General features: G+C 43.3%; 1 protein-coding gene across 3 annotated transcripts; it reads left to right on the plus strand.

Annotated features, from left to right (window-relative positions):
• Positions 1 to 19692: 19692 nt before the first annotated feature.
• On the plus strand, positions 19693 to 79758 carry MARCO (macrophage receptor with collagenous structure). 3 transcript variants are annotated; one of them, XM_033231736.1, is made up of 17 exons: positions 19693 to 19924; positions 52535 to 52636; positions 53474 to 53698; positions 54850 to 54885; positions 59300 to 59407; positions 59488 to 59532; positions 62442 to 62486; positions 62791 to 62898; positions 66727 to 66825; positions 66942 to 66977; positions 67470 to 67568; positions 67662 to 67724; positions 75690 to 75734; positions 76861 to 76959; positions 77516 to 77560; positions 78227 to 78403; positions 79487 to 79758. In XM_033231736.1, the coding sequence occupies exons 1-17, from the start codon at positions 19828 to 19830 to the stop codon at positions 79618 to 79620; spliced, it is 1563 nt and encodes a 520-aa protein (XP_033087627.1). In that variant the 5' UTR covers positions 19693 to 19827; the 3' UTR covers positions 79621 to 79758. The 3 variants fall into 3 exon arrangements, with proteins under 3 accessions (XP_033087627.1, XP_033087628.1, XP_033087629.1); XM_033231737.1 differs by having other exon boundaries at positions 75690 to 75728; positions 76855 to 76959; XM_033231738.1 differs by lacking the exons at positions 66727 to 66825; positions 66942 to 66977; positions 67470 to 67568 and having other exon boundaries at positions 67707 to 67724.
• Positions 79759 to 144179: the final 64421 nt, after the last annotated feature.

A 144179-nucleotide genomic window follows, 5' to 3' on the forward strand; every position in this document is an offset into this window, starting at 1 on the left:
GGCTGGGTCATATGGTACATCTAGTTCTAGATCCTTGAGGAATCGCCATACTGTTTTCCATAATGGTTGAACTAGTTTACAATCCCACCAACAGTGTAAAAGTGTTCCTATTTCTCCACATCCTCTCCAACATCTATTGTTTCCTGACTTCTTAATGATTGCCATTCTAACTGGTGTGAGATGGTATCTCATTGTGGTTTTGATTTGCATTTCTCTGATGGCGAGTGATGACGAGCATTTTTTCATGTGTCTGTTGGCTGTATGGATGTCTTCTTTTGAGAAATGTCTGTTCATATCCTTTCCCCACTTTTTGATGGGGTTGTTTGTTTTTTTCTTGTATATTTGTTTGAGTTCTTTGTAGATTCTGGATATTAGCCCTTTGTCAGATGAGTAGGTTGCAAAAATTTTCTCCCATTCTGTAGGTTGCCTGTTCACTCTGATGGTAGTTTCTTTTGCTGTGCAAAAGCTCTTTAGTTTAATGAGATCCCATTTGTCAATTTTGGCTTTTGCTGCCGTTGCTTTTGGTGTTTTAGACATGAAGTCCTTGCCCATGCCTATGTCCTGAATGGTACTACCTAGATTTTCTTCTAGGGTTTTTATGGTATTAGGGCTTAGCCAATTTTCCCAGCACCATTTATTAAATAGGGAATCCTTTCCCCATTTCTTGTTTTTGTCAGGTTTGTCAAAGATCAGATGGCTGTGGATGTGTGGTATTATTTCTGAGGACTCTGTTCTGTTCCACTGGTCTATTTCTCTGTTGTGGTACCAGTACCATGCTGTTTTGGTTACTGTAGCCTTGTAGTATAGTTTGAAGTCAGGTAGCGTGACGCCTCCAGCTTTGTCCTTTTGACCTAGGATTGTCTTGGCAATGCGGGCTCTTTTTTGGTTCCATATGAAATTTAAAGCAGTTTTTTCCAATTCTGTGAAGAAACTCATTGGTAGCTTGATGGGGATGGCACTGAATCTATAAATCACCTTGGGCAGTATGGCCATTTTCACGATATTGATTCTTCCTATCCATGAGCATGGTATGTTCTTCCATTTGTTTGTGTCCTCTTTGATTTCACTGAGCAGTGGTTTGTAGTTCTCCTTGAAGAGGTCCTTTACATCCCTTGTAAGTTGGATTCCTAGGTATTTTATTCTCTTTGAAGCAATTGTGAATGGAAGTTCATTCCTGATTTGGCTCTCTGCTTGTCTGTTACTGATGTATAAGAATGCTTGGGATTTTTGCACATTAATTTTATATCCTGAGACTTTGCTGAAGTTGCTTATCAGCTTAAGGAGATTTTGGGCTGAGACGATGGGGTTTTCTAAATATACAATCATGTCATCTGCAAACAGGGACAATTTGACTTCTTCTTTTCCTAACTGGATACCCTTTATTTCTTTCTCTTGCCTGATTGCCCTAGCCAGAACTTCCAACACTATGTTGAATAGGAGTGGTGAGAGAGGGCATCCCTGTCTTGTGCCAGTTTTCAAAGGGAATTTTTCCAGTTTTTGCCCATTCAGTATGATATTAGTTGTGGGTTTGTCGTAAATAGCTCTTATTATTTTGAGGTACGTTCCATCAATACCGAATTTATTGAGCGTTTTTAGCATAAAGGGCTGTTGAATTTTGTCAAAAGCCTTTTCTGCATCTATTGAGATAATCATGTGGTTCTTGTCTTTGGTTCTGTTTATATGCTGGATTACGTTTATTGATTTGCGAATGTTGAACCAGCCTTGCATCCCAGGGATGAAGCCCACTTGATCATGGTGGATAAGCTTTTTGATGTGCTGCTGAATCCGGTTTGCCAGTATTTTATTGAGAATTTTTGCATCGATGTTCATCAGGGATATTGGTCTAAAATTCTCTTTTTTGTTGTGTCTCTGCCAGGCTTTGGTATCAGGATGATTTTGGCCTCATAAAATGAGTTAGGGAGGATTCCCTCTTTTTCTATTGATTGGAATAGTTTCAGAAGGAATGGTACCAGCTCCTCCTTGTACCTCTGGTAGAATTCAGCTGTGAATCCATCTGGTCCTGGACTTTTTTTGGTTGGTAGGCTATTATTGTTGCCTCAATTTCAGAGCCTGTTATTGGTCTATTCAGGGATTCAACTTCTTCCTGGTTCAGTCTTGGGAGAGTGTAAGTGTCCAGGAAATTATCCATTTCTTCTAGATTTTCTAGTCGATTTGCGTAGAGGCATTTATAGTATTCTCTGATGGTTGTTTGTATTTCTGTGGGGTCGGTGGTGATATCCCCTTTATCATTTTTTATTGCGTCTATTTGATTCCTCTCTCTTTTCTTCTTTATTAGTCTTGCTAGCGGTCTGTCAATTTTGTTGATCTTTTCAAAAAACCAACTCCTGGATTCATTGATTTTTTGGAGGGTTTTTTGTGACTCTATCTCCTTCAGTTCTGCTCTGATCTTAGTTATTTCTTGCCTTCTGCTAGCTTTTGAATGTGTTTGCTCTTGCCTCTCTAGTTCTTTTAATTGTGATGTTAAAGTGTCAATTTTCGATCTTTCCTGCTTTCTCTTGTGGGCATTTAGTGCTATAAATTTCCCTCTACACACTGCTTTAAATGTGTCCCAGAGATTCTGGTATGTTGTATCTTTGTTCTCATTGGTTTCAAAGAACATCTTTATTTCTGCTTTCATTTCGTTATGTACCCAGTAGTCATTCAGGAGCAGGTTATTCAGTTTCCATGTAGTTGAGCGGTTTTGATTGAGTTTCCTAGTCCTGAGTTCTAGTTTGATTGCACTGTGGTCTGAGAGACAGTTTGTTATAATTTCTGTTCTTGTACATTTGCTGAGGAGTGCTTTACTTCCAATTATGTGGTCAATTTTGGAATAAGTGCGATGTGGTGCTGAGAAGAATGTATATTCTGTTGATTTGGGGTGGAGAGTTCTATAGATGTCTATTAGGTCCGCTTGGTGCAGAGATGAGTTCAATTCCTGGATATCCTTGTTAACTTTCTGTCTCGTTGATCTGTCTAATGTTGACAGTGGAGTGTTGAAATCTCCCATTATTATTGTATGGGAGTCTAAGTCTCTTTGTAGGTCTCTAAGGACTTGCTTTATGAATCTGGGTGCTCCTGTATTGGGTGCATATATATTTAGGAGAGTTAGCTCTTCCTGTTGAATTGATCCCTTTACCATTATGTAATGGCCTTCTTTGTCTCTTTTGATCTTTGATGGTTTAAAGTCTGTTTTATCAGAGACTAGGATTGCAACCCCTGCTTTTTTTTGTTCTCCATTTGCTTGGTAGATCTTCCTCCATCCCTTTATTTTGAGCCTATGTATGTCTCTGCATGTGAGATGGGTCTCCTGAATACAGCAGACTGATGGGTCTTGACTCCTTATCCAGTTTGCCAGTCTGTGTCTTTTCATTGGAGCATTTAGTCCATTTACATTTAAGGTTAATATTGTTATGTGTGAACTTGATCCTGTCATTATGATATTAACTGGTTATTTTGCTCATTAGTTAATGCAGTTTCTTCCTAGCCTCGATGGTCTTTACATTTTGGCATGTTTTTGCAATGGCTGGTACCGGTTGTTCCTTTCCATGTTTAGGGCTTCCTTCAGGGTCTCTTGTAAGGCAGGCCTGGTGGTGACAAAATCTCTAAGCATTTGCTTATCTGTAAAGGATTTTATTTCTCCTTCACTGATGAAACTTAGTTTGGCTGGATATGAAATTCTGGGTTGAAAATTCTTTTCTTTAAGAACGTTGAATATTGGCCCCCACTCTCTTCTGGCTTGTAGAGTTTCTGCCGAGAGATCTGCTGTTAGTCTGATGGGCTTCCCTTTGTGGGTAACCCAACCTTTCTCTCTGGCTGCCCTTAAGATTTTTTCCTTCATTTCAACTTTGGTGAATCAGCAGCAGAGGTTGCCAAAGATAGAATATTGCTGAGCAGCGAGTGTACCTGTCTGATTCTTCCTTTGGAAGTTTCCTCTCACCCTGTGAGGTGTGGGGTGTCAGACTGCCCCTAGTGGGGGATGTCTCCCAGCTAGGCTACTCAGGGGTCAGGGACCCACCTGAGCAGGCAGTCTGTCCGTTCTCGGATCTCAACCTCTGCGTTGGGAGATCCACGGCTCTCCCCAAAGCTGTCAGACAGAGTCGTTCACCTCTGCACCGCCCCCGCTGCTTTCCCTATTGGACCTCAGCTGTGGGCTGTCCCCAGAGGTGGAGTCTACAGAGACAGGCAGGTTTCCTTGAGCTGCTGTGAGCTCCCCAGTTCGAGCTTCCCAGTGGCTTTGTTTACCTACTTAAGCCTCAGCAATGGCGGGCGCCCCTCCCCCAGCTCGCTGCTGCCTTGCGTATAGATCGCCGCAGACGGCTGTGTTAGCAGTGAGGGAGGCTCCGTGGGCGTGGGACCCTCCCGGCCAGGTGTGGGATATATTCTCCTGGTGTGCCTGTTTCCTTAAAGCGCAGTATTGGGGTGGGAGTTACGCGATTTTCCAGGTGTTATGTGTCTCAGTTCCCCTGGCTAGGAAAACGGATTTCCTTCCCCCTTGCGCTTCCAGGTGAGGTGATGCCTCGCCCTGCTTCAGCTCACGCTGGTCAGGCTGCAGCAGCTGACCAGCACCGATTGTCCGGCACTCCCTAGAGAGATGACCCCAGTACCTCAGTTGAAAATGCAGAAATCACCGGTCTTCTGTGTTACTCGCGCTGGGAGTTGGAGACTGGAGCTGTTCCTATTCGGCCATCTTGCTCCGCCCCCCCCATTCGGCCATCTTGCTCCGCCCCCCCTTTCTTTTTTTTTTAATTTTTTTTTATTATTATACTTTAAGTTCTAGGGTACATATGCATAACGTGCAGGTTTGTTACATATGTATACTTGTGCCATATTGGTGTGCTGCACCCATCAACTCGTCAGCACCCATCAATTCATCATTTATATCAGGTATAACTCCCAATGCAATCCCTCTTCCTTCCCCCCTCCCCATGATAGGCCCCGGTGTGTGATGTTCCCCTTCCCGAGTCCAAGTGATCTCATTGTTCAGCTCCCACCTATGAGTGAGAACATGCGGTGTTTGGTTTTCTATTCTTGTGATAGTTTGCTAAGAATGATGGTTTCCAGCTGCATCCATGTCCCTACAAAGGACGCAAACTCATCCTTTTTGATGGCTGCATAGTATTCCATGGTGTATATGTGCCACATTTTCTTAATCCAGTCTGTCACAGATGGACATTTGGGTTGATTCCAAGTCTTTGCTATTGTGAATAGTGCCGCAATAAACATACGTGTGCATGTGTCTTTGTAGTAGAGTAATTTATAATCCTTTGGGTATATACCCAGTAGTGGGATGGCTGGGTCATATGGTACATCTAGTTCTAGATCCTTGAGGAATCGCCATACTGTTTTCCATAATGGTTGAACTAGTTTACAGTCCCACCAACAGTGTAAAAGTGTTCCTGTTTCTCCACATCCTCTCCAACACCTGTTGTTTCCTGACTTTTTAATGATTGCCATTGTAACTGGTGTGAGATGGTGGTTTTGATTTGCATTTCTCTGATGGCGAGTGATGATGAGCATATTTTCATGTGTCTGTTGGCTGTATGAATGTCTTCTTTTGAGAAATGTCCGTTCATATCCTTTGCTCACTTTTTGATGGGGTTGTTTTTTTCTTGTATATTTGTTTGAGTTCTTCGTAGATTCTGGATATTAGCCCTTTGTCAGATGAGTAGATTGCAAAAATGTTCTCCCATTCTGTAGGTTGCCTGTTCACTCTGATGGTAGTTTCTTTTGCTGTGCAGAAGCTCTTTAGTTTAATTAGATCCCATTTGTCAATTTTGGCTTTTGCTGCCGTTGCTTTTGGTGTTTTAGACATGAAGTCCTTGCCCATGCCTATGTCCTGAATGGTTCTACCTAGGTTTTCTTCTAGGGTTTTTATGGTATTAGGTCTAACATTTAAGTCTCTAATCCATCTTGAATTAATCTTTGTATAAGGAGTAAGGAAAGGATCCAGTTTCAGCTTTCTACTTATGGCTAGCCAATTTTCCCAGCACCATTTATTAAATAGGGAATCCTTTCCCCATTTCTTGTTTCTCTCAGGTTTGTCAAAGATCAGATGGCTGTAGATGTGTGGTATTATTTCTGAGGACTCTGTTCTGTTCCATTGGTCTATATCTCTGTTTTGGTACCAGTACCATGCTGGTTTGGTTACTGTAGCCTTGTAGTATAGTTTGAAGTCAGGTAGCATGATGCCTCCAGCTTTGTTCTTATGACTTAGGATTGTCTTGGCAATGCGGACTCTTTTTTGGTTCCATATGAACTTTAAAGCAGTTTTTTCCAATTCTGTGAAGAAACTCATTGGTAGCTTGATGGGGATGGCATTGAATCTATAAATAACCTTGGGCAGTATGGTCATTTTCACGATCTTCAGTCTTCCTATCCATGAGCATGGTATGTTCTTCCATTTGTTTGTGTCCTCTTTGATTTCACTGAGCAGTGGTTTGTAGTTCTCCTTGAAGAGGTCCTTTACATCCCTTGTAAGTTGGATTCCTAGGTATTTTATTCTCTTTGAAGCAATTGTGAATGGAAGTTCATTCATGATTTGGCTCTCTGTTTGTCTGATACTGGTGTATAAGAATGCTTGTGATTTGTGCACATTAATTTTGTATCCTGAGACTTTGCTGAAGTTGCTTATCAGCTTAAGGAGATTTTGGGCTGAGTCAATGGGGTTTTCTAAATATACAATCATGTCATCTGCAAACAGGGACAATTGACTTCTTCTTTTCCTAACTGGATACCCTTGATTTCTTTCTCTTGCCTGATTGCCCTAGCCAGAACTTCCAACACTATGTTGAATATGAGTGGTGAGAGAGGGCATCCCTGTCTTGTGCCAGTTTTCAAAGGGAATTTTTCCAGTTTTTGCCCATTCAGTATGATATTAGTTGTGGGTTTGTCATAAATAGCTCTTATTATTTTGAGGTACGTTCCATCAATACCGAATTTATTGAGCGTTTTTAGCATGAAGGGCTGTTGAATTTTGTCAAAAGCCTTTTCTGCATCTATTGAGATAATCATGTGGTTCTTGTCTTTGGTTCTGTTTATATGCTGGATTATATTTATTGATTTGTGAATGTTGAACCAGCCTTGCATCCCAGGGATGAAGCCCACTTGATCATGGTGGATAAGCTTTTTGATGTGCTGCTGAATCCGGTTTGCCAGTATTTTATTGAGAATTTTTGCATCGATGTTCATCAGGGATATTGGTCTAAATTCTCTTTTTTTGTTGTGTCTCTGCCAGGCTTTGGTATCAGGATGATGTTGGCCTCATAAAATGAGTTAGGGAGGATTCCCTCTTTTTCTATTGATTGGAATAGTTTCAGAAGGAATGGTACCTTGTACCTCTGGTAGAATTCAGCTGTGAATCCATCTGGTCCTGGACTTTTTTTGGTTGGTAGGCTATTAATTATTGCCTCAATTTCAGAGCCTGCTATTGGTCTATTCAGGGATTCAACTTCTTCCTGGTTTAGTCTTGGAAGAGTGTAAGTGTCCAGGAAATTATCCATTTCTTCTAGATTTTCTAGTTGATTTGCATAGAGGTGTTTATAGTCTTCTCTGATGGTAGTTTGTATTTCTGTGGGGTCGGTGGTGATATCCCCTTTATCATTTTTTATTGTGTCTATTTGATTCCTCTCTCTTTTCTTCTTTATTAGTCTTGCTAGCGGTCTGTCAATTTTGTCGATCTTTTCAAAAAACCAACTCCTGGATTCATTGATTTTTTTGGAGGTTTTTTTGTGTCTCTATCTCCTTCAGTTCTGCTCTGATCTTAGTTATTTCTTGCCTTCTGCTAGCTTTTGAATGTGTTGCTCTTGCCTCTCTAGTTCTTTTAATTGTGATGTTAGAGTGTCAATTTTAGATCTTTCCTGCTTTCTCTTGTGGACATTTAGTGCTATAAATTTCCCTCTACACACTGCTTTAAATGTGTCCCAGAGATTCTGGTATGTTGTATCTTTGTTCTCATTGGTTTCAAAGAACATCTTTATTTCTGCCTTCATTTCGTTATGTACCTGTAGTCATTCAGGAGTAGGTTGTTCAGTTTCCATGTAGTTGAGCGGTTTTGATTGAGTTTCTTAGTCCTGAGTTCTAGTTTGATTGCACTGTGGTCTGAGAGACAGTTTGTTATAATTCTGTTCTTTGACATTTGCTGAGGAGTGCTTTACTTCCAATTATGTGGTCAATTTTGGAATAAGTGCGATGTGGTGCTGAGAAGAATGTATATTCTGTTGATTTGGGGTGGAGAGTTCTATAGATGTCTATTAGGTCCGCTTGGTGCAGAGATGAGTTCAATTCCTGGATATCCTGTTAACTTTCTGTCTCGTTGATCTGTCTAATGTTGACAGTGGAGTGTTGAAGTCTCCCATTATTATTGTATGGGAGTCTAAGTCTCTTTGTAAGTCTCTAAGGACTTGCTTTATGAATCTGGGTGCTCCTGTATTGGGTGCATATATATTTAGGAGAGTTAGCTTCCTGTTGAATTGATCCCTTTACCATTATGTAATGGCCTTCTTTGTCTCTTTTGATCTTTGATGGCTTAAAGTCTGTTTTATCAGAGACTAGGATTGCAACCCCGCTTTTTTTTGTTCTCCATTTGCTTGGTAGATCTTCCTCCATCCCTTTATTTTGAGCCTATGTATGTCTCTGCATGTGACATTGGTCTCCTGAATACAGCAGACTGATGGGTCTTGACTCTTTATCCAGTTTGCCAGTCTGTGTCTTTTAATTGGACCATTTAGTCCATTAACATTTAAGGTTAATATTGTTATGTGTGAACTTGATCCTGCCATTATGATATTAACTGGTTATTTTGCTCGCTAGTTGATGCAGTTTCTTCCTAGCCTAGATGGTCTTTACATTTTGGCATGTTTTTGCAATGGCTGGTACCGGTGTTCCTTTCCATGTTTAGGGCTTCCTTCAGGGTCTCTTGTAAGGCAGGCCTGGTGGTGACAAAATCTCTAAGCATTTGCTTATCTGTAAAGGATTTTATTTCTCCTTCACTGATGAAACTTAGTTTGGCTGGATATGAAATTCTGGGTTTACAATTCTTTTCTTTAAGAACGTTGAATATTGGCCCCACTGTCTTCTGGCTTGTAGAGTTTCTCCCGAGAGATCTGCTGTTAGTCTGATGGGCTTCCCTTTGTGGGTAACCTGACCTTTCTCTCTGGCTGCCCTTAAGATTCTTTCCTTCATTTCAACTTTGGTGAATCTGGCAATTATGTGTCTTGGAGTTGCTCTTCTCAAGGAGTATCTTTGTGGCGTTCTCTGTATTTCTGAATTTGAATGTTGGCCTGCCCTACTAGGTTGGGGAAGTTCTCCTGGATGATATCCTGAAGAGTGTTTTCCAACTTGGTTCCATTTTCCCCCTCACTTTCAGGCACCCCAATCAGACGTAGATTTGGTCTTTTTACATAATCCCTACTTCTTGCAGGCTTTGTTCATTTCTTTTTCTTCTTTTTTCTTTTGGTTTCTCTTCTCGCTTCATGTCATTCATTTGATCCTCAATCGCTGATACTCTTTCTTCCAGTTGATCAAGTCGGTTACTGAAGCTTGTGCATTTGTCATGTATTTCTCGTGTCATGGTTTTCATCTCTGTCATTTTGTTTACGACCTTCTCTGCATTAATTAGTCTAGCTGTCAATTTTTCCACTCTTTTTTCAAGATTTTTAGTTTCTTTGTGCTGGGTACGTAATTCCTCCCTTAGCTCTGAGAAGTTTGATGGACTGAAGCCTTCTTCTCTCATCTCGTCAAAGTCATTCTCTGACCAGCTTTGATCCGTTGCTGGCGATGGGCTGCGCTCCTTTGCAGGGGGAGATGCGCTCTTATTTTTTGAATTTCCAGCTTTTCTGCCCTGCTTTTTCCCCATCTTTGTGGTTTTATCTGCCTCTGGTCTTTGATGATGGTGACGTACTGATGGGGTTTTGGTATCAGTGTCCTTTCTGTTTGATAGTTTTCCTTCTAACAGTCAGGACCCTCAGCTGTAGATCTATTGGAGATTGCTTGAGGTCCACTCCAGACCCTGTTTGCCTGGGTATCAGCAGCAGAGGTTCCAGAAGATAGAATATTGCTGAACAGCGAGTGTACCTGTCTGATTCTTATTTTGGAAGCTTCCTCTCAGGGATGTACTCCACCCTGTGAGGTGTGGGGTGTCAGACTGCCCCTAGTGGGGGATGTCTCCCAGTTAGGCTACTCAGGGGTCAGGGACCCACTTGAGCAGGCAGTCTGTCCCTTCTCAGATCTCAACCTCCATGTTGGGAGATCCACTGCTCTCTTCAAAGCTGTCAGACAGAGTCGTTTGCGTCTGCAGAGGTTCCTGCTGCTTTTGTTGTTGTTGTTGTTAACTGTGCCCTGTCCCCAGAGGTGGAGTCTACAGAGACAGGCACGTTTCCTTGAGCTGCTGTGAGTTCCACCCAGTTCGAGCTTCCCAGTGGCTTTGTTTACCTACTTAAGCCTCAGCAATGGCTGGCGCCCCACCCCCAGGCTCGCTGCTGCCTTGCGGTTAGATCGCAGACTGCTGTGTTAGCAATGAGGGAGGCTCCGTGGGCGTGGGACCCTCCCGGCCAGGTGTGGGATATATTCTCCTGGTGTGCCCCTTTGCTTAAAGCACAGTATTGGGGTGGGAGTCACCCGATTTTCCAGGTGTTGTGTGTCTCAGTTCCTCTGGCTAGGAAAAGGGATTCCCTTCCCCCTTGTGCTTCCCAGGTGAGGTGATGCCTCACCCTGCTTCAGCTCTCGCTGGTCGGGCTGCAGCAGCTGACCAGCACCGATTGTCCGGCACTCCCTAGTAAGGTGACCCCAGTACCTCTGTTGAAAATGCAGAAATCACCAGTCTTCTGTGTCGCTCACGCTGGGAGTTGGAGACTGGAGCTGTTCCTATTCAGCCATCTTGCTCCGCCCCCAGAGTTTTTCAAGAGACGGGTCATACTTTCTATGTCTTGTGATTTTGCTGTTGTTGAGAGATGGACATTTGAATCTTATAACATGGTAACTCTGGAAACTGGGTTCTCTCCCTTCCTCAAAATTTGTGTTGTTTTTGTTTTTGCATTTTGGTGGGATGTTTCTGTCTTGAGAATCAACTTAAAATAAAATCTTAAGGTCTTTTAGGTTTTTTCTGAGCCTACCTCTTTCCCTGGGAATGCACAATGGCTTTATAAATTTTTTCACATGCATGTTGTTGGTGTCCAAAACAACAGGTACTGCTCTTTTAATTCTCCTGGAATCTGTTCAGTTTTTGGTGTCCAAAACAATAGGCACTGCTTTTTTAAGTCTCCTGAAAGCTGTTCAGTTGATGGAGTTTAAAACAATGGCAAACAGCCTCCATGCCTGCCCCATCAGTGGTCAGAAACAACAATCCATAGTCAGAACACAGAACCCTAATATTTGGAGGACAAGGTCCTTACTGCACACTCTAGCTCCAATGAGCCATACAAGAAACATTGGTTGCTGCCAGCTGGGGATTTGAGATGGGTAGTTGTCACTGTGCTGATGGCTGAAATAAATAAAAAATAGCTAAAATTTTCCAGCCAAACTGTTTACTGGAAGAGATAAACATTAAAATAAACTCCAGAGTTCCAAAATAGTCACTTCAGGCTGTTTCTAACAGTATAGTTGTTGTCTAGGTGGAGAGACAGATTCTGGCTGCTTCTTACTCCACATTTTCCCTTCCATCACTCCTGCCATGTATTAAAAGGACCACTCTGGCTGCTATGTTGGATATGGACTATTTAATAGCAAGGACCAAAGTATGCATACCAATTACAAAGTTATTGAAGTAATACAGGTGAGAGATCATGGTTACTTGTACCAGAGTTGTATCAGGAAGTTGGTGAGAAAATTCAAATTGTGAATATATTTGGAAGGTAAAGCCCATGGATTTCCTAACACATTGAATGTTGGGAGAAAGGCAGAGTGAGAGAGATAAAGGAGATCAAAGTTGACATCAAAGTTTCTGACTAAAACAACTGGAGGGATGAAATTCCCATTAAGATGGATGAAAAATCAGGAGTTTTGTTTTGGCATATAGTTTGAAATGCCTATGCAACATATATGTAGAAATTGAAATCTGAAGTTCAAGAGAGAAGTTTGATCAAGAAGTAGAAATTTGAAAATCATGGAATTTAAAACCATGAGACTAGGACACATCACCATGAAAGTATGTAAGAATGGAAAAGATGACAAAGGCTAAAACCCTGGGGCACTGCAACATTAAGAGGTGAGGAAAAGAGAAGGGATGAGCAGAGTGAACCAAGAGTGACCAGTAAGATAGGAAGACTATCAAGAAACTGTTATGTCCTTTTTTTTTTTTTTTTTTTTGAGATGGAGTTTTGCTCTTGTTGCCCTGGCTGCAGGGCAATGGCGTGATCTTGGCTCACTGCAACCTCTGCCTCTGGGGGTCAAGCGAGTCTCCTGACTCAGCCTCCTGAGTAGCTGGGATTACAGGCATGCACCACCACACCCAGCTAATTTTGTATTTTTAGTAGAGACAGGGTTTCTCCATGTTGGTCAGGCTGGTCTCGAACTCCTAACCTCAGGTGATCTGCCCGCCTTGGCCTCCCAAAGTGCTGGCATTACAGGCCTGAGACACCAGGCCCAGCCAAGAAACTGTTAGGTCTTAAAGAAAAATGTAGAGATTATTTCATGGAGGAGAGAGTGAGCAACCCTAAGAAATGCTTCTGACAAATAAAATGAAAACTTGAATTTGACCATAGGATGTCACCATGCAGAGTTCACTGGTGATATTAACATGAGTGGTTTGGTTGAGTGATGGAAATGAAAACTCCACTGGAGTTGATCTAAAAGAGCATGGGAGGAGAGAAATTGAAGACAGTGGGTATAGACAATTCTTTTGAGAAAATTTACTTGAATAGAGAGCAAGAAATTAGGTAGTAAGTTGTAGGACAGCGTGTCAAGAGTAGGTGTTTTAGAATATGAGAAATGGTATGTATGTTCAGCAGCTGGAAATAACTTCAGTAGAGACTGTGGAATCAATGTTGAGAGGAGATTGAAGGAAGAATTGCTACTGAGAAAATGACCATGAGTAGGTGAGAGGGGATGGAATTAGTGCACAGGTTGAAGTACTGCCTCTTGATAGGAACTTAAAAAGTTCATCTGCATCAAAGAGAGGCAGGCAGAAGCCTTAGCAGAGATACTGGTGATGGTGAACGTGCTTTCTGGTTGTTTGGATTTCCTCAGTGAAAGTAAGGTAAGAGTGAAGACAAGATTAAAGAGAAGACAGGTATGAAAGATTTATTTGGGAGAGTGAGTTGAATAAAGACTATTGTACTATTCCCAGACAGGATTAAGGTTTATTTGCAGTTTACGTCACAAAATTAAAGTAAGATCATCAACACGGCCACATCTTTCTTTCCAGTTACATTCAGCTGCACTGAGAGTTGGATCCAACCAGGGTTGTGGGTTTTGTCAAGTGAGGACAATGAAGCAAAAAAGGGATAAAGGAGTTAAGGATGTGTGCAAGGGGGTGAGTAACCATAAATTTAAGCTGATTACATAGGGAAGAGAGGACATAAAGTAGATGATGGGCAGTGGCAGAGTAGCAGAATAATAGATAAGAGGTCCTAGAGTCAAAAGATTGTTGGAGTTAGTGCTAAAGAAATGAGCTGGAAAGATAGGAGGCATGGCCAGAAAGAGGAATAAATGAACAATTAGGAAGGAGTTACAGTCACTAAAAATGACAAGATAGGGCACAACCCCAAGAGTACATGACTAAGGGAGGGTGAATAGCAGCTCTTTGGAAAGGGTAAGGTTCTGTTTTCTTTCTCTACTAGCACAGAGCTTGGAACGTAGTAGGCACTCATTATAAATCTGTTGAATGAATGAATGAGGAATAACTACCACCTCCCCAGCAGCTCTAATTGAATTCCTGACTTCTCTATTCCATCCATATGCTCTCAATCCAGGATTGGTCAGGCAAAATGGTTTCAGGTCAATGCAAATTAGCACAGGTGACCCTTGGTAGAACTGTGAAACCTGTAAAGTTTTTATTAGTGGCTCTTGCTCTTCTTTCCATGCATTTATAGCACTCTCTTATGCAGAGCTTCTAGGGCCTGGGTGCTTCCACTCTCTCTTGTGCTCCCATCTCCTTCAATCCTCCAAACCTGCTCTGAAAAAGAATAATATTGCCCATTTACACTTCAGTGTATGTCTCTGTTTCCTCTCCTAGAGGGGATGTATGTTTACATCTCATTTCTAATTGAGGGAACATAAGGTTTGGTCCCCTGTGAAAACATTGCAGGTGTCAGGAAGGCAGGGCATGATGTCTGGGATCAGGAGTACTGGTGTTCCTGAAATCAGACCAGGAAGGCTGCAGATTTCCCAGCCTCTGCCCTTTATGGTCCCTGAATTGGGAGTGCTGAGTCAGTGGAAGAGTCTCATAAGAGACCAGTTTGCGTCTCTTTTCTTTCCTATGTTCTCACAGCGGAGTTTGCAGTCCGAATTCTGCAATCCCAGTGTTCCTGGAACCAAGCCGGGTCTGGCTGCATTTTCTCAAGGCCCAATAATGAGAAGCAGACAGACTAGGAAAGAAGGGAATTTATTGCTGTAGCCGGATACAGGGAGAAGGCCGGAGATAATTCCACCAGACCAACCCAAAGTAGTGCCATTTTCTTAGTGCTTATATAGGTTGGGGTTATGTACCTACATGCAGTATAGCATTCACTTAAGTCTATTGATAACTAATTTTATTTCAGCTAGAAGGTCAGAGGCAAAAAATACTTGCTAAGTCCAATGAAAAGGTCCCTAGTGCTTTCAAGGCCTGTATACTATGGTACCCGACTGATTATTTCTGTGTTATCTCCTTTACCGCTTGGTCCAGAGAGCTGCCTTAGGCTCTCCAATGAATCTGTTCAAACAGCTGCCTCGGTTACCTTGAGTCGTCTCAAATTTCATCCACCTGAGACGGGTGCTGGCACTAGGAATATAAGACTGTCTCTATTATTTTGGCTTGCTTTAGGTTAGGAAGAAGCCCATGCAATGCTCCTACTGACCATGTTTCATTTCTAGCTTTGATATCCGGGCACTGATTTCCCTAGGTTTAACTATTTGCTCAATGTTAAGGCAGCTCTGTGGAAATTTGTCTGTGTAACTGGGGTGCTGTGCAGGCCTGTCTGTGTGACTGTCATGCCTGCCTGTCTGTGTGATTGTCAGGGAGAACTGACCTGCCACACCAGCGAGTGTAAGGATCCTCGTCAGGCAAGAGAGGGTGTGGGTGGCCAGTCCACACCTGTCAGTGGGAGGCTGGCACTGTCACTCTCTCATTCCAATGACTCTCAAAAGACAAACCTCTGTGAGTTGGGCCAAGGTCCAACAACAATGATTCTTTTTTATCCTTTAACTTCTGTTTTAATTAACTTTATTGAAGCATGATTTACATACCGTAAAATGCACACACTTCAAGTGTAAAGTTTAGTGACTTTTGTAACTAACACCCCAAACAAGATACAGAACACTTTCCTCTCCCTAGAAGTTTCCTTTGTGTTCCACTGTGGTAGAGTCCCCCTTACTCCCACCCCAGGACCCAGTGGTTCCATTTGCTGACACTTTGAATGAGTTTTGCTTGTTCTGGAAGCCTGTATAAATGGGATCATACGGTATGTCCTGTTTGAAGTCTAGCTTCTTTTGCTCAGCATAATGGGTTCTGAGACTCATTCATGTGGCGTATTTCATTTTACTGCAGACTAGTATTCCACTGCATAGCTAGGACACAATTCATTTGCCTGTTGATGGTCGTTTGTGTTGTTGATTTTCTCTAATTTTTAAATGATTAACACTTCTTGAGCTTCATTAAGTACCAGGAGCTTAGATAAGCCTGGGCACTCACAACTGGCAGGAAAAATGCAGTCAATAGATAGAACTTTTTTAAATGTTTCTCTCTTATACATTCCCTTCAGTCCAGGCTCTCCATCCCTTCTGCTGGTGGACATAGGCAGATGACTGAGCAGATGCGTGGAAGGGACTCCAGAGCGGTCCCCAAGGCTTGGTTCGCCTGTCTGCTGTGGATTGGTTGGTTGGTTTTGGACACATGGGTTTGTGCCAGTAATTTTTATATCATGTGTTAACTTGGGCCCCAGTTTTAAGCTGGAATTGGGTTGCTCAAGGATTCTTCTTGATGATCGGCCAGGCAGCTCACTCACTGAGCTAATTTGGAACCCACTAGCTGATAGGAAATCAGGCTCCACGGAGACCATCAAGAGTAGCCACACTTGCCTGGGACTGCAGCCCCACCACTCCTGTGTGATTAAGCATTGGGAGCCACTTGACTATCACTTCAGAGAATATCAGAACTTGATGTAACTACACTGGGCATTGAGCCCTCTCCAAATGCACATTTAAATACTCCAGTCCAATTATATGCATGCCGCTAGACAAATAAAGCTAGGCCCTGCATTTATTGGACAACTTGGTCTCCAAATGCCACTTCACCTGGGAAGAAACAGCTGGATCTGTGTTCGTGGAGATAAAAGTGTCTGAGTAAAACTTCAGAAGAGACTGTACCATATTTCCTAAATTGTGTGTTTTGTATTTGTAGAAGATTTAAAGGATCTGTAAGGGATTCATTGACAATGTAGTTTTTTTTTTTTTTTTTTTTTTTTTTTGAGGCGGAGTCTCGCTCTGTCGCCCGGACTGGAGTGCAGTGGCCAGATCTCAGCTCACTGTACGCTCCGCCTCCCGGGTTTACGCCATTCTCCTGCCTCAGCCTCCCGAGTAGCTGGGACTACAGGCGCCCGCCACCTCGCCCGGCTAGTTTTTGTATTTTTAGTAGAGACGGGGTTTCACCGTGTTAGCCAGGATGGTCTTGATCTCCTGACCTCGTGATCCGCCCATCTCGGCCTCCCAAAGTGCTGGGATTACAGGCTTGAGCCACCGCGCCCGGCCGACAATGTAGTTTTGTATGACATGCTCTCTTGATATAAAATGCTATTCTATATATAGCCCTTTTGTATACAAATGTACTTACTCATTTATTATTTTATTTGATCCATACATCCACTCTGTGGGCAAACAGGGCAACTCTGGTATCCCATTTTGTAATGGGGATGCTGAAGCACAGAGCTAACGAGAGAGCCGGGACTAGGTAAGCAAATGAGGAGAGTCGTTGCAAGTGCAAAATGGGATTCTGTCTTTCTTTAAGATGTTGCTATTTTGTTCATCACAGAATTTTTGCATTAACTTTGATTTTTTAAATATATTGCACTAAAATATTATTTATATTGATTATTGAATCTTTTGCACTCAAGGGTAGTGAATTACTTGCTTCGTCCTAATCCCTGAGTCTCAGACCCTGCAAGGTGAATGGATTAGCTTGAATCATATAAAGTATCCATTTATTACATATGAAAAACAGATGATAGCAGTCATTTCATATCATTCAACCTAATGGATCCTCCTAGGATGGAGTCAGGAGGCCACACTGCACGTGAGTGCCTCAATTATACTGCTCAATGGTCCTAAGCCTGGTGCACATTAGAGCTCCTTCTGAAATTTTTATTAAAACCAGAGTCTCAGGCTTGCGATGGGAAACTGGCATGTGTGTTATCAAAAAGTTCCTCTACTGCAAACCTCTGTATTGGAACCTCTGGATTAAACCAGAATGAAATCTGTCTATAGTCTGATGCAGAGAGTCTGGATTCAAATTCTGGTGTAGCTCTTTATAACCACACAATTTGAGGCAAGTTGCAAGTTATGAGTGTTGAGCAATGTACATAAACAGTGTCTGGCATAACAGTAAATCCTGGATAAGAATTAATGCTTGTACAAGCCATTACTTTGTGTAGAAGTTCAGAGAAGTAAGTCAATGAAAGTCACACAGCAAGTCAATGAAAGAGTTGAGTTTGGGACCCAAGTCTCTCTGGCCCCATAGCCAGAGGTGAAGTGACTACACTTGACATCCACTAAGTGCTTCCTCTAAGAACAGAGATCCTCAATAATTAGCCCATGACATTTTCTAATAAGTCCCCTCCCCACACCCATGAGAATCAAAGCTGAGCTGACTAGGCAGAGGCAGAGGCAGAGCAGGGAGCTCTGCCAGGCTAAGTGAGCAGGTTCCTTTGCCTGGGGGATTGCCCTCCAATGAGCAAAACCCCTGTTATCTGGTCCTATCTACCCCTCAGACTCTGGCTGGAGCCATCACTTCCTCATTTCCAACTCTCCTCTTTAAATTTTTCTGTCCTGGCTTCTGCTGCTTGTCCTCTGGCGGAACCAGTGACTTCCTGAATGTTGAAATTGTGGGCACCACGGGTGGCCTCTGCTTTTCAGGGCATTGCTAGGAACTCACTTTCCTGAGTTTCATCCCTTTTCACTTTCTGACATACCACAGGCCAAAGAAAGTGACTTAGCCTGGCTCAGCTTCCCCTCCTGCCACCCGTCTTCCTCACCTCTTACATTTCAAATAGGCCAAAAGTCTATGGCTCCCCTATTCCGGGCCGTCGCACCTCTGAGAGGCTGTGCCTTCCCTCCTTCCTCCCTGGGGGGCCTTTTCCTCATCTTGATCTGGATCAGTCCCCCATTATCCCTTTAAGCCCAGCTCTGGTATCTCTTGATTCAGATGATAAAGCTTTCTGTCATATTTCTGCCCTGTCTCCCCTGCCTCCAAGCACTTCTGTCTTCTCAGGAACATCAACCTTTGCCGCACTTCACAGCAGCTTTCTGGAATCTGGTTGTAGCCGCATCCATCTTGCATGCTAGACTGTGAATATCTTTAATGAATAAAAGGCCATTTCTTCATCTCCTTGGCACCCAGCAGGCTCGCAATGTCTCCAGTGATAATAATAACAACATGACCATAGTGTTTATTACCTAATACTTCCATCCTAGCCACCTTACATGATTTAAGGCTCACAAAATTCGTATCTTCCTTACTTTCACAAACAGAATAGTGAAATGCTCAAAGCTCAAGTGACTTGCCCACTGCCAGACAGCTCCTATGTGGAAGATGTGGAATTTGAAGCCAGGCATTCTAGCTCATAGTGTCTGTGTCTTAACCGCCATGCTATACAGCATCCCTGGTAGAGATGCCTGCCAGGAGGGAGAGAGGGAAGAGGTTACTTTCCTTAAGGAGTCCAGATCTCACTGGGGCCTGGACAAGGACACCTGTAACACATGTACACATGTGCACACATGTGTACACACACACACAGAGAACACGGGAAAACTACAAGAAGAAATACTAAGTGCTAAAATATGTGGTTCACAGCAGTGCTTCTCAAACGGTAATGTGTATATAAATCACCTGGGGATCTAGTTAAACTGTAGATTTGGATTTGATCTGATGGGGTGGGACCAGAGACTCATTGTTAGAACAAGCAAATTTGCATTTCTAACAAGTTCTCAGGTGATCCTGATACCGCTGGTCCGTAGACCACATTTTGAGCAGCAAGGATGAACTCTAAAGGTTGAAGCAGGTCAGAGAAGGGAGATTTCACTGTGGGCTGGAAAGGTCCTGGGACAGTGAGCTGAGTCTGGGCCCACGGCAGGGCTTGGTTGGCTCTCTCTGGGGCCATCCAGCTTCTGGGTCTCAGGGACCTGGGAGCGAGGGGGTGATTTCAGAGGCCCGTAACTTGTGCCCCAAAGCCTCCTCCATCCCCCTTAACAAGCAGCAGCACTGTGTAGGAGATTCACATGTGAATAGCCCGTGTTTGAGAAATGTCCAATCCTGATCATGTCAGGAAACATTCTGCAAATTCCGAAATCAGAGCCAAAGGGAAGTGCTGCGAGGTTTACAATCAGCTGTAGTGGTTCTATGGGAAGGATCTTTCTCCGAGTGGTTCCTCTTGAGGGGAGCATTTCTGCTGGCTCCAGGACTTTGGCCATCTATAAAGCTTGGCAATGAGAAATAAGAAAATTCTCAAGGAGGACGAGCTCTCGAGTGAGACCCAACAAGCAGTTTTTCATCAAATTGCAATGGAGCCTTTCGAAATCAGTGGTAAAGTACTATTCCTCAATAATGGAATTGATCAGAAATGTAGTCTTTCTGCTAGCGAGATACGAAAATAGACAAGTCAATAGAAAGTCTGGGTTTGGCCTGTTGCTGCATTTTGCACTTAACCATCACTAATATGTGTCTGGAGTGCTTCAATTTGGAATTTCTGGAATGCTAATAATAGATGCTGTATCTTTAGCATATAATCAGGTTTTTCTTAGCTTCACTATTGTTTTAATCATATTTAAATATTTTCCCTTGAAAAAATGCCAATGTTTATTAAATGTCTCCTTTTTTTATGAGTGTCTTATTCTGACACACAGGTTGGATGATACAATGAAAACGCAAAACAGGGCCACTGAAAGGGGACCACAAAACTGAAGTCAAGCATAACAGTTTTCAAAACACAGCTTCTTTAAAATTGTTTAAGGGGATTTCTGTTATAACTGATATGCTGGTCAGGAAACATTCTGAATTTCATGTTGACTGAAATATGTTCATAGTTTCATAATTAGTTTGTCTTAGGTTAAACTCAGGTCTGTAATAGTCAGTCAACTCTGTCGTGTTTATTTTCTCACTCAGTGTTCAACAGGTGATGCATTTTTAAAATCTAGAATTTGTAGCATTCGAAGTCATGAGTGGGCTTGCATTCCATACATGATCTCTGATTTCCTAGTTCTAGAACATTCTCTTGGGATCATCTTCCAAGTTGATCAATCATTTCCACTCCCAGGCTTTGCTGGAAGATGTCTATGCAGGAAAATTGGTGGCTCTGTCTCCTGGCCAAAGTATCCTTCTCATCCCACACCTGTCTGTCCAGGTTCCTGCCTGGAATTTTTATGGGTACAAATATGAAGCGTCTGGGGCTCTGCCTCTAGGAATTTACAGTGTAATAACAGAGAAAGGCATGAGTGCTAATGACTATAATAATCATTGGCTATTTAGAACTTCTCAGAATGTAACATTCTGGATATGTAGAATGTATCATGACTGTTGAAGAGACTGAAGATGTTCAAGCATACTCAGCACCTATTTCCAGCAAGGCACTGCACTCAGTGCCAAGGAAACAGGCTTGAATAAACATAGCCTCTGGCAGGAGGGGACAGGGGACAGGGTGAGCTGCCCATGAACTGACAATTTCCATGTTGTGACTGAGACTTCCACAGGACATGATGGATGGATCTAACCGAGTGTAGGGCCCTGGAGGGCAGAGCTGACACCTCTTCCAAAGTTTAAAGGATAAAGGGGATCCGTTAGAGAAAGAAATGAGTGCCTGGGGCAGGGGTGGGCGCCACATGTTTGTATTGTATTCACAAGAAATATTTGGAGAAATATAAATAATTCCATACTGTTTGGCCATAATTGGGAGGGAAAGACCAGTGGGGACTGAGGCTGGAACCAAAAACATTGACTTCATCTTGAAGTCAGTGGGGAAGCGGGAAGGGGGCGATGTGGGACTGAAAGACACTAATGTGTATGTGAGGTTGCTCTTTGTCCTACATGGGAATGGCTGGAGAGAAGCTGAGGACAGAGAGGAACTTGGCAGCAAGAGGTGATGAGGGGCAGTGGATGGAAGGCAGGAAAAGAGAGGAATGCTCTGGAGAAACCCTGGAAATCAGATCAATTGGACTACAATGGCAGGACAGGGCTGGGGAGGAAGACACAAGAGCTAAAGGTAAACCCCAGATTTCTGACCCCGGTTGTGTGTGTCACCAACTAAAAATGTAACCAAACCAGCACAGGAGGATTCCTTGAGCCCAGAAATTTCAGACCAGCCTGGGCAACATAGCAAGACCCTATCTCCACCAATAAAGAAATAAATAATTTAAAAGTGTCTTACCAAAACACCAAAACTACTCTAATTTGGATGAAACATTTTCTTAAATGCATTCACAACATCCTGCCTCCTAATACAAAGATTGTGGAACATATGACACTTCCTAGAAGAGTGCCATTATGCAGGTAATCACTGTGAGGCTCTGTAACACAGTGACCCCTCAGGGCCGGCTCTAGGCACCTTATTTATTTTTTGTTTGCTGAAGATTTATTTATTTAGGCCATATATAGTTTTATTTTCTTTTGAAAATACACTGTCTTCAACTTCCCTCATTTGGTTCATGAAAAACAGCACTGAAAAACATTTCTAATGTCATTTTCCCCATTTATTTTTCTCTATTGTTTGTATTGAAATATAAAATGCTGCTTTTCCCTGATGACAAAGTATTAAACCAGTTTATTATTATTATCCAAGGATACCGGACTAGGAAAGTTTTAACCACATGCTGAAGAAAATTTTAGAAGTGAGTTTGGGAAACTTTTGGAATATAACTTTCATTTTTTCTAAAATTAATCTAAAAACATGATGATGAGTATAAATTTCACAGTATACCCTCTAGAAGCACAGTGCACCTTGCCTCCCTCTTTCCTGACATCACCTCCAGCCTCCCTCATTAGAACAAGCCTCCTTCATTCTGCACTAGAATTAAGGTGCTCTTTCTTTTCTTTCTTTTTTATTCTAGCTTTTTAGAATTGTGATTAACAATACAAACTGCATATATTTATGATGTACACATGATGATTTGATATGTGTATCCACTGACAAATGACCACCACAAAGACTGCTTTAGTTTCCTGAAGGGACTTGACATAGGGTGGGCTTCTGTGGCCCTCAGGGTCCCACACAATCCCAGGTCACTCCTCAGAGCCATAGAAACTGCTCTTTTGCCCCATCATCCACCTCAACAACGGAACATTTGGGCTTGAATGAGAGGATTTACCTGTTGACAATATCTTTCTGGGATGTGTCTCTTTCTACCTTTTTGAAAATTAGCAACCTGTGTCTCACTTTAGGCTTCCTGTCACACTTCTGGTACATCTGGTTTCTCAAGGAAGACTACTGTTACCACACCAACAAGCACTTGTTAGGCTGTGCAATGTGATCTGTTGAGACCTCTTTTTTTTTTTTTTTTTTTCTTTTTGAGATGGAGTCTCCTCTGTCACCCAGGCTGGAGTGCAGTGGAGCAATCTTGGCACACTGCAACCTCCATCTCCCGGGTTCAAGTGATTATCATGCCTCAATCTCCCTAGTAGCTGGGATTACAGGTGCCGGCCACCATGCCCGGCTACCTTTTATATTTTTAGTAGAGATGGGGTTTCACCATGTTGGCCAAGCTGGTGTCCAACTCCTGACCTCAAGAGATCTGCCCCCCTTGGCCTCCCAAAGTGCTGGAATTACAGGCATGAGCCACACAGCTGGCCCTGTCGGGACCTCTTCCCCCAACTTCTCAACTACTTCAGGCTTCCCACCAACTTCAGTCTGAAGAACATTCTTCCTGAGAGAGAAGATTGAAACAAAATACAAGAAGAAAAGTTAAGGTTTTTATTGTTGTTTTAATTAACACTAACCATTGTCTCTCAGTAGTGAGCCTAACCATCCTTTCTTCCCACCCTTAAGATACTCTAGAGCGACCTTTAACAAACCCAAACCCTCAAGTCCATTCAGGCTTAGTCTTGCTGACACGACTGCTATTATTTCAGGTCCTTGTTCTGACTTTGCTGTTTATCATACCAATATTTCTCAACATCATTTAAAATCTGGCTTTAATGTAGAGTTCTGTCTTCACTTTTTATTGTGAAATACTTATAGATTCAGGGAAAGTTGCAAAAAAAATGTACAGAGAAGAAGCTTTTCTGACTCTTGACTCATTCTCCCCAGTGGTAACATCTTACATTGCATTAATACAAAATTACAACCAGGAAATTGATATTGGTGCAATCCATAGAGCTTATTCATTAATTTTACATGAACTCATCCATGGGTATGTATATAGTTCTACCAATTCTATGCTAAATAACCCCACATACCCCTCACTCCCCCACCAGCAATCATCAACCCCTGGCAACCACTAATCAGCTTCTCATCTCTATAATTTTGCCATTTTGGGAATGTTACATAAAGAAGTTACACAGTATGTGACTTCTTTAAGATTGATTTTTTTTTCATATAGTGAAACCCATCCAAGTTGTATCCATCCGTAGTTGGCTCTTCTTATTGAGCAGCATTCCTTGATAAGAATGTATCAGAGATTGTTTAACATTCACCCACTGAAGGACATTCGGGTTGTTTTCAGTTTGGGGGCTATTACAAATAAAGTTGCCATGACCATTTCTGTAAATGCCTTTGTGTGACTTTAAGTTCTCATTTCTCCAAGGTAAATGTTCAAAAGTGTAATTGCAGGATTATAAGTGTATGTTCGGTTTTATAAGAAGCAGTCAATATATTTTCCAAGGTGACTATACCATTTTACATTCCAGCAGCAATGTACAACTGATCCTGTTTTCTGCAACCTTGCCAACCTTTGACATTATCACTATTTTAAAATGTAACCATTCTCATAGGTGTATAGTGATATTTCATTGTAGACCTAATTTACATTTTCCTAATGGCTATGGAATGTTGATTATCTTCTCATGTGCTTAATTACCATGTGTATAACCTCTTCAGTGAAATGTCTCTTTGTGTCTTTTGCCCATGTTTTAATTGGATCTTTTATTTTTTACTGTTTGGTTTTAAGAGTTATTTGTATATTCTGTATAGAAGTCCTTTGCTAGATATGCGGTTTGCAAATATTTTCTCCCAGTCTGTAACTTGGATTGCTATGTTCATATCAGCATCTTTCACAGAGCAAAGTTTTTAATTTTGATAAAGTCTAACCTAACAATTTTTCCATCTATATGTTGTGCTTTCAGTGTCAAGTCTAAGAGCTCTTTAGCCCTTGTTGCTGAAGATTTTCTTCTCTATCTTATCCTAAATTTTTTTTTAGTTTTATGTTTTACAGTTAAGTTCATGCTCTATTTTATTTTTATTTTTATATGTTAGAGACAGGGTCTCACTATGTTGCCCAGGTTGGAGTGTGCAGTGGCTATTCACAGGTGTGATCATAGTGCATTGCAGCCTCAAACTCATGAGCTCATGTGATCTTCCCACTTCAGCCTCCCAAGTAGCTGGGACTACAGGCTCACACTACCATGGCCAGATCATGCTCATGATCCATTTTGAATTGATTTTTGTATAACGTATAAGGTTTAGGCCAAGGTTTTCATTTGTTTCATTTTGTTGACCATGGATATATCATCATTCCGTGCACCATTTATTGAAAGGCTATCCTTTCCCTGTTGAATTGCTTTTACACCTTTGTCAAAAACAACTTGGGTAAGTTTGTGTGCATCTCATTCTGCATTCTTTATTCTGTTCCAGTGGTCTATGTGACTGTCCCTCTGCCAATACCACAGTGCCTTGATTACTATAGTTATATTGTAAGCCTTAATATCAGGTAGGTAGAGTTATTCCTCAAATTTTAGTCTTCTTTTCAAAACTGCTTTAGCTATTCTAGGGTTTTTGCCTTTCCATATAAATTTAAGTGTCAGCTTGTCTACGGTTACAAAAAGATCTTGCTGAAATTTTGATAGGCATTGTGTTACATCTATAGACAAATGTAGAGAAAACTGATATCTTTATTATATGCAGACTTCCAATTCATGTACATCTCTCCATTTACTTAGGTCTTTGGTTCTTTTAATTAAATTTTTAAAAATTTCAGCATACAGATCCTGTACATGTTTTGTTAGATTTATATCTAAATATTTCATTTCTTAGAAATACCAAAGTTGTTGGAAATAGATAATTGGTGCCATGAAGAAAAATCAGCACAGAGACAAAAGATCTCTCAGCAAGGCCATCTTTACTTTCTACAGAAAGGGTGCACAATCACAGATGAAACAATGGCGGGAGCACACCTGAACAAAAGAAAAGCAGACATATTTATCCCTTATACATTTGGGTCATCCTTACGGCTGTGTCCTGCATCTATTGGCTGGAGCAGGACCTCACAATCTTAAACTGATACCCGATTTGCTAATAGCCTAAAACTTTCCTAAATAGATAAGTACAGGGAAGAACAAAGAAGTTGGTTACAAAAGGTTTAAGGAAGCAATAACATTTCCAAATAAGGAAGGGGCATAGGCTGTGAGCTGGAACATTCCTGTGAGCATGTTCAACAGTTACATAGGATAGGGCTTCACAAAGAGTTATTAGCACAAAGCAAGGAGGCTTGAAGAAAGTTAGTCCTCAAAAGAAACCATCATTTCCAACACTCACAATTTATTCTTCAACAAGAAGGAAAACTTTGAAGAGGAAATTTTTACTTTCTATAATCCCTCCTCTTTTACTTTTTCATTTTCCTCTTCAAACTTGCTTAACATGTCTTGGCTTACTTGTTTTGATTAACTCCTGGATATATGGTACAACATAATACCTAAGAAGAAAGAGTATACTTATTATAGTTGTTAAAGAAGTAAGAATTGAAGCTACTTTGTTGTTGTTTTCCTTTTCTGGTCAACAAAATACCAGAGTAAAAGGGATAGGCAATAGAACTAGAGCATAAGTGTTGCTCCAATTATTTGGCAGAGTGTCGAGTAATGGTCCTCCACAATCCCACCATGCATCTGCTCAGGGCGGATGTATGAATAAGGGCAGACTGATGGGTCAGCTCTTGGAAGTGCCTGACTTCACTGCACCCTATTATGTCTCCAAGGAACACCAGATTTTCCCCCTTGTCATTGGAGATATGAGGTAAAATTGGTTTTGGAAGTTGGAGGCTGGATGACCCTCAAGGGCTGACTGCCAGGGTGTTGAACTTCAGGAAATAGCAGAAAAAGAGCTTGGCACAATTCTTTATTCCAGGAGGTGGAATCTTGAAAAACAGCTACCATGCACTCCATGTCCGCTTGATTTGAAGGCCATACTAGTGGAAAAACAGCAACGTGGGCCTCTGGCCTACCATGCACACAAGCGTAACAGTCACTTTTGTTTAAAGTCCGAACAGAATATTTAATCTATTTCAACCAGGCATTTACATCTTTATACCCTGTTTCAATGGCTATGGTTTGCCGTAGGTCTCCTATTTGTACTACTGAGAACTTGCTTTTGTCATTTGGCATGAGGCGAGTCATAGTTTGATTTTGTAGGTTTGGGAAAGGGGCAGCTGTAGGAGGTGCCTACAGGATCCTTTCCAGTGACCTCTGTTCCTAACCACAGAAGCGCCCTACAGTGGGGTTAGAGTTGCTGGTGGTAGGAATAGTAATGGATATAAGCACTGGGTAAGGAAAGGAAAAGATAGATAGACTAAGCTTTCCTTAGCTTTAATTTGGTAGGGCTTGATCCAGGAACAATGGCCTATGATTCTGAGGATAACGGCGCTTGCTTGACTCAGGTGTGATGTGTCCATCCCTTTCTGCTATATGAACAGCAGTCTCGGTGGTTAGCAGCACAAGGTACGGTCCTTCCCACGCTGGCCTGAGTTTCCCTTCTTTCCATCCTTTGAGGAGAATGTGATCCCCAGGCTGGTGCTGGTGTACTGGAAACTCCAAGGGTGGCACCTGTGCTAAAAGACCTTTTGTTTTAAGGGAAGAGAAGGTGGAGGATAAACCAAGTATATAATTTCTAAGAAATTGATCTTTTGTTTAAAATGTGGGGACATCAACAGTGGACTTTATAGTCCTTGGTGCCTTCTTGCTGAGAAATTGTCTTTGGCATGTATTTTTATTAGTTTTTAGACCAAAGAAAGCCCAACACCATTTTATATTAGACAATACTTCCTGTATGATTTTATACCATATAAGCTAAATTTTACCTTTATATTAGTGTGTTATTAATGTTAAACTTAATTTTAATAAAACTTTGTAGACATATTTATCTAATTTTAATGTCTGACCATAAGGTAAGATTTTTATAGACTGTTTTTAACCTTTTATAATTTTTTGTTAAAGAGCAGGTTAGTGCTTTAAGGAAAACCTGTTGTGTTTTTATTTTAATGTCCAGTTCACAGAAAAACTGGATGACACCCCTTTAACTTTAGCCAATATGTTCACACACAGAATTTCCTTTACAAGTAACGTTTCAAAACTTGCTTGAACCTTCAAAACAAAATTTTTTTACCCTTTTAATGTAGGTGAAAATTCACATTCTTATGCCTCTTTATAATCCTTTTACCAAAAGTATGTTTTGCTTTCCTCACACACCTTGCATGTAAACTGTTTCTTCAATAGTTTCACATTCAGAAGGCCTAATTACTTTTAAATTATACAACATTCTTGCATAAATTCCCTTTTACAACTTTTTTTTTCGCGACTTTCACAGACAATTCTTCAATACACCTCAACTTTCTGAGTTGTTGCAAACATCCCTTTCTTTAAACAACCAGTTAATTTATTTTAGGACAAGAATTTACCATATAACATTCCTTTTTACATAAATTCTCCCCCCCCCCCTTTTTTTTTCCTCAAAGGTGATAACCATTCTTTTCCAAAGTGAAATTACTTCATGTCTGTGGACTAGACTGTTTAAGACCACAAGATTAGAAGTTAGGATAATACGCGTTACACTGTTAACATTTAGCAAACTTTACTTTTGTTGAAAACCTTGTAGGTTTTGGGTTTCAATTATCCTTTGCTATTAATAAAACCTAATTTAATCCAAATTTAACTGAGAATTGGTATAGATGACTCCTTCCTGAATCTGTAAGTATTTTAAGGCTTGGCTGAGTGCAAACAGCTCGCATTTTTGAGCAGACCAATTATTAAGCAATTTTCCTAACTCTGCTTCTACAAGAGTTTCCTTATCACTTACTGAATACCCATTGTGTCTTTTTCCCTAAGTCACCTGGGAGGAACCATCTATCTTCCTGTCACCCAGGAGGAACCATCAGTCATCCTGTCCTGAAGGGAGTTCCTCCTAGTTCTGGTGGCACCTTTGCTTGGTAATTAAGATTTAGATCCCCTGTTAGGAAACCTACTGGGTCAAGGGAATTTTCAGTGGCTAATGTCAAATCATTTTTTTCTAACAGAATAGCCTCATACCCTAAGGTTCTTGAGTCAGTCAGCTACCTTTTAGCTTTTGGGGTTTTTGTTTGTTTGTTTGTTTGTTTGTTTGTTTTGACCTAGGATAGTTCTGACCTGATGACGTGTGCTCACAATGTTAAGTTTCCTCTGAAAGTTATTTTTCTACTTTGTTCTGGTAACAAAGCAGTTGCTGCTGCAGATTGAATGCATTTGGGCCATCTGCGGGTTGCTGGGTTAAGGATTTTTGATTAGAAAAGCTACGGGTTATCAGTGGCCTCAGTGCTTTCGGGCTATGCCTTTGTTCCCACTGACGACAAGGTGATATTGGAGTGTTATAGGGTCATGGAGAAGACCTTCAATTATTAATTATAGGTTTTAAACTTACCCTGGCTTTTAAATGAATAGGGTATACTATTTTCTCTTTACTGCTTCTATCTCTCTCTTTCTCTCTCTCTCTTTGACTCTCTCTCTTCCTCTCTTTTACTCCCTCTTTATCTCTGTCGCTTTCTCTCTTTCTCTCTCTCTCTCTCTGATTCTCTGTCTTTCTCTTTCTCTCTCTCTCTTTGACTCCCTCTTTGTATCTCTGTCTCTCTCTCTTTCTCTCCCTTACTTCCTCTCCCAGTTTCTCTTTCCTCTCTGCTGGTCTTTCCCTGCCTCTGCCAGCCGCTTATGCTGCTGTTCTCCCTTCTCCTTCCCCTTCCCCTGGGAAGCAACCAGCAGGAGTGGAGCTTAGCCTCTTTCTTACCCCTGAGAAGAAGGGAAAGGGGAGTTCTGAATATTTTTCTTACTACCAGAGGTTTGTTTGAGGTTCAACCACCTGAAATTTGAGGAAGGCAGGCTCAACCCCTCAAACCAGGGGATGTCTTGCCTTGCCTGCCCTGGGAAGTTGACCTGGTTTCTCCCTTTCCCCCTCTGAAGGTCCCTTGCACACTTCCCACTTGTGTTGTCCTCTCTGGCCACTCCCCCAAGGGAGAATTAGGCCCCTCTTAGTGTTGGCATGCCTGTATAAATCCCATGGCAGGATCCGCCCTAAGCCATATGAGGTAGCTAGGGAACCGCAGAGAGGACCCACTCACTCCGTCCAGCAGTAGGACTTGTCACCATCCACACAAACAACACTGCAAGCAGAGTTGTCTGTGATCATTCACGCACATCCACGTTTAGCCCTCCAGAATTTCATCACCAAGGAAGTACTTTACCAGCTCCTGTAGATTTCCTTCCTTGGTCTGTGCACAAAGTCGTTGCCGCAGTATGTGAGGATCCTTTAAGCTAGGTTGCTGGCCAGTTTCTTTCTGCATTGCTGAGAGCTCGGGTTATTCCTCGCACCAGGTGGGTCTTGGTCCCTTACACCTGAGGCCACAGCAAGAGGTGATGTGGTGCCTCCTCATGAAAGAGGACTAGAGACGCCCCTGGAGGATTGCCACAAAAATTGTTAGAAATATCAAAATTGTTAGAAATAGATAATTGGTGCCACAAAGGAAAGTCAGCACAGAGACAAAAGATCTCTCAGCAAGGCCATCTTTACTTTCTGCAGAAAGGGTGCTCAGTTGCAGATGGAACAATGGCGGGAGCACACTTGAACAAAGGAAAAGCAAACATATTTATCCCTTACGCATTTGGGTCGTCCTTACTGTGTGTCCTGCATCCATTGGCTGGAGCAGGACCTCACAATCTTAAACTGATAGCCGATTTGCTAATAGCCTAAAACTTTCCTAAATAGGTAAGTACAGGGAAGAACAAAGAAGTTGGTTACAAAAGGTTTAAGGAAGCAATAACATTTCCAAATAAGGAAGAGGCATAGGCTGTGAGCTGGAACATTCCTGTGAGCACATTTAACAGTTACATAGGATAGGGCTTCACAAAAAGTTATTAAACACAAAGCAAGGAGGCTTGAAGAAAGTTAGTCCTCAAAAGAAACCATCATTTCCAACACTCACAATTTATTCTTCAACAAGAAGGAAAACTTTGAAGAGGAAACTTTTTACTTTCTCCATTTGATGTGATTGTCAATTCTATTATGCTTTTAATTTGGTTTCCATTTATTGTTAGTATATAGAAATGTGGTTGATTTTTATGTGTTGATCTTGTGTCTTCCAACTTTGTGAATTTATTTATTCATTCTAAAAGTTTTCTGGAGGCGGGGGGGATCATGGTGGAGGAGAGGTGAGACTAGATTTCTGCTCCAGACAGAGCAGCATGCAGAGGCTTGCTTTGTGAACTTTAGCTCCATATCAACTGCAAGAACAAATCAGCAATCCTGAGAGGATCCACAGACACTCTGAAGGAAGTGGCCTGCTCCTGAAGGACCCAGTAGACACTCCAAATACTGTGAGTGCCCCAGCCATGTAAGTGGGAAAGGGAGACCCTCGTCTCCTGAACACACATCCCCACTGGAGAAGCTGAAGATCTGTTTGCCGGAGAACTTTCCAAATGTACCTGGAGCTGATCAAGTTAAAGAGCTGAGCCAAGTGAAATATAGGGGTGGGGGAAGCAGCAGAAAGGCCCTGGGAGCTTGCTGGGTCCCCAAACAGCCCATGACTGGCTGGCACCACAGGGATCCATTAAGAAGGTGGCCAGAGGAGCAGGGGATAAAACTCCGCAGGGAGAAGGGATTCTCTAGCTGAACTTGGGTGTAACAATTTGAACAGGGTGAGAAGCCTCCTGACCAGAACTCGGCGGAGGGCACAAATCCAGCTTGCAGACTTCACAGGCAGGGGAAGAATTATAGTCCTTTTCTTTGGCAGCTGGGAGGCGGACAAAGCTTCAGGCAAGTTTTCAAGGCTGTCTCACCCTCTCCCTGGAAACACACTTGGGGCTGTTGCTGGGGGCACCGTGGGAGTGAGACTGGCCCTTTGGTTTGTGTGGGAGCAGGGTGAGGCCTGTAACTGCCAGCTTTCCCCCACTTCCCTGACAACCTGCATGACTCAGCAGAGGCAGCCATAATCCTTCTAGGTACACAACTCCAGTGACCTGGGAATCTCACCCTCATACCCTAGAGCAGCTGCAGCAAGACCTGCCGAAGGAGACTCTGAGATCATACACACCTAGCCCCACCCCTGGACCTGATGATCTTTCCCTACCTGCCCTGGAAGCAGAAAACAAAGGACATGTGATACTCGGAGTTCTAGGGCTGCACCCACCGCCAGTCCCCCTCTACACTACTACAGCTGATGCTTTCTGGAAATTGCCACCTCCTGGCAGGAGGCCAACCAGCACAAAAATAGAGTATTAAACCACCAAAGCTAAGGACCTTCACAGAGTCCACTGCACCCTCTGCCGCCTCCACTGGAACAGGTGCTAGTATCCACAGCTAAGAGACCCTTAGGCAGTTCACATCAGAGGACTTTGTGCAGACAACCCCCAGTACCAGTCCGGAGTTGGGTAGGGTCACTGGGTGACTAGACCCAGAAGAGAGACAAAAATCACTGCAGTTTGACTCACAGGAAGCCACATCCACAGGAAAATGGGGAGAGTTCTACATCAAGGGAACACCCTGTGGAACAAAAAAATCTGAACAGCAATCTTCAGACCTAGGCTTCCCTCTGACAGAACCTACCCAAATGAGAAGGAACCAGAAAACCAACCTTGGTAATATGACAAAACAAGGCTCATCCAGACCCCTCAACCCACTGCCAAAAAAAAAAGCACACTAGTTCACCAGCAATGGATCCAAGCCAAGAAGAAATCCCTGATTTACCTGAAAAAAAATTCTGGAGGTTAGTTATTAAGCTAATCAGGGAGGGACCAGAGAAAGATGAAGCCCAATGCAAGGAAATCCAAAAAATTCTATGAAAAGCGAAGGGAGAAATATTCAAGAAAATAGATAGCTTAAAGAAAAAAAAACAGTTAAAAATTCAGGAAACTTTGGACACACTTTTAGAAATGTGAAATGCTCTGGAAAGTCTCAGCAATAGAATTGAACAAGTAGAAGAAAGAAATTCAGAGTTCAAAGACAAGGTCTTTGAATTAACCCAATCCAACAAAGACAAAGAAAAAAGAATAAGAAAATATGAACAAAGCCTCCAAGAAGTCCGAGATTATGGTAAACAACCAAACCTAAGAATAATTGATGTTCCTGAGGAAAAAGACAATTCTAAAAGCTTGGAAAACATACTTGGGGGAGTAATCAAGGAACACTTCCCTGGCCTTGCTAGAGACTTAAACATGGAAATACAAGAAGCACAAAGAACACCTGGGAAATTCATTGCAAAAAGATCTTCCTCTAGACACATTGTCATCAGGTTATCTAAAGTTAAGATGAAGGAAAGAGTCTTAAGAGCTGTGAGACAGAAGCACCAGTTAACCTATAAAGGAAAACCTATCAGATTAACAGCAGATTTCTCAGCAGAAACCCTACAGGCTAGAAAGGATTGGGGCCCTATCTTTTGCCTTCTCAAACAAAACAATTATCAGCCAAGAATTTTGTATCCAGCAAAACTAAGCATCCTGTATGAAGGAGAGACACAGTCGTTTTCAGGCAAGCAAATGCCGAGACAGTTCGCCATTGCCAAGCCACCACTACAAGAACTGCTAAAAGGAGCCTTAAATCTTGAAACAAATCCCAGAAACACATCAAAACAGAACTTCTTTAAAGCATGAATCACACAGGACCTATAATACAAAAATATAAGTTAAAAAGCAAAAACAAAAAACAAAACAAAGCACAGGCAACAAAGAGCATGATGAATGCAAGGGTACCTCACATTTCAATACTAACATTAAATATAAATGGCCTAAATGCTCCACTTAAAAGATACAGAACTGCAGAATGGGTAGGAACTCACCAATCAACTATCTGCTGCCTTCAGAAGACTCACCTAACACATAAGGACTCACATAAACTTAAAATAGAGGGGTGTAAAAAGGCATTTCATGCAAATGGGCACCAAAAGTGAGCAGGGATAGTTATTCTTATATTAGACAAAACAATCTTTAAAGCAACAGAGATTAAAAGAGACAAAAATGGGACATATATAATGGTAAAAATCCTTGTCCAACAGGAAGATATCACAATCCCAAACATTTATGCACCTAACACTGGAGCTCCCAAATTTATAAAACAATTACTAATAGATCTAAGAAATGAGATAGACAGCAACACAATAATAATTACTGAGGTACTTCAATACTCCACTGGCAGCACAAGAGAAGTCATCAAGACAGAAAGTCAACAAAGAAACGATGGATTTGAACTATACCTTGGAACAAATGGCCTTAGCAGATATATACAGAACATTTCATCCAACAACCAAAGAATACACATTCTATTCAACAGTGCATGGAACTTTCTCCAAGACAGACCATATGATAGGCCATAAAATGAGCCTCAATAAATTTAAGAAAATTGAAATTATATCAAGCATTCTCTCAGACTACAGTGTAATAAAACTGGAAATCAACTCCAAAAGGAACCCTCAAAACCGTGCAAATACATGGAAATTAAATAACCTGCTGCTGAATGAGGATTGAGTCAAAAATGAAATCAAGATGGAAATTAAAAAATTCTTTGAACTGAATGACAATAATGACACAACCTATCAAAACCTCTGGGATACAGCTAAGGTGTTGCTAAGAGGAAAGTTCATACTCCTAAACACTTACATCAAAAAGTCTGAAAGAGCACAGCCAATCTAAGGTCACACCTCAAGGAACTAAAGAAACAAGAACAAACTAAATGCAAACCCAGCAGAAGAAAGGAAATAACCAAGATCAGAGCAGAACTAAATAAAACTGAAACAAAAAATACAAAAGATAAATGAAACAAAAATCTGTTTCTTTAAAAAGATAGACAAAATTGATAGACCATTAACAAGATAAACCAAGAAAAGAAGAGAGAAAAACCAAATAATCTCACTAAGAAACAAAACAGGATATATTACAACTAACACCACTGAAATACAAAAGATCGTTCAAGGCTACTATGAACACCTTTACTCACATAAACTAGAAAACCTAGAAGAGATGGATAAATTCCTGGAAAAATGCAACCTTCCTACCTTAAAATTACCCCACCTCCCCAAGAAAAACAACAACAACAACAACAAAATGAACAAACAAACAAACAAAAAAAAAACAGTCCAGGACCAGACCGATTCACAGCAGAATTCTACCAGACATTAAGAGAAGAATTGGTACCAATCCCATCTGACACTATTCCACAAGATAGAGAAAGAAGGAACCCTCCCTAATTCATTCTATGAAGCCTTCATTACCCTAATACCAAAACCAGGAAAAGACACAGCCAAAAAAGAAAACTACAGATCAATATCCTTGGTGAACATAGATGTTAAAATCCTTAACAAAATACTAGTTATGGTGGATATCAAAAAGATAATCCACCATGGATCAAGTGGGTTTCATACCAGGGATGCAGGGATGGTTTAACATTCCCGGGTCAATAAATGTGATACACAACATAAACAGAATTAAAAACAAAATCACATGATCATTTCAATAGATGCAGAAAAAGCATTCAGCAAAATCCAGCATCCCCTTATAATTAAAACCCTCAGTAAAATCAGCATACAAGGGACATACCTTAATGTAATAAAGGCCATCTATGACAAAAACACAGACAACATAATACTGAATGGGAAAAAATTGAAAGCATTCCCTCTGAGAATGGGAACAAGACAAGGATGCTCACTCTCACCACTCCCCTTCAACATAGTACTGGAAGTCCTAGCCAGAGCAGACAACAGAAAAAAGATAAAGGGCATCCAAATCGGTAAAGAGGAAATCAAACTGTCCCTTTTTGCTGATGATGTGACTGTTTACCTTGAAAACCCTAAGGGCTCCTCCAGAAAGCTCCTAGAACTGATAAAAGAATTCAGCAAAGTTTCTGGTTACAAGATTGATGTACACAAATCAAAAGCTCTTCCTTACACCAACAGTGACCAATCAGAGAATCAAATCAAGAACTCAATCACATTTGCAATAGCTGCAAAAAAAAAAAAGACAATACTTAGGAATGTACCTAACAAAGGAGTCAAAAGAACTCTTCAAGGAAAATTATAAAGCACTGCTGAAAGAAATCATAGATGCCTCAAACAAATGGAAACACATCCTATTCTCATGGATGGGTAGAAACAATATTGTGAAAATAACCATACTGCCAAAAGCAATTTACAAATTCAATGCAATCCCCATCAAAATACCACCATCATTCTTCACAGAGTTAGAAAAAACAATTCTAAAATTCATATGGAACCAAAAAAGAGCATGCATAGCCAAAATAAGACTAAGCAAAAAGAACAAATCTGGAGGCATCACACTATCTAATTTCAAACTATACTATAAGGCCATAGTCACCAAAACAGCGTGGTACTGATATAAAAAATAGGCACATAGACCAATGGAACAGAAATAAACCCAAATACTTAAAGGAAACAAAAATATAAAGTGGGGAAAGGATACCTTTTTCAACAAATGGTGCTGGGATAATTGGCTAGCCACATGTAGGAGAATGAAACTTGATCCTCATCTCTCACCTTATGCAAAAATCAACTCATGATGGATTAAAGACTTAAACCAAAGACCTGAAACTGTAAACATTATAGAAGACAACATTGGGAAAACCCTTCTAGACAGTGGCTTAAGCAAAGATTTCATGACCAAGAACCCAAAAGTAAATGCAATAAAAACAAAGATAAATAGCTGGAACCTAATTAAACTAAAGGGCTTTTGCACGGCAAAAGGAACAGTCATCAGAGTAAACAGACAACCCACAGAGTGGAAGCAAATCTTCACAATCTATACATCTGACAAAGAACTAATGTCCAGAATCTACAACAAACTCAAACAAATCAGTAAGAAAAAAAAATCCATCAAAAAGTGGACTAAGGAAGTGAAAAAACAATTCTCAAAAGAAGTTGTAAAATGGCCAAGTGACATACGAAAAAATGCTCAATATCACTAATGATCAGGGAAATGAAAACCAAAACCGCAGTGTGATACTACCTTACTCCTGCAAGAATGGCCGTAATCAACAAATAAAAAAACCGTAGATGTTGGCATGGATGTGGTGATCAGGGAACACTTCTACACTGCTAATAGGAATGTAAACTAGGACAGCTGCTCTGGAAAACAGTGCGGAGATTCCTTACAGAAGTAAAAGTAGAAATACCATTCGATCCAGCAATCCTACTACTGGGTCTCTACCCAGAGGAAAAGAAGTCACTATTTGAAAACGATACTTGCACTTGCATGTTTATAGCAGCACAATTCACAATTGCAAAATCATGGAACCCCAACAAGTGGATAAAGAAACTGTGGTGTATGTATGGTGGAATACTACTCAACCATAAAAAGGAATGAATTAGCAGCATTTTCAGTGACCTGGATGAGATTAGAGACTATTATTCTAAGTGAAGTAACTCAGGAATGGAAAACCAAACATCATATGTTATCACTGATATGAGGGAGCTAAGCCATGAAGGCATAAGAATGATACAATGGACTTTGGAGACTTGGAGGGAAGAGTGGGAAGGGGGTGAAGGAAAAAAGACTACAAACACGGTGCAAGGTATACTGCGTGGGTGATGGGTGCACCACAATCTCACAAATCACCACTAAAGAACTTCCTCACATAACCAAATACCACCTATACCCCAATAACTTACAGAAAAATAAAATAAAATAATAATAAATAAAAATAAAAATTTTTTGTAGATTTTGTGGAGTTGTCTATGTAGATAGTCATGTACTCTACAAATAAGAACATTTTAATTTCTTTCTTTCCAATCTGTAGGCCTTTTGTTTCTTTTTCTTGCCTTATTTATTGCACTGGCTAGAACTTTCCAGTACTATGTTGACTAATAAGGCAAGAACAGATATCCTTGCCTTGTTTCAAATCTTAAGGGAAAAGTGCCCTCTCTTTCACCATTAAGTATGATGTTAGCTTTAGATATTCTGTAGACGCAATTTTTTAAGTTGAGGAAGTTCTCCTCTATTTCTAGTTTGCTGAGAATTTTTATTGTGAGTTTATTATTTGTTACGAGTCAAATTTATGAATTACAATGATGGTAGTTTTATTATGAATTGGATTTTGGCAAGTGCTTTTTCCGCATCAATTTTATGATTTTTCTTCTTTAGCTTGCTGATCTGGTGATTATATTGATTAATTTTAAAATATTGAACCATCCTTGCATATCTGGAATAAATCCCACTTTATTGTGGTGTATAATTTTTAAAATATATTGCTTGATATTATTTACTAATTTTTTATGAAAGTTTTTTAAAAACTTTTGTTTCTATTTTAAGTTCCAGGTTACATGTGCAGAATGTGCAGGTTTGTTACATAGGTAAACATATGCCATGGTGGTTTGCTGCACCCATCAACCCATCACCTAGGTATTAAGCTCAGAAAGCATGAGCTATTTTTCCTAATGCTCTCCCCATACCCCCATTCCCTGACTGGCCCCAGTGTGTGTTGTTCCCCTCCTTGTGTCCATGTGTTCTCATTGTTCAGCTTCCACTTGTAAGTGAGAACATGCAGTGTTTGGTTTTCTGTTCCTGCGTTAGTTTTCTGAGGATAACAGCTTCCAGCTCCATCCATGTCCCTGCAAAGGACATGATCTCATTCCTTTTAATGGCTGTATAGTATTCCATGGAGTATATGTACCATATTTTCTTTATCCAGATGGATATCACTGATGGACATTTGGGTTGATTCTATGTCTTTGTCATTGTGAAGAGTGTTGCAATGAATATACATGTGCCATGTATCTTTATAATAGAATGGTTTGTAATGGGATTGCTGGGTCAAATGGTGTTTCTGGTTCTAGATCTTTGAGGAAGCACCACACTGTCTTCCACAATGGTTGAACTAATTTACATTCCCACCAACAGTGTAAAAGTGTTCCTATTTCTCTGGAACCTCACCAGCATCTGTCGTTTCTTGACTTTTTAATAATCCCCATTCTGACTGACATGAGATGGTATCTCATTGTGGTTTTGATTTTCATTTCTCTAATAATTAGTGATGTTGAGCTTTCTTTTCATATGTGTGTTGGCTACATGAATGTCTTCTATTGAGAAGTGTCTGTTCATGTCCCTTATTCACTTTTTTAATGAGATTGTTTGTTTCTTTTCTTGTAAATTTGTTCAAGCTCCTTGTAGATTCTGAATATTAGACCTTTGTCAGATGGATAGATTGCAAAAATTTTCTCCCACTTTGTAGGTTGCCTGTTCACTCTGATGATAGTTTCTTTTGCTGTGCAAAAGCTCTTTAGTTTAATTAGATCCCATTTGTCAATTTTTGCTTTTGTTGCAGTTGCTTTTGGCAATTGCATCATGAAATCTTTGCCCATGCCTATGTCCTGAATGATATTGCCTAGATTTTCTTCTAGGGTTTTTATAGTTTTGGGTTTTACAGTTAATCCATCTTGGGTTAATTTTTGTATAAGGTGTAAGGAAGGGGTCCAGTTTTAGTTTTCTGCATATGGCCAGCCAGTTTTCCCAGTACTATTTATTGAATAGGAGATCCTTTCCCCATTGCTTGTTTTTGTCAGGTTTGTTGAAGATCAGATGGTTGTAGATGTGGGGTCTTATTTCTGAGTTCTCTATTCTGTTCCATTAGTCTATGTGTCTATTTTTGTAACAGTACTATGCTGTTTTGGTTACTACAGATTTGTAGAATAGTTTGAAATATAGTAGTGTGATGCCTCCAGCTCTGTTCTTTTTGCTTAGGATTTTCTTGGATATACAAGCTCTTTTTTGTTTCCATATAATTTTAAGATAGTTTCTTCAAATTCTGTGAAGAATGTCAGTGGTAGTTTAATGGAAAATGCATTGAATCTATAAATTACTTTGGACAGTATGGTCATTTTCATGATATTGATTCTTCCTATTTATGAGGACGAAATGTTTTTCCATTTGTTCATGTCCTCTCTGATTTCCTTGAGCAGCAGTTTGTAGCTCTCCTTGAAGAGGTCTTTCACATCCTCTGTTGGCTGTATTCCTAGGTGTTTTATTCTCTTTGTAGCAATTGTGAATGGAAGTTCATTCACGATTTTGTTCTCTGCTTGCCTTTTACTGAAGACTTTTGTGTCAAAGTTCATGAGAGAGTTATGTTTGTTTCTTTCCTTTTTTTTTGGATTGCCTTTGATTTTCGTATTAGGATCATTCTGACTTCATAAAATGAGTTATAAAGTGTTTCTTCCTTTTCTATAAGAGGCTGTGTAAAATTGAAGCTAATTCTTCTTTAAATGTTTATTAGGATATGCTAGTAAAACTATCTGGGCCTGAATATTTCTTTTCTGGGAGTTTTTAAATTAAAATTTAGATTTATTTAATGATTATAGATATTCAGATTATCTATTTCACCTTGGCTGAGTTTGGGTAGTTTTCAGGGACTGGCCCATTTCCTTTAAATTGTGAGCATAAAGTTAGTGATAGTATTTTCTTATTTTCATTTTAATGGCTGCAGGATCTGTAGTAATAGCACCTGTTTCATTTCTGATATGGGCTATCTGTGTCTTCTTTCATTTTTATTTTTGTCAGTCTTACTAGAGATTTGTCAATTTTATTGATTTTGTTCAAAGAGCTAGTTTTGTTTCATTGGTTTTTCTCTATATTCCTATTTTAAATTTTATTTATTTATATCCTTATCTTTATTATTTCCTTTTTCTGGTGATCAGGAATTATTTTGTTCTTTTCTAATTTCTTGAAGAAAAACTTAGTGTGTTGATTAGAGGCCCTTTTTATTTTTGGTGTAAACAGTTTGTGGTATAAATTTTCTTTTCAGAGCTGCTTTTGTTTTATCTCATAAATTTTAATATATTATACTTTCATTTCTTTCATTTCTAGTTTTTTTAAATTATTATATGTTAAATTCTAGGATACGTGTGCACAACATGCAGGTTTGTTACATATGTATACATGTGCCCTGTTGGTGTGCTGCACCCATTAACTCATCATTTACATTAGGTATATCCCCTAATGCTATGCCTTCCCCCTCCCCCACCCCATGGCAGACTCCAGTGTGTGATGTTCCCCATCCTGTGTCCAAGTGTTCTCATTGTTCAATTCCCACCTATGAGTGAGAACATGTGGTGTTTGGTTTTCTGTCCTTGTGATAGTTTGCTCAGAATGATGGTTTCTAGCTTCATCCATGTCCCTACAAAGGACATAAACTCATCCTTTTTTATGGCTGCATAGTATTCCATGGTGTGTATGTGCCACATTTTCTTAATCCAGTCTATCATTGATGGACATCTGGGTTGGTTCCAAGTCTTTGCTATTGTGAATAGTGCCACAATAAACATACATGCACATGTGTCTTTATAGCAGCATGATTTATAATCCTTTGGATATATGCCCAGTAATGGGATGGCTGGGTCAAATGGTATTTCTAGTTCTAGATCCTTGAGGAATCACCACACTGTCTTCCACAATGGTTGAACTAGTTTACAGTCCCACCAACAGTGTAAAAGTGTTCCTATTTCTCCACATCCTCTCCAGCACCTGTTGTTTCCTGACTTCTAACTGGTGTGAGATGGCATTTCATTGTGGTTTTGATTAGCATTTCTCTGATGGCCAGTGATGATGAGCATTTTTTCATGTGTCTGCTGGCTGCATAAATGTCTTCTTTTGAGAAGTGTCTGTTCATATCCTTTGCCCATTTTTTTGATGGGATTGTTTGATTTTTTTCTTGTAAATTTGTTTAAGTTCTTTGTAGAATCTGAACATTAGCCTTTTGTCAGATAGGTAGATTGTAAAAATTTTCTCCCATTCTATAGGTTGCCTGTTCACTCTGATGATAATTTCTTTTGCTGTGCAGAAACTCTTTAGTTTAATTAGATCCCATTTGTCAATTTTGGCTTTTGTTGCCATTGATTTTGGTGTTTTAGTCAAGAAGTCCTTGCCCATGCCTATGGCTTGAATGGTATTGCCTGTGTTTTCTTCTAGGGTTTTTATGGTTCTAGGTGTAACATCTAAGTCTTCAATTCATCTTGAATTAATTTTTGTATAAGGTGTAAGGAAGAGATCCAATTTCACCTTTCTATAAATGGCTAGCCAGTTTTCCCAGCACCATTGATTAAATAGGGAATCCTTTCCCTATTTCTTGTTTTTATCAGGTTTGTCAAAGATCAGATGGTTGTAGAGGTGTGGTTTATTTCTGAGGGCTCTATTCTCTTCCATTGGTCTATATCTCTGTTTTGGTACCAGTACCATGCTGTTTTGGTTACTGTAGCCTTGTAGTATAGTTTGAAGTCAAGTAGCATGATGCCTCCAGCTTTGTTCTTTTTGCTTAGGATTGTGTTGGCAATTTGGGCTCTTTTTTGGTTCCATATGAACTTTAGAGTCGTTTTTTCCAGTTCTGTGAAGAAAGTCATTTGTAGCTTGATGGGGATGGCACTGAATCTATAAATTACCTTGGGCAGTACGACCATTTTCACAATATTGATTCTTCCTATCAATGAGCATGGAATGTTCTTCCATTTGTTTGTGTCCTCTTTTATTTCGTTGAGCAGTGGTTTGTAGTTCTCCTTGAAGAGGTCCTTCACATCTCTTGTAAGTTGGATTCCTAGGCATTTTATTCTCTTTGAGCAGTTGTAAAATGGGAGTTCACTCATGATTTGGCTCTCTGTTTGTCTATTTTTGGTGTATAGGAATGCTTGTGATTTTTGCACATTGATTTTGTATCCTGAGACTTTGCTCAAGTTGCTTATCAGCTTCAGGAGATTTGGGGCTGAGATGATGGGTTTTTCTAAATATACAATCATGTCATCTACAAACAGGGCAATTTGACTTCCTCTTTTCCTAATCGAATACCCTTTACATCTTTCTCTTGCCTAATTTCCCTGGCCAGAACTTCCAACACTATGTTGAAGAGGAGTGGTAAGAGAGGGCATCCCTGTCTTGTGCCAGTTTTCAAAGGGAATGCTTCCAATTTTTGCCCATTCACTATGATATTGGCTGTGGGTTTGTCATAAGTAGCCCTTATTATTTTCAGATACGTTCCATCAATATCGAATTATTGAGAGTTTTTAGCATAAAGTGCTGTTGAATTTTGTTGAAGGCCTTTTCTGCATCTATTGAGATAATCATGTGGTTTTTGTCTTTGGTTCTGTTTATATGATGGATTGCATTTATTGATTTGTGGATGTTGAACCAGCCTTGCATCCCAGGGATTAAGTCAACTTGATCGTGATGGATAAGCTTTTTGATGTGCTGCTGAATTCGGTTTGCCAATATTTTATTGAGGATTTTTGCATCAATGTTCATCAGGGATATTGGTCTAAAATTCTCTTTTTTTGTTGTATCTCTGTCAGGCTTTGGTATCAGAATAATGTTGGCCTCATATAATGATTAGGGAGGATTCCCTCTTTTTCTATTGATTGAAATAGTTTCAGAAGTAATGGTACCAGCTCCTCTTTGTACCTCTGGTAGAATTCACCTGTGAATCCGTCTCATCCTGGACTTTTTTTAGTTGGTAGGCTATTAATTATTGCCTCAATTTCAGAACCTGTTATTGGTCTATTCAGGGATTCAACTTCTTCCTGGTTTAGTTTTGGGAGGGTGTATATGTCCAGGAATTTATCCATTCCTTCTAGATATTCTAATTTATTTGCATAGAGGTGTTTGTAGTAGTCTTTGATGGTAGTTTGTATTTCTGTGGGATCCGTGGTGATATCCCCTTTATCATTTTTTATTGCGTCTATTTGATTCTTCTCTCTTTTCTTTATTAGTCTTGCTAGAAGTCTATCAATTTTGTTGATCTTTTCAAAAAACCAGCTTCTGGATTCACTGATTTTTTGAAGGGATTTTGTGTCTCTATCTCCTTCAGTTCTGCTCTGATCTTAGTTATTTCTTGCCTTCTGCTAGCTTTTGAATGTGTTTGCTCTTGCTTCTCTAGTTCTTTTAATTGTGATGTTAGGGTGTCAATTTTAGATCTTTCCTGCTTTCTCTTGTGGGCATTTAGTGCTATAAATTTCCCTCTACATACTGCTTTAAATGTGTCCGAGAGATTCTGGTATGTTGTGTCTTTGTTCTCATTGGTTTCAAAGAACATCTTTATTTCTGCCTTCATTTTGTTATGTAGCCAGTAGTCATTCAGGAGCAGGTTGTTCAGTTTCCATGTAGTTGAACCGTTTTGAGTGAGTTTCTTAATCCTGAGTTCTAGTTTGATTGCATTGTTGTCTGAGAGACAGTTTGTTATAATTTCTGTTCTTTTACATTTGCTGAGTAGTGCTTTACTTCCAACTATGTGGTCAATGTTGGAATAAGTGCAATGTGGTGCTGAGAAGAATGTATATTCTGTTGATTTGGGGTGGAGAGTTCTGTAGATGTCTATTAGGTCTGCTTGGTGCAGAGCTGAATTCAATTCCTGGATATCCTTGTTAACTTTCTGTCTTGTTGATCTGTCTAATGTTGACAGTGGGGTGTTAAAGTATCCCATTATTATTGAGTGGGACTCCAAGTCCCTTTGTAGGTCTCTAAGGACTTGCTTTATGAATCTGGGTGCTCCTGTATTGGGTACATATATATCTAGGATAGTTACCTCTTCTTGTTGAATTGATCCCTTTACCATTATGTAATGGCCTTCTTTGTCTCTTTTGATCTTTGTTTGTTTAAAGTCTGTTTTATCAGAGACTAGGATTGCAACCCCTGCTTTTTTTGTTCTCCATTTGCTTGGTAGATCTTCCTCCATCCCTTTATTTTGAGCCTATGTAAGTCTCTGCATGTGAGATGGGTCTCCTGAATACAGTACACTGATGGATCTTGACTCTTTATCAAATTTGCCAGTCTGTGTCTTTTAATTGCAGCATTCAGCCCATTTACATTTAAGGTTAATATTGTTATGTGTGAACTTGATCCTGTCATTATGATGTTAGCTGGTTATTTTGCTTCTTAGTTGATGCAGTTTCTTCTTAGCATCAATGGTCTTTACAATTTATCATGTTTTTGCAGTGGCTGGTACCAGTTGTTCCTTTCCATGTTTAGTGCTTCCTTCAGGAGCTCTTGTAAAGCAGGCCTGGTGGTGACAAAATCTCTCAGCATTTGTTTGTCTGTAAAGGATTTCATTTCTCCTTCACTTATGAAGCTTAGTTTGGCTAGATATGAAATTCTGGGTTGAAAATTTTTTTCTTTAAGAATGTTCAATATTGGCTCCCATTCTCTTCTGGCTTGTAGAGTTTCTGCTGAGAGATCTGCTGTTAGTCTGATGGGCTTCCCTTTGTGGGTAACCCGACCTTTCTCTCTGGCTGCCCTTAACATTTTTTCCTTCATTTCAACTTTGGTGAATCTGACAATTATGTGTCTTGGGGTTGCTCTTCTCGAGCAGTATCTGTCTGGCATTCTTTGTATTTCCTGAATTTGAATATTGGCCTGCCTTGCTAGGTTGGGGAAGTTCTCCTGGATAATATCCTGAAGAGTGTTTTCCAAGTTGGTTCCATTCTCCCCGTCACTTTCAGATGTATATTTGGTCTTTTCACATAGTCCCATATTTCTTATTCATTTCTTTTTACTCTTTTTTCTCTAAACTTCTCTTCTCACTTCATTTCATTTCATTTGATCTTCAATCACTGATACCCTTTCTTCCACTTCATCAGATCAGCTACTGAAGCTTCTGCATGCGTCATGTAGTTCTCATGCTATGGTTTTCTGCTCCATCAGGTCATTTAAGGACTTCTCTACATGGTTTCTTCTAGTTAGCTATTTGTTCAATCTTTTTTCAAAGTTTTTAGCTTCTTTGCAATGGGTTCGAACATCCTCCTTTAGCTCAGAGGAATTTGTTATTACTGATCATCTGAAACCTTCTTCTCTCAACTTGTCAAAGTCATTCTCTGTCCAGCTTTGTTCCATTGCTGATGAGAAGCTGTGTTCCTTTGGAGGAGAAGAGGTGCTCTGATTCTTAGAATTTTCAGCTTTTCTCCTCTGGTTTCTCCCTATCTTTGTGGTTTTATCTACCTCTGGTCTTTGATGATGGTGATGTACAGATGGGGTTTTGGTGTGGATGTCCTTTCTGTTTGTTAATTTTCCTTCTAACAGTCAGGACCTTCAGCTGCAGGTCTGTTGGAGTTTGCTGGAGGTCCACTTCAGACCCTGTTTGCCTGGGTATCACCACCAGAGGCTGCAGAACAGCAAATATTGCAGAACGGCAAATGTTGCTGCCTGGTCCTTCCTCTGGAAGCTTCGTCTCAGAGGGGCACCCAACTGTATGAGGTGTCAGTCAGACCCTACTGGGGGCTGTTTCCCAGTTAGGCTACTCGGGGGTCAGGGACCCACTTTAGGAGGCAGTATGTCCGTTCTCAGATCTCAAACTCAATACTGGGAGAATCACTAGTCTCTTCAAAGCTGTCAGACTGGGATGTTTAAGTCTACAGAAGTTTCTACTGCCTTTTGTTCAGCTATGCCCTGCCCCCAGAGGTGGAGTCTACAGAGGCAGGCAGGCCTCCTTGAGCTGTGGTGGGCTCCACCCAGTTCGAGATTCCTGGCCACTTTGTTTACCTACTCAAGCTTCAGCAATGGCAGACACCCCTCCCCCAACCTCGCTGCCACCTTGCAGTTCGATCTCAGACTGCTGTGCTAGCAGTGAGTGAGGCTCCGTGGGTGTGGGGCCCTCCAAGCCAGTCATGGAATATAATCTCCTGGTGTGCTGTTTGCTAAGGCCATTGGAAAAGCACAGTATTAGGGTGGGAGTGTCCCGATTTTCCAGATACCATCTGTCACAGCTTTCCTTTACTAGGAAAGGGAATTCCCTGACCCCTTGCCCTTCCTGGGTGAGGCAATGCCCTGCCCTGCTCCGTGGGCTGCACCCACTGTCTGACAAGCGCCAGTGAGATGAATCCAGTACCTCAGTTGGAAATGCAGAAATCACCTGTCTTCTGCATCACTCATGCTGGGAGCTGCAGACTGGCGCTGTTCCTATTCGGCCATCTTGGAACCTCTCCAAAACTTCATTTCTAGTTTTAAATTTTTTTTTTGAGACTTTCTTAATGACCCATGCATTTTATAGAAATCCTTTTTTAAATATTCCCAATGTTTGGAGATTTTCCTGTTGCCTATCCATTGTTGATTTTTATTTTTATTGCATTATTGCCAAATAACATATTCTGTATGATTTTTTTTTTTTCATTTTGTTGAAATTTGTTTTATGACCTAGGATATGGTCTATTTTGGTGAATGTCCCATGTGTCCTTGAAAAGGATGTACATTCTGCTGTTGCTACCTGGAGTATTCTGTGTGTTCATTAGATACTATCAGTCAGTCATGGTAATGTTTAGTTCTTCAGTAACTTTGCAGAGTTTCTATCAATTTCTGAAAGTGGGTGTTAAAGTCTCTATTATAATTGTGTATTTTCTATTTCTTTTTCCAGTTAAATCAGTTTTTGCTTCATGTATTTGGAAGTTCTATTGTTTGATTTCTTATTTATAGCACATAGTTGGATTATGTTTTTAAATATAGTTTGGCAATATCTGTCCTCTGATTTAGACCATTTATACCAAAAGTAATTATTGATATGTCAGGGCTTAAATTGGCCATCTTACTGTGTGTTATCTTTTCTTTGTTTCCCATTCATATATTTTTCTTTTCTTGCCTTCCTGTGGATTATTTGAACAAGTTTTAGAATTCCATTTTGATTTACTTATAGTGTTTTTTTATTGAATAGTTTTCTTAATGGTTTCTCTACTTATTGCAATATATATATATACAGAACTTATCACAGCCTGACTATTGCAGTATATATACAGAACATATCAACATTTACCATTTTGAGTCAAGTGTAGAAATCTTACTTTCATTTATGTTCTTTAGCCTTCTCCACTTTTTAAATGTAATTGTCATATTTCCATTACATTCACTGAATACCACATCAGGTGGTATAATTTTTGTGTTAAAAATCTAATGTGATTGTTAAAACTTATGAGGAGAAGGATGGTGTAGTATATACCCCTATTTTTACTCATTCTATTATTGTCTTTCTTTTTTGAAATTCTAGTCTGCTACATCATTTCCTTTCTGTTAGGGGAACTTCCTCTAATCATTCTTCAAAGTTAGTTCTCCCACAAAAGATTCTCTTCATTTCTCTTCCTCTGAGAGTGTCTTTATTTCTTGTCCATTCCTGAAGCGTATTTTTATTGGCAATAGAATTCCTGGTTGACAATTCTTTTTTTTCAGAACACAAAATAAGCTGCACCTCTTACGTCTGGTCTCCATAGTTTCTGATGAGAAATTTTCTGTCGTTCAAATTGGTACTCCTGGCCAGGCACCATGGCTCATGCCTGTAGTCCCAGCATTTTACGAGGTTGAGGCAGGCAGATCTCTTGAGGTCAGGAATTCAAGACCAGCCTGGACATCAAAGTGAAACCCCATCTCTACTAAAAATATAAAAATTAGCCAAACGTGGTGGTGTGCACCTGTAATCACAACTACTTGGGAGGCTGAGGCACTAGAATCATTTGAACCTGAGAGATGGAAGTTGAAGTGAGCAGACTTCATGCCACTGTACTCCAACCTTGGTGACAGAGTGAGACATCATCTCAAAAAAAAAAAAAAGTATTCCTTTATAAGTAATGTACCATTTGTCTCTGGCTGCTTTCTAGATTTTTCTTTTTCTTTAGATGTTTAATTTTCTCTGCCTTTTTATGTTTTCAATTTTTTAATTATGATGTGTCTTGATATGGATTTCTTTGAGTTTGTCATGTTTGGGATTTTTACAGTTTCTTTAATCTGCAGGTTTAGATCTTCCACAAAATTTGGGAAATTTTTAGCCATTATTTGCTTAAATATTTTTAAAGCCTCACACTTTTTCTAGAAATTAAATGATATGAATTGTAGGTGTTTTGTTACTGGCTCACAGGTCTCTGAGGCTCTGTTCATGTTTTTTTGTTTGTTTGTTTTCCCAGCTGACTTTCTCTGTTTTTCAGATGTGTAATTTCTATTGTTCTATCATTGAGTCCACTGATTCTTTCCTCTGTCACATATATTACACTATTCAGCTCATCTACTGAGTCTTTTTTCTTTAATTGGTATTTTTTAGTTCAATAGTTTCCATTCAGTTCTTTTTTTATATGTTATAGTTTTTTGGTGAGCTTTTAAAAAATTTGTTTCAAGAATAGTTTTAATTGCTCACTAAGCCATTTTGTTACAGCTGCTTTAAAATTCCTGTGGAATAGTTTTAACATCTGTGTCATCTCAATGCTGGTATCTTGATTGTCTCCTCTCATGTGAGTTGTGATTTTCTCTATTCTTGGTATGATGGGTGATTTTCCATTATATAATAGATGTTTTGTATAGTATGTTGGGAGATTCTGGGTCCTATTTAAAACTTCTATTTTAGTAGACAGTCACATAGTCACACAGTTTAGGTTTATTAGGTAGGTTCCGGCCGACTTGTGTGGGCTACGGTACAATGACAATTTAGTTTTCAGAGTCCTGTCAGTGTTAGTATGGTCCACTTTGTTTATCTGGTGCCATCAGTGTTTTTGCTGGTCCCCACTGGTCTTTCCTGAAGGGCAGAGGCACGTTCCAGTACTGCCTGGTGCTATCAGGTAGGAAGTGAGATACATCAGGCCCAAAGGGAAGACATCACTGCTCTGGGTCTGCTCACCAGGCAGCCCATTGCTAGGGTAGAGTGGGGACTCCTGCTCAATGTCCACTAGTGTTATAGTATGGGAGGAGGACACTCTACCAGCACTACCTACTACCCCAGGAGGTGGCAGACCTGGAAAGACTAGACTTTGTGTGCAGCCTTTTTTTCTTCATTGGGATCTTTTACAGACTTGAAACATTATTTTTATTTCCCTCTGGAGCCACTTTTTCACTGTGAGTCAGACAACAGAGCTGTCAAATCTGAAACCTGCTTGCCTAAAATCCTTGCCCATACTCACCAAGGTTTACTCCAGGGAAGGCCATTCTTATTTACTAGAGGCTGTTTTTATCCTCTCATGTCAAGCAGCTCTTCGTCTTTGGTCAAACCTGATCCAGAATAGATGTTTTCTTTATAGTTTCTTCTACCCTCTAAGAGATGAAATGAACAGTGTAGAGGCTAAAGATTTCATCAGACTCTCCATTTTGTACAGAATGAGTTAGATAGGCCTACAGGCTCAACATTCCCAGTTTCTAAAATACTTTGCCTCTATGCCAGGTGGTAGCTCGGAATTTAAAAAGCATTCTGGGCCTGGATAGCTATCCATGAACTACTGTCACAGCATTACCATACCTCATTTTTTCTCATTGTATCCTTACTCACATGCCTTCCACCATGCTCTGACCATATGGTTTTAAAATATCTGTATTTTTCATGCTTGCTTCAACCTCCGACATCTGTATTACCTGTGTCTCTGAAGGACAGTTTACCTTTCCACTCCCATGGTGTTACGTTTCATAAAATTTAGCGCTGTCCAAAAACAGTGCTGTCCATGACACTGTATTTGCCAATTTGCCATCCACCACCTTGTGTTAAATGTGAGGCTCCCTTCATGTGTTACTCATCTTCATCATGATGGTTGCATGAATACTCGAGGCCCTGAGTTGCATTCCCGATGCTCTTTCAACACTTCTAAACTCTGCACATGTTCAGCACCCAAACCTCTGCAGCCACTCATTCATTCATCTATTCAGTCATCGTCCTCCCAGCATATTGTGTGCCAGATACCATACTGGTGCTGGAATACAGCTCAAAGAGCTTCCAGGCCATTTGGAGAGACAGAGATATAAACATACACAATTCAGGGTGATCAGTGCTATGGAAGAGAGAAACAGAGTGATGTGGGAGAGCTAAGTGGGGTTCCACCCAGCCCAGAAGAACCAGAGAAGGTGTCCTGAAACAGGAAGGGCTCTCTGAACTTCCTAAGGATGAGCAGAAATTAGTCTTGTGAAATGGAAGGAGGAGAGCCAGTATTCAGGGGACATACATTGCCCCAAGTCAGAAAAGTGCCACCAATTGTCATCTGGCCTGGCCATTAGTCAGGACCCATGTGGTGGTGTGACATGGAAGTGCAGCCACAGGAGAGCTGGCCAGAGGGGCTTCAGGTCCCAGGTCGGGAGCAGTGAGCCCCCCACTGATGGGCTGACAGCAGAGAATGACTTGGCCAGGTTATGTGTTGTGGGGCTTACTCAGGCTGCTGTGTGAGCCTGGATTCTGGGGGGCAGGGTGCAGAGGAGACGGGGCACTTCATACTAAACTGAGTATAATCGAGTACCACTAGCTAAAGAACCAACCCACCAACAAAACCACTCCTCTCTATGCTGCCAGAGATACCTCTAGATCATTGTTCATCTGGGCAATTCTCAAGCAGGGCTTCCTGCTGTTCAGGGGTTGGAAGGAATATCAGCAGGGTAAACACAGGAGCTGCAGGTGATAGGAGAAGATCTGGGGTTTAAGTGCATCTGTCACAATAGTTAAAACCCACCTGTCCCTATCACAGAAGCAAATATGGTTGGGCACACAACCCCTTGGGCTGCTTAATTATAATCTCTTTCCCTTTCAGATGTGCCCTTGGAGCCCATTTCAACTGGATCTTTCCTAGAGGCGGTGGTCTGTGCAGGCTAGTGAGGCAAGCTCAGGCCTTTGAGTCAGACCAACCTGGGGTCACATGCCTGCTGTGTCACCTGCCACCTTAACTTTTTAACCCCAGCTCTCTCCTCTGTAAAGGAGCGTAACCATGCCTACCTTGCAGGGTTGCTGCAATGGTTAGAGATGATGTTGGTAAATGCCTGGTGTGGAATAGGTGCTCATTTAATGTGAGTGGTAGGAGCTGCAGGGCCTTCTGCATCTGGGGCCCTCCCTTTAATACACCTAAACAAGACAGAGTAACAACTGACGAAAGGCTAGAGTCAGGACTTCCAGGCAAGAATTATTACAGCCTCCTTTGTAACGTCACAAACTGGAAACAGCTCATCAAAAGGGAAATGTTAGCACGAACTGTGGCTTTTGTGTCTAAGACATATTAGGCAGCTAATCTCTCTCTACAAAGAAAACTAGGAAAATGTCCATGAAAATCTTTCATTGTGAAAAGCAATGTGTGGTATTTTATGTTCTATGAGAGCGTTTGTAAGATTAAAAGAAAAAAAGGCTGTCTCAGACTATATAGGTTTGTAGGATTTCTGAGCAGGACGGATGGGAGGAAGACCATACCCCAGAGTGCTAATAGAGCTTATCTCATTGGGTTAGGACCTTAGGGTGTTGAGGGATGATTATTCACCCTTGTCATGCCCTGTGCATTATTTGATAAAATATATCAAGCATGTTTTGCTTTTATAATTTACAAATCTTAAGAAAAAACAAAAAGACCTAGACATGAATTCCAGATCTGCTTCTTATATCCTAATAAGTTATTTAATTTCTCCAAGCCTCACTACTTGTTTGCTAAGTGGGAACAACCCTCCTCCTCCCAGAGTTTTGAAATTTAAACACATTAATTCATAATTTATTCCACAAATATAGATTGAGAACCCAGCAGGGCCAGACACCATGCTGGGGCTTCAGTGGTGAACAAGGTTGATAAAACACCTTTTCCAGCAAGTGATATATGGCACAGATGTTTGTTTGCCCAGCCACACAGATGAGTGACCAACAGTGGCAATTTTTGCTTTGTGGCAAGAAGGAGGATCGGGGGATGATTTAGGGCTCATGAGCTTTTGGCGTCTTTCCTAGCTGACCTCACAGGGTGCCCCCTGCTCACATGGAGTAGGGCCTAAAGCAGTCGGGGACTCCCTGTGCTGTGCTCTCTGCAGCAGCTACCTTCTGCCTGCCTTGTGTTTCAGATCCAAAGCCCAAGAGGAGAAATGGGGTGAACTTATCCCTGGCTGTGGTGGTCATCTACCTGATCCTGCTCACCGCTGGTGCTGGGCTGCTAGTGGTCCAAGGTAAAGCAGGCTTGGTCCTGTGTAGTCCCTCCTGGGGGAGAGAGGTGACCCAGCTGGGTCCCTCAGGTTGAGTGGAGAGCCTTGAGCCACTGCTCCCATCTGCTGGGAGAGAGTCTCAATCCCTGGCAGCCACAGTGATGAGAGAAGCGAAGAAGGCAGTGTATGTTGTGTGTATGAGTGCATGAGAGAAGGAGAGAGAAACATCGAGAATGCACTTGGGAGCCTATGTGTCTAAGCAGTGAAAGACACAATAATTTCACACAGGATATGCCACACATGTATGACATCTAAGACTCCCACCTCTGAGTGGGAAGCACTTTGCTGATCCAAGTGTCCATTTGAACACGATTTTACTTTTGAAGTAATTCGCAATCTAAAGGTTAGAATCATGAAGTAATTCCATGAGCAGACACTGAAGTCACTCAAGAATGCTGAATGCAAAGTTGTCATAAACACATCATGTGTATATTAAGATCACACACGAATGCTGCTTGCACATATTTAGGTCAGACCAACATGTTAGCTGTCATGCATCCACACCCAGAGCATGCAGGAAGGTCTTAACTGCCTGCAGGTTGGAGATTGATTATGGATGCAGTAGGCACAGCTTTAGGCCATGCAGAAATGTTTTGTGGTTGTGCAATATCATGCCTGAGTGTGGAGCACACATGGTCAAGATGTAGAAAAGGCTCTGTGCTCACGCTGGGTCCTGACAGCACGTGCAATTTGTGTTTACAAATTCAGGGCCCGTAGAAGTTATGCACACACGACACAAGAATGTCAGGGATATGCTCAAATGCCTCAGTCCCTAAAAGAATGCTGTGGGGTGGGGCCCAGTTCTGAATCTGCAGGAGCGGCTCCAGGTCCTGGAGATGTATCTCCTCAATGACACTCTGTCGGCTGAGGACAGCCTACCCTTCTCCTTGCTGCGGTCAACACACTCTGGAGAACACCTGGCTCAGGGTGCATCGAGGCTGCAAGTCCTGCAGTCCCAACTCACCTGGGTCCGTGTCAGCCACGAGCACTTGCTGCAGCGTGTAGACAACTTCACTCAGAACCCAGGTTTGGCCTCCTCCCCTCTGGGTTGGGACTTCTCAACAGAGGTCTGGGAGACAGCCGGATCAGGAACCAGGAAATTAAGGGCTCTGTCCAAGCAAAGTTTGACCTCCAAGAGCCAGGGACTTAGAGCAACAAACTCAATGCCAAGTCTGAACCCAGAGTCCCCAGATGGATCCAGAATGTCTGGGAGGGAGGTAAAACACAGAGCTTAGGGTGGTTCTCTGGACCACTCTTCCACAGCTGACTTACATTGACATGAGGTTGGGGAGAGAGCAACTCAAGCCACCAAACTAGTTCAGACAATATGGGGACTTTGGAGGGAGGAGGACAACCGGACCTGCTGGGGGAAACACAGTGACTTGGGTGGTAGGACTGCAGGCTGGGGAAAACTGAGCCAAGGGTGAAAACCCCGGGAGTGCCCCTTCCCTCATTGCTTTCACGGCCTTGCGGCTTCACCCTCTCCTCTCTCAGGCTGCCCCAAAATGGGAAGAGCCTCGCCCTCAGACAGTTTGGGCAAAACCAGCTGCTGGGTGTGGCCCCACTGTTGTAGGGTTTACCCTGTGACACAGAGCTCCGGCCCCAGCAGGGTTCCTTGTTCTGGGCCCCGTGTGAGCTGAGGCTTAGGAGGGTGACCCCATGGCTGGGTCCTGTGACCAAAGGGTACACCCAGCACAGACCCAGGAGGCAAATCCCTCCAGAGGAGCCTCCCCGGGAGCAAAGATGAAGGCTGAGTGGGGGTGTGAAGAGGGGTAATAGCTGTGGGCAGATGGATGGAGTCCAGGTTCAGACACTCAGACATCATGGGAGTGTCCCTTCCTTGAAATGTGAAGGAGCTCATTTTGACCAACACGAAGGGGTTCTACCTCCTCAGGCTGGTTTGAAGCAACCTCCTTTCCCCACCTCCAAGGCTCCCAGGGATCTACAGGTCTCAGGGTGCAGTCCGCTAGTTACAGCTTAGCATCTGGCTCTTTCCAAGGACTCTTTCCCAAAAAACAGCCAGGTGTTTGGCTCCTGTTGTCCAAACCCCCACAGTCTAATGGAAGTCTCACATGGGAGGGCTCACCCTCTCACTATAGAGCCTGGGCACTCTCAGTTGGGGCTAGGGTCAAGGGTGCTACACAGCTCAGCTGTAGCTCACTCTCCTTCCCTTGCAGGGATGTTTGGAATCAAAGGTGAACAAGGCCCTCCAGGTAAGTTCATTTCCACTGACACCCACACTGCTCTTTCCAGAAAACCTCTCCAGAAGGTTCCCTTGGCCTGTGCCATTCTCAGTCGGGACATCTGACCCCAGCTTACCTTCCCCCGTCCCCACAGCCTCCTTTGCCTTCAGTTGAGTCTCCTCTCTGTTCCTGGACATTAACTGGACTCCCAGTCCCTGGGCTATCATCCCCCTCCTTACTTAAAGTGGCTTCCTCTCTCCACCCCACCCTTCCAAATCTAGCTACCTTCCCAGGCCGGGCCAGGCAGCATTCCAGCTGCCAGGGCAGCCTCTCTCCTGGTCTCCCATAAGCACTCCTTCCAGGTGACTCTTACCTACCACATACATAGCACTTCCCACCAGAGGTGCTGTGCTCATTTCCATGGTGTCTGACTCCTCTCTCCTACAGGGCAGTAACGATGGGAGGCAGGTGTCATGGAGACACAGGCTGTGCAGTTAGGCCGACTTGAGTTCTAATCCTGGGTCTGGGGCTTACTGGCTGTGTGACTCTGGGTCGGTTGCTTACGTTTTCTGGATCCTCAGCCACTCACCTGTGTAGGAAGCAGTGGAGGTAATCTGACTCACCTCACGGAGTTGCTGTAGGACTCAAGTGAGATGCTGTGCAAAAGCTGTCTGACAATGGCATGTGCTCTCTGAGGACAAGGCTATGGCTTGTTTGCCTTTTCTTCCCTCCTCAACCCACATGTGTTGTGTTGCACACACGCTTCACTCACAGCCCTGTTCCATTTCATCAGCTGAGTGGTTGAAATTTCCACCTAAGGATAAATATACATGCCATTTTCAGAACAGAATGCTTTGGTCCCATAATATTTCAAGGACAGCCCAGATTACACTATTGACCGGGGAGAGTTTTGAGGCAGCCTTGCATAATGATGGAAGCAGGGACTGGGGAGACCTACAGAAAATCCTGGATCTGCCCCTGTAAACTAGGTGGCCTTGAGCAAATCACCTAACGTTTCTGAGCTCTATATCCTCCCCTATAAGATGGAGATAATGGTAGGACCTCCTAGGATTAGCGTCAGGATAAAACAATAAATGTAACCTCTTAGTCGAGTGCCCAGCAGAGAGCAAGTACTCAATGATGTTCTTGTCTTCGTCATTATTATGACTATTATTTGCTCTTGTTATTATGGTTGTTATTCTGTTATTCTTGAGAAGACTAAATGCTAATGCTAGGAGAGCCTCCAGCCTGATGAATGCTGGCTCCTCTCCTTCAAGGAGGGGCAGTTTCAACAATTTCAATTGCTTTTGCGGACAGAATCAATGCTTAAACTTTTTCTCAACCCATTGGGTTCAGTACAACCTTCAAAATCTGCCTGTCACCCACCCTAGGCACAGTGCTGCCCACCTCAACCCAGAGCACAGAACATGGGCTCCCTCTGGCTCTCTCTTTCTCTGTAGGAATATAGATGTGCGTACATAGAGAAAAACTGCAACTCTCTCTCCTCATGTCTCCCTCTCTCTCTCTCTGAATATAGATGTGTGTACACAGAGAAAATCTCCAACTCTGTCTCTCCATGTCTCTCTCTCTCTCTGTGTATGAATATAGATGTATGCACACAAAGAAAACCTCCAACTCTCTCCATGTCTCTCTCTCTGTCTCTCTCTTTCTGAATATAGATATATGTACATAGAGAAAAATCTCCAGCTCTCTCTCCATGTCTCCCTCTCTCTCTCTCTCTCTGAATATAGATGTGTGTACACAGAGAAAATCTCCAACTCTGTCTCTCCCTCTCTCTCTCTCTCTCTCTGTATGAATATAGATGTGTGTACATAAAGAAAACCTCCAACTCTCTCTCTCCATGTCTCTCTCTCTGTCTCTCTCTCTTTCTGAATATAGATATATGTACATAGAGAAAAATCTCCAACTCTCTCTCTCCATGTCTCCCTCTCTCTCTCTCTGAATATGCATGTATGTACATAGGGAAAAATCTCCAACTCTGTCTGTCTCTCTGAATATACATGTATACACATAGAGAAAATCTCCAACTGTCTCTCTCCATGTCTCCCTCTCTCTCTCTCTCTCTGAATATAGATGTGTGTACATAGAGAAAATCTCCAACTGTCTCTCTCCATGTCTTTCTCAGTCTCTCTCTGCCTCTGACTTCTGTCTGTCTCTCTCTTCCCATTCTTTCTTTTTGTGCCCAGAAACCAGAGACAGGAAACTTCTTCCAGCAGCTGGGGCTATAGAGTTCTCGGCTCCTCCTCAGGCACTACGTGCCTCTCCAGATCCCTGCCCATCGCCCTTTCCCACCCAGGGAGGCTGTGTTCTCTCCCCTTCCCCATGGCTTGCCTTGCCTGATCAGGGCTCCCGGTTGGTTCCTTGGCTGAAAAGGCCCCAGTGACAAATAAGTGGGCAGGGGAGGAGGGCTGGGTGTGGAACCCAGAAGTCATGGTCTCGCTGGAGGCAGCCTGCCTGTGGAACTGCCTTCCCATGCAGGCTGCCTGGAACACAGTCAGGGGAACTGCTCCTCAGCCAAGCTTCAGGAAGAGGACTGCAAAACCCACCTGTCTCTCTGTTTCTCTCCCCTATCAATCCTGGACTCCTTTCCTTCCTCCCAACAAATATCTATTGAAAGTTCCATGAGGATGAGAAGTCGCCATAGGCATTGGGGTTCCAGACATGAAGAAGACAGACAAGGCCCTGCCCTCGTGAGCCTTCCTGTTTAGGAGGCAACCAATTTGGAGCCTGATGCAGTCACAGCCCTGGCCACTGCTCTGAAAGGATGGGGCAGTTCCCTGGGTAAGAAGGCAGAGAGCTAGCCTGAGCTACCTGCAGGCAAGGCAGAGAGAGCTATGTGTGCAAAGGCCCTTAGGTCAGGACGGAGCTTAGTGAGTCAAAGACCACAGAGAAAGAAAGTTCATGTGTCTGAAGCACAAGAGCAACAGGATGGTGCAGGGAGATGAGCCTACGGAGGGGCAGGGATGAGGTAGGCCCTGAGGGTGCCCCTAGATAAGCACAAGCACTTTGCTTTAGGGTTTGTTGACTGATCACACTAACCCCAAGCAACTGTTGGGGTTCAGAGACACATGGACTCACTCAAGATGATGCAGGCAGGTTTGGAGAAGCAGAATTAGAGTCCTGAGCCTGAGCCCTATCCCTATCCCTGCCCCCGGGGGACCAGGCCACCACAGTGGAGCCAGAACAGCTTGCACTGCTTTTCCTGAGAAGGGATGGTAGAGGTTCTGACACTAATGGGCACAGGATCCTAGGAGCTTACCCTGAAAATCCTCTTCTAGCCTGGGAGTAATGGGGCACTTTCCCTCAGAAGTGCTAGAGGCAGAAACCTCCAGCTTTGATCACCCAGGAAGAGGGACAGCTCTGCAGAGGAGGGTTCTTATCTCTGGCATCGTGGGGTCTCTGAGGTTCCTGTCCCTTCCCTTTGGCCAACAGTAAGAGCCCATTTCACGGGGTTTCTTCCATGCGCCATGGCCTCTGCAGTCCTCCCGAAGACCCTGTAGGGTGGATGTGCTATTCTCATGTACAGAACAAGAAACCAACCAGGGCTAGGCCAAGTGAAGACCCCTATCCAGGTCACGCCGCTCATCAGTGGAAGCAGATGTCAAATCCTGAAATGATTCTCTCTCCAGAGACACAGCCAAAAGGGATCCCTTGCTGAAGTGAGAGGTTCTAGTCACCAGTTGAAACTCCATCCTTCCAGCCTTGTATATATAAAATGATAGGACATGTGGATCCCACACATTGGATGGGATTCTACTTTGAAATAGAAAGCACATCACAGGCTTCTCCGCCACAGTGGCTTGGCAGTGGTGCAGGCTTTGCCCTGGGGAGACCTGGAATCTGTGGTCACACTCTAAAGGTGAGATCTCAGGCAAGACCTGGGCATCTCAGAACATCACTGCCCACCTTGGCAATGGGGACAGGGAGCCCTGTATGCCCCCTCTGATTGTTGTGAGATTCCAGTGAAACTCCATCTGCAAAGTGGTCCTTGGAAATGGTAGAGAATCATGTGAGTTCTAGAAATTATAGGCTCCATTTATCCAGAGCTTGCCTTGTATGTTTTCCATGATTGTCCCCACATGGTAACCTCAGGACATCCATGCATAACTAGTACACTAATTCCATCTTACTGATGAGGGAGCTGAGGCTCAAAACGATGATGTAACTTGCAGAAGGTCACCCAGCTAAAGGGGCAGTGCTAATACCTGCCCCCAGGACTGTTTGACTCAGTGTCTCTCTTTCGCTTTCTAGACCATGGGTTTCTTGCAGGAGGAACTCTGTCTTCTTTCCTTCTTTCCACACAGTTGGCTCATCTCCAGGCTCAGTGAACGTTTGTTGAATGAATCACCATGTGAGTGATTGCATGGCGTTGTTGCCTGATCCTGTTGGCTGACTCATTAGTGTCTCTGCTTCTCTTCCTCAGGTCTTCAAGGTCACAAGGGGGCCATGGGCATGCCTGGTGCCCCTGGCCCACCGGGGCCACCTGCTGAGAAGGGAGCCAAGGGGGCTGCGGGACAAGATGGAGCAACAGGTACAGGTCTTTTCCTGTTGACCCTTAATCGTTTTCCTCCTCCTTCTTTGGCTTCACTCTGAATTCCCTTTCCCTTCCAGGCCCACCGGGACCCCAGGGCCCACCGGGAGTCAAGGGAGAGGCGGGTGAGTAGGTGCCAGGTGTGTGCCCAGAAATACACAGCAAGCTTCTTAGAATGACTGCCGCGGGTTGCAGACTCAGCCCCACTCTAGAGTCTGGACCTCTGAGGGGTCTGTAGGTGAAGGGAGGTCTGGTGGGAGACCCCAGAGGGGCTGAGAGGCTGGGAAGCACCCTTTCTGGTGGCCAGAGTAGGGCCCTCAGGGGCAGGTATGGCTAGATGGCCTTCATCCTGGGTGGGGCTGGTGGGTGTGACTCCTACCCGCTCCTCTGTGTGAGAATGTAAGTCTGCCAGTGCCATTTCGGAAAGTTGGCCTCCTTGGTCCAACAGGAACTCTGTTTTCAGGCACATGCACCTCCACTTTGGACTAGCTCTGTGCCCTTGGGAATGTTTCCTGATGTTCCCAAAGAAACTGAGCCTCAGTTTCTTTTTCTGTGATTGGGGAAGAGAGGGCTGCAGAGGGCTGCCAGGGGCAGGGGTGATTAGAGACAATGACCCAAAGCTCATGATTGCTCCTGGGAAAATATTAGTTTCCATTTTTTTAAACTGTTGCCTAATTCTGCCCAGCCATCTTATTAATATAATTGGGTTCACGGGGCCCAGTCAGAGAATGGGGGACCCAGAGCTGTCCCTCCCCAGGGACAAACCCAAACATTGGTTTTCCATTCCACTCTGCTCCCATCCACCCTTCATTCAGAACCTCCGTCTTACAAATTCCCCAAGGGGTCCAGGCTGCTGGGATGTGAAGATGCAAAGACATTAAGACCTTTGCTAGACAAAGGGCAGACGAGAGGATTTACAAGGGAGTTGGGAGTAAACAAAGCAGGGCTCTAAGCTGCCAGGCTGCTGAGGCAGAAAGAAAACACCACCAGTTACAAGAAAGGAAACTTTTTAGAAGGGAGAATCCTCCAGAAATTGATTTTGGGAAGGAATTTAATAGAAGGGTCCCCAAAGAGCCTATTGATCTGTGTCCAGCAGGGGGTTTTCTGAGGAGGGCTTAAGGGGGGAGGATAGGCAGACCATAAGAAGGAAGGTTTATGGTGCAGTCAGAGGTGTGCACATACATTCACACCACACATACTCACACTCATGTCTGAGGGCACATCTGTGCACATACTCGCATTCTCACACTCACGCACAAACATAATCACACTCATGCACACACATGCACTCACATACACCCATATACTCATGCACATATATACACTCACATACACGCATATACTCATGCACACACATGCACTCATACACACACATATACTCATGCACACCCGTGTCTGAGCACACATCCCTGTGCATATTTGCATTCTTACACTTGCACAAGTACAATCACACTTGGGCACATATGCATATGCTCACACACATTTGCAGACATTCACACCCTCCATGCATACACACTCACACTCAGCCTGTGGGGGCTTGAGCAGAGCAAGCTCACTCAGAGGGGACTGGGTCTCCCTCCATCCTCTTTCCTCTGAGAGAGAGGGACTCAGGCTAGGTGCCTGAAACTCACCAGAGTGGAGCCACTGAGGCTGACTTGAAGGAAAAGCCAGAAGCCTGAGGAGCTCAGTCATTTACTTCAAGAAGGAATAGAGTTGGAGCCTCCCCTTCTCTTTAGGACTCTGATAGGCAGGCACATCACACAGCCCTGACAGAGGGATCAGAGCAGGACTGTGCAATCACTAGCACTAAAACCAGGCAACCCCTTCTTCAGCCCAAATCCTCTGGAACCCACATACTGAAACAGATCCACAAAGCAGGCTGTTGTGCTTCCATAGAGAGTGTGGAGTCCAGAGCCCATCTGCACCTTCTGCTTGGGCCCCACTGGTGTTCTCAGGAAAAGCTTTTGTAATTCAGCAACTCACTAAGAGACTCTCTATATACACCTGCCTCCTCTCACTCCTCTCATTCCCATTGTTTTCCACTTTGCCTCCTGGATCCCTCAATTTGCCCTCATACTCTTACCGTTTCTCTCCCCAACAGATCCCTCCCTGCCCCTGCACCAGCCCCAGGAACACCCAGCACCTCCAGTCTGTACTCCACATGCTAGCCTTGGATACCTGGGCCACATGGGTGGGAATCACCATTCTCAATTCCATTTTTGTCTTAGAGCACTAATTATGCATCTGCTGAAGACCAGGTAGTCATTACCAGCCCCATTTTACAGATGAGAAAATTGAGGTGCAGAATACTTAAGTGTCTTTTCCAGGGTCATCCAGTTTGGGGAGTGACAGAGCTACAATTCAAACACACTTGCCTGACTCTAAAGCCTTTCCTGCACTGCCATGCAGGACATATTCCCAGGTGCTGTTCCGGACCTTTGGGAAGAGAGCTGTCTTAGCTTGTTTTGTGTCGCTATTACAGAATACCTGAGACTGGGTAATTCACACAGGATAGACGCTCATGATTCTGCAGGCTGGGAAGTTCAAGATTGAGAAGCTCCCTCTGGCAGCTTCTGGTGGGGGCCTTGTGTTGAGTCAAAACGTGGTGGAGAAATGGAACTAGCTCTCTTGGTAACTAATCCAGTCCCACAAGAATGAGAACTCACTCCATCTTGCCAGATGGGATTAATGTCTTCATAAGGGATCTGCCTCTATGACCCAAACACCTTCCCACTAGGACCTGTTGCATTGAGGACCAGTCTGCCAATACACGAACTTTTGAGGGACGCTTTCAAACCATAGCAAGAGCAAACGCTGCCTGGAACTGCCAGGGACTCTGCTGTTTGTGTTTGTGCAATCGTGTGTGTGTGTGAGAGAGAGAAAGAGAGAGCGAGAGAGCAAGAGAGAGAGAGAAAGAGAGAGATCTCCTTCTGGGCACCTTGCCCAACTAAGCGGATCTAGAATGTCAGCTAATTAAAGACATTTTAGACAGTCTCAGGTCACAGCAACTGAGCTCTTTTTCCCTTCCTCACAGGCCTCCAAGGACCTCAGGGTGCTCCAGGGAAGCAAGGAGCCACTGGTAACTTGTGCTTGCTCTGCTAGGGACAAATGATGCCTTGCCTGAGGCACTGAGGCAGTTCTCCCTGACCTCTCTCCACAGCCCCACCCCAGCCCCAGAAGGTTACCGCCCGCCCTACAGTCCTCTTCTCTTGAGTCTTGCCACACCTCTTCAAGACCACCCAAGAAATGAGCTAGCACATCCCCCAAAAGAAATCCGGGGGTCCCATTCCCTTCTCTCCCAAACGCTTCCTGCCCCTTTGCCTCTAGTAGCCTGTCCCCAAAAGGATAGTGGGAGCCCACCTCACCAGCCGTTCTCTTTGCAGGCACTCCAGGACCCCAAGGAGAGAAGGGCAGCAAAGGAGATGGGGGTCTCATTGGCCCAAAAGGGGAAACTGGAACTAAGGGAGACAAAGGAGACCTGGGCCTCCCAGGTGAGGGCCGTATTGGGGGTGTTGGTGCTTGTCAGGAGGCCTGAGGGAACTGGGGCCTGACCTCTGTCCCATTGGGTCTATTCAGTGCCGAGGGCAGGGCAGTGCTCTGTCTATGGGAACCTCTGGAGCACCACACGTGGTCTCTTCTTCCCGAGTGAGCAAAGAGATGCAATGTGAGAGGGAGAACAATGTCATTCCAGGCATGACTATGGCAAGTCGGGGCACAGGCAGTGCTACGAGCTCAGAGAGGAAGCCGAGGGGATGAGGAGGGTGGGCCTGCACTGGGCCTCGGGAAGCGGGGCAGACTGACTGGCGGCAAGGGCAAGAGGGTTGATTCCAGGAGGGAGACCCCAGGCAGCCAGAATCCCCCACTGACTGAGGGTGCTATCTCTAGAACAGTGTTCCTCAAGCCATGGGCCAATATGATAAGAGCTGTTTGGGTGCTTGCTTAAAATGCAGGGAGGGCTCGAGGGTCTGTTTCAAATGCTCTGGACGGTTTTGACCTTGAAGGTCTGGGCACCAAACTCGGAGAAACACTGGCTTAGGGGCTCTGGACTTGACTGAGCAGGCCACGCTCTCCACCTCTCAGCCTCCTGCAGCCATCGGGGAGGCTCTGCAGTGAATGGCAGATAGTGAGGATTGTGGGGCCAGGTGGGCTTGGTTCCCATCCCTCCTCTGCACCTGGTCACCTGTGTGACTAAGGCAATACTTCACCCTTCTGAGCTTTAATGTTCTCATTTTAGAAAAGAATGGTAATTAAATTAGGCCGGCGCGGTGGCTCACACCTGTAATCCCAGCACTTTGGGAGGCCGAGACGGGCGGATCACGAGGTCGGGAGATCGAGACCATCCTGGCTTACATGGTGAAACCCCGTCTCTACTAAAAAATACAAAAAAACTAGCCGGGTGCGGTGGCGGGCGCCTGTAGTCCCAGCTACTCAGGAGGCTGAGCCAGGAGAATGGTGTAAACCTGGGAGGCGGAGCTTGCAGTGAGCTGAGATCCGGCCACAGCACTACAGCCTGGGCGACAGAGCGAGACTCTGTCTCAAAAAAAAAAAAAAAAAAAAGAAAGAAAAGAATGGTAATTAAATTAAAATAATAATTAAATTAGACGTATTTTACAAGACAGTAATAAGGGTTAGAGACCATGCCTTCAAACTGTCTGCCACATGATAGGCATTAAATATCTGATAACTAGTAATAGGCATCAAATACGTGATAGCTAGTAATAGTAATAGTAGTAGTAGTAGTAGTAATAGTAGTAGTAGTAGCAGTAGTAGTAGTAGTAGCAGTAGTAGTAGTTATCCCATAAGGTAGAAAGGGAAGGACTTCAGTTTCAAGATCAGGCAGACCTGGGTTCTGATACGGCTCACTAACTGTGTGACCTTGGGCAAATGACTTAACCTCTCTTAGCCTCAATTTACTCACCTAGAAAAGGGGACTAATAATAATACAAACCTTTAATGAGGATGAATTACTGCAGGAATATAAGACATATGAGATGTGTACCACTGTACCTGGCACATGGGAATTCCTTACAAAAAACTGGGAAGGCTTGCCCTCAAGATGACAGCCCTTAGCAGGGATGTGTTAACCATCCTCAAATATTCAAAGGGCATTTGTGGGAAAGAAAATGGTCTTGCCCAGGGTGGTGCCCAGCAGAAGAATAAGGACCAAGGAACCAATGGACTAAGGTTTCAGGAGGACCAACTGTGCTAAGGCAAGGGAGGAAGAATGATTCAGAACCTGATGAACTGGGTGGGCATTGGTCTTAGCGGGAAGCTGACTGCTGGGATGGGAGGAGGGGCTGCAGAATTCTCCTAGGCTGGGCTGATGGGGGATACTGGCACAGGAAGATGGTTGGGCAGTTGACCTCTGAGGATCCTTCCAAAGCTGGAACAACATACTTCTCTCTATAGATGGGAAAGGGAAACCCAGACTTTCTCAAAGTGGTCCCACCAGCCCCAGAGAAGGGGCCACAGCTAGGTCTTTGCCCACTGAGTCTGAGTTATGCTGCTTCCCAACCACACTGTCACAGAGGCAAGCATAGAATCCACACCAAGACTCAGGCCTGGAAACGCTGTGGTCAGTGAAGAGAAAGGCAGCAGTTTGAGTTCTTCAAAAATCAGGACTCTGGCCCACTCCTCCTCTTCCCAAATTTCATTTCCCAAGATCATGAGATCTCTCTTACCCATGGCTTGCTCAAACTACTGCCAGTGGCTGGGCTGCGCAAACCAAGGGAGACCTGACCCCAATAGTGCTGAGATTTTACCTATTCTCTTCCTGCTAGTAGACAGATAAGCCACCAACTTGAAGTCCCAGGGGACAAGCCTATTTTCCTCACCATACTACTTAGCTACAGTTGGAAAGTTCTGAAGTCAGAGGCAGCTGTGCTACCTTGGCTAGAGCCAGAGTGTGGTCCTCTGACTGATGTGATACTGCCCTCTTCCCAAAGCCATCCCCTTTGCTGGGGAGTGGAAGTTATAGCAATGCAGATGCAGGCCCAGACCATTCTGAAGAAACCTCATGTGGCCCAGCAATGCTGTAACTTGATGGTCCTGGCCCACAGCAAAAAAGGCACCAACAGATTCCTCCAGGGAAACAGTTCTCAGTGCTTTCTAACAGGTGCCGTTGGCCCCTTCTCTAGAGTGGACACTCTGAATGGCCAAGAACAGCCTTCTCTGCTTTTTGCCCCTCCAGCTGTTATAGGACGGCTCAGTCACAACCAAGTTCCTTAGGATTGCTTTGTCTTCCTCAAGGAGCAGCCACCCTTCAAGTATTCAGCCATCTCAAGGGGTCTGATTCATGAGCCTCACAACTCGTGAATTCACAGCACTCAATGCCAAGACCCAGGGCTCTCCCTTCTTCCTCACCTCTTCAGAGCTCTCTGCCCCCTTTTCTAAGTCACTGGAGAGAAAGCTGGTGTCATGCCTGAGTCCTCCCCGGCTTCAGAATTATCAAAATCACAGAATGGAGCAATAAATGCCTTTTAACAAAATTGCCTCCCAATAAGCCTTTTTGAAAGCCTAAAAGGTTGTGTTGAAGTGAGATGTTCCTCTTTAGACCTTTGCCCACTCTCCCCAACCCCAGGGGAGTGGAGTTGAGCACAGACACCCAGCTGATGGTGGGACTTTGGCAGCCTACCAGTAGTATCCTGCATTGAGTGGCTGGCAAGGTCCAGGCAGTCCACCTCTAAACAAAAGAAGTCGCAGAGCCCTACCCCGGTGAGGAGCCTCTGTCAATTGATATGCACCAGGCACTAGCAAGAGAGGAGGGAGCGACAGAGGACTCAGAAGGGGACAGCCTAGGATGAGCTCTGAATTCTGATGATAAGTGGAAAATTTGAAATCTTGGGTACCAGGAAAGCCCATGTCTGAAGTGCTGGCAGGAATATGAGCTGTTGCAATGTTTTTCTGTCTATTGATGCCTCAAAGTTGCTATTCTCAGCATTTGGGATCTGCTTTTTGGAATACTCAGGTTTCAATTTTTGAAGTGAATTCAAATAATTGCCAAAATGCAGACACTAAAATGAGCCAGACAGTGCTGGTCGAGCCTGGGCTATTGTCCCTCCCAAGGGGACCAGGGTTTTCTGTTGACTGTCAGCCATACCAGGTCACCTCACCAGATTTTCATGAGTTTCTTCCTTGTCTCTGGGGCAAAGTGGTGCGCTCCTTGGGAGCAGTGGTCATATCTTCCACTCGTGGGCACCAAGTAGGAGCCCAAGGAGTTTAGGATTCGGGATTTCAGTGGAATGGGAAGTGTCGGAGGAGGACATGGTGGCCTGATTGGCGTTCCTCCCACAGCTAACTGAGACTTTTTGGTTTTTCAGGAAGCAAAGGCGACAAGGGCATGAAAGGAGATGCAGGGGTCATGGGGCCTCCTGGAGCCCACGGGAGTAAAGGTGACTCCGGGAGGCCAGGCTCACCAGGTAAGAGAGCACGTGGTCACATCCATTGACCTGTAGGTATTTCTTTTTTTTTTTTTTTTCTGGCTGGCTGAGCCAAAGGGAGAAAAAAAATTCCTAAAAGCTCTTTTTCATCTTAGGTTTGGCTGGTTTTCCTGGAGCTAAAGGAGATCCAGGTAAGAACTACAGGAATCTTGGCGTCATCCCAGCTACCACTGTCCCTGGCAGAGTGAAGCTGGGGACCTGGCTCCACATCTTTTGCTTCATTGTAGTGTTCACCCAGAGCACCTGGGGTTTCTTGAAAACCTGGCCCTGACTAACAGGAACAGAGCAGCCAGCGGGAGGCAGGCCTCGCTGATGTTTCTTTCTAGACTTCACCCCACTTTGCCACCCATGGCATGGAGTTAGACAGTCACACCCAGAGCTCCTAGTAAGTCCATAAGTCCCAAACCCTGCAGATGGAAAAGATCAGTAAGTTGCTGAGAATAATTTTCCTACTACTAAGAGGGCTAGCTCATGGCTTCTAAAGAGAGGTGTTAAATCTGCCAAGAGGACTTTAAGGTGTTAAGAGGTACATGTCTCACTGCTGAGAACAGAAGCACCAGGGGTTGGGGCAGCTGGGCCCTCTGCCAACCACCACAGCCTGGCAGTCACTACTTTCCTTTCAGGACAACCTGGACCACAGGGTGTTCCAGGCCCTCCTGGTGCAGTGGGACAGCCAGGTGCCAAGGGCGAGCCTGGCAGTGCTGGCTCCCGTGGGCTAACAGGTGAGATCCTGGGTCCCGTGGCGAGCACAGAGAGTGATGTGTGAAAACCTGCCTAGTCCAGCCCTTATGCCCTCTGTGGTGTCTGTTGTCCAGGACTTCCAGGGAGCCCCGGGAGTCCAGGAGCCGCGGGCCTGAAAGGAAGCAAAGGGGACACAGGTAACAGAGGCTGCGGTGGGTGAGTAGGTGGGCTTGCTGGGTGGCAGGATGGATAGGGAGAAACACTGCCTCCTGTTAGGCCCACGGAGGAGGCAGAGGGTCTTCTGTGCCTTGGCCTCTGAGGTTCCTGGTTATGGACGGCAGTTGCCCCTGCCAGGACCACTTAAGCCCAAGGGCCTAGAGCTGTTCTTTCTCTTCTCGTGGCTCATGAAAGGCCTTGAATGCCATGACCAAACCTCCAACATCAGGGAGGAGAGCAAAGCACCTTGCCCATAGCATCTCCCTGGTCTGCCTCCCAGCTGTATGTTTCTGCTCTCTCCTGCTGACCCTTCATTGGGACCCCCACGAGGAGTCCAGGAGTCTGGATTCAGGCTGGAGGATCCAGAAAACTCTTCTTCCACATTTTCCTAAGGGAGCAGCCTGGGAGCACTGACCCACACTAGCCTAACTCACAAAGATGAGTTTATACCATAATGCCAACCAAATCTAGGTTATATACCATCATGTCTATTTAGTCTAGGTTGTAAACCATTGTACCAATATAGTCTACTTTATAAGCCAGTTTGGTCCAGTCGCAGTGTGCTCACTTGGTCTAGAAAGTCCAAACTACTATCACAATGCCCTTTCTGCCCTCAGACATGCAGGGTATTGCAGTGAACACAGAGACTGTTGCCAGATGGTGTGGGCACACTCTGATTGGGTATTTCTATGGAGAACCGTTGCATACATTGGAAAGCCAGGAGCAGGCAGGAGGGGCTATGGGGAAGGCAGGGTTATGATGTAAAGCTGCATGTCTGCCAAGGACATCTGTAGACAGTCTGCCTCCACCCCGTCCTCTGCCCGAGAAGAAGGTCATGCTTGTGTCGGACAACCTGGATGCCCTCACCCCCTGTGCTGTGCTAGAGACTCACACTGGGACCTGGTCCTCCACGGTTCTAATCCATTGATTGATTCATTCATCACCACCTCCTGGCAAACCTTGGACCCTGGGCCTGAACTTTTGGGTTTTTTTGAAAGCTGTCGGGAGCCATGGCAAGGGCAGCTTTTACACCCTCTCTGTCTAGTCCCACAGCAGTTGTGTTTTTTATGGATGGTGTGTCGATATGGGAGGATCCCTGCTATCTGATCCCATGTGGATGCCACCTGAAGGCCACCAGCAAGGTCTCACCATGGGAAAGTTTCCATCTGGGTATGGTTGTCAGACGTCCTGGCTTGTTCACTGTCCATTCTGATCTGATATTTCCATCTTCGCTGGTCCCCGGTCTCAGAGTCCATCTGACTCTGAGACCTGAGGCTCTCTTGCCCCTGAAACTTCTGTGTGGTTTCATGGAGATGATTGCTTTAATCTCTCGGTTGTAAATGGTAGCCACCCTCTGTCCCCACCCCGACTGCCAGACTAATGTTTCTTGACTAACTAAGAGTATCGGAGGTAAAACATGATTTTACCCACAGGAGCACTGTGATCACCCTCCAAGCCCCAAGCCTGGGTCTCCCACAGTCTGAGGGTAGGGAATCCTGCCCTGCCCTTTGCGATTTGCAGAACAAAAGCAGCTCCTGCTAATGAGCATCTTCTTGACACCCAGTGGGACAAGCACTCTCCGTAGCGCAACTTTACAGTCAAACAGCCATTAAGAGATACAGCCAGGCTCAAATCTAGGCCCATACAAGACAAAGCTTGGGGTCTTATTAGTACAATCTATCATGAGGTCTTCCTCCCCAGCCCCACCATCAGGGCGTGCTGATGAGTGACACCTCCTCCCTTCATCCCAGTTCAGAAAGGATCAGAGCAGAAGGTCACAGCTTGTTCCATTCCTGGGAGGAAACATGAAGCTCTCAGGCCCTATCACAGTTCTTAGTTACGTACCCAGGACCCCACACCTATTTTAGCAAAAGACTTTTGGCCCATAGCTTGGGGATCGTTTTAATTTCATCATCATTGAGACCTTGTATATCTGTTGAGCACTCTTATGGAGTTCTCCAATAATTAGGCCTAGTAGTGAGTACCAGCCAGCAAATTCTAGGGGTTACCCCTGGCTGACCAAGTAAACATGAGGAATTGCATTTCAAGTTGGGGCTTGTGATAATTACTGTTTATCTAAAACTGTACAAGTTGCCCACCCAGTCCAAATGTTTGCCTTGATTAAGTAGCTGACAGTCCACATACACATCTCAGAGGGGAATTCCAATAGGACCATAATCTGACTAATCTAGCTGGGTCTGTAGATCATCCTGGAGTCACAGGCTAATAAACTTCTGGAGAGATTACATTTGACAATTTCTGAAGTGGGAGAAGGAGGGGGCAGGCGGAGAGTGGGAGCCCAATCTCCCCATTATGGAGGACAGTGTATACTTGTCAATGTCAGGATGTCGGTATTCCCCAAACTAAAGCCACTGCAGTGCTTGGCCAGTTTTGATCTATCAACCAGGTTTCCAATCTGACGTATTTCCCATTTTGTAAATAAAATCATTAATCTCTCAAGAGAATATCTAGCCACTTTAAATGGAAACAGAAAAATTGCTGTGTGTTGACTTGACCTAGGTGACAGCTAGGTTTCATTACTGTGCATTAATTATTTTAAAAAGATGAGTGGTCTGTTCATTATTATCAGTGCCTCTGGGCCAGGCACTGTGTCTGGGCCTTGACCCCCATGATCACACTGAACTTACCATTCTACTTTACAACGTAGGAAGCAAAGGCTCAGAGAGAGTAAACCCTTTGCTCACAGTATCACAGGGAGCATGAACTGAATTCAGAAGTGAATCCCAAAGTCTGATTCCATAGTTGTGCTTTTCCAGATTCGGTTTCAAGGAAGAATGTAGAGTGTATGATTTGAGAGAAATCAGTTACCTTCACCCTGTCTCCACCCCAGCCACACCTTCCACTCCTCCGTAAATGGGTAAATCCTGGCTTGGTCACCAAGCCTTTCTATCTCCCCCACAGCCACTGACCACACTCTACCCTATTCAGGTGAAATGCTTCCTCTTGTTTGTACCTCTTGAGAGAGAGGAGCCAGCTCATATTAAACAAGACAAAGAGGAAATTCCTTCCATTCTGGTGGGAAGATAACCTCCACATTTTATCAAGCAAGGCATGCAGAACCTTCTCTCAGGGTCACTTTTTTTTACCTGCTAGAAACAGACCCTGTCCAGTCTCCATCACTTAGTATTTCTAACTTTTCACTTTCAAAGATTGCAGAAGAATAATCCAATTTTAGCTCTACATATCTTAGCTATTTTGAAATAATATTTGTTTAGAAACAAAGAAGGACTCCATTTCAGCTTGTAATCATGACATTTCTCTTTTTACTGTTTCCACCTCATGAAATAACATTAGAAGCAGCCAAAACATTTAAACTCCAAAACATCAATCTGATTGGAAATTATTTATCTCAATGGCCTTTATGTATAAACTATAACAGTGTGAATTTTCCATGCCCTTTTATTTTCCTCTTCGGGCAAAACCGAGGTGCAAATAACTCAAAATCCATTTTCTCATCTGTATTTGAAGATGTTTCTCATCTGCATTTGAAGGTATAATTTCTCAGTTAATTCTATTCCTCATATCTAAGTGCTGAGAGAGTCCAATAATTTATTAAATTCTACTAAGTCAAATCACTAAATTGTCATTTATAAAACTCTTCCTCATTTTTCTCTAAGTTTCTTAGAGAGCTCTGCAGAACTCTACACATACCCCAATTTTGAGTCCCTTATCCTTCATGTCACTTCTTACCACAAGGCCAATTTGTCAGTTATTCGCTCAGTCCTAAATTTGCTAGTAGCACCTAGCCTCCAAGTTGGCATGGTATTTAGGAAGGTTTCCCCAGCCTGGGCAAGACAGCAATGGCCCCCTCTCTACAAAATACAAAAAAATTAGCTGGGCATGGTGGCATGTACCTGTAGTCTCAGTTACTCAGGAGGCTGAAGGAGGAGGAGGAGGATCACTTGAGCCAAAGAATTTGAGACTGCAACGAGCTATAATTGCACCACTGCACTCTAGCCTGAGCAACAGAGTAAGACCTTGTTAAGAAGAAAGAAAGAAAGAAGAAAGAAAGAAAGAAGAAAGAAAGAAAGAAAGAAAGAAGAAGAAAGAAAAGAAGAGAAAGAAAGAAAGAAAGAAAGAAGAAAGAGAAAGAAAGAAAGAAAGAAAGAAAGAAAGAAAGAAAGAAAGAACGAATGAACGAAAGGAAGGAAGGAAGGAAGGAAAGTTTTCTTAATGTGTTGGAAATTTCTCCATTTCACTCAGAATCAGGAGACCTGAGCCTCAACTTGAACTTACCCCTGACTGCTGGGTGACCACAGGCTCAGCTACTTGACTTTGCTGATCCTGTTTCCTTTTCAGTGGCGTGCAGCAGTGTAGAAAAACACCAGGTCCCTGACAGTTTCACAGCACTCTAGGTTTGAAATAGGCAGCTTCCCTAGGAGCAGGAACAGTTGAAGACTTTAGTCAGAACACCAGCTCAACACTAAACAACTGGAAGGCATGTGTTTTCTAACTTAACACACGTTTCTTGGGGGAAAATTTTTTCTGTAAAAATACTTTGCAAGTAAATATTTGGAGTCCTCTCAGCTTGATAAGCTGTGATACTCGGGGAAAGCCAGCTTACTTATGGTTAAGAAGAAAAATCCAGCATTTATTTGCTCTCCAGTGTAGTTTTACAACAAGCAGCTCTGGAACCTATTTTTTGGCCATTTCTCCCTCTACTCTGCAGGAGCTGATCCTATCAGGATGCTGCCTTGATTTATAGTGAAGTAACTACTGGTTCCTCCATCGATTAGTCCATGAACAACCACTCAGCCAGTGTTCTCTTAGAGTCCAGCGAGGCTTGGAGAGAAATCACACAAACCTCAATGCTAATTTCCAGTACCCATTAAACACATATCAGAAGACATTTCATCAAGGTCCAACCTCTGCCATATGAACTGTGGGTCTGGGAGGGTTCAGATGTCAGAGGGGCTGTGAGTTCCTATAGAGACAAGGAAGGCTGCTTGTAGGAGGTGGACTGTGAGCTGGTCCCTCAAGAATGAGTGAGAGTTGTTTAGGGCAGTGCTACTCAAAATGTGGTCCTGAGACCCGCAGCATTAGCATCACCAGGGAACCTGTTAGTAATGTGAATTCTTGGATTCCCACTCCAGGCCCACTGAATCAGTGACTCTGGGTAGGCCCTAGCAAGTTGTTTACTAACAAGATGCACCCAGATGATTCTGATGTATACTCTAGTTTGACTACTCCTCTTTTAGGGGGAAGAAATGGCCCCAGAGAGGCTGGAGGTGTCTTGGGAACCAAGTGCATAGACCAAGTGAAACTCCAGAGAGGGGTGAGCCTAGTACTAGTGGAACAAAGGTGCCATCAGGGAACAGTGGGAGGCTGGGCCTGGGTGACAGCCCTGACTTCCCCATTCACTCCTATGTGACCTTGGATAACTCACCTAGCATCTCTGAGTGTGTACTTTCTCCCCTGTAAAGGAGGGAAATCACACTGCTTTGGAGGGTGGTAGAAAGATCAAACAAGGCAATGCACGTGAAGCCCCTGGCATGGTGCCTGGCACAATGCAGGCAGCAGAAAATGCTGAGTCCCCTGGAGGTGAGGAGCTAGGAAGGGAGAGTATGGGAAACAAAGGGGGAGGGTCAGGCTTGGGGCCATGAACCTGGTGAACAGGGGCTTTCCTATGATTCCTGTCTTTAGAGGGCGTTTACTTTACAGGACAGTTGGAGCAGTGCATCTCTTTGGGGGGTCACAATAAAGGGAGGTCACAGTGTTTTGAGGCTCCTTCTGTTTACCTGCATGTCAACAGCATATGTCAAGACTAGTGGGGAGAAAGATCATATTCTATATGTCTATTATGGTGATGAAGTAGGAAACAGTCCACATCCAGACTCTTGGCCCCTTCTATCTGCATCCCAGAGAGTGCCATATTGCAGAAATCTCTACCTTAAGAGCATGTCCCTAGAGGCGGGGTTCAGGGACCCCAAGACACTGTGATGTGGACCGTTTCCTACTTCATCACCATCATAGACATATAGAATGTCATCTTTCTCCTAACCCATCTTGACATATGCTGTTCAGATGCAGGTAAGGAGAAGGGAAACATCTGTCGCTTCTCCTGGACAATCTCAGCTCAGCCCTTCAAGTCCATAGCAGATATTTGCTGGGTGCTAGCTGTGCAGCAATCCTGGTGCTCATGTGTGGACTCAACCTCACTACCTGAGGTGCTCCCCCACCTAGAGGGGACACAGGATCCACAGGGTCCTGTGACATCATTTATTTAGCGCTGGCCAGACACGAGGCTCAGCACTTGACACACACAATTTCATTTCAGCCTCACAACTGCCTCAGGAGGCAACAAGGAGACTCAGAGAAGGAAACTGAGGCTCAGAGCAGGGACACCTGACTCAAGGTCACAAAGTCAGTATAAGACAGAAGTGGGCTCAAGCCCAGGCTGTCAGACTGTGGAACCACTTTGCTTTAATACCTTGGGAGAAAGGATATCATGTCTGGGGCGAGAGAGGGAAGGCTTCACAGGTGGTGACATCTGATATCTTTGCAGAGTTTACAAGTTAAATGTGAGTTCTCCAGGTGAACCAAAGGGGTGAGACATTCTATTCAGAGGGACAGGTGTGTACATAAATGGCCCGGTGTAAGCTAGGGCCTGTCTGCCAGGGGCTTACCTCTAAGCACCTCCAGCTCTTACAAAAACCTATCCCAGCCGCAGTTCTGTCCCTTTCCCTAACACAAGGAACAGAAGTACCTGCCCTCTCAGAATCTTCTGGCACTTCCTGCTTCTCTTGTTGCCTGGGTCTGCAGCGGCAACTGCCAGCCCCTTGGCTCTCCCGCCCTCCTCCCCAGGCAGTGCCAAGACTAGGGGTGGGATCTGAAATGCCCCTGGATTTCAGGGGCATTCACAACTGCTCTTGCTCATTATTCCAAGAAGGGGCCCTGAAGAGTCCTGCCAGCCTCTTGCCTCTCCCTCTACTAACCAGCACACTGCAGGTGCTTGGAAAATCCAGGGATTGAAGTGAGAGGCGGGGCAGGGCAGGCAGAAACTTCCCCAAGGCAACTGCAAAGAGGTTGACTGAGCTCCCTGCTTAGCCAGGGCCACAGATACTTATGACTCATTGTTGGTATTCCCCTTGTTACCCTCTAGTAACTGTTATTGATAGTCAATAATGAGCTTGCATTTTCCCAAGTTTGTGTAACTGCTTTGAGGAGTCCTATTTCTCTGAAATAAAATAAATATTGGCACTTAGAATCAAGAGGACATAATCTTGCTAAATGAACAAATTATTATCTCACAGTGACCCAGCAGGGCACTGGGGACAGTGGGTCTTCCATGAAACTTTACTGAAAAAAAAGGATGAATGGACGGAAAGAAGGAAGAATGGGGCAACTTTAACATTAACTACAATAGGATAATCACCAATGATTGTGGTTATTATTTTTCCATTTTCTGGACATTAGACCCTTTAGCCACGTGAATCTTTAGCCACTGGGGGCCACAGTGAAATAAACCAACAAATACTTGTAGAGCATCTACTAGGGGTGAGGACCCCCAAAGCTCCTGGTGGCCACTGAGCCCCCTCCACAGTCTTTTGGCAATAAAGATTACTTTATTTACGAGATATCTCCCAATTCTCTTCCAATATAAATGCAACAGCAGGGAATGGGATTGGATTTAGATGCCAGGTCAGGTTACTGGTGGGCAGGAAAGGCCAGCGGTGCATCTGGGGTCTGTCTGACCCAGGCTTTCATCCAGTACCTTGCTGTTTCACCCCCAATACACCTGTTCTCATTCATCTGCAGACTGTCTCTTTTTATGATCTGCTGAAGAGTCTTTAAACAATCGTGGAGAACCAATGTATCTTTCCATCTGCATTAATCAGACAAAAGGTAGAGGTTGTCTAAGATTAAAAATGTCTAATATCTAAGTTTTATTATCTCCTCTCCTCCTTTTTTTGTTTTGATCTTAGGACTTCAAGGACAGCAAGGAAGAAAAGGAGAACCAGGAGTTCCAGGTAAAGGGCTGACTGCATTTTCATCCCTCAGAGTGATGATGGGGAAGGCCCGCCCACTCAGAGGGCAGTTCTTGTTGACTTTGAACGCACAGCGGTGACCTTCTTCCAAAGTGGAGGTTAAGACTCCAGGGCTCTGTCACTCAAGTCTCAGATTTCTCCACTGCAAAACCTGGGAATAACAGGAACTCAGCATCCTGAGGGGTGTAGCATGTGGGGCAGAGGCTGAGGATGGCAAAGGGGAAAAATGTCAGGAGAGCTGGGGTGCAGGCGGAGGCTCCGGGCTGTACAGCCGCCATGGAGCTGCGCCCTTCTGCTCCATCCATGGCTGCTGCTTCCCCGCCTCAGCTGTGGCCCACTTGCCTCTTCGTCTTGGCCCCCAAGCTTCTCCTCTCTGCCTCCCGCTGCCTGTCTCTGGGCTTTCTTATTCTTAGCCTCACCTCCAGAGCCTGGGGTTCAGTTGGGTACTGAGCTGGCACCAGCTGCAGAGTGTTTCTAGGCCTCTCAACAGCCCCGCCCCTGGGAGTGCAAAAGTGAAATTTTTCAGACACATTTCTTGAGCAACTTTTCTTCCTCATAAGCTAAATATTCTACTATCATTTTGTGTTTTGTTTTGCTTTTTTCCAGTTTTTTTAGAGACAAAGTATCTGTGTCACCCAGGCCCGAGTGCAGTGGTGCCAGGACAGCTCACTGCAGCCTTGGCCTCCCCACCTCAAGTCATCCTCCCACCTTGGCCTCCCAAAGCGTGGGATTACAGGAGTAAGCCACTGTACCCGGCCTCTGTTACTATTTCAATTCACTAAAGGAGACATCGAGGCTTAGAAACATTCTAGCAAATTCTCCCAGCGTGGCTAGAACTTCCACGTAATTATGTAATTCCAGAAGGACCAACAATCTGTGGAATACCACCAGCTATTTTAGCCTGCCTGTTCTCAATAGCATTTCCCTAAGAGTTGAGAGACCAGTGCAGCCGCCATATGGACCAAAGACAGGCTGAACATTCAGATAGCCCAGCCATGGGGGAGGTCTGGCAGTTAAGGATAACTCTTTTGTTAAACAGCAAGGCCCTTGGGTCTCTCTTGGGAAGGCAAAGCAGGGTACCTGACCAGGGCAATGTCTCTCCTTCCAGGCCCTGCAGGTGTGAAGGGAGAACAGGGGAGCCCGGGGCTGGCAGGCTCCAAGGGAGCCCCTGGACCAGCTGGCCAGAAGGGAGACCAGGGAATGAAAGGTAAGGCCTCTGCATCTGATTCCTTGGTTGTTAGGACTATGCTTTACAGCCAGTTCTGTACCTGAAAACAGGAAACGCCCTGTTTTAAGAGTTTTGGGGGTTTTCAGAACCCAGGAGGGTAGAGGTTTATTTCCTTAATTGACAAGTCTTGCGCTGGGGGCTGTCCTAGGCATGGAGCACACAGCAGTGGATTAGGCACAGCTCTAGAATCAGAGGCAGGGGTATGAATGTGCACTTGAGCCATGCCCCATGACCCAACACCCCTAGACGGTTTGCATGAAGGAGATGAGCCCATCCCACTCCATGTCCCTGACCAGACCAAGCGTCCCTCACCAATCTAACTTCAACCCCTCTTGCTATAGCTCAGGCCCATTTCTTCCTGCTTAATCATTGACACCCACAGGACGTCCCGTACCCACAATGCCAGGCCACAGGCGAGACCCAGGGAGAGTCTGACCACCCCCACCCCTCCACCCGCTCCCCACTCCTGCAAATGCAGGCAAAGGCATCCTGCCTGGATTTCTTTCAACCCGTGTGGGTTTTCTCCTCATGACAGGATCTTCTGGGGAGAGAGGAGTAAAGGGAGAAAAAGGTGAAACAGGTAATCACTATTTATGTTCTCTTTAATGTGTGATTTAAAGTCAATTCTGAACCTGAAAATTGTGTGTGTTGGGGGAAAAGACGGTTCTCAAATAAATTTCTCATTCTGGGGAAGAGCTGAGGGTCTGGTCCCGTGAATGAGCCTGCCCACGGCACACAGCAGCAGTTAGCAGTTTCCCCACCCCCAGCCACTCTCTCACTTCCTTCCTTCTCTCCCTTCCTTCCCCCTTTCGCCTTCTTCCTTTCCTTTTCTCTCTCCCTCCCTCCCTTCCTCCCCTTTTCCTTCTTTCTTTCCTCTCCCTCCCTCCTTCCTTTCCCTCTCTCCCTCCTTCTTTCCCTCCATTCTTTCCTTCCTTCCTTCTCTTTTCTCAACTTTTCTTTTTTTTCTCTCCACAACACGTGACAAGATCTGGTGTATGCGATTTGCAAACCAGCCACAGGGACACCTGCCCCCTTGGCCTTGTGCCTGCAGGCCCCAGGTGCACGGAGGCTGCATGCCAGGTTGGGTTGGTGCTGTAAAGTGGGATCTTCCAGGCTCTGGTGACAGTCAAGCAGGGGCGTTTCTTTTCCTTAACTGTAGAACTCCAAAATGAAAAGAAAGAGCCCACAGTTACCCAAAGCCCCAAGGGGACTTCCTCGCCTCTCCCACGTGTGTTTCTTCACCCAGGTGGAAATGCAGTGTCCGTCAGGATTGTTGGCAGTAGTAACCGAGGCCGGGCTGAAGTTTACTACAGTGGTACCTGGGGGACCATTTGCGATGATGAATGGCACAATTCTGACGCCACCGTCTTCTGCCGCATGCTGGGTTACTCCAGAGGAAGGGCCCTGTACAAAGTGGGAGCTGGTAAGTGAGTCACCAGCCAAGGGCCTCTTCCCCAGAGGTGTGGATGTGGCTTTCTCTGGCTGGTGGGGTGTTGGCAAGTGACTCAGTGTGGTTTGCCTTAAAAGAAAAGTATTGGTCCAAGCAACCAAAAAGCTCTGCAGCACAGGGCTCCAGGTATGCGTCCTTCCAGCTTGGCAACCCCAGCAGAAAGATGACCTGTCTTCTCCAGCACTGACAGTGAAGGCTGGCCTTGCTTCAGTCAATGTCCATCCAGCCCTGGGGTCAGAATGCCACATGGCTAAGGGTGTTTGCCGGAGATGGCTCTCCAAAGGACAGATGAGTTACTGGAACTAGAAGAACAGCGAGAAGATTCAGGGCAGGCAAACACAGACGTTCACTCCAGCTGTCTGCAAACTAGCATCCTGAATTGAGCAGCAGTCTTGGCTGTGATCATGTTTAAAGAGAAGATGGGAAGGGAAGAGGAAACAAATCAGAGCAGGGACTTACTAAAATTTGGGGAAAATGTCTTCAGATGCTGGAGACTCGGCCTATGTCTTTCAGCCAAAAGTTCAAACCTTGAGCAAAGGAGTTAAGTCCCCAGGCAGAGCCCTTTTCTCTGGCCATAGAGGCTGCCCCAGCAGGACATGAGACCAGTTTCCCCCCCTGCTCCCAACCCCAAGTGTTCCCTGTCCTTACTCCAACCCAAAGCAAATGCTAGCTTTAGAGCAGGGTGATGGCATGATTACAGAGGCATGTGAGAAAGGTGGACACAGTAGGAGTGAATTAGCAGGGAGGAAACTAAACGCTGGGACACCCCCAACCCCCCAGGAAGATATTTCAAATAGTGTGGGGTTTAAGTATTAAATATTTGCATGAGACTTTCATCAAAGGGTAGAGAATAAAATGGAGGCAGAGTCATTGCTTAAAAAAAAAAAAATAGGCTAAGCCAGTCATCAGCACATTGGGCCAGAATGGGCCAGAATGACTGTGAGAAAATTCGGCAGTCTACCCCGGATGGAACCTCCCAGGCACACACGTGGCTGCTTTGCTTTGACTCTAATCCTACCCTTCTTGCTCTCTCTGTCTTGCTTTTTCTCTATCAAGGCACTGGGCAGATCTGGCTGGATAATGTTCAGTGTCGGGGCACAGAGAGTACCCTGTGGAGCTGCATCAAGAATAACTGGGGATTTCATGACTGCAGCCACGAGGAGGACGCAGGCGTGGAGTGCAGCATCTGACCAGGAAACCCTTTCACTGCTCTGCTCCCGAGTGTCCTCGGGCTCACACGTGGGAAGGCAGAGGATCTCTGAGGAGTTCCCTAGGGACAACTGAGCAGCCTCCAGAGAGGGGCCATTAATAAAGCTCAACATCATTGACTGTGGCTGAGTGTCAGTGTGTTCATACCTCCCATCCCCATTGATGTGCCCACTCCATGCACCACAATATTTCATTGAATTCTCCCATGTCCATAGCCAGGGGGAGGAGAGGGTGGAAGTGGTGACACAGAAGGTGAAGGTCACTTATGGTCAACCTTAGTCTTGACCATCTCTTCAGCCATTCAGACATAACATCTCTCATGGTGAGCTCTCTCTCCCCATTTTTGTCCTCCCCTGACCATCACCTGGTAACATTCCAGCACACACATGAACTCTCTTCATGCCCTGTGCTCTGTGCTCCACCCTGACTCCACCTGCCCCTGGGTCCTTGCTCTCTCTCAGCTCCCTGCCTGCTGGGCTAAGCCCACTCTCCATGTTGCAAACCACATAGTAAGCTTGAAATCAGTCTTAGAGTCTCACTGATCTTTCCTTCCATACATGAGTGGGATTTACAGAATGGAAATATTTATCTGGAGTGAGAGTAATCAAAAAGGTTTTCTGAAAAAGCACAATTTGAACTGGACCTTAAAGGGTGGGGAGGATGTGACCCCTTCTTGGCATACAGTGACTCTGTCATTCTAGGACATGTAGGTATAAAAGACTTTGTTTTCCTGAGCCTATCCTGTGTCCCTTCTTGTGGCAACAACTGACTAACCATCTACTGAAAGAACACAGAACACTAGGTGTCAGGTTTTGACAGAGGTCCGAGGGGAGTCAGTGGGCAAGTGGCAGGTAGCTGGAAGAACACTCGAGGAATCGTAAGGAGTTTTGACATGGTTTTATTCTCTCTCTGGACACAAGCCAGTTGTGGGCATGAGTGAGCCATGGGCACAAGCAAGCCATGAGTGCAAGCCATATGTACAGCATCAGCAAGGTAGTTATACCTTTTACAGACAACAGTGGCTCTGAGCCTCACATGAGCATGTGTGAGTAGTTACATAATGTGCCTCACGTGGCGTGGTTACATAATGTTTGGAGTTGTGCGCCTGCACTCTAAACCCACTGAGTCATGCTGCACCGGCTGGCTGCCTCGGCCTATTCCTGGCTAAAGTGCAGCCATTTCCCTTACACTAGGGCATCACATAATATAAATAATATTATTCCCATTTTATAAATGAGCAAACTCAGCCTCAGAGTGGGGAAGCAATGTGGTATGCTGGCTGCGCTTTGCCCAGCTTATATTCATGGCACTAACAATGTGACCACAGCTCCTTTCCCCAGAAGCAAGGTCTGTTTCCCACACCTTGACTCTGGGCTGGTTTCAGAGACTTGCTTTGGCTAACAGAAAGTGGCAGAAGTGCTGGGAAGCAGTTCCAAGCCCGGGCCTCAAAGGACCTTGCACTCCCTTGCTCTCTCTTAGAATCCAAGCTGTGTTATGAAAACAAGACTGGCTGGCCCATTAGTTGGGGAGTGAGCAGGTGGAGGGAGCCCAGGTTCCCCAGATGAGGCCATTGCTCATCAGCTGGCTCACAGCTAACCACAGCTGCATTAGTAAGCCCAGCTGAGTTGGTCAAGTTCAGCCCACAGCAGAAGAACTACCTGCCCAACCAACCCACAAACTCTTGAGAAATCACAAATGACTGTGGCTTACCACCACTAGGTTTGGGGGTGGCTTGTTATGCAGCAACTGATAAAAATTAGTTTATAGAGGATACACAGCTATGAAGGACAGAGCTGGGATTCAAACCCAGGTCTGTCTGGCACCAAAAAGATTGAGAGAAAGGAGGGTTGCTGCTGCCGGCATCTCTGCCAGGTGACTCCTCCCATAAGCTCTCAGACTGTGCTAAGCTGAAGAGATTTCTCTTTCAGATCCACAGGGGCTGCCACATGCACATGACTGCCATGTGTCAGGACACTGGTTTTGTAGTTGGTGAACAACGGGGTAAAATCAGCACTACGATGTCATCTGGGGCTGCTGAATGTGAAGCATGGTCTCCACATGACTCTGTGGCAGGAGACTTGGCTGCACTGTCCGCTTGAAACACGTCTTCCCTCCTATGCTCCTTTCCTGGCTGAGGCCTGCAGCTCTCGGCAGACTGGCTGGGCAGGACAGAGATGGTGGACCTCTCAAAAAGAAACCCGGTGCACAAGCCCTCCTGCCACTCCCCTGCCTAGCAGGGCACCCCACAGGGCAGATCATAGTGGTGTGGCTGAGAACAAAAGTTCTGGACTCCGATAGCCCGGGTTAGGGTCCTGGTGCTGCTATACAACAGCTCTGTCATCTGCACAAGAAAGGCATCAAGCCTCTCCAGGTCCGGTTTCCTTCCCTGTAAAATAAATAGTAACAGTTTCTTCCTCGTAGAGTTCTTGTGAGGATTCACTGAAATCATAAACAAAAAGACAGCACACAGGAGGCACTCAGCCTTTGTTGTAGTTATCCTTTAAGACCCTTTCCAGCTCACCCCACCCCAACATTGGCCCCACTGAGCCCTCTGCACATGGTGAATAGGTCTTCTCAGGCCCTCCCATCAGCACCAGGCTTGAGAGGTCTAGGATGGTGAGTCTGTGGCTCCTCCAGAAGCCGACAGAGATGCAGTGAGGAGTGCAAGAGACATACTGGGGGAAGCGTCTGTGAAAGGGAAAATGTTGAGGCAGCGGGATGAGCAGGAGAGCCTCAGACTGTGATGCAGACATGCCCTGACTTGGCTACATTGACAAGGAGATGCAGAGCAAGGATGGCCTCTCAGAGGGGTCCTAGGTGGGCAGGAGTAACAGACCCTAGTGCCCTGCCCTGCCTTGCTCAGTCCCTGGCCTCGGGCTGCCCCAAATGCACAGCCTTGACTGGGGAGTGCAAGGGAGTCCTGAAGGTGCCACCGCGGGGCCGGAGGCTCCCATACTCTCTGTGGCCCGATGGCACGTTCTCTCCAGAGGTCAGAGATTCCGAAGCACTAGAGAGATTCAGAGAATCCCTGGCTGCTAGATGGTTTACTGAAAAGAGAATAGGATTTGAGATCAGATTCAGATCCCAGCACTAATGACCAGCTGTGTGGCTTTGGGGATACCACAAAGCCTCTCTCAGTTTCTGTTTCTCATCTGTAAGGTGGGAATAATGGTAATGAAAATACTGCCATCTGGAGTGACTGCTGAGCTCTTGGCACATCCTGGGGACTGAATAACCATAGCTTGATTAGAATCGCTTCTGGTACCAAGCCTCATTCTTACCAAGTCTCCACCCAGCATACCTTCCCTTCTTCCTTCCATCACTCCAGAATTCTCCCCACCCTTTAAGGCCCAGTTCAAATTGTGCCTCCTTTAGAAAACCTTCTTGATTGCTCTCACTTCAGATAAATATTTCCTTTCTCTTTATCCATATAGCCCACCCACGTAAAGAAGGAAAGTTCAGTAAGAATCTAAGACTTACTTACCGTGTGGTTTGTAACATGCTAGATGCTAGATGCGTTACATCTTTGCACTAAATACCCATGATTGTTTTTATTCCTCTCAGCAATATTGAGTGAAAAAATCCATTATTATCTCCATTTCAAAAATGTAAAAACTGGGGCTGAGAGAAATAAAATGATTTTCCTTTGGTCTTTAAAACTCATCTTCTGGTCTTTCGGTGTTAAACACATTTTTGCTTGCACCATGCTAGATTCAAGAGGCATTCAGAAAATATGCATTGTTGCAAAATGAATCAGACAGTATATAGGAATCTTTATTATTAAAATTGTACACAAATAGCACTCACCTGATGGTGTTGTTCTGAGTCTGTGGGATTGGCCAGGTGATTAAGCCGACTTCAAGGAATTTGTGGAAACACTCTTCAGCTCCCCTTTGTGGCAGGGTAATCAGAAATGAATAAGGCCAAGTCCTAGGAATATAAACCAAAAACTCACAAAAAGAGAGACCATAGGCTAGTAAACATGTTTTTTTAAATGTTTATCCTCACTTAAAAGAAATGCAAAAAAGAGAGAACATTTATTTGCAAGTTAAATTGGCAATTTAAAATAAAATCCTTGATGCTGACGAGACAGGAAGAAAACAGGCCCCAGGACCCACTGTGAATAGAAATAGAGATGGATTTTCAGTGACAGAAAGGGGCAAAATGGCAAGATGTAACCCAAGCTTTTTTGTTGTTGTTGTACTTTAAGTTCTAGGGTACATGTGCACACTGTGCAGGTTTGTTACATATGTATGCATGTGCCATGTTGGTGTGCTGCACTCATTAACTTGACATTTACATTAGGTATATCTCCTAATGCTATTTCTCCCCACTCCCCCAACCCCACAACAGGCCCTGGTGTGTGATGTTCCCCTTCCTGTGTCCAGGTGTTCTCATTGTTCAATTCCCACCTATGAGTGAGAACATGCGGTGTTTGGATTTTTGTCCTTGCGATAGTTTGCTGAGAATGATGGTTTCCAGCTTCATCCATGTCCCTACAAAGGACATGTACCCATCCTTTCTTTCTTTTTTTTTTTTTTTGAGACAGAGTGTCGCTCAGTCACCCTGGCTGGAGTGCAGTGGCTCGATCTCTGCTCACTGCAAGCTCCGCCTCCAGGGTTCATGCTATTCTCCTGCCTCAGCCTCCGGAGTAACTGGGACTACAGGCGCCCGCTACCACACCCGGCTAATACTTTTGCATTTTTTTAGTAGAGTCGGGGTTTCACCATGTTAGCCAGGATGGTCACGATCTCCTGACCTCGTGATCCACCCGCCTCGGCCTCCCAAAGTGCTGGGATTACAGGCGTGAGCCACTGTGCCTGGCTGAACCCATCCTTTTTTTAAGGCTGCGTAGTATTCCATGGTGTATATGTGCACATTTTCTTAATCCAGTCTATCACTGATGGACATTTGGGTTGGTTCCAAGTCTTTGTTATTGTGAATAGTGCCGCAATAAACATACGTGTGCATGTGTCTTTATAGCAGCATGATTTGTAAACCTTTGGGTATATACCCAGTAATGGGATGACTGGGTCAAATGATATTTCTAGTTATAGATCCTTGAGGAATCACCACACTGTCTTCCACAATGGTTCAACTAGTTCACAGTCCCACCAACAGTGTAAAAGTGTTCCTATTTCTCCACATCCTCTCCAGCACCTGTTTCCTGACTTATTAATGATTGCCATTCTAACTGGTGTGAGATGGTATCTCATTGTAATTTTGATTTGCATTTCTCTGATGGCCAGTGATGATGAGCATTTTTTCATGTGTCTGTTGGCTGCATAAATATCTTCTTTTGAGAAGTGTCTCTTCATATCCTTTGCCCACTTTTTGATAGAGTTGTTTTTTCCTTGTAAATTTGTTTGAGTTCTTTGTAGAGTCTGGATATTAGCCCTTTGTCAGATGAGTAGATTGCAAAAATTTTCTCCCATTCTGTAGGTTGCCTGTTCACTCTGATGGTAGTTTCTTTTGCTGTGCAGAAGCTCTTCAGTTTAATTAGATCCCATTTGTCAATTTTGACTTTTGCTGTCATTGCTTTTGGTGTTTTAGACATGAAGTCCTTTCCCATGCCTATGTCCTGAGTGGTATTGCCTAGGTTTTCTTCTAGGGTTTTCATGGTTTTAGGTCTAACATTTAAGTCTTTAATCCATCTCCAATGAATTTTTGTATAAGGTGTAAGGAAGGGATCCAGTTTCAGCTTTCTACATATGGCTAGCCAGTTTTCCCAGCACCATTTATTAAATAGGGAATCCTTTCCCCAACCCAAGATTTTTTGAAACAAACAAAAAAACTAATCAAAATGCCCACTGTATTGGTCAGCTATTGCTGTGTAACAAATCACACTTAGACGGTAGGTTACAACAACTATTTATGCTGACCCACACATCTTTGGGTCAGCTGGAGATTGGCTATCTAAGCTGGACTCGACTAAGCAGCTCTGCCTCAGGCCACAGGACCAGATGGAATTGACTCCTTGCTGTGGCTCAGGCTCAGGTCTGCTCCATCTGTCTTCTCTCTAGAGGTCTTCTGGTGAAAGTAGTGGGTACAAAGGCAAGCAGGAAGACATTGATTTCTCCTAAGGCCTGGGCTCAGAAGTGGCACATTTCACTGGTCAAAGCAAGTCACATGGTCAAGCCCAAAGTCAGAGCAAGGAAGTTCACTCTACCTAGAGTGAAAGGATGGTAAAGCCACATAAAAAAGGGCGTGGACAGGAGGGGTGCAGAACCAGGCTAATGAGACAATCTGCCAACCCACAGAAGTACATATGAGCTCTTTGGAGTATTATGAAGAGCACTGTGGAGTCACACAAATGTATCTTTAACTTACGTAAATTCTCCCACCTGTGTTCAGAAACATGTAAAGAAAGCAGCCATTTAAACGGTAGTCTAAAGTGCTATTTCATATGTATCTTCTTTATTATAGGCTACACATTATGTCTTTACACATATACATTAGTATATGTGGTGTGTATATGAAACAATGAATACTGTACTTTATGGATGACTTCAGGGGTTTTCCAAGGTATTTCACTTTATTTGACTATATGTATGAGCTAAGATTTGCTTCTATTCTACGGAAGAATTAGAAATAGCCAATGACCAACAGTAGAGGTTTGGTTAACAAAATGATAGTACATTAAATGTAATTACAGACTCACAACTATTATAAACCATATTACAGAGGATGCTTAGGAATATGGGGAAGCATTCACGATATATTTATGGAAAAAGTTGCAAAACAATATGTACAGAAGGACTACAATGAAATAACAACAGTTTCCTCCTTCTCCCTCACTGTCTCCACTACAGATTCAACCCAGCACCAAAGACCTGTGAGTCTCCCTCGATGCTCCTTGGCTCTGCCCTCTTATCCCCAACCCCTAGCCTCTCCACCCCTACCCCTTCCATGCCCAGGCTACACCATTCGTGGCCTAGAAGACTGCAATAGCCTCTGAACTGGTCTCTCTCCCTTCAATCATGCTCCCTTCTATCCATTAGACCAAAACAGCCAGAAGGACCTCAGATCTAGTCACTTCCCTTGTTTAAAACCCTTCCAAGACCACCTGCTGCCATTACAAGGAAGTCCCCACTCCCAGCCACAGTGTAAGACGTCCTCAGTCATCTGGCCCCGATGACCTCTCAGCTTTCGGATCACCACTTTCCACCTATCCGGAATCTACTCTCCAGCCTGAGGTCAGCTTTAGTCTAAGAACTCAGAGCGCCTGTGGTCATTCATCTCTCCCTCCACCCTTTTTGTCCTGAGGCTCAGACACCTGGATTCTGCTAACATCATGGTACTCGGCGAGGTCTGGAACTGCTCACTGTCTCTCTCTGCTCTGAGGCAGGGGCTGTATCTACCTTGCTGCAACCCCATTGTTGAGCACAGTGCATGGCACACAGTGAATATATACATATTCAATAAATGAATTGTTTAAAAAATGTACATGCTGAGGGGAAAATTACAAAGAAATGGAAGAAAACACACCAAAATGTTTCTCTTTGGTAAAAGGATTATGATTGATTTTAATTTTATTTTTTATACTTTTCCATGGCTTGGGGGTTGTCTACCATGAGTGTACACTTATAAAAAGGAAAAAAAATTGCCAGTTAAAGCAAACAATAAAAGTGCAGTGCGCATCATCAAAGAACCCAGAAACCTTCTCCTCCTCCTGAGCTCAGACTTACAGTCTTGGTCACCATGGGTCTGCTGTGTGTCACTGATGGGCGGGCCCACTCCAGGACAGAAGGTACAGTGTCCAGAGAACAAGGATGCTGGGCAGGCTGAGAAGAGAAATGAGGCTGAAGATGGGGGAGAGAGAGACGGGGTGCAGGAGAGAACTTGATGTTTTAGAGCAAAATATAATACATCCTGTTTGTATGCAGATGGGAATGACCCAATAGAGAGGGAGAAATCAATAATTCAAGAGACAGGGCATAATTTCAGGAGCAGAGTTGTTATGAGGATGAGAGGGCAAAGGATCCTGAGCCATCAGTGGGAACAGGAATAGTTTTTCCAGTACAGCAGCAAGGAAGACAAAACGATGAATAAAGATGCAGTCACCGGTGGATCTGGTGGTGGGAAGATGAGGGATGAAGGAGTCACCGGTGGATCTGGTGGTGGGAAGATGAGGGATGAAGGAGTCACCGGTGGATCTGGTGGTGGGAAGATGAGGGATGAAGGAGTCACCGGTGGATCTGGTGGTGGGAAGATGAGGGATGAAGGAGTCACCGGTGGATCTGGTGGTGGGAAGATGAGGGATGAAGGAGTCACCGGTGGATCTGGTGGTGGGAAGATGAGGATGAAGGAGTCACCGGTGGATCTGGTGGTGGGAAGATGAGGGATGAAGGAGTCACCGGTGGATCTGGTGGTGGGAAGATGAAGGATGAAGGAGTTCTCATCTGAAAATTGCTTCTGTTTTCTTAGAGAGCATGAGCCAAGGTCAGCAACTGCGCAGATGAGGAGGAGCAGGGGCTGGCAGGTTGTCAAGGGAGAAGGACCCAGCTCTAGACTGGGGAGGGAGGGTGTGCTGCTGCCTTTCCTGGAAGTGTCAGGGATCATCAGGAGGCCATCGTTTGAAGGCTCACCCTGTGCCGGGCACAAGCTCTCTCATGTAATCTGTAGAGCAACCTGCAAGGTAGATGCTGCAAGGACCATTTACAGATGAGGAGCTGTGTGTTCACAGTTATACAGCTGGTAGGAGGCCGAGGCAGGATTTGAACCCAGGTGTGTGTAGAGATGAGTGGTCCTCCACTCATCCTGCAGAAGACATCTGTGCAGCACCTTCATCTGCTCCCTCTCCTTTCTACCCAGCTAGGCACCAAGTCTTAACATGGCTAGCCTCCTGGTTAAGTCCCATTTCCCAAGAATGGCAAATTTGGGATCTCTAATACATTGATGGCTGCTGATAGTTTAATGTCCTAACCCAAGGGTTCTTCATTGTTTCATCCTGTGCCGCCCCTCTGTTTTCCTTTGTACCTGTCACAACCGTGTCCCCAACCTCATCATCTCACGCTTGAATTCTCCACCACAACTTAGCAGATATTGACACATGCCTGCTATCCATGAGGCACTGTGCTGAACACTGCTGATAGGAAGATCAGAAACCCAGTTCCTGTGCCAAGGCCAGGGTCCACAGAAAACCACTAGGAAGTGTGATTTCAGCACAGTGATGAGCTAGAATGGCCCAGGAAGGTGAGGGCCAGCAGGGCCTCTGATGTGAACTTCTACCAGGCCCAGGGCCAGATTGGGATTCCTTCCTGCACCCCGCTCCCTAACTCCATATAGTACAACCTTAACGAACACGGACAAAATTGCTCTATTTTGTCTCCTCAAAATAATGTTAAAGATAAAACGCGAAATTTGCAGGTTTGTTCAAATGCATGTTAAAACAGTATTTTCCTGGATTTTCTGATTACGGTGCTTGGATCAGCTGATGAGAGCTTTTCTCTACATCTCCACACCTTGGGGGGACTTCGGAAGAAAGTAGCAGGTGTTCCATGGCACACAGAAGTTGCTTGGTACACACGGGTGCTTGGCCCCCGAGGAACTTGGCAAACCCTGGGCGGATGACTGGCTGTTGCAGGTAGTGGCAGGGCCGGAGACTGGGGAACAGCCTGGGTAAGGGTGAGTTTCAGGTCGCTGGGCTCCACAAACGTGACCTGGGCTGCCCCGCCCCTGAACCTTCAGAGTAGAAGAGGGGGCTTCCTCCAGTGGCTGCCGGCCGCGCTGTAGGAGGTTGCTTTCTCTCTCCCGGCACGCGGGGGCGCTGCAGGCCGTGCTCAACCCTCCAGGAGCCGGCCCGTCTCCGCGCTGGCGGGCGGCGCTGGGACCGGGAGAGGCTGCGGCTCCCCGCTAAGGCTCCTGCGGCCGGCCGGCGCCTCCTGGACCCAGCCCTCCCACCTCGGAAGAAATACTCCCCTCTTCAGCTGTACCGGCCCAGGCTCCGCCAAACTCCCTCCTCGCCCTCTCCTTCCGACCCCCCAGTGATGACAAATCCACCGCTGACCCTGGACAGATGGTATTCAAAAAGCTACGTGCAGGGGGCCAGCACCCTTAGGACGCTGGGGAACTCCCCCGACTGTGAACTGGTACTCTGTGGGGTTCTTTATAGACATTAATTCCCCAGAGCAATCCCATGACACGCTATAGTGCCCGTGTTACTAAGAAGAAAACCAGCTCAGAGAGGTTAGGTTATTTGCCCAGGGCCACACAGCAAGCCGGTAAGCAACAGAATTGGTGGTCCAAACCTAAGGTTGACCCACAAGGCCATGTCTTCCCCTATACCTGCCACCCTCTTCCCATGCCAACCCCCACGGGGTAAAGAATTTGGGCAGGAGGAGGTGGCTACTCCAGCAGGTTTGCTGGAGGGACTTCTGAAGAGCTTTGGGAGACTAGGAGTTCTGTGGTGGGAAAGCATCAAAGTAGTCAAGGAGCCTGAGTTCTAGTCCCTTGTCTGCCAAATAGTGGGTTATGGCGTCAAGCCAAGTCTTTCTCCTCCAGGTCCTGTTTCCTCCTTCAGACTAGGAAGAGTGGGACTGAGTCATTTAAACACCACCACCATCTCCTACAGTTTGTGCATGGAAGACTCCTGGAACAGGGCTGGTTAGTGAGAAGAGAAGAGAGCCAAGAGGAGGTCTTCACACAACCCACCTTTGGGCTGTGCCATCTGTGAAGTAAAGTTGCTGGATACCAGAGGCCCAGAGACCCTGAAGAGTGGCCCTGGCCACAGGCACTCACCCATGGTCTCAGTGACCACCTGCTGTCTCATGCCCTCTGGCATTTGATAGCCCCCTTCCCCCTGCTGGAAGCTGCCTCTCTCCTCCAGCTCTTTTCCTGAGGAGTGTTTCCGTTTTTAATTATGTTTCAACAAACTTACCTGGGCTCATTCTAAGTGCCAGACCTGCAGCAGGTGCTGGGCATGTGACCTGGGCCAGCTGGACCCTCAAGGTGCTCAGCCCAGTGGGGGGACAGAACCATCAACAGACAACTAGATGATCTAATATGAGGTGATCTAATATGAGGTGCAGGGACACAGAGGAGGATGGGAACCCGCCTGGGCTGGTGAAGGGCAGAGAGCCTTCCCCTGGGAGCCCCACCTGAGTTGGAAAATGAGTACAAGGCAACAAGGGGAGAAGCAGACACTGCAGGAGGAGGGAGCTGCATAAGCCAGTATGGGGCTGGACATTCAGGGGACACGACCAGTGAGGAGGCCAGCCCAGCAGCCCAGCCACGACAACATGGGGCAGGGGCATGGGATGGGAGGGCCTGCAATGCACAGAACAGCGGGCACAGTCCTAGCTGATTCCAGGTTTCCAGCTGGGGTGCCCAGGAATGTCACCAAAACAGAGAATGTGGGAGACAGGCAGGTCAGGGAGGGATAGGCTTGGGTTTCCCTGTGGGGCCTGAGAAGAGCTGTCCAATTGACATGGGCAGCAGGGACCCTTTGGGGCTACCTGGGCCTGCTGAGGCCCTCCCATGGCACCCCAAGTGTGGGAAGTTCTCAGAGACAATAAAGGCGACTCTGTGATGCTGATTGTGGCCCCTGCTGCCATTGATAAAAGAGGCTGCAATTAAAAATCAGCCTCCTCCCCGCTGCGTTTACAGATGCTCCCAGCTCTGCACCCGATGGCACTCTATCTCCTGGATGAATGGACTTGACCCTTGCAGAAGCTGACAGCCCAAGGCCAAATTCCCATGGGGCAAGGAGACTAAGGTGCCACTGCTTACATCAGTGTGCCCAGAGAGCCCTCTTCACTCTCATCCATAGAGGGTTAACTTACAGAGCGGGGGCATGGGCAGACCAGAGGGAAAATTACCCTGTAAAGCCTGCAGGCTTCTCAGGCCTACCTGTGGCAAGAAACCACAGGGATGCACTTACTTAAGAAAAGTGTTTTGAGCAGCTTCTTTGTGCCAGGTACTGGGGATCCAGGGATGAAAGTCCAGATCCAGGCCCCTCAGGACTTCACAGTCTAGTGGACATCAGGCAATTCCAGCAGGGCATGACACACACATCACACACACAGTCACAGGATGGTGACATAAATGCCTAGAGGAAGGGCATTTGAGAAGACTTGAAGAAGGGGAGGAAGCAGGGCACTCTGTGCTCTCCTATCCTACTTTCTGGTGCAAACATACGAATTTTTTATTGAGCATCTACTATCTACCAGGTCCCTGAGATGAAGCATCTTTAATCTGTGCCACAACTCAGAAGGCAATTTATAGTGGGAGAAACCACCCTCAGAAAGGATAACTGGCTTGCTCTAGCCCACACTGTTGGTGAGGAGAGGAAAAGAGGTTCAAATCCAGGGTTATCTGACTCCAAGGTCCAAACTCTCCATCCTACAGTGCTGTGTGCTCTAGCCCTCTGTAGGCTGCACTCTACGGGAGCCGCTATAGTAAAGTAGAGAAATGGAAGAATACATAACCAAGGCTTGAGCCAAGGCCTAGGACAAAATGTAAAAAAATCAGAATGCTAGTGTGGGAGGATTATTAAATGGCATGACTGCCAGGCGCGGTGGCTCACACCTGCAATCCCAGCACTTTGGGAGGCCGAGGCGGGTGGATCACCTGGGGTCAGGAGTTCGAGGCCAGCCTGGCCAACATGGTGAAACCCCATCTCTACGAAAAATACAAAAATTAGCCAGACATGGTGGCGCACGCCTGTAATCCCAGCTACTTGGGAGGCAGAGGCAGGATAATCACTTGAACTCAGGAGGAGAAGGTTGCAGTGAGCTGAGATCACACCACTGTACTCCAGCCTGGGCAACACAGTGAGACTCAGTCTCAAAATAAATAAATAAATAGATAAATGAATAACATAATGACTTTAGCTGAAGTCCTTCATTTAGAGACAATGGAGGCCTATGGTGGCAACAAGATTGGCCCCAGGACACAGCTGGTTGACTGCTGATATGGATTAGAATTCAGATCTCCTGGCTCCCAATTCAGGGCTTCATTCACTCAAGAAACTGTGCCACTCTCCTTGGAACACACATACACACACGCACAGAGAAAGTTACTCAAATCAGTGAATGATTCTATCTTTGGGCGGCACAATCCTTTGATGTTTTGAGATCACAGTGAAATGGAAATTACTCAGAACAAACTTCTGCTGTGGGAGTGTCTTGGGCCAGATGAAGAGGGCTGGTGGTAGGGAACATCTCAGACACTTTGCAGGAGATCTTCCTAAGGGCCTCAGTGAACAAGATGCAGTGACAAAAGCACTTCACAAAATAGAGAAACGATGTGGTCAGAGGGGTTGTCAGAGAGACTCCCCGTCCTGGCCCCTGTTCGCTGAGCAATTCAATGACGTTTCTCCTGTGTGGGCCAGCTACTCAATTGTTGTCTTAGTACGTAATTTTTTTTTAAATGCTTGATAAAATAGCAACATATTTAGCTGATAAAAAAGTTCAAACAGTTTAAAAATTTTTTGTTTTGTTTATTTTTTTAAATTAATTTTTACTTTTAAGTTCCAGGGTACATGTGCGGGATGTACAGGTCTGTCACACAGGTAAACGTGTGCTGTGATGGTTTGCCGCACCTATCAGCCCATCACCTAGGTATTCAGCTCAGCAGGCATTAGCTATTTCTCCCATTGCTCTCCCTCCCCACACCGCACCTCCCACTATTCCTCAGTGTGTGTTGTTCCCCTCCCAAAACAGTTCTTGAAAACATAAAATACACAACACCAGCCTTAGCCTTCCTTTCTACACCCATCCCCACTCAGTTCTCCTCCCACACATACTTTAAACTCCACAGTCAAAAGTCATACTCATGGTTTACACCAAAGGGACACGTCTTTTTTTTCTTTTTTTAGACATTTTTTCTTAGGAATCTGCTCCTACATTTCTTATCTCACTTGATGGAACAACCATTCACACAGTGCACAGCATGTCAAGCCAGAAAAGGTTATTAGTTTCACATGTATCCTCCCCCAAAATAATTTACTGTAATCCGTATACAGTATATAGGGTTTTTATTAACACAAATGGCATGATGCTGAACATACTGTTCTCTGCCAAGCCAATTTTTATCCTTCTTTATGGCCACAGCATATTCCACAGTAGAGACACTGCATAACTCACTCGCCTGGTCCTCAGAGGGCAGTGGTAGGTTGTTTGCAGTCAGGGCTATTGCAAACAGTGCTGCTGGGAGCCCCTGCCCAGGGCCTCTTAGTGAATCTCTGCAGAGGCAGCTGTAGCGGAATTGCTGGATTAAATAGTATATGCAATTGAAATGCTGACATATTCCTAAATTGTCTTCCAAAAACGTTGTGCCCATTGACTCCCACCAGCAATAAGAGGGTGCCGATTTCCCCACACCTTTGACAGCGCCGGGTAATAATTTGCATTTTAATATTTGCCAATCTGAGGTATGACTAATGGAGGTTCGTTGTTGTTTTGAATTACATTTCTTTAATTATGAGTTGGGATGAGAATATTTCCCTCCCAGCTTTCATGTTTAAGAACTTCCTGTTCACATCTGCTCATCTAGGGTCTTTTTTTCAATGATTCTCTCAACGTAAATTAAGGAAATTAGTCTTTTGTCTGTCATATGCATTTCAAATACCTTTACAGTTTATCCTGAAGCTTTTCCCCTGTCTCTGTACTAAAGCTTTTAAATTTTTGTGTAGTCAAATTTATCAGTCTTTTCCTTTGTGGCTTCGGGGTTAAGCTGTTATTTAAATATTTTATAGGTCGTTTCACTTTTCACCCAAATAAAGTGTAAGCTGCTTATAACGTTGCCTGCAGATTCTAACACAATGCCTTGTGTTTGGCAGGTGTGCCTTAAGGTATTTACTGATAAGATAGATGATAGATTTACAGATTAGATAGATAGATAGATAGATAGATAGATAGATAGATAGATATGAATAGATGGATGGATGGATGGATAGATAGATACGAATAGATAGATGGATACAGGAAATATTTGACAGTGTTCACCCTTGCTTTGCCCCATTTAAAAAACTGTTTTTAGGCCGGGCGCGGTGGCTCAAGCCTGTAATCCCAGCACTTTGGGAGGCCGAGACGGGCGGATCACGAGGTCAGGAGATCGAGACCATCCTGGCTAACACGGTGAAACCCCGTCTCTACTAAAAAAATACAAAAAAATTAGCCGGGCGAGATGGCGGGCGCCTGTAGTCCCAGCTACTTGGGAGGCTGAGGCGAGAGAATGGCGTAAACCTGGGAGGCGGAGCTTGCAGTGAGCTGAGGTCCAGCCACTGCACTCCAGCCTGGGCGACAGAGCGAGACTCCGTCTCAAAAAAAAAAAAAAAAAAAACTGTTTTTAAAATACCAAATGCATTGTATATTTTTTGAAACATTTTCTGCTCACGAGTTTCTCAACCTCTCTTGGAGTCTCAAGCCACTTGTCTCCCAGCCTCTCCCTGAGCCTTCCTCCCTGGCTTCTTTCTCACAGCTTGCCCCTTAAAAGTTGACACCACCCTCGTTTTTCTTCTCTGTCCACATGTTCCCTAGCAGGGATGACACCAAGGGGTGGTTGGGGGTGGTTACCACCCAACTTCATCTGCTTCCTCCCAAAGAGCCCCACAAAGCAGATGAGGAAGAAAGAGGGGGGAGAAGAGGAGAAAAAAAAAGAAGCGAAGTGTATGTTTTCTTATTCTTAAGTAAAGCTTGAATGAACACATGTTTCAAAGTAAAGCTTGAATGAACACATGTTTCAAAGATTTTGCTATTTCTACTGGGGTCATCTGAGCAAGAGCAGGGTGCTATATGTGTGCATGCAGCCTTGAGCCAAGTGGCCCTCCAGGATTACTGCTGCTCTGTCCCTCCTGGGTGTCACCTTGCTGCCTGGGCCACTTTGCCCACTACCACAGCACTGCCACAGCTCTGCCACCCTCCAGATGCCCCATAAATGCCTTCAACCCACACAACGGATTATATCGTGAAAAGTAAGTCTCACCCTGACTGAAACCCCTCATTCTCATTCCTGGTCTCTGTTAACAGTTTATTTTGTATCATTCCAAATATATTCTATACATAAAAAGCATGTGTGCTTATCTTTCCACGAGTGTCAGCTTAGTACTCATCCTGCTCTGCATGGCACTTTTCACTTAGCAAAGTATCTGGGAAATGGATCCCTATGACCACAACCTCGATACTATGTTCAGATCCTCGGCAGCCTGATATTCCACCGAATGGCTGTATTGAAACCAATTTAACTAGTTGGCTATGAAAGAACAGTTAGGCTTCTCAAGTTCTTCGAGGTTACAAATGATGCTGCCATGAATATCTTTGTGTATCACTATCCCTAGAATATTGACTCCATGAGGCAGTGTGGCAGGCAGAATAATGGATCCCCAAAGATGCCCATATCCTAGTCCCCTGACCAGTGAACGGGTCACCTTACGTGGCAAAGGGGAGTTTGGAAATGTGACTCAATTAAAGATTTTGAGGAGGGAAGATGATCCTGTGTTATCTGGGTGGGCCCGATAGCAAATCCCAGGGTCCAAGGAAGAGGAATGCAGGAGGGTCAAAGTCAGGGCAAGAGTGAGGGGGGCCACGAACTGACCCAGGAGTGCTGGCAGCCTCTAAAGCTGGAAACAGAAGGAAACATTCTTCCCAATAGCCTCCAGCAGGAAGGCAGCACTACTGACACCTTCACAGTAGACCGCTGACCTCTAGAACTGTAAATAATACATCTGTGTGAAGTCACTCTGTTTGTAGCAATTTGTTACCACTGCAACAAGGAACTAATACAGAGGTGGTTTGGTGCCTGCACGTTGCATTCCCAATGTCACCACCAGTGCCACGTAGTAGGAGCTTACTACAGATTTGTTGAGTGACTAGCGGTGCATGTGTGTATTACAATTGTAAAATAGCTCCTGCCAGCGGCACTGCCCTCTGAAAGGGAGACACATTTAAATATTGGGAAATATTTTAAAAATATTGGCAAATATCGCCAGATTCTCATCCAAGGAGGCTGCACTGATTTACATTCCCATTAGCAGTACACGACTGCTCCTTCCTCCCCGTGCCATGACCCGCACTGTATATCATCATCATTGTTTTGCCAATGTATTTGTGAAAAATGGCATCTCATTGTGCTGATGTACGTTTTTAATGACGAGTGAGTCTGAGCTTCTTTTCACGTGCTTAGTGATCATTTGTACTTCCCCATTTGTAAACTGCCTAAACGTGTTCATTCCCTCTTTTTAAAAAATTGAGTTATTGCTCTTTTTCACTAATTTGTAAGAGCCCTTCATGTTGCATGGATATGAATATGTAAATATATTCCCTTGGTTTGTCCCTTTGCTTCGTTCATGGTATTTTTTTAAATTTGTCAAATTTTAATTTCACAAAGGCGCGAATGAGGTGCTCATCCTAGTTTGGCAGAGAGGAGAGGGGCGATCATTCAGTCGCACCTGACAGGAGCAAAGGCTCCAAGATAAGAAAGAACAAGGCAGATTAATATGACTGGAGCAGTTAGGGGAGAGAAGGATTGATGAGGTGTGTGTTGTCAGGCCGGGGGAGCCGGAGAGTGACAGTGGAGACAGCTAAAAGCTGGATGAGGGATTTGGATCCTCTACTCCATGCAGGCAAGTGAACAGTCTTTATTTTTAAACATTGTAAAAACTCCTTATAAAGTGCAGGTACTGTGTTAAAATGTAAAGTATTTTAAATACGAGGCACGGTGGCTCACGCTTGTAATCCCAGCACTTCGGGAGGCCAAGGCGGGTAGATGACTTGAGGTTAGGAGTTTGGGACCAGCCTGGCCAACATGGTGAAACCCCATCTCTACTAAAAATACAAAAATTAGCTGGGTGTGGTGGCGCACTCCTGTAAACCCAGTCACTTGGGAGGCTGAGGCAGGAGAATTGCTTGAACCCAGGGAAGCAGATGTTGCAGTGAGCCAACATCGTGCCACTACGCTCTAGCCAGGATGACAGAGCAAGACTCCATCTCAAAAATAAATAAATAAAATAAAAAAATAAAATAAACTACTTTATCCTATTCTGTCTTCACAGTCCTGGGAGGTAGTACTATTATACCCACTTAAAGACTGAAGAGATGAAGGTTCAGACAGATTAGGTACCTTGCCTAGGATCATCCAGCCAGTAAAAAACAGAAGCATCTCTGCTTGACCTACAAGTCAAGATTTCATCACTGTACTCATGACAGTCCTATGAGGCATAAGCATGCCATTCACAGAGGAGGAAACTGGGTCTCAGAGCAGTTAGTTAACTTGTTCAAGGTCACACAGCTTATAAGGGAAGGAATTAGATTTGGACTCAGACCTGCTGACCCCAAACCCTTGCTGTTCTCATTCCCTCTATTTATCCATTCTCTGAGCACAGAAGTCACCAAAGAGCCTGATTAAACTGATCTGGTGTGACTTTGGGAACATCCCCAATTAATACCAATGTCCCATCAGGTTGGGAACCCCTGCCCTGGCTCAGGAAGGCAAGGCCCAGGGAGAAATGCCAGCCTGTTGAGTTATTCTGTGCAAGTAATGACCTCCCTGGGAGAGCTGGGCCACCACCGTCCAAGTTGAGCCCATTTTCCCAGCTTCAGCCCAGCAGGCCCACAGCAATGAGGCTGAATGCTGGACAGGGCCGAGAAATTCCTAAGCAATTTGGTTTTTCATTAACCTTAGATTAAAAATCTCATTCAGCACTTTCTTTGGAAGTATTCCCTAAGGCCCAGGCATGGAGGCCCTGCCCTGGCCCTGTGTCTCAGGTGTCCCCACTTTGGAGTACTTTCCTTGAAATTTTCTGAGTTCCCCTTGGGTACCTGGGCCCAGCGAGGGCTAAGAGTTCTGTTCAGGCAGGCCATCCCAGGCCCAGGCCAGGTCCTGTGTACATCTGAGATTCTAGAAGCACCCCCACCAACATTTCCTTAAGGTCCCTCTAGTACCTGAAAATCTTCAGGGCTAGAGCCATCTATGCTGGACATCTCCAGCCACCCAGACCTGAACCAGAAAAGCCTCTGTCCATATTTCTCCCCTTCCAGGTGCTCGGATGCCCTCTTACCTGCACATAAGAGCTATAAGACAACTGAAGGAGCTCCAGGATTCATGCCTGGAGGGTTGTCCCAAGATAGCCCGTGTTTCCAGAAGGCTGGTCTGCTGAGTGGATTGTGACTACTGACCAGGATAGTATTTCTTTCGCTGGATGGCAAGAACATGGGCCTCCAGAATGGTGCTGACTTGCTGACTGGGGATAAGCCTCACTCAAGATGGACAGAGGAGGAATTTAGGGCTCTGAGCTACCCACTATCTCTTTCGGACCCTTGGGTGCAAACCACCTTTGTGTGCCTATGTACTGGTCTCACTGTGCATGTTTCCACCACAATGCTCTCTCAAGTCTATGGCATCTAAGAGTGGTGAGGATGGTGACAGGCATCCTTCACTCCATGCACTTTTCGTCACTGGACCCAGGATGGTGTCCCCATCTCCTCCACAGATTCCAAGTCTGGCAGCCTCCAGGGATGGCCATGCCCATCTCTGAGGGCTTTGGAGAGAATGCCAATGGACCTGTCCAATGGATGCATGCCCTTGCAGTGATGGGTGTGGTGACATCATACTCCCTCAGATCATCTTAAGACACACCAAAGTGGGAATGAACCAGTCTTCTTGCTCCCCTCATCTCCTTGCCTATCCTTTGCCCTTGTGATGGTGTGTGGAAGGCAGGGATGTGGGCCACGATGACAGCGCCCACATTCTAGTGATGCAGCGATCACAGCCTAACAAGTTCAAGAGAAGATGTGGGTGGAGGATGTGCTGTTTTATGTTTATGCTACAAAATTCCAAATGGTAAATTTAATATGACTGGAAGACGAATTATTGTTCTTGCATTATTAGGGCAAGGCTTGCACATGTGGTCATCAGCAACACAATAACAGCTCAGAGAGAGTCACCGAAGTCAGCACTCATGGGCAGCACGTGGGTGAGGAAGCATGTAACCAGCATTAAGTAAACAGCATGAAGGAACCACAGAGGTAAAAAGACTAATATGGTTTCAATCCATACAGGTTACAAAAAGCTGTGGCATTGTGAGCTACAATGGTGCTGCCACTTCTTTCTCACAGTAGGAAATATGAAATAAGCCAGCTATGTGATTTGACAGGGAGACAGCTCCTGGACCTGACCAGGAAGACACAGTGCCTATTCACTCCAAATAATCTTCACCGGCACTGACTGGACAATCAGCACACACTTAAGCTCCTTTTCTCTGCTCATTATTCTAAATCTTCATCAGTAAATCATTATACTCCATGTGGATTTCATAACACAGTTTTAATCAAATGTTTTCCTGGGGCTCCATGCACCCTAAGGATCATTCTGTTCTTCGGGCTTGTTGAAGCTGCAAAAATGCACATATTTACTAATGTATATAATTCATTCAGTGCTTCTTACATTCTGTGATCCATGTTAAGCATGGTGTTAGCATTGTTTCATCTTCACATCACCCTCTACGAGGCCTGTTCCAGCACCATTTTCATTTTCTACCTGGGGGATCTGAGGCTCAGAGAGCTAAACCAGCTTGCCTGAAGTCACACAGCAGAACAGGTGACCAAAGCAGGATCTGACCCAGTGCCTGTGTGGTTGCTGTCACATTCCCCTTCCCTTGGTCTCTGTTACATTTCAACAGGGCTAGGGTGTCTGCAGCTGGGCAGACCCACTTCCTCCAGCCACAGCAAACACACCCTTAGAGCAGCAGAAGATGAGGTGCTTGATGAGCTTCTATTTTCCTCTTTGAGGACCCATCTCCCTGGGCCCTCCAGTCCTACCTCTGCACTCTCCAGGCTTCCCACTGCCATGGTTATTTTCTCCCACCTTAACCATACAAGCTAAAGGATGCTGTGGGGAAGCTTTGCCCGTCTGGGGAAGCCTCACTAGGCCCTGAAAGGCTCATCTCGGCCAAAGAGAGGTGTTAGGGGTGGAGAATGACATTGAAGGATGGGAAGACAGGCTGGGAGGGGATGGGTGGAGGCAGAGAAAGGTGCCAAGCATTGGAGAGAGAAATGGATGTTTATTGGGGATCTTCAAGGTGTCAGGCACTGGGCCATGTAAGCATCACCACTGTGTGAAGATCTTATGATGATCAACTGATTCAGAGGAACCTGAGGCCCCAGGAGTCAAACCAAGTGGCCCAAGCATGACAGTGTAAGTGGCAGGGCCAGGCCTGACTCCGAAGCTCAGAATGTCTCATTCTTCCTACACCTCCCAGCAGTCAGGGTCTAAGGAGAGCTGGGATGAGGAGTGGAGACGTAGGGCCACCAGGAGAGATGACCAGACCAACACCATACATAGTGAGCACCCTCACAGCAGAGATGCCATTGAGCTGGGTTTGGCTAGCAGCTCAGTTTGACCCAAGTGGCATTTGTTGAGCATCTGCTCTATGCCAGGGCTTATGGTGGGATGGGGTCAGGAATGAGTAAGGTAAGACACAGTTTTGCTCAGGTGTGGTGGCTTGTGCCTGCAACCTCAGTGCTTTGGGAGGCCAAGGCAGGAGGATTGCTTGAGGCCAAGAGTTCAAGACCTGCCTATGCGACATAGCAAGACCCTGACTCTACAAAAGGAAAATAGATAAAAGTTTTTTAATTAGCTGAGCAAAGTGGCATGTACTTGTAGTCCCAGCTGCTCAGGAGGCTGGAGAGGGAGGATCAGTTGAGCCCAGGGGTTTATGGTTCCAGCAAGCTGTGATCCCAACAATGCATTCCAGCCTGGATGACAGAGAAAGACCCTGTCTCTCTCTCTCTAAAAAACAACCAAACAAAGAGGCAGCCAGTCTCAGGGAGGGCATAGTGGGGAAGAGCAAGCCATGAAAGTCAGGCAGCAGGTTGTAGGGGCATGAGGAGCAGGAGTGGGACAGGAAGGGGTGATTCACTCTCCTGGGCTGTGGGCTTTGGGTTTTGGAGAGAAGAGGCTGCTCGCAGGGTTTTGTAGAAATTACAGGAGGGGACAGAGATTTGGACAGGGATAAACCAGCATGCAAAGGCTTCGGGATGGGAGCCAGCTCTTGCAGTACCAGGTGAGTACAAGAATCCTGGGTGTAAAATGTAGTGGTGGGTGGGACATGTCACAAGGCATGCCTGAGCCTGCAAATGCCCCTCCTCTCTTCGCCCATTCCTCCAAGTTCCAGCCACACTCCAGCTGCCTATGGATTTGTTCCTTCCCTTCCATTAGCCCCATCCTCCCCTTGAAGCCCTCGTTGCCCAGGATCTCCTGCCACCTGCAGTCCCAGCTGACCATGAAGCTCTCCCATGGCTTTAGTTGTTCCCAGACACTGTCTCTTGAAAGGGACTCCAAGCTCCTAGAGGGAGATTCTCTGTCTTCTCATTCTCTGGAAACTCTGCAGCCACATCTGGCAACTGGCAGATGTGCAGCCTGCTCACCAGGCCACAGACAGAAGACTCTGCATGCGGGTGCAGCTGGTCAGCCTCTTCCAGACTGGCTGGGGGTGTGTGTCTGTATGTGGGAGGGAACTGGCCAGAGTGGGACACCAGCTAGTGGATGTTTAATGAGAACCAGCTCCTCTGAGGAGGACTTAAAGGCTGGGATGCAAAGACAAAGGCCCCATGGCAGGCAGGAAACCAGGGTGCTCAAGAGGAGCAACCCCGGAGAGTCCACAGCTGTGGGTTCTTTAACCTTCATACCCAGGACTTGGCAGACTCTTGCAACTCAGGGAGGACCGGGAGACAGGCAGACAGATGGGAGGGTGGGTGCAGTGCTGGGCAGGCCAGAGAACCCACGGTGAGAGTGCCTGTTTCCAGGCTGGGTGGCCTGGACGGCCAGACAGGCTGGCTGCCCCATCAGGGGTCAGCGATCAAGACTGCCAGCAGCATCTTTCAGTCAGCATTTTTGTGTCTGCTACAGGGCAGGGACGGTGTGCAGAGCTAAACACGAAGACACTATGAGCCACCCCAAGAGGGCTCACACTCTGCTCTCATGGAAGCACGATGGCCCTGCTCCTCCCTGGCTGGCTGGCTCCTGGCTTCTCCTGGACAAGAGGGTAATGACATGTGAAATGGAAAGCCCTGTCTTCTACCTCAAAATTAGCTGTAGGCTGCAAGTGAACAAGCAGGGAGGGGGAGAATGTCATGCTTAACAGGCAATTAGGCACCTAATAGATGGGTTTTGTTGATGACATAGACCAAGACCCAAAGTAAGACCTGTGATGGGTGTGTCCTCAGGCACTTTACAGATCCCACGTCTGGCCAGCCCTTGTCCAGCAAGTTGGCTGGCATCTAATGAGCCCTAAATGCTCACACAATCAAGATAAATAATCATCTCAACCCATGATAAGCCACCCTATACATATTTCTATAGTGTGCCAGTCTTCTCCCTAATTTTCTAGTTTTTAAAAATTCTTTATCATATGTTTGTATTTTACAGGCAGTAAATGAAAGCTTAGCGGTCCTACAAACTCCACTCATTCATTCATTCTCAATTACAGAGAGTTTGCTTGGTGAATCAATGTGCCTCGCCTCTTTGGGAAGATTTAAAAGTCAGTTCATGTAATTCCTGCCCTCTGTAGACTCCCTGAAGCTGGGAGCCATCATGTCTCACTGATCTCATGGCACCGAGCCCAGTGCCTGGTGTATAGTAGATGGTGAGTAGGTGTGGAAGGAATGCATGAATGAATGGATAGATGGATGGATGAACAGATGTTCTTAAAGGCCTATGGTATCCTCGAGACATCCTGGTTTGAAAGCTACAGTGCTCTGTAGACGTGGATAAAATGTGTCTCAGCCACTTTGTGCCCTAACTGTTGCGGTCCTCCTCTGCTCCCTCTGAGACTTGTTAAACACGTAGATTACTGGGGCTCACCCTACAGAGTCTGACTCACTAGGTCTGACATTGGGCCTGTGAATCTGCATTTTAGCAAGCAACCCCAGTATATTCCAATATTAATGAACATTGGAACACACGTTAAAAAACACCACAATTAGCTCAACCCAAATCTCAGTTATCCAGTGGATATTTTTGCTAATTTTTCTCTATATGAGCAGGAAAGTTTTCCCTGTAGACTGCTGTGTGTTCAAACCTGATCACTACTGCTTCAGAGTCAGGTATCTTTGAACAAAACCGGTGACAATGGTGGTTTTTGTCAGCCTAACTCTCCTTTCATCTCCTGCAACAATACCCCTCCTACTCATTATCCACACCCCCACCCCCACACACTGCCTTGAAAAACTGCTCTTCAGATTCCAGCTGCACCACTGGCTTGCCAGCCATGATGCCACTATGAGGGGTCCAGAGGGTGGGAACGTAATCCTACCTGGATAAATCGAAGAACGTCAGAGCTGCCAGGCGGAGGGTGAGAGTGTGTAGGGAGTGAGACAGCCAGGAGAGGTGGGGAGAGAGCAAGGTGGGGACAAAGGCTCTGGGGTCCACAGCCCCAGGGTTCACACAACACCTTTCTGTGAACCTGAAGATGTGCAGGCACTTCTGGGTAGGCGATGAGCTGCACTGCAAGAAGCATGCTCTCCAGTGCTGCTCTGCACCTGCCACCCTCAGCTCTTGGGCCTGAGCCCGCCATGCCCTCAGCCTGCCCCGCTTCCGGGCCAGGGTCCTGCCCATACAAGTTGGTATGGTAGGGGCAATAGTGGGAGGTGGCTCTTAATGTGAGCTAAGTTTGGGGACCTGAGGCCCCTTTGTCCTTGCTGGGTGGGTCAAGATCTGGGACCTGTCTTGGGCTGCGCGTGCCTCACCCTCACCTTGCCAGGCCTCTCCCCTGCAGGACGAGCACTATGCAGTCTGAGGTGGCCACTGCTTTTGATCAATCTTTGTGTGCCAGGGTCTAAGCAGGGTGGGACACATAGGTGTCCAGAAGGAGAGGGGTGGGCCAGAAGCTAATGGTATCACTGTGTAAAGTTTTTGACATATGAGCTCTGCAAATGTATGAATATGGACAAAACAAGCAAACAAACAAACAAACTCTCCCCCAGAACCCTGTCCCTAAACCTCCTTTCTTGCTTAAGCTACATTGAATTGAGCTTCTGTCACTTGAATCTGGAAGAATTCTCACCTCACCAATGCTCGGCAGCTTCGGTGGTAAAATGGGGATAATATCTTTGAGGCTCTCTTTTGTGAAAATTCCTATTTGAGAGCTCCTTATGCATGAGAGATGCTCAACAGCTATGAATTTCTTCTGTTTCATTTTAATATCACCTACTTCTTCCCTGGGATCCAGCCGGACCTCTGGGACTTGGTGAGCTCTCTGTATTGAGTTGGCAATTCAGATGGGTATGTGAACTTTGTCTCACGCTCCGCAGAAGCTCAGCAGGTGAATGGACTGGGTGCACGTGGGCACATAGAGTGTGTCCTCTGGAAGCTTGTGTGGAACGGTGATTTTTTTTAAAACTGCAGTCTCAATCTGTCTGCCTATAGAATAAGATTTGCATAGTGGTGTGGGGGAGAACTCAGCAGCTTGTGATTTACAGATGTAAATTGCTTTTTAATTTGGAAGAAAAAACTGCTTGGTCATGATCAGGGCTTCTCTTTAGAGACACAGTCTTGGCTTGTGAATTATTCTTCCAGCTACAGGGCATTGGCTAAAGACTCTGGTGCTCCCTATAACTCTGGGAGGGCTATAATTGCTGCACTAACTCCTAAATTTCCCTCTGGCCAGAGACCCTCAATCCAGTCTCATTTAGCAAATCTGCTCAAGATTTATTATTTTCTTTTAGGCTTACTCCAACCTTAAATTTTCCCCTTTTATAAAGTTCCTGATGTTCTCATACATTTGGGCCATGGGAACCACCCCAACCCTGTCCTTCACAGACACAAACTCCTGCCTCTGCTTCCTCGAGGAAGAGGCGATAGTGCCCTCAGATAAACAACCACCACCCAACAATCACTGGTTCAATACCCACAATACTCCACGCCTGTGCTAAGCATTATGTAAGTATAGATATATATACATGCACACACATATGTGTATATATAATATACTACGTAGTATATTGTCCACATTTGTGTATGTAAACACATTTATATATACATATAAATGCATATATAAAATATGCTATACATGTATATGTAAAATATGCCATGCATGTATAGATAATATATGCCATACATACATATGGTGTATATTATATATATGTATGTATACAAACACATGCATGTTCACACACATATATGTATGTGTGTATATGTATAATTTATGTGTGTATGTATAAATTTTTTAAGTGGAAGTGGATGTTATCTCCCGTTTTGCAGATGGGGAAACTAAGGCTCAGAAACATTAAGTGTATTTGATCATACACCTGCTAAGTGATTGAGCTAAGATTTAAGTATAGAAAGTTCATCCAAGTTCAAAAACTGTGCTTCTAACCACCGGGCTGGCCTGTCTCCCTGTTGAGTAAAGCAGAGCCTTCCGGAACCCAGCCTTGTGGCATCCCACTAGAGACCCTTCAGGCTGACTCAGGTCTCCTCATGAACACGCTTCTGGGCCGCCTTGTCAAATCCAACCCGAGTCCTCCCCCTGCAGCCGTGTAGCCCACATGCTTCTCTCTCATGAACCGGACAATACTGAGAGACTGTGAAGAGCTTTGCAGATGGGCAGACACCTTCATCAACCAGGTCCATGCGGCACGGCTGTTCTTCGGGAGACCTCACTGGCCAGCTGCTCCCTCCTCACACAGGCATAACTGGACCATTTAACAACTGCGTTTGTAGTTTTTTCCCAGGAATTAATGCCAAGGTCAATGGCCTTTAGTTTTCGATTTGGAAATTGACTTTGTTTTGTGTTTTTGGATTTTGTACATCCAGACAGCATTTATTGGTTGCGAGCCTTCTCCTCCCTCTTGTCCTTTCTGAGTCTTCAGAGATTCCACACAGTGGATTCCTTGGGCTCACATCAGGGAGTTCTTTCTAGATTTGAAGTACAATTTGGGGGATGCCAGGACTTGAATGAAGTCAATGATGATGATGCTGCTAACATGAATTGCCGGCGGGGAGCTTCCTTCCTCTCCCTAATCTACCCGCCTCACAGCTGGGTTCATTCTCTCGCTGCCTTGAAAACCCCTCGAGAGGAAAACAATGGGAGAGGAGTGGGTGGCTGGGCGGGTGTGCTTTCCCTCTGCCCTGTTACACACCTGTCTGCCCTGTGGGCTTGGGGAGCACCTGGTCACCGAAGACAGAGAACCCCAGTGGCTCCAAATCGTGGCCACATTTGTATTTTCCTGGCTCCAAACAAAATGAGAGAGAGAGAAAAAAAAAAAAAAGAATTGATTTTCTCTTGTCCTTGGCTTTTTTCTTCCAAACCTCAGCTCATTCCAAACAGTAGCTTTTCCTGATGCTGTTCTTACTGCCCCAGAGCACGCTTCAGCGTTTGTCCTTGGCTATGTGTCTGCCTTTTGTGTGTCTCCTTCCGACATCCCACTCAGACTCAGCTCCGTGTGCACTCGTGGCCCTGCCTTCCCCACTGCTTCCCTTGGCCTCAGGTGGAATGTGCAGTCAGGACAGCTGGTGGCATTTAACTTTTGCCCCCATTGTGAGGAATGGAGCAGCCCTTCCGGGAGTCATCAGCTCTTCCTTGCTCCTCCACATAGCGGTACTTCAATTGACACGTCTATTCCCAGGCTTACATACAGTGTTGCGAGTTATTTTTTTAGACAGCCTCTTTGCTTTAATAAGGAGCCTCTGTGTTTCAGCCTCATGAATATGTTTAAATTTCAAAGGACCTGGATCACAGAGATCTGCCTCAGAGCCTCAGGCTGAGTAAACATTTTCCCTGCACACACTCATATATAAGACATAAGGCTTTACTTAAATACATAAAGGCTGATGGGGAAGTGCAGGGACAGTGGCAGGAGCTTGCTCATTGTTCTTCCCTCTGTTCCCCATGGGTCATAGCCCAGGGCTGAGAACTCTCCATTGAGGAACCTGTGTGGTGACTGATTAAACTTTTTCCTTGCCTCAGGTGGAGTGTGTTTGTCTCTTTTCTGCCTACAGCCCAGTTCTTACTGGCTGCACTGGCTGCTTGAGTTAGCAAGCTGATTTCAGCTACCCAACTAAAACATACTTTACATGAGTCTCATGGACACGGTGAGAAAGGAGAAAGGCAGGAGGAAGGGATTCTCAGGAGAAGGCCACTTGCCTACGGCTACCTTCCTCTCCATTAACAGATCTCGTTAATATGATTCTCTCCCAAGTCGACCAGTCTCTGGGGCCAGTGTGTGGCCTGTATGAGGCCATGGGGATAAGGTGAGTCGTGGCCAAGGAAACCAACGTAGAACTTTCTCCTACAGACTCTGTGGCAAAGATGGTAAGGCAGCAGGTCCTCTTGTAGGGAGCTGCCACCCTCCTCTGCCCCTGCTCTCATGTGCCTGGCCAAGAGTGAGTTGAATGAGTAGACTAAGTCCTCCCTGCTCGAGCAGCTGGCAGAATAGGAGGAGCCAGGAAAATGTCCTCCAGATGCCATACATGGTCACCCTCACTGCCGCTGCAGTGAGAGGACTGCTCCACTACTCACCACCCGTTCTGAAACTGCTGCCTCTTGTGAGATGCAGTAACAGGCCAAAAACTCAGGGGAGAACGAAGAAAAATACCAGCCCATCTGTAGTGGATGCTGTAATGTGTCACCCTACAGGAATGAAGGGCTCCCCCCTATCCTCAGCTTCTGAGAGGCTCTTGGCAACGGCACTCAATTGTCAGGTCTCTTTGGGAGTTGCCTTGGCATATCCAAGGCAGGCAATATCAAATGCCTCGTTGATACAGGGATATAAAATCCCAGCCCTCTCAACTCGGTTCAGGACAACTCTGAAGAGTCCTAACAGCCTGGTGGCTCTTCACAGAGTGTGGCTTTGTGGAGGCACCCACCACACTCCATTATCTCCCTCTTCTCAACCCTGCTTTCTTCCCTTTTCCCCCAGGGATGGTCCCAAGAGAACTCCCTGATACACCTGTGCAGGACACTCTCCAGCTTACTCTCCTTCCTGGGGATCCCACCTGCAACAATGCTCAAGGTGTCCAGAGTGAGGATGACCTATCAGACAAAGTGCACGCCTAGCCACAGAAGGCTGCTCTCTTAATCCTTCAATGTCTGATACAATTCAGCTGTGATATCATTGGGCCCTGGTCGTTGATTAAAAGGTAGTTTACTTTCTCTCTCTTCTGTCATAATAGGTCTTTTGAAGTGTTCCACTTCTTCTGAAGTCAATTGCGGAAACTTTTGTTTGCTAGAAAATCATCCATTTCTTCTAGATTTTAAAATTATTGCCGAAGTTACATGTACTCTTCTCTTGTAAGTATTTTAATTTCTCTTTTATCTGCGGCTGTGTCTGCTTTCAAATACTTATCTCTGAGACTGAACAGAAAAACAGAGCACTTATTGGTAATCAAGAGCAGGACACGCCTAAAAGACTTTCAAAAGCTAAAGTGTGGATTTCCCAACTACAAAACATAACAAGTGAAGGAAAGAAAAATGTGGCTACTGTTGAGACCTGAATTAGAGTCAAGTGGAAGTAATATATGCCAACACGTAGAGCAAAACTATAAGATGGTGAAAATGATGAAGACAAAAACAAGAGTTGGGGAATGGATGCATGAACCTAACATTCAAGTATTGAGGCTCCAGGAGGAAAAAAAAGGGGGTCTATATAGCAAAAAGATAATAATTCAGTAACAGGAGAAAAATCTGAATGGAGAAGAATGGATTCTCTGGAAATGTGAAATATTAATCTTAAATAATCTGGAAATTGAAGGGCGATATTTCAAGAGAAATTATTACAATAGCCAAAAACGAATAGCACAAAACCATTTCAGCAACACTATTTCAGCAGGGGCAGTGGGAGGGGAAGGAGGTTAGAGACATTCCAAACGTCCGTTTCAGGACTGAGAGAAGGAGGGATGAAGGGAAGGATAACAGAGGAAGGTGTTCTAGTGGTCTTATCTTATGCGGGGAGGAAGGGGAGAAAGCTGTGGAAATGTCTCACCCCGTGAAATAGTCGGTATCTTGTTTCAAAGAACAATAGAGAAATACGTGTTGGATTGTGAGTACAAGGAAATAGAAGCCATTAATAAAATGTAACAGTTTTGTTAGACCCTACACATTAAAAGATGAGTAACAATTTGACCAAACCACTGAAAATAAGGGGGGAAAAGCAATTTAAAATAAAGTACAAATGTAAAACAATAGGAAACAGAAAAGACAGCCATGCACATTATTAAACATTTAATTATTAAATATGTGAACAAACTGAATCGTCTCATCAAAAGATACAGCTTGTCAGAAAGGGTTAAAAACCAAAAGCAGGCTGGACATAGTGGCTCATACTTAAATCAGCACTTTGGGAGGCTGAGGTAGCAGCATTCCTTGAAGCCAGAAGTTCAAAACCAGCCTGGGTAACACAGTGAGACCCCATCTCTACACAAATAAAATAATTAGCTGGGTGCAGGGGCACATGCCTGTAGTCCCAGCTACTCAGGATGCTGAGGCAGGAAGATCACTGGAGCCCAGGAGTTTGAGGCTGCAGTGAGCTATGATGCAGTTTCATTGCACTCCAACTTGGGCAAGAAAGTGAGACCCTGTCTCAAAAAACGAAAAGAAAACCTACAACATGTATACCCTTAGAATAAATACACTTAAAATAAATTGGTAACAACGAATTCAAATTATAGGGATAAAAGGAGGGATACCAGGCAAATTGCAAACAAATAAAAAACAAGACTGGCAATATTTAATATTAAATAAGATAGAATTCAAGATTGTATACTAAATAGGATAAAAAAGTGACATTGAATAACAACACATTGTACAATTTATGAAAATATTTCAAAACTGTATGTGCAAAACAACATATAAGCTAAACATATAAAGCTAAAGCCTTTAGAAATATAAGAATAGGCCAGGCACGGTGCCTCATGCCTGTAATCCCAGCACTTTGGGAGGCCGAGGTGGGTGGATCGCCTGAGGTCAGGAATTCGAGACCAGCCTGACCAACATAGTGAAACCCCGTCTCTACTAAAAATGCAAAAAATTAGCTGGGTGTGATGTTGGGCACCTATAATCCCAGCTACTCAGGAGGCTGAGGCAGGAGAATCACTTGAACCTGGGAAGTGGAGGTTGCAGTAAGCTGAGACTGCACTACTGCACTCCAGCCTGGTGGCAAGAGTGATACTCCATCTCAAAATTAAAAAAGGAAAGAAATATAAGAATAGCTTGTTTTATAAAATTATACAGAAAAATTTTCAGAAAATGTATTCAAAATATTATATCTAATAAATTAAATTAAATATGGACACATACAAATTTTAAAAAATCACTCTTGACTTCATATATATGATCTATAATTGCTTTGACTTTGTTACATAATAAAATATAAATACAACATAAACAAATCATATAAAATATTGACACTATTTCCCCAAAAGAAACATTTTGAATATTCTATAATCTAGAGATTCATATAAAATAGGAAATTCTTTTATTACATTCTTTTTTTTTTTTTGAGACAGAGTCTTGCTCTCGTCGCCCAGGTGGGAGTGCAGTGGTGTGATATCAGTTCACTGCAACCTCTACCTCCTTGGTTCAAGCAATTGTCCTGCCTCAGCCTCCCGAGTAGCTGGGATTATAAGCACGCACCACCATGCCCAGCTAATTTTTGTATTTTTAGTAGAGATGGGGTTTCACCATATTGACCAGGCTGGTCTTGAACTCCTGACCTCAGGTGATCCACCCACCTTGGTCTCCCAAAGTGTTGTGACTACCGGCATGAGCCACTGTGCCCAGCCTTTTTTATTATATCCCAATAAAATTAGAAATAACAAAAAGACAGTTAAAAATCTTAACCACTTACATAAACTAACACATAAAATCCTAGAATATCCTTGGATAGAAAAAGAAATAAAAAAGGAAATTACAAATTCTGTGGAAGTCAGTAAAAAGAACATTTCATACAAAACTCCTGGGTCACAAAAAAACCATACCAGCAAAAATTAATAGCCTTAAATACCTTTGCTACCTAAAATTAAAATTAAGGCAATTTAGAATTTAAGAAATTAAAGTAAGAAAAGCAAAAGAAATCAAAAATCTGTCAATATACAACTCATTAATATAAACTTTGAAATTAAAGAACAAAAAAATTCAAAAAGGAAAAGATCTAAAATCAGGTGCTTTGAAAATATTGATAACATAAATAAATCCTCACAAGCTGAATTAAGGAAAAGTGAAAGAGATTAGTAATGTAAAAGTAAATATAAACACACATACAAAATAAATTAAAATACTTTCAAGAAATTAATATGTACAACCTAGGGGCAATAGTGTAAAAATCTAGAAGAAATGGATGAATTTCTAACAAACACAAGTACCAAAATTGACCTCAGAAGAAGTGGAACATTTAAATAGCAATTTTCAGAGAAGAGTTAGGAAAGTAGAAATTTCTGGTTCCAAAATGGCAGCATAGAGCAAGTTGGTTTAACTCTCCTCCCAGAAAAACTAAAACAAATATACAGCACCAAGATTATCTCCAGCAATATCCCAAATCTCAAATATAAGAAGGAGACAGTTTCTGAGGCCACAAAGAAGTAAAATAAATAAATAAATAAATAAATAAAAATAAGCAGATAGGAAAAGAACCAGACTTTCATGTCTTTAAAACCCTTCTCCCCAGTCTGCCCAACTCACAGTTTCTACCCTGGAAAAAGTTAGATTGAAGCAGAAACCAAGCTTCCCCATCATCTTGAGTTCCCTAGCAAGAGACATGTCTTAATCTTAACCTACAGAAAGCATCAGAAATGCCTGAAGGGAGAAATATCCCTGAGGACAGTCACAGACAAAGGAGGGAGGCAGGACTACCTTCTCCAGCCCTGAAAACTGTTCTATAACTCAGCCAAAGGAGACATCAAATAAGAGTGTCTGTTCAACAGCGCCACACTGCACGAAGTTTCTTCCACAGGTCCCTTGGGCATGAATCCTTAGCCAGCCCTCCCACACTACTGGGATATCCCCTTTGGAATCTCCCTTATCTGGGATGGATAGCACTCTGATTGTTTACTAGAACCAAGCAAGCCAGGGCTTAAAGTGCTATTTAGTGCCAAAATGGCATCAGAAACCTAGTGGGGGAAAAGGAAGGAAGGAAGGAAGGAAAGAGAAAAAAAGAAAGAGAGAGAGAGAGAAAGAAAGAAGAAAAGAAAAGAAACAGAAAGAGAAAAGAAGAGAAGAGAAGAGAAAGAAAATAAGGGGACTTTCCAAGATGGCCGAACAGGAACAGCTCTGGTCTGCAGCTCCCAGTGTGATTGATGCAGAAGATGGGTGATGTCTGCGTTTCCAACTGAGGTACCTGGTTCATCTCACTGGGAATGTTTGGACAGTGGGTATAGCCCTCAGAGGGCGAGCTGAAGCAGTGCGGGGAAGTACAAGGGGTTGGGGTATTTCCCTTTCCTGGCCAAGGAAAGCCATGACAGACTACCTGGAAAAAGGGGACACTCCTGCCCAAATGCTGTGCTTTTCCCAAGATCTTAGCAACCGGCAAACAAGGTAATTCTCTGCTGTGGCTGGATTGGCGGCTCTCACACCCATGGAGCCTTGCTCACTGCTAGCACAGCAGTCTGAGGTTGATCTGCAAGATGGCAGCCTGGCTGGGGGAAGGGCGTCTGCCATAGCTGAGGCTTGAGTAGGTAAACAAAGCGGCCTGGAAGCTCAAACTGGGTAGAGCCCACTGCAGCTCACCAAGGCCTACTGCCTCTAGACTCCATCTCTGTGGGCAGGACATAGCTGAACAAAAGGCAGCAGACAACTTCTGCAGACTCAAATGTCCCTGACAGCTCTGAAAAGAGCAGTGGTTCTCCCAGCACAGTGTTTGAGCTCTGAGAACGGATAGACTGCCTCCTCAAGTGGGTCCCTGACCCCCATGTAGCCTAACTAGAAGGCATCTCCAAGTAGGGACTGACAGATACCTCACATAGGCAGCTGCCTTCTGGGGCGAAGCTTCCACAGGAAGGATCAGGCAACAATATTTGTTGTTCTGCAATATTTGCTATACTGCAGCCTCTGCTGGTGATACCCAGGCAAACAGGGTCTGGAGTGGAACTCAAGCAAAGTCCAACAGACCTGCAGCTGAGGGACCTGACTGTCAGAAGGAAAACTAACACACAGAAAAGAATAACATCAACATCAGCAAAAAGTTCATCTATACTAAAACCCCATCTGTAGGTCACCAACATCAAAGACCAAAGGTAGATAAAACCACAAAGATAGGGAGAAACCAGAGCAGAAAAACTGAAAATTCTAAAAATCAGAGCACCTCTTCTCCTCCAAGGGATCACAGCTCCTTGACAGCAACAGAACAAAGCTGGACAGAGAATGACTTTGATGAGTTGACAGAAGTAGGCTTCAGAAGGTTGGTAATAACAAATTTCTCCGAGCTAAAGGAGGAAGTTTGAACCCATCGCAAGGAAGCTGAAAACCTTGAAAAAAGATTAAATGAATGGTTAACTAGAATAAACAGTGTGGAGAAGACCTTAAATGACCTGATGGAGCTGAAAACCATGGCATAAGAACTATGTGATGCATGCACAAGCTTCAGTAGCCGATTTGATCAAGTGGAAGAAAGGATATCGGTGATTGAAGATTAAATTAATGAAATAAAGTAAGAATTCAAAGTTAGAGAAAAAAGAGTAAAAAGAAATGAACAAAGCCTCCAAGAAATATGGGACTATTTGAAAAGACCAAATCTACTTTTGATTGGTGTACCTGAAAGTGAAGAGGAGATCGGAAGCAAGTTGCAAAACACTCTTCAGGATATCATCCAGGAGAACTTCCCCAACCTAGTAAGGCAGGCCAACATTCAAATTCAGGAAATACAGAGAACACCAAAAAGATACCCCTTGAGAAGAGCAACCCCAAGACACATAATTGTCAGATTCACCAAGGTTGAAATGAAGGAAAGAGTGTTAACGGCAGTCAGAGAGAAAGGTCGGGTTACCCACAAAGGGAAGCCCATCAGACTAACAGTGGATCTCTCAGCAGAAACCCTACAAGCCAAAAGACAGTGGGGAACCAATATTCAACATGCTTAAAGAAAAGCATGAATTTCATATCCAGCCAAACTAAGCTTCATAAGTGAAGGGGAAATAAAATCCTTTAAAGACAAGCAAATGCTGAGAGATTTTGTCACCACCAGGCCTGCCTTACAAGAGCTCCTGAAGGAAGCACTAAACATGGAAAGAAACAACCAGCACCAGCCACTGCAAAAACAGGTGGAATTGTAAAGACCACAGACGCTATGAAGAAACTGCATCATTTAATGGGCAAGATAACCAGTGAACACCATAATGACAGGATCAAATTTACACATAACAATACTAATCTTAAATGTAAACAGGCTAAATGCCCCAATTAAAAGACACTGACAGGCAAATTGGATAAAGTCAAGACCCATCAGTGTGCTGTATTCAAGAGACCCATCTCACATACAGAGATACACATAGGCTCAAAATAAAGGGATGAAGAAAATCTACCAAGCAAATGGGGAAAAAAAAAAAAAAAGCAGGGGTTGCAATCCTAGTCTCTCATAAAACAAAATTTAAAGCAACAAAGATCAAAAGAGACAAAGAGAGCCATTACATAATGGTAAAGGGATCAATTCAACAAAAAGAGGTAACTATCCTAAATATATATACACCCAATACAGGAGCACCCAGATTCATAAAGCAAGTCCTTAGAGACCTACGAAGAGATTTAGACTCCCACATAATAAAAATGGGAGACTTTAACACCCCACTATCAATATTAGACAGATCAATGAGACAGAAGGTTAACAAGGATATCCAGGACCTGAACACAGCTCTGCAACAAGCAGACCTAATAGATATCTACAGAACTCTCCACTCCAAATCAACAGAATATACATTCTTCTCAGCACCACATCACACTTATTCTAAAATTGACCACATAATTGGAAGTAAAGCACTCATCAGCAAATGTAAAAGAAGAGAAATCACAACAAACTGTCTCTCAGACCACAATACAAACAAATTAGAACTCAGGATTAAGAAACTCACTCAGAACCGCACAACTACATGGAAACTAAACAACTCGCTCTGGAATGACTACTGCGTAAATAAAGAAATGAAGGCAGAAATAAAGATGTTCTTTGAAACCAATGAGAACAAAGATACAACATACCAGAATCTCTGGGACACATTTAAAGCAGTGTGTAGAGGGAAATTTATAGCACTAAAAGCCCACAAGAGAAAGCAGAAAAGATCTAAAATCGACACCCTAACATCACAATTAAAAGAACTAGAGAAGCAAGAGCAAACACATTCAAAAGCTAGCGGAAGGCAAGAAATAACTAAGATCAGAGCAGAACTGAAAGAGATAGAGACATAATAAAACCGTTCAAAAAATCAATGAATCGAGGAGTTGGTTTTCTGAAAGGATCAACAAAATTGATAGGCCACTAACAAGACTAACAAAGAAGAAAAGAGAGAAGAGTCAAATAGATGCAATAAGAAACGATAAAGGGGATGTCACCACCAATCCCACAGAAATACAAACTACCATCAGAGAATACTGTAAACACTTCTATGCAAATAAACTAGAAAATCTAGAAGAAATTGATACATTCCTGGACACATACACCCTCCCAAGACTAAACTAGGAAGAAGCTGAATCTCTAAATAGACCAGTAACAGGCTCTGAAATTTAGGCAATAATTAGTAGCCTACCAATCAAAAAAAGTCCAGGACCAGATGGATTCACAGCCAAATTCTACCAGTGGTACAAAGAGGAGCTGGTACCATTCCTTCTGAAATTATTCCAATCAATAGAAAAAGAGAGAATCCTCACTAACTGATTTTATGAAGCCAACATCATGCTGATACCAAAGCCGGGCAGAGACACAACAAAAAAAGAGAATTTTAGACCAATATCCCTGATGAACATTGATGCAAAAGTCCTCAGTAAAATACTGGCAAACCAAATCCAGCAGCACATCAAAAAGTTTATCCACCACAATCAAGTTATCTTCATCCCTGGGATGCAAGGCTGGTTCAACATCCACAAATCAATAAACGTAATCCACCACATAAACAGAACCAGTGACAAAAACCACATGATTATCTCAATATATGCAGAAAAGGCCTTCAACAAAATTCAACAGCCCTTCATGCTAAAAACTCCCAATAAACTAGACATTGATGGAACGTATCTCAAAATAATAAGAGCTATTTATGACAAACCCACGTCAAATATCATAGTGAATGGGCAAAAATTGGAAGCATTCCCTTTGAAAACTGGCACAAGACAGGGATGCTCTCTATCACCACTCCTATTTAACATAGTGTTGGAAGTTCTGGCCAGGGAAATTAGGCAAGAGAAAGATATAAAGGGTATTCAATTAGGAAAAGAGAAAGTCAGATTGCCCTGTTTGCAGATGACATGATTGTATATTTAGAAAACCCCATCATCTCAGCCCAAAATCTCTGTAAGCTGATAAGCAACTTCAGCAAAGTCTCAGGAGACATAATCAATGTGCAAAAATCACATGCATTCCTATACACCATTAACAGACAAATGGAGAGTCAAATCATGAGTGAATTCCCATTCACAACTGCTTCAAAGAGAATAAAGTACCTAGGAATTCAACTTACAAGGGATGTGAAGGATCTCTTCAAGGAGAACTACAAACCACTGCTCAACAAAATAAAGGAGGACACAAACAAAAGGAAGAATATTCCATGCTCATATATAGGAAGAATCAATATTGTGAAAATGGCCATACTACCCAAGGTAATTTATACATTTGATGCCATCCCCATCAAGCTACCAATGACTTTCTTCACAGAACTGGAAAAAACTACTTTAAAGTTCATGTGGAACCAAAAAAAAAGCCTGCATTGCCAAGACAATCCTAAGCAAAAAGAACAAAGCTGGAGGCATCACGCTACCTGACTTTAAACTATACTACAAGGCTAAAGTAACCCAAAAAGCATGGTACTGGTACCAAAACAGAGATATAGACCAATGGAACAGAACAGAGGCCTCAGAAATAACACCACATGACTACAACCATCTGATCTTTAACAAACCTGACAAAAACAAGAATGGGGAAAGGATTCCCTATTTAATCATCAGTTCTGGGAAAACAGGCTAGCCATAGGTAGAAAGCTGAAACTGGATCCCTTCCTTACACCTTATACAAAAATTAATTCAAGATGGACTACAGACTTAAGTGTTAGACCTAAAACCATAAAAACCCTAGAAGAAAACCTAAGCAATACCATTCAAGACATAGGCATGGGCAAGTTCATGACTAAAACACAAAAAGCAATGGCAACGAAAGCCAAAATAGACAAATGAGATCTAATTAAACTGAAGAGCTTCTGCACAGCAAAAGAAACTACCGTCAGAGTGAACAGGCAACCTACAGAATAGGAAAAATTTTTTGCAATCTACCCATCTGACAAAGGGCTAATATCCAGAATGTACAAAGAACTCAAACAAATTTACAAGAAAAAAAACAAACGACCACATCAAAAAGTGGGCAAAAGATATGAACAGACACTTCTCAAAAGAAAACATCTATGCAACCAATAGACACATGAAAAAATGCTCATCATCACTGGTCATCAGAGAAATGCAAAGCAAAACCACAATGTGATATCACCTCATGCCAGTTAGAATGACAATCATTAAAAAGTCAGGAAACAACAGATGCTGGAGAGGATGTGGGGAAATAGGAACGCTTTTACACTGTTGGTGGGAGAGTAAATTAGTTCAACCATTGTGGAAGACAGTGTGGTGATTCCTCAAGGATCTAGAACTAGAATTACCATTTGACCCAGCAATTCCATTACTGGGGATATACCCAAAGGATTATAAATTATTCTACTATAAAGACACATGCACATGTATGTTTATTGCAGCACTATTCACAATAGCAAAGACTCGGAAGCAACCCAAATGTCCATCAGCGATAGACTGGATTAAGAAAATGTGGCACATATACACCATGGAATACTATGCCAGCATAAAAAAGGATGAGTTCATGTCCTTTGCAGGGACATGGATGAAGCTGGAAACCATAATTCTGAGCAAACTATCACAAGGACAGAAAACCAAATACCACATGTTCTCACTCCTAGGTGGGAATTGACCAATGAGATCACTTGGACACAGGGCGGGGAACATACCACAATGGGGTCTGTTGTGGTGTCAGGGGCTGGGGAGGAATAGCATTAGGAGAAATACCTAATGTAAATGATGAGTTGATGGGTGCAGCAAACCAGCATGGCACATGTATATCTATGTATCAAACCTGCGTGTTGTGTACATGTGCCCTAGAACTTAAAGTATAACAACAACAAAAAAGAAAATTAATAGATATATTATAAGTCACAAAGAATCTCTAAGCAAATATACCTAAGAGAAAAATCAGAATAAGCCAGACAGGGAAGACTAGAATAACATAATCCTTCAGTGTAACTCAGTTATTTCCAAGACAACACAGAAGGACAATACGGAAATTTATTAGAGAAATTTAACAAGGAGAATAAAAACTTAAAAAATCAAATAGAACCCTTGGAACTGACAAAGAGTTTTGCTGAACTGAAAAATTCATTAGAGACTCTCAACAGTGGAATAGATAAAATAGAGGAAAGAACCAGTAAACTCAAAGATAGGCTATTTGAAAATACAATTGGAGTAGAAAAAAGAAAAAAAAGAATAAAAAATATGACGGTCACCTACAAGATACAGAAAATTACCTCAAAAGAACAAATATAAGAATTATTGTTGTTCAAGATGGAGTAGGGCAAGAGCCAGGGGAAGAAAGGTTATTTAAAAAAAAAAAAAAAAACAGAAAACTTTTCAAAACTTGAGAAAGGGAGAAATATCCAGCTACAGGAAAGTCAAAGAAAACCAAACAGATTCAAGTCAGATAATACTACCCCACAAGGCATATAATAAACTCTCAAAGGTCAAGGATGAAGAGATCTTAAAAGTAGAATGAGAAAATAAGTCAATAACATATGAAAGATCTCCAATTCATTAGGCAACAGATTTCTCAAAGGAAATCATACAGGGCAGGAATAGGATGATATTTTCAAAGTGCTGAAATTAAAAAACAAAACAATGAAAAAACTGCCATCCAAGAATGCTGTGTCTAGCAAAGCTATCCTTCAAATATGAAGGAAAGATAAAGCTTTCCCAGACAAAAAGCTGAGAAAATTCACCACCACCAGACCTGTCTTACAAGAATTGCAAAAGGAAGTCTACAGTCTGAAAGAAAATCTTGTCAGACACAGACCTATCTTACGAAGACTGCAAAAGGAAGTCTACAGTCTAAACACACACACACACACACACACACACAAACATGCAAAAAGAAAACATGTAAAGTATAAAACTGACTGGTAAAATTAAGTACACAGACAAACCTAGAATATTCTAATACTGCAATTGTGTTGTGCAATTCACTCACAACTCTACGAAGTTTTTTTTTTTTAAGTGAAAACAAGTTTATTAAGAAAGTAAAGGAATGAAAATGTGGTGTCTACTCCATAGGCAGAACAGCCCTACTATGAAGATTAAAAGATGAAGCTATCAAAAATTATAATAGATATAGCAACCTGTTAAGAGAAGGCAATATGAAAAATACGTAAACTGAGACAACACAAAGTCAAAATGTGTGTGGGGGGGGAATTAAAATGTCAAGTTTTAAAATTGTTTCTTTGTTTCTATTCTTTTAATTGTGATCTAAAATAAGTTGTCATCACTTTAAAATAACTTGTTATATCTATAAGATGTGTTGTGTAAGCCTCATGGTAACAATGATGCAAAAACCAGTAAGAAATTCACTAGAAACAAAAGCAATGAATTAAAACATACTACCAGAGAAAATCACTTAATCACAAAAAAAAGACAGTAAGAAAGGAAAAAAGGAAGAGAGGACTTACAAAACAACCAGAAAGCAAGTAACAACATTAGCTTAGTAAATCCTTACTCATTAAAAAATGAATCAATGAAAATTGATACAATTTTTCAATTAAAAGGTATAGAGTGGCTGAGCAGGTAAAGAAAAAGAACTAACTCTATGCTACCTACAGGAAACCTACTTCGCCTATAAAGACATATATAGGCTGAAGGTGAAGGGGTGAAAAAAGATATTCCAGGCAGTCGAAAACCAGAAAAAGAGCAGGAATATCTACACTTTTTAGATAAAATAGACTACAAATGGGATTACATTAAGTTAAAACGCTTCTGCATAGCAAAGGAAACAATCATCCTAATGAAGACACAACCCACAGAAATAAGAGTAAATATTTGCAAACTAGTCATGTGACAAGAGATTTTTTCTCTCCTCATGTGACAGATTATGACAAGAGATTAATAACCAGAATATATGAGAAGCTCAAATAACTTAACAGCAAAAACAAGCAAATAATTTGATTTAACAACAGACAAAAAGATCTGACTAGATATTTATCAAAAGAAAGCATACAAATAATCAACAGGTACACGGAAAGAAATGTTCAACATCATTAATCATAAGATAAATGTAAATCAAAATCACAATGAAATATTATCTCACCCCAGCTTAAATGGCTTTTATCCAAAAGAAAGGGAATAACAGATGTAGGTGTGGATGTGGTAAAAGGAGAACACTCATATACTGTTGATGGGAATATAAATTAGTATAGTCACCATAGAAAACTATTTGGAGGTTCCTCAAAAACTTAAAAATGGAACTACCGTATGATCTAGAAATTCCACTGTGGGTATATATCCAAAAGAAAGGAAATAAATATATCAAAGAGATATCTACACTCCCATGTTTGCTGCATCACTAGTCACAATAGCCAAAATATGGCATCAACCTAAGTGCCCATCAAGGGATGAATTGATAAAGAAAATGTGGTGTACATGCACAATGGAATATTATTCAGCTGTAAAAAGAACAAATCTTGCCATTTGCAGCAACATGGATGGAACTGTAGTTCATTATGTTAAGTGAAATAAGTCAAGCACAGAAAGCAAATATCACATGTTCTCACTCATTTATGGAAGCTAAAAATGCAAATCTCATGAAGATAAGATGTAGATTGGTGGTTACCAGAAGCAGCAAGGGTAGGAGAGAAGGGGAGGGTGAAGAGAGATTGATTAATTGATGCAAACATACAGTTTGATGGAAATTTGATAGAAGCAATAAAACCTAGTGTGATGGTTAATATTGAGTGTCAACTTGACTGGATTAAAGGATGCAAAGTATTGTTCCTGGATGTGTCTGTGAGGGTGTTATTGAAGGAGATTAACATTTGAGTCAGTGGACTGGGAAAGGCAGACCCACCCTCAATCTGGGTGGGCACAATCTAAACAGCTGCCAGTACAGCCAGAATAAAAGCAGGCAGAAGAACGTGAAAAGACTGGACCGGCTTACCCTCCCCGTCTGCATCTTTCACCTGTTGTGGATCTTTCCTACCATCGAACATCAGACTCCAGGTTCTTCAGCTTTGGGACTTGGACTGGCTTCCTTGCTCCTCAGCTTGCAGACAGTCTATTGTGGGACCTTGTGATCTTGTGTGAGCCAACGCTACTTAATAAACCCCCCTATATATATATGTGTGTGTATGTGTGTGTATACATATAATATATACATACATATTATATATATATATGTATATCCTATTAGTTCTGTCTCTCTAGAGAACCCTAACGCACCTAGAGTTTGATAGATGAGTAGCGTGGCTATAGTTTAATCTATTGTATATTTCAAAATAACTAGAAGATAAAAATTTGAATGTTTCTAGCATAAATAAAAGACAAATGTTTATGATGATGGATATTCCAAATATGATCTTTACAAACTACATTGTGTTAAATTATCAGATTGCCAAAATATATGCACATCTATTATGTATCAATTTTTTTAATATAAAAGGAAAAGTTGGAAAATGATTCAAGAGCTACTATAAATAATTAGGGCCCACTGGAATCACAGTTGGCTGTTTTGTTTTGTTTTGCTTTGTTTTGTTTTTGAGACAGAGTCTCCCTCTGTTGCCCAGGCTGGAGTGCGATGGCATGATCTTGGTCACTGCAACCTCCACCTCCTGGGTTCAAGTGATTTTCATGCCTCAGCTTCCAAGTAGCTGGGATTAAAGGCGTGCACCACCACGCCTAGCTTTTTTTTTTTTTTTTTTTTTTTTTTTTTTTTTTTTTTTGTATTTTTAGTAGAGATGGAGTTTCACCATGTTGCCCAGGCTGGTTTCGAACTCCTGAGCTCAGGCAGTCCACCCACCTCAATCTCCCAAAGTGGTAGGATTACAGACGTGAGCCACTACGCCCGATCTGGTTAGGTTTTATTTAATATTTAAGGAGCAGATAAATCCAATGTCAGGTAAACTAATTTAGGTCTTATAAAAATATGGAAAGGTGGCTTGATTTATTTTATGAAGTCAGTATAACTGTAATGTCAAAAACCAAAAAGGAGATTATTTTAATAAGGAATAGGCTAATTTCATATGTTTATAAATGTAAACATTCTAACTAAACTATTACTGAGTAGATCCAACGATATTTAAAAGAAAAATATTCCATAAAGCAGAGTTTATTGAAGAAATGCAGATGAACTCGGTATCTAGAATTCTATCAACATAATCCAATGTATCAACACACTAAAGAAAAAATATATATTCCCATCAATAAATGCTGAAAGAACATTTGCTATGTCTATAGCCATTCCTAGTTAAAACTTAAATAAAATGGTAAAAGATTCCTTAAATATAAATATAATTAAAAAGGTGAATATAACATTTAAATATTAATTAGGCAAATTGATAAAAGTTCGACAAACAATAGAAAAATAAGCAAAGAAGTGGAGAAGACAATCCATAGGAAAGTAGAATTAAGTGCCTAAAAGAACATACAATATACCTAAATTCTGAAGGAGTCAGAGGAACATAAATTAAACTAACAATATAACAAAAAAAGCAAATATTATAGATGCCAAATTCCTAAAAATATTAAACTTAGAAATCAGAAACCAGACAGGAATGCTTGTTCTCATAGTGGTTATTCAATTATTTTGTTCTGGTAAACACAGTGAGCTAAAAAAAAAAATGGAATACACATTAAAAAAGAAAAGATAAAAAATGTCCTCTCTTTTTTTTTTTGCTAAGACTATTACATTTCTAGAAACTCAATAGACTCTAGAAAAAAAATATTCTTAGACTGTATAAGATAATTTGGTACAACCTTACAGGTTGCAGAATGTAAGGTAAATATACAAAAAATCAGTAGCTTTTTTTCTATTCCAACAATGAGCATGCCAAAAAAAAAAAAAAAAATGAGAAAAAGCATCTTACACACAAATTAGAAAATGCTTAGGAATGAAGTTAAAAGAAAGGCATGAGTCTTATGTGAAGCAAATCATAACATGTTATTTAAATTTTTGTGACTCTAGGTACAAAAATAAATTTCAGGTGGCTTAAAAATCTAAAATGTGAAAAAAATTACTTAAAAATATCTAAGAATCTACACATTTGGAAGGAACAAACACCTTCCAAACGGAGACTGGAAAACCAGAGGCTTTAAAAGCACAGCACAGCAGAACAATTACAAATTTATGAACACAAGAGATACCATAGATTAAGTCAATAGACATAAAATAGATTTTGGGAAATACTTGCTATGTAGTGGATAGAGAAAGTTAAATCCATGCATTTGTGCAAATTGATAAGAATTGGACAATTAGAGGAAAAATAAGCAAAGAAATTGAGAAGACAATTCATAAAAGAGCAGATTTAAATGATCAACAAACATAAAAATATACCTAAATTCTGAAGGAGTCAGGGGGATGTAAATTAAACTTACAATGATAATTCACTTTATGCCTATTAAGTATGCAAAAATTAAAAGACTGGGACTATTTACTGCATGCTTGAATGCAGAAATCTTAATTATTATGACCATTTTGTGAAAATGATCTGGCAACATCTATTAATATTAAGATATTAAAATTAAGAGCAATCTCATTTATCATAATTTATAACACAGAAATAAAAACACCAATATATAAGAATATACATGCAAGAATATTTATTTACTATAGCAGAAAAATGTAAATGCCTATCAATTCAAAATAGTTGAATAAATTATGGCACATTAATTTATATTATAGCCTATTATCATAATAGCCTATTTTAAAAAATAATTTATATTTATTAATTTGTACTTGTAATTATGGAAATATTATATAGATATATGCAATTATTTGACTACAAACAGTAGAGAGAATGTCAGTATCTTAATAGCACTTATATCTTGATTTAGTTTCCTAGTTAATCTTAGTCACTTAACTTTTGTACAGTTGTGAGTCATAAAAGATCATTATATTGGGCCAGCTACGGTGGCACATGCCTATAATCCCAGCACTTTTTGAGGTTGAGAAGGAGGGATCACTTGAGGTCAGGAGTTCAAGAGCAGCCTGGGTAACATAGCAAGACCCTGACTCTACAAAGAATGTTTTTTGTTAGTTAGTTAGCTAGTTAGTTAGTTAGTTAGTTAATTAGTTTTAATTAGCTGGATGTGGTGGCTTGTGCAAGTAATCCTAGGGATTCAGGAAGCTTAGGCAGGACATCTCTTGAGCCCAGCACTTTGAGGTTCTGGTGAACTGGGATCACACTGCTGCACTTGAGCCTGTGCAACAGTGCAAGATCTTGTCTCTAAAAACAATAATAATAATAATAATCGTATTGCTTCTGTTTAATTATTTAAGTGTTCTATTCTAAAATTGTGTATGTGTTTACAGTGCTTTAATTACGAGTGCCCCCTCTGATCCTGTGCATTTATTTTTTTGAAAAAACTTTTTATCCTGAAATAATTATAGAAGATATGAAAACAGAGATCACATATACTCTTCATACAGTTTATCCCAATGGTAACATCTTCCATAATTATGGTATCAGGTCAAATCTAAGAAGCTGACAGATACAATTCAGGCATCCTTTTTCAGAATTTCGTCCATTGTACATGCACTCATTTGTGTATTTAGTTCTAGGCAATTTTATGATGTTTAGATTTGTGTGATCCACCCTAAACCAGTTAAGATACAGAGCAGTTCCATCACAAGGATTCTTCATGCCATTCTTTTATAACCAAAGCCACCTCCTTCCTTAACCCCTGGCAACCACTAATGTGTTCTCTATTGCTATAATTTTATCATTTCAATGATATTACATAAATGGAATTACACAATGTAATCTTTTGAGATTGGCTTTCTTTACTTAGTACAATTCCCTTGAGATCAATCCAATATGTGTGCACAACAACTTGTTCCTTTTTATGGATTTGTTGTTTTGTTGTTTGTTTTTTTTTACTTTATATCTGGGTATTTTATACAGAGATGTAACAGTGCCTAGTAACATTACTTAAAAATATGTAAAGCAAAAATACAAAAAACAGATGGAGAATTTGATGAAAATCATAGTCTTAATTGAGAAAAAAGATAGCAGATTTTTATATAAATACATTCTTTTTAAAAAATTGAAAATAATTGTACATATTTATTGGGTACATGTGATATTTTGACACATGCATATAACTATAATGACAAAATCAGGGAAATTAGGATATCTATGACCTCAAACATTGATCATTTCTTTGTGTTGGAAACATTTCAAATCTTCCTTTCTGTTTTAAAATATACAATAAATTATTGTTAATTATAGCCACCCTACAATGTAATTGAACATTAAAACATTCCTTCGATCTAACTGTATTTTATTTTAGTGCTGTGTCTTGAGTCTATTCATTTATTTTGTAAAAATAAATTTTATAGCACATATTTGAAGTTTACAACGTGATGTTATAGGATACATACAAAACATGACTACTGTAATAAAGAAGATTAACATATCTGTCATTTCACAATTACTTTTTGTGTGTGTGAAAAGAGTACCCAAAATCTACTTATTTAACAAAAATCCCGAATATAATACAATTTTATTAACTTTAGTCCTCATGTAATACATTAGATCTCTGGACTTGTTCATCTTACGTATCTGCTATTGTGTGTCTTTTGACCTACACTTCCCCATTTTCTCTCCCCTCACCACCTCTGGTAACCACTATTTTATTTTCTGTCTCTGTGTATTTGAGCATGTGTGTGTGTTTGTGTGTGTGTGTGTGTGTATTTCACATATAAGTAAAATCATTCAATATTTTTCCTTCTGTGCCTGGCTTATTTCACTTAGCACAATACCCTCCAGGTCTATCCATGCTGTGGTAAATGGCAAAACCTCTTATTTTCAAGTCTGAATAGTATTCCATTGTGTGTGTGTGTGTGTGTGTGTGTGTAAACACCACATTTTTAATCCATTTGTCCATTGATGGGCATTTAAGTTGGTTCCATAGCTTTCTTGGCTATTGTGAACACTGCTGCAATGAAAATGGGAGTTCAGATATCTTTACAAGGTGATGATTTTATCTCCTTTGGGTATATATTCAGGAGTGGCATTGCTGGGTCATGTAGTACTATTTTTAATTTCTTTAAGAATCTCCATTCTGTTTTCCATAATAGCTGGAAACGTATCAGTCTTCTGTATCAGTCTTCTCTCCCATCCACAACGTACTAAGGTCCTCTTTTCTCCACACCCTCATCCATCATTTCTTGCCCTTTGATAGTAGCTAACTTTACAGGTGTGAAGTGATGACTCACAATGGTTTTAGTTTGCATTTTCCTTATGATTAGTGATACTGAGCACCTTTGTATATACCTATTAGCCATTCTTATGTCTTCTTTGGAGAAATGTCTATTCAGGTCTTTTGCTCACTTTTCAATTGGGTTATCTGCTTTTCTGCTATTGAGTTGCAAGAGTTCTTTATAAATTTTAGATTTTAACCTCTTAACAGATATGTGGTTTGCAATTATTTTTTCCCAGTCCATAGGTTGCCTTTTTTTGTCAGTCGTTTACTTTGCTGTATAGAGGCTTTTTAGTTTAATGTTGTTCTATTTATTTATTTTCGTTTTTGTAGCCTGTGTTTTTGGTGTGATAACCAAAAAAAAATTGCCAAGACCAATGTGAAATAGTTTTTCCCTTAGGTTCTCTTCTAATTTTATGGTTTCATATCTTACATTTAAATCTTTTAACCATTTTAAGTTAATTTTTGTTTACAGAGTAAGTGTCCAATTTCATTTGTTTGCATGTGAAATTTTCTGTAGAGCAGTTTATTGGAGAGACTATTCTTTTCCCATTGTGTTATTTTGATGCCTTTGTCAAAATATAGTTGTCCACATATGTGTGAATTTATTTCTGGGCTCTCTAAAATGTTCTATTGGTTTATATTTCTATTTTTATACTTGTATCATATTGTTTTGATTACTAAAATTTTGTAATAAAATGTTAAATCAGAAATTGAGTTGCCTCTAACTTTTTTTTCTCTCCAGGATTGCTTGGGCTATTCAGGGTTTGTGTGTGTGTGTGTGTGTGTGTGTGTGTGTGTGTGGTTTCCTATGAATTTTAGAATTGTTTTTTCTATTTCTTTGAAGAATGCTATTGGCATTTTGATAGCAATTGTGTTAAATCGGCATATTCCTATGGGTAGTATGAATATTTTAACAATATTATTTCTTCCAATTCATGAACACAGGATATCTTTCCAGTGATTTGTGTCTTGTTCAGTTTCTTTCATTGGTGTTTTATTGTCTTTAGTGTAACCATCTTTCACTTCCTTAGTTAAATTTATTCCTAGGTATTTTTGTCTGATGCTAGCATAAATGGAATTGTTTTCTTAATGTCTTTTTCAGCTAGATCATTATTTATGTATAGAAGTGCTGATTTTTGACGTTGAGTTTCTATCCTGCAACCTTGTTGAAATTTATTTATTAGTTCTAACAGGGTTTTTGTGGAGTCCTTGAGGTTTTCTATATGTAGGATCACATCACCTGCAAATAGAGATAATTCTACTTTTTCCTTTTTATATTTTACTTTTTTTTTTTTTTTTTTTAGAGACAGAGTCTCGCTCTGTCGCCCAGGCTGCAGTGCAATGGCGCAATCTCGGGTGGCTGCAAGCTCCACCTCCTGAGTTCATGCCATTCTCCTGCCTCGGCCTCCCAAGTAGCTGGGACAACAGGCGCCCGCCACCACGCCTGGCTAATTTTTTGTATTTTTGGTAGAGACGGGGTTTCACTGTGTTAGCCAGGATGGTCTCAATCTTCCGACCTCGTGATTCACCCACCTCGGGCTCCCAAAGTGCTGGGATTACAGGCGTGAGCCACTGCACTGGCCTATTTTTTACTTTTTAAATTTAAATTTAAATTTTTCTATTTTTCCATAAGTTATTGGGGTATAGGTGGTTTTTGGTTACATGAGTAAGTTTTTTTTTTTTTTTTTTTTTGAGACGGAGTCTTGCTCTGTCGCCCAGGCTGGAGTGCAGTGGCCGGATCTCGGCTCACTGCAAGCTCCGCCTCCTGGGTTTACGCCATTCTCCTGCCTCAGCCTCCCGAGTAGCTGGGACTACAGGCGCCCGCCACCTCGCCCAGCTAGTTTTTTTGTATTTTTAGTAGAGACGGGGTTTCACCATGTTAGCCAGGATGGTCTCGATCTCCTGACCTTGTGATCCGCCCGTCTCGGCCTCCCAAAGTGCTGGGATTACAGGCTTGAGCCACCGCGCCCGGCCACATGAGTAAGTTCTTTAGTGATGATTTGTGAGATTTTGGTGCACCCATCACCCGAGCAGTATACACTGCACCATATTTGTAGTCTTTTATTCCTCACCCCCCTCTCACTATTCCCAAGTCCCCAAAGTACACTGTATTATGCTTATGCCTTTGCACCCTCATAATTTAGCTCCCACATATCAGTGAGAACATACGATCTTTGGTTTTCCGTTCCTAAGTTACTTCACTTAGAATAATAGTTTCCAATCTCATCCAGGTCATTGTAAATGCTGTTAATTCATTCCCTTTTATGGCTGAGTAGTATTCCATTGTATGTATATATCACAGTTTCTTTATTCACTTGTTAATTGATGGGCATTTGGGTTGGTTCCACGATTTTTGCAGTTGTGACTTGTGCTGCTAAACATGCGTGTGCAAGTATCTTTTTTGAATAATGACTTCCTCTCCTCTGGTAGACACCTGGCAGAGGGATTGCTGGATCAAATGGTAGTTCTATTTTTAGTTCTTTAAGGAATCTCCACACTGTTTTCCATAGTGGCTGTACTAGCTTACATTCCAACCAGCAGTGTAGAAGTGTTCCCTGATAGCTGCATCCACACCAACATCTACTGTTATTTTTTATTTTTATTTTTTAATTATGGCTCTTCTTGGAATAAGGTGGTATTGCACTGTGGTTTTGATTTGTATTTTCCTGATCATTAGTGATGTTGAGCATTTTTTCATATGTTTGTTGGCTTTTTGTATATCTTCTTTTGAGAACTGTCTATTCATGTCCTTAGCCCACTTTTTGATGGGATTGTTTTTTGTTTGCTTTTCTTACTGATTTGTTTGAGTTCATTGTAGATTCTGGATATTAGTTCTTTGTCAGGTGTATAGATTGTGAAGATTTTCTCCCACTCTGTGGGTTGTCTATTTACTTTGCTGACTGTTCCCTGTGCCATGCAAAAGCTCTTAAGTTTAATTAGGTCCCAGCTATCTATCTTTGTTTTTATGCATTTGCTTTTGGGTTCTTAGTCATGAAATCCTTGTCTAAGCCAATGTCTTGAAGGGCTTTTCCAATGTCATCTTCTAGAATTTTTATAGTTTCAGGTGTTAGGTTTAAGTCCTTAATCCATCTTCAGTTGATATTTGTATAAGATGAGAGATGAGGATCCAGTTTCATTCTCCTACATGTGGCTAGCCACTTACCCCAGCATCATTTGTTGAAAAGGGTGTTCTTCCCCACTTTATGTTTTTGTTTGCATTGTGAAGATCGTGGGCTGTAAGTATTTGGGTTTATTTCTGGATTCTCTATTCTATTCCACTGTTCTATGTACCTATTTTTATACTGGTACCATACTGTTTTGGTGACTATGGCCTCACAGTTTAGTTTGAAATCAGGTAGTGTGATGCCTCCAGATGTTTTCTCTTTGCTTAGTTTTGCTTTGGATAAGTGGGCTCTTTTTCGGTTCCATATTACTTTTATAATTGCTTTTTCTAAGTCTGTGAAGAATGATCATGGCATTTTGATGGGGATTCCATTGAATTTGTAGATTGCTTTTGCCAGTATGGTCATTTTCACAATATTGATTCTACCCATCCATAAGCATAAGATGTGTTTCCATTTGTTTGTGTCATCTTTGATTTCTTTCAGCGTGTTTTGTAGTTTTCCTTGAGGAGGTCTTTCAAATTCTTTGTTAGGTATATTCCTAAGTTTGTTCGTTTGTTTGTTTGTTTGCAGCTATTGTTAAGGTGGTTGAGTAATTGATTTGATTCTCTGCTTGGTCGCTGTTGGTGTAAGGAAGAGCTACTAATTTGTGTACATTAATCATATACCTGGAACTTTTGCTGAATTATTTATCAGTTCTAGGAGCTTTCTGGAGGAGTCCTTAGGGTTTTCAAGGGAAATAATCATATCATCAGCAAACTGGGACAATTTGACTTCCTCTTTACCAATTTGGATGCCCTTTATTTCCTTCTCTTGTCTGATTGCTCTGGCTAGGACTTCCAGTAATATGTTGAAGAGGAGTGGTGAGAGTGGGTATCCTTGTCTTGTTCCCATTCTCAGAGGGAATGCTTTCAACTTTTCCCCATTCAGTATTATGCTGGCTGTGGGTTTGTCATAGATGGCTTTTATTATAAGATATGTCCCTTGTATGCCGATTTTGCTGAGGGTTTTAATCATAAAGGGATGCTGAATTTTGCTGAATGCTTTTTCTGCATGTATTGAGATGATGCAGATATTTGTTTTTAATTCTGTTTATGTGGTGCATTACATTTATTGACTTGCACATGTTAAACCATCCCTGCATCCCTGGTATGAAACCCACTTGATCCATGATGGTTTACTTTATGATATGTTGTTGGATTTGGTTAGCAAGCATTTTGTTAAGGATTTTAGCATCTATGTTCATCAAGGATATCAGTCCAGGCCGGGCGCGGTGGCTCAAGCCTGTAATCCCAGCACTTTGGGAGGCCGAGACGGGCGGATCACGAAGTCAGGAGATCAAGACCATCCTGGCTAACACAGTGAAACCCCGTCTCTACTAAAAACCACAAAAAAAAAAAAAACTAGCCGGGCGAGGTGGCGGGCGCCTGTAGTCCCAGCTACCCGGGAGGCTGAGGCAGGAGAATGGCGTGAACCCGGGAGGTGGAGCTTGCAGTGAGCTGAGATCCGGCCACTGCACTCCAGCCCGGGCGACAGAGCGAGACTCCGTCTCAAAAAAAAAAAAAAAAAAAAAAAGGATATCAGTCTGTAGTTTTCTTTTTTGCCTGTGTCCTTTCCTGGTTTGTTATTAGGCTGATGCTGGCTTCATGGAATGAATTAGGGAGAGTTCCTTCTTTCTCTATCTCGTGGAATAGTGTCAAAAGGATGGGTACTAATTATTTGAATGTCTGGTAGAAGTCTGCTGTGAATCTGTCTGACCCTGGACGTTTTTTGTAGGTAATTTTTAAATTACCATTTTAATCTCATTGCATGTTATTGATCTATTCAGGGTACCTAATTCTTCCCAATTTAAGCTAGAAGGATTGTATTTTTCCAGAAATTTATTCATGTCTTCTAGGTTTTCTAGTTTATGTGCATAAAGGCATTCACAGTAGCCTTGAATAATCTTTTGTCTTTCAGTAGTGTCAGTTGTAACATCTCCTGTTTCATTTCTTAATGAGGTTATTTGGATTTTCTCTCTTCTTTTCTTGTTTAATCTTGCTAATGGTCTATCAATTTTATTTATCTTTTCAAAGAACCAGCTCTTTGTTTCATTTATTCTTTGTATTGTTTTTTTCAGTTTCAATTTCATTTTTCTCCTATGATTTTGGTTATTTCCTTTCTTCTGCTGGGTTTCAGTTTGGTTTGTTCTTGTTTAGTTCCTTGAGGTGTTACCATATATTGCCTGTTTCTGCTCTTTCAGACTTTTTGATGTAGGTGTTTAGGGGTATGAAATTTCCTCTTAGTGCCACCTTAGCTGTATCTCAGAGATTTGGATAGGTTGTGTCATTCTTGTCATTCAGTTCAAAGAAATTTTTCAATTTCCATTTTTATTTCATTTTTACCCAATGCTCATTCAGGAGCAAGTTATTTCATTTCCATGTATTTGTGTGGTTTTGAAGGTTCCTTTTGGAGTTGATTTCCAGTTTTATTACACTGTGATCTGAGAGAAAAGTTGACATAATTTCAATTTTCTTAAATTATTGCAGCTTGTTTTATGGCCCGTTATATGGTCTATCTTAGAGAAAGTTTCATGCACTGTTGAATAGAATCTGTATTCTGCAATTGTTGGATGAAATGTTCTGTATAAATCTGTTAAGTCCGTTTGTTCCAAGGTATAGTTTAAATCCGTTGTTTCTTTGTTGACTTTCTGTCTTGATTACCTCTCTAGTGCTGTCAGTGGAGTATTGAAGTACCCTACTATTATTGTGCTGCTGTCTATCTCATTTCTTAGGTCTATTAGTATTTGTTTTATAAATTTGGGAGCTCCAGTGTTAGGTGCCTATATGTTTAGGATTGTGAATTTTTTTGTTGAACAAGACCTTTTACCTTTATATAATATCACTATTTTCTCTTTTAACCACTGTTGCTTTAAAGTTTGTTTTCTCTGATATAAGAATAGCTATCCCAGCTGACTTTTGGTGTCCATTTGCACTAAACGCCTTTTTCCATCCCTTCACTTTAAGTTTATCTGAGCCCTTATGTGTTAGGTATTAGGTGAGTCTCCTGAAGGCAGCAGATAGTTGGTTAGGGAGGTCCTATCCATTCTGTGGTTCTGTATCTTCCAAGTGGAGCATTTAGGCCATTTATATTCAATGTTAGTATTGAAATGTGAAGTACACTTGCATTCACCGTGCTCTTTGTTGCCTGTGTACCTTGTTTTTTGTTCTTTAGTTTTCAGTTTTTGCTTTTTAACTTGTATTTTTGTTTTATGGGTCCCATGTGATTTATGCTTTAAAGAGGTTCTGTTTTGATGTATTTCTAGGATTTGTTTCTACATTTCGATCTCCTTTTAGCAGTTCTTGTAGTGGTGGCTTGGTAATGATGAATTCTCTCAGTATTTGTTTGTCTGAAAATGACTGTATCTTTCTATTGTATAGGATGATTAGTTTCACTTGATACAAAATTCTTGGCTGATAATTGTTTTGTTTGAGGAGGCTGAAGATAGGGCCCCAATCCCCTCTCACTTATAGGTTAATGCTGAGACATCTGCTGTTAATCTGATAGGTTTTCCTTTATAGGTTACCTGATGCTTCTGTCTCACAGCTCTTACAATTCTTTCCTTCATCTTAACTTTGGATAACCTGATGACAATGTACCTAGGTGAAGATCTTGTTGCAATGAATTTCCCAGGTGTTCTTTTTGCTTCTTGTATTTGCATGTGAGGTCTCTAGCAAGGCCAGGGGAGTTTTGAAGTTTTCCTTGATTATTCCCCCTAAATATGTTTTCCAAGATTTCAGAATTGTCTTCTTCCTCAGAAACACTGATTATTCTTGTTTGGTCGTTTAACATAATCCCAGACTACTTGGAGGATATGCTCATATTTTCTTAGTCTTTGTTGGAGTGGGTTAATTCAAAGACCTTGTCTTCAAGCTCTTTATTTCTTTCTTCCACTTGTTCAATTCTATTGCTGAGACTTTCCAGAGCATTTCACATTTCTTAAAGTGTTCCCAAAGTTTCCTGAATTTTTTATTGTTTTTTTCTTTAAGCTATCTATTTCCTTGACTATTTCTCCCTTCAATTCTTGTATCATTTTTTTTATTGCTTTGCATTGGGCTTTGCCTTTCTCTGGTCCCTCCCTGATTAGCTTAATAACTAACTTCCTGAATTGGTTTTCAGGTAAATCAGGGATTTTTTTCTCGGTTTGGAGTCACTGCTGGTGAAGTAGTGTGATTTTGAGGGGGTGTTGACAGCCTTGTTTTGTCAAATTATGAGGGTTGGTGTTCTGGTTCCTTCTCATTTGGGTAGGCTCTGTCAAAGGGAAGGTCTACGGCTGAAGGCTGTTGTTCAGATTTTTTTTGTCCCACGGGGTGTTCCCTTGATGTAGTACTCTCCCTTTTTTTCGGTGGATGTGACCTCCTGTGAGCCAAACTGCAATGATTGTTGTCTCTTGTCTCCCTTCTGGGTCTAACCACCCAGTGAGTCTACCCAGCTCCGGGCTGGTACTGGGGGTTGTCTGCACAAAGTCCTGTGATGTGAACCATTTATGGGTCTCTCAGCTGTGGATACCAGCGCCTCTTCCAGTGGAGGTGGCAGAGGGTGCAATGGACTCTGTGAGTGTCCTTGGCTTTGGTGGTTTAATGCTCTATTTTTGTGCTGGTTGGTCTCCTGCCAGGAGGTGGCGCTTTTCATAAGGTATCAGCTGTAGTAGTGTGGAGAGGGACCGGTGGTGGGTGTGGCTCTAGAACTCCTAAGATTATATGCCCTTTGTCTTCCACTACCAGGGTGAGAAGGGAAGGACTTTCAGGTGGTGGTGGTGCTAGGTGTGTGACCTCAGACCCTCCTTGGGCAGTGATTCCCCCTCCTAGGGGTGGGATTCCCAGGTTATTAGAGTTGTGTACCTAAGAGGATTATGGCTGTCTCTGCTGAGTCATGCAGGTTGTCAGGGAAGTGGGGGAAAGTCTGCAGTCACAGGCCTCACCCAGCTACCACACAGACCAAAGGGCCAGTCTCACTCCCACGGTGCACCCACCGCCAGCATCCCCAAGTCTGTTTCCAGGAAGAGGCTTTCTCTGCCTCCCAGCTGTGAAAGAAAAGGGCTTTAGTTCTTCCCCAACCTGTGAAGTCTGCAAGCTGGATTCACGCCCCGCCAGAGTTCTGGTCAGGAGGCTTCTCACCCTGTTTAAGTTGTTACAAAGTTCAGCTAGAGAATTCCTTCTCCCTGTGGAGTTTTACCGCTTGCTACTCTGGCCACTCTCCTGATGGACCCCTGTGGTTCCAGGCAGGAGTGGGCTGCTTGGGGACCCAGCAAGCTCCCAGGGACTTTCTGTTTCTTCCTCTAATCCTGTATTTCCCTTGGCTCAGCTCTCTAACTTGACTCAGCTCCAGGTAAAGTTGGAAACTTCTCTTGCAAACAGACCTTCAGCTTCTCCAGTGGGGGTGCATGTTTGAGAGAGGAGGGTCTCTCTTTCCCACATCCACAGTTGGGGCACTCACAGTATTTGGCGTGTCTCTTGGGTCCTGCAGGAACAGTCTGTTTCCTTCACAGAGACTGTGGATCCTCTCAGGATTGCTGGTTTGTTCTTGCAGTTGATCTGGAGCTAAAATTCACAGTGCAAGCCTCCGCATGCAGCTCTGTCTGGAGCTGCAATCTAGTCCTGCCTCCCATCTGCCATAATCCTGAAAAAAAGAAATACTGCTTTTTCCTTTTCAGTTTGGATGCCTTTTATTTCTTTTTCTTGACTGATCGCTCTCGCTAGTACTGTCAGTACTACGTTGAACAGAAGTGGCAAGAGTGGATATCCCTGTCCTGTACCAGATCTTAGTGGAAAAGTTTTCAGTTTTTCACTGTTGATTATGACGTTAGCTGTGAGTTTTTCATAAATGGCTTTTATTATGTCAAGAAACTTTCCTTCTACACTTAAACAGTCAAGAGTTGTTATCAAGAAAGGATGCTGAACCTTGTCAAATGCTTTCTCTGGGTCAATTGAGATGACAATGTGGTTCTGATCTTTCATTCTGTTAAAGGGATGTGTCACATTGATTGATTTGCATATGTTAAATCAGCATTGCATGCCAGGGATAAATCCAACTTGGTCATGATGTTTAATCTTTTTGATGTGTTGTTGAATTTGGTTTGCTAATATTTTATTGAGGATTTTTGTGTCAATGCTCCATGATAGCCTGTTATGCAGCCACTTAACAGGGTGCATTAGAAGAACTATAGTAGTTGTCCAGGAGTCATTTTCACAAGTTATTTTTTGGTAAGAGAAGATAAAGATAAATATGCAAGATATGATCTAAATAATAGAAAATGCTGACAAAAAACCAATACTATATATGTGAGTGATGTATGTGTCTCTATTTATATTTACGTATGAGCATAAAAAGGACACATAACACATATCAATTTATGAACCTAGGTTACCCAGAGAAGGGCTAGGGCTGAGGATAGGGGCTGTTGTAAGCAAAGCGTTGAAGAGGAGAGGGAAAGCCAAGCAAAATGGGACTGTTACTAAAAATATGTATAAAATGGTGATATGTAGGGCCGGGCATGGTGGCTCACACCTGTAATCCCAGCACCTTGGAAGGCCAAGGTGAGTGGATCACCTGAGGTCAGGAGTTTGATACCAGCCTGACCAACATGGTAAAACCCCATCTCTACTAAACTACAAAAATTAGCTGGGTGTGGTGGCATGTGCCTGTTATCCCAGCTACTTGGGAGGCTGAGGCTGGAGAATCACTTGCACTCAGGGGGCAGAGGTTGCAGTGAGCCAAGATCGCATCATTGCACTCCAGCCTGGGCAACAAGAGTGAAACTCCATCTCAAAAATAATAATAATGATAATAATAATAATAATATATATATACACACACACATATATACATACATATAGTGATACACATGTAAAATTATGAGTGTACATATATATATAGTAATATGCATGTAAAATTATGAGTGTATATGCAAATAAATTTGTAGTAAAAATTCTAAAATAGAAAGGTGTAGGAGTATGCACAAGTGGGAGAGATAACTTTTGAACTGGCTGAATCACTGCAGGGTTGTGGTTAACGTATTGGTTTGAATGTATTGAAACCAATCTGGTGGCAAGACCTGGAACTCTGCTCTTCACCCAGTTCTCATTATCTTGGTGATAATAGGGGAAAGATGTGGAAATCATGTTGATTATACTTGCAGGTAAAAGAAAGAAAGATGAGATAACTTTTTATGTCTGAAAACAGAAATAAGATGTAAAACAAGCCAGAAGATTTAGACCAAAGCTATTGAGTGAACATTAATTAAGATAAAGTTCTGTCTCTAGTTTTAAATACATCCACTTACCTAAACTATGTGTGTGGGGATAATCAGTTTCTTATGTGTAAGTTCCATTAAGTCACTGGCCTTGTCTTATTTATCTTTAAACCCCGGCTATCCACTACCCAGCACAGTGCCTGGCCCATAATCTATTCTGGACAGAGCCCAGAGAGGATCTGAGGGGATGGTAGGAGGTGATGAGATGGAACACAAAAGCAGCGTGTACAAACAGAAGGAAGGACAAACCCGAGGGGCACCGTGATGCCAGATTCTATGCCAGGGGCACCTTGAACTCCTGAGAACCCTGGGATGTAGGTGATACTAGATCCACTTTGCAGATGAAGAAACTAGGGGTAAAACTGGATTTGAACCCCAGGTTTGCTCACTTCAAATTTTCCCCTAGGAAACTGGTAGGAGAGCAAGTATAATTTAATAATCATAGACACGTAGCGCTGGGAAATCCCAGGTGCCAGAAGCCAGGGTGGGCTGGGGCCCGGCGGCAGAGCTCTGGGCACACTCCTTCAACCACAGCAGCTTTGCATCATTCTTTTTTGCCTTGTTCTTTGTAAGATACTTTTTTCTCTGTAAGATTTCATTTGAATAAAGAATTTCCTGGCTGAAAAGAAGAAGCTTAAAATCATTATGTATATCATCCACCCTGCCTCAGTCTTCATTATAGAAATAAGAAAGATAAGGTTCAGAGAAGGGATTGATTCACATGGTCCAGCTAGGGCTGGCCCCAGAACACCACCAGACTAGATTTCTTCTGCCACCTGAGTCCCTGGCCTGGAGTTTTCCTAGAGAGGTTGTTGTCAGGGGGAAAGTTGCCACAAAGCTGCTGCCTCTCCACTCCTCAGCCAGGCTTGCCCAGTGTCTCACTCCCATAGGCCACAAGTCTGCGTTTATTGGTCATCCTCTTGGGGAGGGCCAAGAGCTTGAGGGGAGCCTCTCGGGCCTGTCAATCTTTCTTCAAGTGCATCTGCTTTGCTAGAGAACAGCGCTACCTCCAGTTGCTTAAAAGCCCATTTGGGACCCCCTGATGGATGCCCAAGGTTGCCCCACACCAGGAAGCCACTGAGTTGCTTGCTTGGTTGGGTTCCGCCTGTATTCGCTTGACTCAGCAATGCTGACTCAGAGTTGCCCATCCACGTTCCTTCCCAATAAGAGGCTGGCCTGAGAACCTGGCTAGGCCCCCTCTCCTCAGGCCCCTCTGTCCCAACCATTGCATTGCCTCCCTCCCCTTCCAGAATTGGGCAGCCTCAGACATAAGACAGGACAAAGGTTTGGGCCATCTGGCTTGATTTGAGGGGCCTGCTCACAGACAAGCCCCTCAATCTTTATTCCTGTCAGCCAGGAAATTCTCCACTGACTCCCTTCTTGAATGGAAGCCACTGGAGTAAAAAAAGTCTTCTGTAAAATAAGTAACACGGGCCAGAGGTAGTACTGTGGCCAGCAGTGAGTGCATCTGTCTGAGGCACTGGTCAGCACATAAGACAGAGTGTGAAATGGGCAGGACTCCACAGCCCCAGGTACAGGCAGCCTGGCTTCCAGATTGGCATATTCCAGAGCAAGCTACTCCCTCTTCAGGAGCCTCGGTGTGTTTTTCACTCTTTCAAACTTTAAGACTCTTGTTAACAAGTCCATGCAGTTTGTGAGCTTGAAAAAACCTCTCTCTATATAAAGGTGGAGTTTTGGTGGGTTTTTGTTTATTCACTATCTTGTGGGTCAGGATTTCAGGAAGGGCTAAACCAGGCAGCTCTACTTTGGAGGTCTCTATCAGGGGAACCCGCCCCCAATATTTCAACAGTCAGCTGGCTGAGAAATAAAGAGAAAGAGTACAAAGAGAGGAATTTTACAACTGGGCTGCCAGGGGTGACGTCTCGTATCAGTAGGACCATGATGCCTTCCTGAGCCACAAAACCAGCAGGTTTTATTAAGGATTTCAAAAGGGGAGGGGGTGCAAGAACAGGAAGTAGGTCACAAGATCACATGCTTCAAAGGGCAAAAAGGAGAACAAAGATCACATGCTTTTGAGGAAACAGGACAAGGGTAAAATCAGAAACTCCTGATAAGGATCCGACAAAGATCACAAGGCAAAGGGCAAAAGCGGAATTACTGATAAGGGTCTATGTTCACCAGTGCACGTATTGTCTTGATAAACATCTTAAACAAAGAAAACAGGGTTTGAGAGCAGAGAACTGGTCTGACCTCAAATTTACCAGGGTGGAGTTTTTTCCCCACCCTAATAAGCCTGAGGGTACTGCAGGAGACCAGGGCATATCTCAAGTCCTTATCTCAACCACATAAAACAGACAATCCCAGTGCGGCCATTTAGAGACCTCCCTCCAGGAATGCATTCCTTCTCCAGGGTGTTAATTATTAATATTCCTTGCTAGGAAAAGAATTTAGCGATATCTTCCCTACTTCCACGTCTATTTATAGGCTCTCTGCAAGAAGAAAAATATGGCTGTATTTTGCCCGACGCCACAGTCAGTCAGACCTTATGGTTGTCTTCCCTTGTTCCCTCAAAATAGCTGTTATTCTGTTCTTTTTCAAGGTGCACTGATTTCATATTGTTCAAACACACATGTTTTACAATCAGTTTGTACAGTAAACACAATTATCACAGTGGTCCTGAGGTAACATACATCCTCAGCTTACAAAGATAACAGGGTTAAGAGATTAAAGTAAGAACAGGTGTAAGAAATTATGAAAGTATTATTTGGGAACTGGTAAATGTCCACGAAATCTTCACAATTTATGGTCCTCTGCTGCGGCTCTAGCCAGTCCCTCTGTTGGGGATCCCCGACTTCCCACAACAGGTCTCAAGTCAGCTTGCAAAAGTCAGAGGTCTGCCCAGGTTGCAGTCATCCAAAGTCTCAACTGTGTTGGATGGCCCAGCTGGCCCAGTCAAAAGGCTGGTGGTTGATGCTGGCTGTCTATGGTGAGCTGAGCCTGGGCTGTCACCAGAGTGCCTACCCACAGTCTCCACCTGTGGCCTGGGCTTCCTCACAGCATGGCAGTCTTGTGTCATTAGATTTCTTATATGGCAGACCACAGCTCCAAAAGCAAGTATTACAGCCTGTCAAGATTTCCTTGGTTAAAACTCTTTCAAATGTCAACTCCACAAGATGTGAAAGGATTGAAGGCTTTAAAAACATCATGTTTGCTGTTACTAAAAAGAAAAGTCTGTGGATAAACACAAAATGAAAACCCTGTGCTACGCAGATAATGCTTAGAGCTCTAGTCACTGTGTCAACAGTTTTGTATTTGATGACTTCAGCTCCAACCTGTTTTGTTCACATCTTATTGCTGGAATCTCATATTTGTTAGTCCTTGCTGGCTGTCCACAGGGGCTAACGGTAGAAAAAGCCAACAATTCCTCAGTCCTGCCCTAGTCAGTCTTGGCAGAGGACTTGTTCTCAGCTGCTGAGGCATTTTTCTTTGTCCTCTTGTAATTTAGGGCTTGAAGGCATCTGCAAGATGATCCCGGCAGTGATGGTGAGGAGGCTGCTGAGCTGGTCTACTGTCTCCTTGGCTGTCTTTATCTGTGTGTCTGCTGCTTGGCTGGCCACCTCCCAGGGGTCCTGTGGAATAGTGGTCATAGTCTGGACACACACATCTTGAGTCTTCCAGTTGTCTTGCTTGTTCTGCTGCCAGCTATTGTCAACCCTTTCACCATAGCTTCCCTCTCAGGAGGGCTGGGATCCTGGGGTCAGTGCCCACTGGGTGTCTACATGTTGGGAGGTAGGGACAGCTACCTGAAGAGAAGCAGGAAGGCATTACTGAAGCTGACCTCCTGGTGCACACCCCCATTCCCCCTTGCTTTTCTCATTCTCATCTTTCTGGTTGTTCTGTTAGTGTGATGTGAGGAGTCCTTTCACCACAGTTATGTGCATTTTACCTGCTGCTACCAGGAAACTCCCCACCTGGGCCTGTCACCTGCCCCTTGGCAATACCCAACCTCTCAGACCCTCCTGCATGGTCAACGGATGTCCTTAGTACTTTTTCCTATTAGCCAGGATATAGATGCATCTTGCTTATGAAATCCCATTGTTCCCACCTAGGGCCATGTTCCTGGGTCCTACCTTTTCTTGTGATGATCTTCTAGTCTCTGCTGGCTGCTGTGGTGATATGTGTCTCCTGTCTGGGAGCTGACTTGGCCTGGTAGACTTCTGGACTTCAGCCTCTTGGCTCATGGTGGCATTGATGGTAGCAGCCTGTGATAACAGTGCTTCCAGGTGTGAAGTATTTAGGGAATCAGGCAGCAGTGGAGCCACACAATGCTTTCTGGGATTCACACTCCTTCTTGCTACCAAACTTCTTTCTCGGCCTCAATCTCTTCATCTATCAAATAGGGGCTCTGGACTAGAGGACCTCCTAGGTTAATCCCCAATGATGCTATAATGTGAGCTTATCAGTTTTAAAACCTCTGTCCGGGTAGGATTGACCAAAGGGCAGATGCACCAGCCACCTCCACACCATTCCCAACTTCTTGGTCAGCCTAATCCAGCCTGCAAACACAGCCTTCTCTGGTACAAGCTTGGCTGTTCCAGGAGTGTGGTGATCCACAACATATACCAAGACTCAACCATTACGGCTTTGCATATCATGCCCAGAACTAGACCCAGAAACCTACCCCCAGTCTTCCCTGCCCTCAGTGCATGGTGGCATTTCTCTAAAGGGCACAGTTGGCCGAAGGTTCCTCCATGGGCCTGCACAGGCAAAAGATATCCACAAGGGGTGCTGGAGGAGCAGAGAGACATGGGAACCCTGCAAGGTGACTGCAGCTCACACCCCGTATGCATAGGGAACACTCTTTTGGAAAGCTTTGGTTGAGGTGGGCAAATGCAGGAATGGGCAAAAACAGGAACTTAGAGAAAGCTATGCTGATGTAACAGCATTAGCATTTGCAGACTGGGCCCACACTGGGTTACATGAGTAACGCCAAAGCCCCATCAGGGACTGAGGGGGTCACTGTTAAAGGGGCAGATGTTAAGTGTGATATAGAATGCTGGATGAGAACAGAATCCATCAGAGTGTGGGAATTAGGAGGCAAAGCAAGAATTCTAGCTTTAACTGTCTTGGAGTGAAAAGGGAGGGAAAAAAGCAAGCAGAGAAAATATTCCTTCCTGCTCTGGAAAGGACAGTGGCAGGGAAATGGCCCTGCACTCAAAGAAAAACCCAAGAAAAGGAAGAAATCAGGGAAGCCCAAGGCATTGGAAACTGCAGGAGTTGTGACTGCTGAAGGGCTGGCAGGACTTCCATTAGCAGTGCATTCTACATAAGAGTTTACCAACAGAGTTTTCTGTGATGATGGAAATGTCCCATGTCTGTGCTATGTAATACGGTAGTCTCAGCCACATGTAGCTACTGAGCACTTAAAATTTGGCCAGTGCAACTGATAAACTGAAATTTTATTTTTAGTTAATTTTAATTGACTTAAATCTACATGTCTACATTGGCTAGTGGCTACCATATTGGACAGCACAGAAATAATGGGTTTGTTTCAAAGATATAAAACAATATCATCTCTTGTATTGAAAAGAGGTGTTCAAATGAAAACTCGTACGTGGGTGTTCATAGCAGCACTATTCATAACATCCAAAAGGGGGAAACAACCCAGTGGCCATCAACAAATGAGAGGATAAGCAATGTAATATGTCCACCCGATGGAGTATTATTCAGCCATAAAAAAGGAACAAGTACTAACGACAACATGAATGACCTTTGAACATATTATGCCAAGTGAAAGAAGCCAAATACAAAAGACCACATATTATATAATTCTATTTATATGAAATGTACAGAATAGGCAAATCCAAATAGACAGAAAGTAGAATAGTGGTTGCCTGGGGCTGGGGAGGAGGAATTGGGGAATGACTGCTAGTGAGTATGGTGCTTCCGTTTGGGGATGGTGAAAGCATCTTGGAACTGAGTAGAGGCAAGGTCATACAACATTGTAAATGTACTAAATGTCACTAATGGGTAAATTTTATGCAATGTGCACTTTACCACAATAAAACAAAACAAAATGAAAACAAAGAAACAAATATTATCTCTCTTTACAGGGTCTCACTCTGCCACCCAGGCTGCTGGAGTGCAGTGGTATGAACATGGCTCACTGTATCCTTCACCTCCCAGACTCCAGCAATCCTCCTGCCTCAGCTTCCTGAGTACCTGGGACCACAGGCATGAAAATCCACACCTGGCTGGACTTAAAAAAAGAAAAAATTGTACAGATGGGGTGTTGCTATATTGCCCAGGTTCTCAGTGGAATTTTGTCCCCGAGCCATGTTTGGCTTTTTGCCATTTTTTCCCCATCCTCAAGGACAGAGGATATCACTCAGAGGTGAAGCTGAGTTGCTATCTCCAGTGGGACTGGGAAGTGCTTGGTGAGAGGCATACAGTGATGGGAGTGGAACAAGTACCCCAGGTAAGGCCTTCCTAGTCCTCCCAGGAACATTGTAGGTAGCCATGGACAGGCTGGCAACT

Source organism: Trachypithecus francoisi, unplaced genomic scaffold (genome assembly GCF_009764315.1).
Source record: "Trachypithecus francoisi isolate TF-2019V2 unplaced genomic scaffold, Tfra_2.0 Lachesis_group13, whole genome shotgun sequence".
In the NCBI taxonomy this organism is placed as follows: Eukaryota; Metazoa; Chordata; class Mammalia; order Primates; family Cercopithecidae; genus Trachypithecus; species Trachypithecus francoisi.

Bases quoted from the DNA above. Each gene is read 5' to 3' on its own strand.
- MARCO (XM_033231736.1), top strand. From the start codon at position 19,828: ATGAGAAATAAGAAAATTCTCAAGGAGGACGAGCTCTCGAGTGAGACC. The intron at 19,925-52,534 runs GTAAAGTACTAT...CTTGTGTTTCAG, and splicing joins GGAGCCTTTCGAAATCAGTG to ATCCAAAGCCCAAGAGGAGA. The intron at 67,725-75,689 runs GTAACAGAGGCT...TTTTGATCTTAG, and splicing joins AGGAAGCAAAGGGGACACAG to GACTTCAAGGACAGCAAGGA.